Raw genomic sequence first — 128,174 nt, forward strand, 5'->3', positions numbered from 1 at the left:
AAAGCAACAAGACCACAAGCAATATGCAAACAATAAAATGTTTTTAAAAAACTAATTTATTCGTGTGTTTTACTAACGAATAACCAGGAACTGCTTAGTGTACGCACATTTTTTCTAGCGAGTGTATATGCACGTATATAAATTGGTCGTACCCATATTTCCGATTTACTTCTTATATCTATCTGAATAGGCACTACCCACAAAGTTCATTAGCACGCATATACTATATACCTATATACACAGTTGATATTCATATACAAATGACTAAAAACCTAAAACAAAATAATTCTTTGGGACCCCATTCATAAGAACTCATTTGGTTGTGGTATTGACGAATTGATATGTGATGATGACGTCATGCAGTCATGCAGGAAGAGTGCCCGAAATTCACAAAAACTGGTAAAGTTTTACCCCCTATAACTTTGTCAATAATAGTTGGATTTTCAAACTTGACCAAACTGTACACTATGTTCTTTATTATATGCATGCCAAATTTTGTACTTCTGGGATGAACATAAGAGGGGTGCCGAGTAAATTTCTAAAATGTGGAAATATACTATTATTAACTTTATTTGTGCAGATATCGGAACCGGATATATTTTGAGGCCTAGATTTCCTAGAGATGCACCACTGTGATTTTTTTCAGATTTTTCGGTTGGATAGGTTCTGAGAACGAGACCTGTTACACTTTTTGGGGGTCATATTTTGAGCCCTCACTCCCCTATGTTTCACCCAATATCAAATATTGAACCAGTTTCGAAAAGTACTAATTGAGACCTTTGATTTGATACCCCACATGGCCACATTTTATGAAATAAAATTTTGCACCCTCCTTTCACATGTATGGGGAGCCCCCCTTAAACTTAACATAAAATGGCGTCAGTTGCTGCATGTAAAGGGAACGGCAGATTACATACTCCTACCAATTTTCGTGACAATCAGTTTAGCCGTTTCCGAATAAATCGGGTGTGACAGACAGACAGACAGACAGACAGACAGACGGACAGACAGACAGACAGACAGACAGACAGACAGACAGACGGACAGACAGACATCGAATCGATTCTAATAAGGTTTTGTTTCACACAAAACCTTAAAAAAGGGCTAGGGAGAATTAGATTCTTCTTGAATGGAATTTTAACATTTCACTCGAATTTCAATTATTCTCGTTAATTATGACATCAGCATCTTATTTGTATGGCTTAGGATGCTGTTAATTAGCACGAAATTGATAAGTTTGAACTTCTATAACTTTGACACTAATAGTTGGATTTTCATGGAACTTTTAGTCAATTTCTAAAAGTTGATAATGTACTATTAGTAAATTTATTTGAGCAGATACCAGAATGGGACATCTCGTGAAGATTAGATTTCACATAAGTGTCTTACACAAAGCCTTAAAAGGGCTGCAGATAAATAGATTCTTCATAAATGCGACTTTAATATTCCACGCGAGTGTCAATTATTCCGGATAATTATGGCGTCAGCATCTGATTTGCATGGCTTTGGAAGCAGTAAACTCGCGCGAAATTGCTAAGTTTGAACTGCTATAACTTTGGCGTTAATTGTCTGATTTCCATGAAATTTAGCACATATATACGAAATATTATCCCCTATGCTGGTACATTCGGAAGTCCTACGATGAATTTAAGGGGGGTTTTCCAGTAAATTTCTAAAAAGTAGTAATATACTATTAGTAAGTTTATTTGAGCAGATATCGGAATGGGACATATTTTGAGGCCTAGATTTCATCTAGGCGCACCACCCTGATTTTTTTCGGGGGGCCGTTTCCGAAAATGAGTCCTGTCTCACTTCAAGTGCTTACATTTTGACTCCTTACTCACGCACTTTGCAATTTATGCCAAAACTAATGTCAGTTTCGGAAAGTACAAATCAGGACCTTTCATTTGATACCCCACACAACTATATCCGGTGAAAAAAAATTTTGAATCCCCCCTTTGCATGTATGGGGAGCCCCCCTTTAAACTCCACCTAAATTTATGCTACTCACTGTATGCGTGAGATTTCATAGTTCCCATCTGTCCACCAAATTTCGTTCGGATCGGTTTAGTCGTTTTGGAGAAAAGTGCGTGTGACAGACAGACATTGAATCGATTTTAATAAGGTTTTGTTTTACACAAAACCTTAAAAAGGTGAACCAACAGGTATGTAAACACGAGTAGTATAGGAAGTAGCTACACCAGGTCCGCAAGTAACAACAGTAACCAGAATATAAAGGAATTAGAAGTCTCGCCAACTGAAAATGACGAACAAATCTTGCCATCACCAAGTATGGAAGAAACAGGCTGAACAACTCATCGGTTGAAGAACCATAATTCGGAATTACAATGGAATTACAGCCGAACTGGTATATTATGGCGGCAACCGACTACTCCAACCGGTTCATCAGCTTATGCTAAAGGTTTGGGGCAGCAAATTGATACTTAATGGCTGGCAACGAGGAGTTATTTTTTCCATACATACGAAAGGGGATATTACGCAGTGTAGCAATTATACAGGTATAACGTTACCGAGTACCATCTATAAGGTATTCTCCGGGATAGTGTTAGCTCAGATAGCCACATTCTCCCAGATCATCATCGACCCATGCTGAAGAGGTTTCACTACAAACAAATCAGCAACAGATTGACTTTTTTGTCTGCAGCAAGCGATAGAAAAACTGTTGGAATATGGCCATTTTTTTCATCGACTTCGACAGGGTAGAACTTTACACTGCCATGAGAGAAATCGGTAACTCAACTCAATTAATAAAGCTGACTACGCAGACCCTGACTAATGTGCAGAGTCAAATAAAAGGAGCGGGATCATTATTGGATCTTTCATCATCATCTTCTCATGCATCTTTTTTAATCTGGCTTTACGAAAAGTGATCGACAATGTTGATATAAATGCCAGCAGCATTATCATCCAGAAGTCTACTCAGCTACGGGGCTGTGATCATGGTATTGATATATTGGGAAAAACAACCCGAGGTGTCCAATCCGCTTTCATCCAAATCGAACAGGCAGACAGAAGAAATAAATAGTGGCAACTTCAACAAGGCAATGATTGTCAATGTCCCGAAGATATACTCCTAGCTCTTACAAGAAAATTCCAAGCTTTTATTAACACTCGTGTTATGATGTGTCATTATTGTATTCCAATACAACTTCAAATGAAGAGCTACAAAGCCCTGCAGATTAGATACAGGTGGACTTGTTTATTAGAAGGCAGATGACATAGTGAATGGGTTAGATGTTAAGAAAAGGGAGCATTTCTCTTGGTGGTTATTTCATGCAATGGAACCGACTTCTCAGCAACATCGATTATCCTTTCCGAACTTAGCAGGTTTTATGACTTTCCGGACTATTGACGGCGACTCGGGCGATTTCATATCACTTAGTAAATAACTTGCACAGAATAAATGGTTTATGTTGAACTTGAGGTCCAAAACTCATTTCCTGTGAGCTTTTGTGAACGGAAAATAAATTGAAACGGTTTTATAGTTTTTTTAAGGCAAACCCCAGTTGATAAACTACAAATTTATACGAAAAGAAAGTGCCTTGCTAATTCATCTCAATGTCTGCAGACCATATACACACGTGATTCAACCACTCCTTGCATAAATGGTCTAATGACCAGTGTTGAAAATGTTTCCCAAACCAACAACATCTACGTGATGTTCTATTAAAGAAGAAAATAGAAAGACCGACATCTCCAATATTTTTGCACGAACAATACCAAGAACGCTGACTGATTGAATCATTTGATTCCTACGTTCCTTCGTGTGTTTGATGAATCTGTTCTTCGCATTCGTTAGCATGGGCGGAAGGTATCCTGAACACGTGGCTGATATGCGGAAGAATTGACTAACTATCCGTAAAACTAATTCTCTCATTAAGAACCTTTAAAAAAAAGTCCAAGGATATAAAGCTGTTTAAAAAAATCTTGAAACTCCCGGGAAGAGAAATTGGACGACGAAGTTAGCTAAGATGACTGAAAAGTACCAGGGCCGCTATTTTCAACTAGAGTTACATGAGAAAAAATATCGACGCTTTCATGAAATGGTGACTAGATTTCACACATAAGCTCCGATTTTACAATCAGATTAAATATCGAAAGGGAAGAATACAATCAGGAAAAAAAAACATTCCAGGAGAAGTGTACCTTCAAAGCGAATAAATATATTTTATAATTAACTTCAAATATAATAAATCAAGTAGCATTTTAAACCTAAAAACAATTGCAAATCCGTTAATCTCAAATTGAAACTATTATCACATGATGATGTCCTTCAAATACAAACACTCTCCTTGCGTATACATGCATATTGTCAAATGAGTTATTTATCTAACCTTTGAAATAGTATTCGTCCCATCCAAAATATAACTGAGCTCCTTGAGTATGGAATAATGTTCAGGTTTCAGTGACCTACACTCAAACAATCTCAAAACAGTTTTGTTCATTTCGACGGTATCGCGTTCCTGCCATGTGATAACCAAGTCTTTTAGCAAAGTCTCCACTGACGATGGTATTTTGAAGCGAAACGCAGACTTATCACTATTCGTACAATCGGGGACGTTTTCCACGGACGAGTATTTCTCCAATAACTTTATGTGCGATGGTGACTGACGACTCGGTGGCAAATTGAGCACAACCAGCAGAAGCACTCGACTGATTTCGGATTGAATCATGATGTCCTTGTATAAGTCTTCTTTCTTACGTTCGGTGATATTATCGAAAATGTCGGTGAGTTTCTCCAATGCCGAGACGTAGTCTTTATTCTCAATGGATATATTTGCCGCCTTATACAGGTCATAGCATCGATGACACGGTGACACAAAATTGCTGGTAGCCTCGAAGTTTGGGTTTATAGTTCGGATTTCTCGGATGACAGCTGCTTTCAGGACAGAGTCATCTTCTAATTTGGATAAAGCTTGAAAATATGATTTTAGAGCGCCCTTAAATGAGAATAAATTACACAAAATTGGGTTACGGAAGCGAAGAGAGAACCTCACCTCAATGTATTCCTTTTGGTTACTTTGGAGGTTGAGCTTTTCAACCTCTTGATTGGCTTGGGCAAACTCCCTGGCTGCTTTCAAAAGGAAATCGATTTCTGCCATTTTATTACCTGAAATTTAGTATAACAGATTATAATAATGTGCAAAAAGTGTATGTGTATTTACTTCAATTTATTCTTTCCGCCTTTTGTGGTATCATTAATTCATTTCATAAATTATAGCGCAAAGTCCTCGTTGTTAAAAGAGGAACATAAGAAAATGTTCACCAACGTTACCTGTTACAAAAAAACAACCCTCTAAATGATCTTTAATTATAAACCATTGATGCTCCTTCGCGGTTTGGATCAGGTAAAGTTTCACCTCGTAAGTACATTTGTGTAAGTGAAACTGTTTGTGCTCATCTTCGCTTTCAGTATTCGTAAGTACAGTCGCGATTGAAGTATCACCATTCTGGCACAGAAATCCACAGCACAGCGCCAGTTTGCGTTCAGGTATATCCTTCAGGAATCATCTTAGCCTTACTGGCCTAGATGAAGATACTGTGGAATATATATGTGTGTGTGTGTATGGTAGGGAAGAAGTTACAGCTTCTGAGCACTCAGGCCGTATTGGCCCATTGTACTCGTCACCCCGGTCTAACGGAATATTCCGGATTCGTTAACGTATCGCAGGATTTCCGTTAGTGGATGTGATGCTACCCGTCGCAATTGGAGAACATCAGCACCAAAAATCTGATGCCTGATGCGTCCAAATGCTCTGTGGATTCCGCTTCTTCATTACAGGAGGGACACGTATCATCTTCAGTAATTCTTATTCTGAACATATGCCCAGCTATTGAATTATGACCTGTCAGAATGCCCACAATACACCTGCAAGTCCTCCTGCTTTTCGACAGGATAAACTTTGCGGTACGTATGTTCGGTTCTGGCAGGAAAAATTTGGTGTGTCGAGCAGCATTTAGGCTCTGCCATCTGTCATTATGGCAAGCTTGTTCTTAGTTTTTGAAAACAGACTTAGCCAACGCTACTGATACTCCAATTGCTGACTCCGGTCCCGGCATAGCGGAGATTGACCCCTCTTTCGCTAAAGCGTCCGAGATTTCATTTCCCTCTACGCCACAGTGACCAGGTACCCAAAGTAGTTCCACCGTATTGAATACAGACATAGAGTTCAAACGGTTTCTGCATTCTTGAACGATTTTTGAGGTGATCAAAGGACTGCTCAATGCCCTCAATGCAGCTTGGCTTTCACTGCAGATTGCGATGCGCCTGCCCTTCAACCGCTCCTCAATCACCCAGTTTGCCGCCCTTAGGATCGCATAAATTTCGGCTTGAAAACCCGTTGCATATTGTCCCAGAGGAAAAGCCCACTTCTTGTTTATATTCGAAAGGTAGACTTCGGCTCCAGAACCCTCTTCCGTTTTTGAGCCATCGGTGTAGAAGACTTCCGTATATCCCGCCACGCATTCGTGTGGGTCTTCCCAGTCCTTTCTACGTGTCGGGGTAACTTCATATCTTCTACCAAACAGATGTATGGAGACACGAGAATAAGAAGGCATTGTAAGAACTGGATTCAGTCCTCCCAGTAACTCTTCCAATGCTCTGTGCCCCCATATCCGTTGTTTCCCCATAGATCTAATCGAATTAGCTTATGAGCTGCTCTCATTGCAGTGCTTTGAATAAATATATCCAGGGGCTGCAAATTGAATAGTGCATTCAGAGCCGCGCCGGATGTCGTGCTTATGGCACCAGTGATACCCAGACACACAGTTCTTTGCAGTGCGGCTAATTTGCAGTGAAAACCTTTTTGTCTGACCTTAACCCACCACACTACGGATGCATATACGAACATCAGCCTAATGATGGCAACGTATATCCACATTACCACATGAGGCCTGAGTCCCCATGTCGAGGCAAAGGTTCGTCTGCACAGTCCATAAGCTTTGAGAGCTCGTTTCATCTTTACCTCTACACGTTTGTTCCAAAGAAGTTTTCTATCTAGAGTGACTCTCAGATATTTCACTTCTTCGGAGAGTTGAAGGGTAGTACCCCTCATCTCAGGGAGGCAAAATCCAACCAGTTTTCTCCTTTTTGTGAATAAAACCATTGTGGTTTTATTTGGACTAATTGACAGACCATGTCTGAGGCACCAGCTGTCTATCAAATCAACGGCACGTTGTATATTCCTACACACCGTTCCAAGATCACGATCAACAGCAAGCAGAGCCACGTCATCAGCATAAGCTTGAGCGTGTATTTGCAAATTTTACAAATCGTATAGTAGTGAGCCGATCAGCATACTCCACAGAAGTGGCGAAAGCACACCTCCTTGGGGGCAGCCCTTCGTTGCTTCTGCAGTCAGGTAGCGATCGACAACCACCTCAGCGCACAGCAATCTCTGCGTTAGCATAGCATGGACCCACTTAATTAAAGCATCATTAACACCATGCGCTCTGGTGGCATCACAGAGTTTTTGAAAAGACGCACAGCCAAAAGGCCCTTCAATGTCCACGAAACCCCCATCGCGTACTCACCATTCAAAGTTGCATCTTTATGATCAAAGAATGAATAGCAGACTCATAGGACTTTCCACGTTGGTAAGCATGTTGGTTTTCACTATGTGGGTGTGACCTAAGTGCGTTTCCACGAATGTGACGCTTCACCAGTCTCTCCAAACCTTTCAGCAAGAATGAAGTCAAGCTGATCTGTCTGAAGTTCTTTGGATTAGAATAGTCATCTTTCCCAGGTTTCGGTATGAAGACTACCTTACCTGTTAACCTGTTGCCAAGAGGAAGGCACGTAGCCCAGAGCAAGACATCCTCGAAAAATATTTCTTAGAGGTCGCTCTAAATGCTCCTTACCCTCTTTTAGCATTGCCGGATAGATGCCATCCAACGCTGCCGCGGCTGGCGGTTTGAATTGAACCACCGGCTCGAGCGGACATTCCTAAAAAAAGGATATTTTTTTCTTCAATATTTGAATATTTTTTTCGATTGGTCTAAATTATAACATTAGATTACAACTCAGGAAGCGTTCAGTCACTACAAAGTTAATTTGCTAGTCCCACAGAAAGAGAATTAGAATTTCTTCTCTTTCAACTTAACTTTGGTATCCTCGATTCCCTCCCTCAAGTTTTGTTTGAATGTCCGAAAGAATGACCTAAATGTTTCTGGGGACATTTCGTGTTTGTTTTCCTGGGCAGTAGATTTGGTTCTGTATATCGCCGCCACAATCTGCTGGGCTGACCGTTGTTCAGGATTGCACTTTTGTCGTTTTGTTCAGGTGGAAATTGTTCCATAATATAAAATGAATGGCGGTCGATTTAGAAGGTATTTGGCAAAAAAAAGGGATAGACTTCGCAACCTATTTAAAGTCGTCAGGAAAAATTTCCACCTATAAAAACGACACTTGTTCCATTGTTTTCGAGAACATTGCCGACCATCCCATTCGCGCACCCCTCCGAGAATACCACAACATCACTACTGAAAGTAATTTCTCCCAGTCGGTCAAGCACGATGTGCAGCACCACATCAACTCTACCGGCTCCCCGATCTTCTCAAAGGTACGTCCTCTCATGAAACAGGGTATTTGCAGACCTTCCAATAGCTGTTGGCCATCTCCACTCCATTCGGTCCCTAAGGCAAACGGCGAATGCGGAGATTATAGGCGGCTGAATGCTCAGAAATTAACAAGGACGTCAACTCTTGGGCCAAACAGTGCATTGCGTGCCAAAAGTGTAAAATAAACAAGCACGTAAAAAAGGAAGTAGGCGTATTCACACAGCCGACCAAGCGTTTCCACACCATCCGCCATGACATCATTGGGCCTTTGCGAGACTCGTATGGATACAAGTATTCCCTCACAATCATCCGGTTCACCGGTTTACGCGGTGGCTTGCAACAATACTTCTGACTGACATTATGGCGCAATCATGTGCCGGGGCCCTCTGTCGAGAATGGATCCCACGCTTTGGTGTACCAATAATAATCATTACGGACCAGGGAATGCAGTTTCAGTCTACTCTTTTTTTCGGAATTAGGCAAGCTTCTTGGTTTCAAACGTAACAGGACTACTGCATACCATCTGCAGTCCAATGGGACGCTGGAACGTTGGCACAAGGACCGGTATCCCGTCTAGGCCTGTCTTAATAAGGAACTCCAGACATCCCGGTTTTGCACTAAGGTCCACCAATTCGATATCCCTAAAAACTGTCTGTCGTCCTGGCCTACGCTATCGCTCCATCTCAGGCAGAGTCTGTCTCGTCTTCTTTTTCTACCATAGATATAGACTTAAAGACTTTTCGGGCTGGATGATCCTCATTGTCAACGGTCTCAAAGTAGGAGAATACAACTTTGAGACCGTTGACAATTTCTCCTATCTAGGGTCGAAAATCACAACCGATAACAGCTACAACGATGAAATCCGCGCACGGTTGTTGGCAGCCAACAGAGCCTATTTCAGCTTACAAAAACTGTTTCGCTCGAAACGTGGCTGCCAACAAACGTGGCAAGATTTCATCGTCGTAGATGTTATCGGTTGTGATTTTCCACCCTAGATAAGAGAAATTATCAACAGTCTCAAAAGTGTAGCCTCCTATTTTTATTCTTCTCGTTTGTCCAGTACGATTTGATGTTGTTGGTTGGTTGGTTTATGGTGCTGACGTTGCAATCATATATTTTGTCTTGCCTTCATTGATGTGCAGCCCAAGATCTGGCGCCGCCTGCTCGATCTGAATGAAGGCAGTTTGTGCGTCTCGGGTCGTTCTTCTCATGATGTCAATATCGTCAGCATAGCCCATTAGTTGGGTGCAATTAAAGAGGATCATGCCTCTCGCATTTATCTCAGCATCACGAATCCCTTTTTCCAGGGCCATGTTAACGAGGATACATGATAGGGCACCCCTTGGTCTTAGACCGTTGCTGATGTCGAGTGGGCCTCCTGCTTTTATCTGGCATCGCACATTGGTCAGGGTGAGCCTAGTCAGATTTATCAATTTCGTTGGGATACCTAATTATCTCATGACCGTGTCGATGAAAAGATAGTGTAACTGATGTCCAACAGTTTTTCCATCGCTTGCCGCAGAGAGAAAATAGCGGAGAATATCTTCTAGATGGTACTCAGCGACGTGATACCTCTATAATCACTGCACTGCGTAATATCTTCCTATTTATGTATGGGACAGATAATGCCTCGTTTCCAGACGTCAAGCATTGATTCGCTTGAACATAAGTTGATGAACTGTTTGGTGTAATTGGTGACCCTTCGCCCATATTTAACCAATTTGGCTGTAATTCCATCGGCTCCTGGCAACTTATGATTTTTAAGCCAATGAATTGCATGGACTGTTTCTTCTTCTTCTCTTGGTGGTGGCAGTATTTGTCCGTCGTCTTCAGTTGGCGGGATCTCCAACTCACCGATGTTCTAGTTGTTCAGCAGTTCATCAATCAGATTTCCCTGTTTGTCTCTGCAGCATGAGCATCGAGGTGTGTAAGGCTTTCATCCTGCTGACTTGCTGGTAAAACTTCCGTGCCTGGTGCGGTTGCCTCTTAGACTTTTCGAGTTCACAGACCTGTTGATTCTCCCAGGCTTCCTTTTTCCGTATGTGAAGTCGCTTTTCCGCTCAACGGAGTTTGTGATAAGACACTAAAGGCCGCCTTAATGTTCGCGACGATCCGTCGTGGTCGCAGACTTTGCCTTTAGTCCTCCTCGGATTCCGCACAGCTCACCGAGAGGGGTTCGCAGCCAGCCCCGCGGAGATGGTGTACGGAGAGAATCTGCGAATCCCCGCCGACTCAACCTTCACGACATACGACGTTGGAGGTGGACACCCCCAGGCTAGACATGCTCACAGGTTCTCATTAAGGTAGACGCTCCTCGTGTTCTTTTCTCTTTATCTTTCGAAAAAAAAATAAGGACCATTGGGTTGAATTTCAGGTCTGACAAGGTTGTTTTTTGGCGTCGTTACTATTCCTGCTTGTTATCGGTGACGTTCCCCATGCTGCCCTGCCTGAATGATTTCAATGAACTATAGCATCTTTTCTCAAACAGCTTGACTACGCTGATGACATCTGTTTGCTCACCGAACCATGGATTGGCTTTGGGGGAGGCAAGTAGAGTCGGGGTCGAAGTCCGTCCGGGTTGCATCTTGTCACCGATACTATTTCTTCTTGTTATCGATAACGTTCTTCATGCCTTGTCCAGATATTGGACTATGGAATGGACTTTGATATCTTTTTTCAAATACCTCGGCTACGTTGATAAAATCTGTTTGCTCTCAACGGGTCATGAATCTTGGTCAAATGCTTTGGATTGGAAAAGAAAAGCAAGCAGAGTTGGACTGATGATAAACACCAACAAAACCAAGATTCGTAGTCTAACGGGTCATCGCTCTCTCTCTCTATCTGCATTAATGGGCAGAGCATCGAAGACGCCGATCAATTCTTATATCTAGGAAACGTGATTTCTTCGACTTTCCTCCGAACTGGATACCGTCCAATGCATTAACAGTGCGAAATCCGATTTTGCTGCCCAGTTTAAAATCTAGAAATGCCGTTATATCAACACCAAGATCAAGTTGAGACTGTTCTGTGCTAGTATTCTTTCTGAGTTACTATATGTAAGTAGCAACGAAAGTAAACCCCATTGTAACTCAAAAGCTGCAAGCCTTCGTAAACACTTGCATGCGACATATCACCCTGGCCTGATACTATTTCAAACAAAAAACTTAATCGGCGCAAATGCCTGCTACACGTGGGAGATGTGATCGAAATGCGAAAATGGCAGTGGATAGGTTACACATTAAGAAGGAGCGACAATTGTATTGCTGATTAGTCCATGCAGTGGAAACCACACTCCCAAGATGGCCGACGAGTTGGTCGCCTCAAGAGCACTTAGCGCAGAACAGTAGAAAAAGGATGTGGGGGTCTCGGGGAATCCTAAGGGGAGTTGAAGCGCATTTCAGGGAACCGGGAAAGATGGAGTATATGTGCTGTTGACGCGCTATAGCCCACAAGGTGTGAGTCCCAACTATGTATTGTATATAGATCCGTCAGCAAAGTGTTTTCCCATGAAGTCATTAGCCCGGTCTTACTCTATGAAGCTGAAGCCCGGCATTAAAGACCAAGGAAATGTACTTTCTAGGTAATTAGAGACATCAGAATGACATTGGATGGCGCAGTGGTAATCATAGCCGGTGGATATCTTGGTTGAAGCGATATTAAGAATCTATATTAGGAAATCAAAAACCCAAGACCCACCGAAAATGATCAAAAACAAGGAAAGGGCCACATCAATGGTCAAATGGCAGACCCGATGATAATGAAAGGCTGATGGGTATGATGGTATGATTGTATTACATCACCAGCTGCACCAAGAAATTTCAGTATACCTTCAACTGGCAGTTACTCATAAAAATGTAAGTGTCAAAGTTAACTTCGCGCGTGAAATGTCAAGGAGGACGGTGATATATTTTAGCCGTTCCGAAAGGAGATATTCAGAAAAAAAGGATTGATATCGCCCGACGAAATCCGGTTTCCTTGCGGTCGAGTTGATATTGTTATGAAGATCATTTCAAGGTGGGTTAACATTTAATAAACAATCGTAATTAATAATATATGACTGAATTTTAGAACTAGAACTATCATTCATTTTTCATGTTTCTGTTGAAAGAAGATTTTGAGAATTGTATGCAGTTCTCATTAGATCCCACTTCCAAAACCTCAGAACTGCTCATCCTGAAAAAAAATTGACCAGTGGCTGCCAAATTGCAAACGAAACAGAAGATAAATAAGCCTAATTCAAATTAAGTCACAAGAGAAGCGATTCCGCAGGATATTCAATCGGTTCAAGGTTCGAATCCTGCTTAGCGCAGATCCAATTTTTAGGGTCTGTGGATCTTCCAGAAACGTAAGTTATTACCGCCCAAGTAAAAATGCGAGTGAAGTTTCTTATGCACCTAAACCTTGTCCTTACGAAATTAACTGCACTAACACAATTATGTATGGAACAATATGGTGAAGATTTGCATCCCATACTTGCAAAAGGAGGCTGTAATTTTTTTTTCAACAAATATAATCATATGGGGTATCAAATGAAAGGCCTCGGTTAATTCTTTCCAAAGCTTGCCTTAGTTTTTGTATTTGCTGGAAAGGCGGGAAGTGCGGGGTTGAAAGCGATCATTTTTTATGGACCCATTCTCAGAAACTCTGTCCGGATGGCTCAAGTGGTTAGAGCGCTGGGCTGTCATAGCGGAAGGTCGCGGTTCAAATCTCGCTGGGGGCAGAGGAATTTGTTATCGTGACTGGATGTCGGACACCAGTCGACTCAGCTGTGAATGAGTACCTGAGTCAAATCAGGGTAATAATCTCGGGCGAGCGCAATGCTGACCACATTGCCTCCCACAGTGTACTGTGGTGTACCGTTTCGGTCTTGAATGAAGTGCTCTAACACACTTCAAGGCCCTGATCCAATATGGATTGTTGCGCCAACGATTATTATTATTATTATTATTCTCAGAAACTACCTAACCAAAAAATCTGAAAAAATCAAATCACACCGATATGTGTTCAAATAAAGTCAATAATAGTAAATTACTATAATTTTGAGTAATAAGCAGGAAAACCCTCTCTAAGTTCATCCTAGAATCACGGAATTTTGCAGGTAAGCTACAGCATGGAGCATGATCCTACCAAATTTGGTGAAAATCGCACTATTTCTAACAAAGTTATAATAGGTCAAAGTTGTCGCTTCTTTGCAAATTTAAGACTTTGAATGTCAATATCACTTGAAAGTGGATATTTTCACATAATATATGCATATATTCCGTGCTACATACTAATGGGACAAATGCACACCCAAATCTCTTTATAAAAGAAATACAGAAAACCTTTCATACCTGAAGCGTCTAGCTTGTGGTTTCCTGACTTGTTTCTATAAAGCGCTCGGGGCATGCAAGGGCCCGCCACTCGGAACGGCCATCCTCATCTCCGACAAATTCCTAGTGACGCAAATCTACCCACCTCCCAATACCTTCAAATCTATCGAAACTACCCTAATCTCCTTCGAATCCCAATCAACCTTTTTCTTCGTGGCCTCTGTTTACTGCCACAACCAATCCCTCGACACTCACGACTTCCTTTGCATCCTGCGCTTCTCAACACCGTCCTCCCGGTAAACATTAGTCCCTGATTATCAGTGGAGACTTCAATGCCAGATACCCGTCCTGGTTCGATGCACGATCGAACCAGAACGGTGACCACCTTTTCCTCACAACTTCAAATCCCATAATCAACCTAGCCCATTTCAGCCAGGCCCTTCCAACCTACAACAGATCGCACTACTATTCCTACCTAGACCACTTCCTGATTAGCAGTAACCTGACTGTTATTCCCAACCCAAACACCTTCCCCTTCTTCGAAACGGTCCCCAGCATCAGCGATCGTGATGCCATAATCCGCCGCATCAAACTCCCGGGCAGAGTCGTTCGGTTCACCCCAACTTCAGTTCCCGACTTCCAGCGCGCAACACATCAACTTGGCTCTCAAAACCAAACTTCAACCTCTCCTACTCCCATTCAACTGTACAGATCGCAACGATTCCGTTGACCTAACAGTCCGTCAATACACCGAAGCAATCGTCAAGTATGCGACGAACTGATCCCATCCCGTCCCTTGAACTAACGCAACCTAATCACCCTGCCCCCTCCACTTCCGTGAACCAAGTTTCGGCAACGAGGTAAACGAAAAGATCTCCCAACTCCTTGCCCACTCTTCCTACCTCATTTCCCAACCCACAAAAAATTCCCTCACCCACGCCCTCGCTGACCTAAGTCAGCGAGAAAATATCCTCCCCATTCACTTTGTCAGCCCAGACTCCGCCAGGGCGGCCATTGCCGCTTCCAAAAACCAAAAATCAGTTAGATTTGACAAAATCCCCTCCATCTTCCTCATGAAATGCGCCTCTAGCATTGCTCCTATTATGTCCTCCATCATCAATCATTGCCTTATCAACGCCCACTTTCCAGCAGATTCGAAGAGTGCTCGAATTGTTCCTATCCCAAAAAAGAACCAAAATCCTCTAAATCCCGATAGCTGCATGCCTATCTCAATTCTCTCATTCTCTGCCAGGATATTCGAGCGGATCATCAAAGTCATTATCGACGAGCACTGTGACTCCAACTATTCACTCCCACAATTCCAATTCGCCAACCGACCCAAAAATTCGGTTGAGCATGCACTCCTCGTGCTCAAATCGGACGTCCTCCTCGGCCTCAACCGGAACGAACCGACCATAGCCTGTCTCCTCGACACAAAGAAAGCTTTCGACCCTGCATGGCAATACGGACTCGCATACAAGCTTTCTGAAGTCCTCTAGTTCCATCCGCACCTCTGCAAGCTAATTCTCTCGTCCCCATATTCTGATCCGGCTGGCATCCCTCAGGGATCAGTCCTCTCCGCTACCCTCTTCTCCCTGTTCACCGCAGACCTACCCAAACCAACTCCACACCCAAATCCAATCCGAATCCTCCAATACGTGGATGACCTCATCCTCTAGACCTCCACCAGAAATATCCCAGCCGGTGAAGTCCTCCTGAATTCCTATTTGGACGAGCTCTACCGGTATTTCACTCGCTGAAAACTATCCCTAAACCCGCAAAAGTGCGAGACCATCGTATTCTGCGGTAACGCTAAGATGACACCAAAAATGAGGGGCGACATATCAATCCTATCCCTGAAGATCCACAATGGCACAATCCCAACCGTAAAGGAAGTCATCTACCTTGGGGTGACAATGAATTCCCGTCTATCCCACCTACCAAATATCACAAAGGCACTAAGCCGTGCAACTGGTGCCTTCAAATCCCTCTACCCAATCCTAAAATACAGCAGCTCAACACCTCAGAAAGTCAATCTGTTTTGCTACAAGCAGCTTATCCGTCCCCTCCTCATTTTCGGCTTCATCTTCTGGTCCGACAAAGAGCGCCTCAAAGAGCGCAGAATCCTACGCCACTGTTCCGACATCTACAAGAACGAAGACCGCTCCAAATACATCTCCAACCAGGTCCTCTGCGACTCCTGTCAAACGCCCCGCATTGACGCCATTCTAGCCCGTCATGCCATCAAATTTCTCGACAAATGCCTATCCCATCCAAATTCACTTATCTCCCAGGTCATGCAGATCGAGATCATCGAAGAGAATTTTCTATGAACTCATCTGTTCCCTCAAATACTCCTATCTCTCCAGTCCCGAAACCTCCTTTTCGACCCCGACGGTAGAGTAATCTTCTACAATGGCATCTACACCTCATCCCAGTTTTCAAAACCCACCCATCCTCCTCGCCACTCCTAGCTTCCTTTCCCAAACTTCTCCCCATCCCAGCCCACATCCTAGCTCCTTCCCCCGCCCGCCCGTTTTAGTATAAAAATCAACGAGTGGAGGTTTTTTTCGACTTTTCCTTCAGAATACTTTCTCAATTTCTTTAATTCTTCTTTAGTGATAAGTTAGTTTACCTTAGATTAAGCTATGTTGTTAAATTAGTACATAAGTTAGGTTAATTTAGCTTTGTAGTTATATAGGCTTAAAAAACATTTTGTTTTCAAAAATATTGTTTTCACCGACCGTCACTCGAGAGTATCAAGCGTCCTTCAAACTTGTATCGAAGGAGTTTAGTTGTATTATGTCTCATACAAAGTGTTGAAGAGATACGTTGATTATTATTATGCCAGTGGAACTCATCATTTCAGTATGACCAACGAGTGGTTCGTTCTAGAACTATGTGGCGGAGAAGAATCGAAGAAAGTAGTCCTTCTGGCAAATCCTGGATGGAGAATATTGGGAAAAGCGATATTTGTCGTGTTATTGGTTACAACCATATAGGATTCACAGAATTAATGCAAGTGCAATGTTTTCAGTATAATCATATAATTTCCTTGCCTCATTGCATTTATGCACGGTCAAAATTCGCTGTACTGTCCAAAAGTACGAATGGTGGAGTAACAAAGGATAATAACATGAAGGAGCACTAGGTTGTCAGCTGTCCTCATTAAGCCGAGGAAAGTCTTCGTCGTCGTCGTCAGCGAAATTTGGAATAAGATCAAACCCGAGGACAGTGGAACGGAAGTGTCTTCCATACGGAAGAAAATGGCTAAATCTGTTGTTGCGGATATTGAGGGATTATCTCAGAGATCGCTTCATGTTCTATGAAACCTCGAGGGCTAGAACAGGACATGAAGATGAGCGGACAAAACTCCTGCTGGAGTTTCGACAGTAAGTTGCCTAATGGCAAAGGTTGGAGGTCCTATCTCTAGTAGGAAAAAACTTGACATGAATGAGAATCAGCCCGTTGTCCTCTACCGCGCGGAGGTAGGATGACGCTCTTAGTAAATCGGTGTATCGCAAGCGCCTTGCACAGGTAGAGAGACATAGTACTTCACGGATGGCCGGTGATGATAGTCTCCGATATATCTCAGATTCGGCTATAACAGTGATGGCGGAAATAATCCAGTCGCCCTCCTTACTAAGTAACGGAAGACCACCGGAAGACCAAGCGCAAGGAAAGTGGATGCTCGTGAAGAGCAGCAGCATATACTGAATGAGTGGCAACTCCGTTTAAACTAAAAACATTTTATTTTTATTTACATCAATATTTACAACTGTTTCTTTGAAATCCCAAATATCATTATTAACTTTCTAACTTCAATTATTTTTTTCAGCCAATCAAGGCCTACTACGCCACAGAGAAGCCCGGTGGTGGCAACCGTCTGCTGCGCCACATCTCTCCGCCCCCAGACGAAACCTAGGGGTTTTAGCGACCGAACTCGGAACTGCGTTCCCCATCATTCGGCGAAGCGAACGCGACGTTGATTTGGGGCGCAAACGGACTTCAGCCTGGATAAAGAGACAGCTTTTTTATGTACCCCGATCTCGAGCTAGAAGAAACGCTCTCCCCGCTCGAGAACACGGTACGGGCCTTCGTATGGAAGCTGCAGCGGCTTCCGGACAGCATCCGTCCTGAATGCGGCGAAGATTGCCTTTCAACAGGCGGAGCAATCCTGAATCTGTGAGACCCGATCTCTTGTCGAAGACCAGATCACTTGGGAGCCTTGGGTTTTCCCCGTATACTAGCTTCGCGGGGCTGGCAGCAAATTCCTCGCGGAGGGTTGTTCGGAGGCCAAGAAGGACGAGAGGCAAGACCTGAGTCCAGGAACGATCGTTGCGAGCCCTAATGGCGGCTTTCAGCGTCTGGTGCCAACACTGGTGACCTTACACTTTTGGCATGCGATGCCCTCTCTGGCCCAGGAGTTGATGTCCTTATTCATGGAGGGCCAGAAGTATTTCTCGGTGACTAACATGGATGCGCTACGTCGTGAACCGCGTACAACACTTTCTTGCGAAATGTGGCCGGAATGTAGGCCGGGGTCCCTTTTCCGAGTATTCGCAGCAGAGAGAGAGGTTTGAGCCGAAGATGGGCAACTCCCGAAATTTGGGGTTGGATTTGAGGCTCTGAAGTAGTGCGTCATCATCCCGCGCCTTGGCAATAGCCGAGAAATCGAGTGAAGCGGGGATGTTAACCTCGGAGACACGTGACAAAGCGTCAGCAACTATGTTGTCCTCGTGTTGTTGTCACGTGCTGTATGTCCGACGTGAACTGGCATATAAAGCTCAAGTATCGAAGCTGACGAGGGGGTGTTTTGTCGGGCTTTTGTTTGAAAGCATATGTGAGAGGCTTATGGTTTGTAAACACTGTGAACGGCCTGAGTTTTAGGGAAAAGCGGAGGTACTTAATGCTCAAATACGCGGCGAGCAGTTCTCGATCGTAGGTGCTGTAGTTCCGCTGAGCGGAGTTTAACTGTCAGGAGAAAAAGCTCAACGGCTGACAGATTTGATTCACCTTTTGGTGAAGAGCAGCACCTACTGCGATGTCAGAGGTATTAACAAAAACGACTGGGGGTGCATTTTGTAGAGAAAAAAGGTTTTGGGGCCAGACAAGTATGCGTTCAAAACGGACTGTTGTTGGACGACCTTGGGCAGGAAACGACGATAGAAGTTTAGCATGCCAAAGAACTTCCGCAAATCCTTCACAGTTTTCGGTCCCGTTAAACTTGTGATTACTTGCACCTTGTCTGGGTCGGGTTGTATTCCGTCAGGGGAAATGAAGTGGCCTGTGTCTGGAGAAACTTGTATTTCAACGTTTGGGTCTAGAACGGGCTCAAGGAGACGTTGAAAAATGCACTCGAGATGGGCTAAGTGCTCAGACTCTGAGGAAGAAGCGACCAAAATATCATCCAAATATACGAAACAGAAGTCGAGGTTTCGCAGGACCGAGTGAATGAACCTTTGAAAGGTTTGCGCCACAATTCTTTTGGCAAAACGAATCAAGAGGCAAATTAACTGCCCGGCTCATCACAAGTTTAGTTCCGTAGCTGAATCGAAGGCATGGTAAGGTGGAACATTTCTTTACCAAACTTCTAAGCAGGCGTGAATTGTTTCAATGTTACCTTCTCAAAATTGTGAAGGCACAATCCCCTGACTGTGTATTCTGAAATGGGGTTGTGCCCGCAGACCGCACATTTTTTTCTTGCGATTGGATGCGTCAACAATTTTATGCTGGCATAGGGGAGATCGCTTATTTATTTCAATTTGGGATGGCTCGCGGCGCCTATGTGATTTCTCTCGATGACGCAGGCTGTGCCTATAACACCATCATCATCAACGGCGCAACAACCGGTATCCGATCTAGGCCTGCCTGAATAAGGAACTCCAGACATCCTGGTTTTGCGCCGAGGTCCACCAATTCGCCTATAACGCCTATGTCAATAATTTTGATTTTGGTTGATTTGACTACTGTTGAATTATGTGTCCGTATCCGTTTGTGAGCATGGTTTGTATTTCGGCTTGGGTGGTATCACACTAATTTGATACCTACTCAGGTGGAAGGTGATGTTGTTTGCTCTCTTTTTATTATTTTCATTTGGGACGCTGCAGCATATTCAAGCATGGGTCTGATTAAATTCCTGTTGAAGTGAGTGAGCTGGTTGAAGTTGTTGGCTTACAATTCTCTTGTCTTACTTGACGAAATAATGCGAAAATTTGCGGCAAATTGGAAGACTGCTGGTGAGTCACCCGCAATATACATATAAGTAATATAGATTGAACAAAAAAACAACATCTGAGCTGGTTTAGATCAACATTTTGGTAGTTATTTTGGTGATCTTGCGAATAATACAGTCGCCCTCCTTACTAAGTAACGGAAGACTAAAAATAAGCGCAAGGCGAATGGTTGCTCGCGAAAGGCGACAGCAGGAAAACGAATCAAAAGACAGACTAACTGCTTCAAAAGGAATACCCTAATTTGCCCATCTAAGGCGGGAGAGGTAGTTCAAGTGATGTTTCAAACGGTTCCTGACTAGTGCCTTGTTCATAGGAAGAATTTAGTTAGAATTCTGGCGTGTTAATGTTGCGTGAATCCAGTACATTCACCTGGTCTATCCAGACAACCACGCATGCTTGCTCCAAGAATTTGCTTTCGAACCTGAACAAGTTTACGATTTATTCCTTTTCTCATTGACGTTGAAGAGGCAATTGTTTCCAGCCGTAGCAAAGCTGCGGTCGTTACTTCAGATAAAGTTAGTTAGTCCATCCCCGCAACAAATCCTAGTTTGCAGAAAACTTCTTACACATCACTTGCAACTCACCTAAAGAGTTCTCACACTTTGCTGCTCCTAAGAAGCACATCGCAGCGTATTGAAAAATTCCTGCTTCGTGGAAGGTTACTCCGAGACGTTGAAACTCACTTGAGACCTCCTCGACATTTGGTGCGAAACGCCTTCAAGTAGAGGAAAATGAAGACACGCTCCATGAGTAAAACATTGAAACTTACTTGAAGACGACACGTTCAAATTTTTTTAATTTGTTCGAGGTACTCAAATATTGTTGTATCAAAACATTCGGGAAATTGTCTTTTGAAAACATCATTGTTTAGGAAATGGAACAACACAGTCGACTGGTCGAGAAATGTTAGAATTGACAGCTGCATTCATTTATACCAAATGCCAGTTGTCATTTCTCAACAGTCTAAGTCAAAGTAGTGAAGGCACTAGATTAAAATGTTATAATTATGAACCAAGGGGAGAGGTTTTTGTCAGAAGTTAATTACGCATAAAGGACTGTCGTCGACTCCCTTTGGACTTGCTGTTTTGTCGAAGTCCCAACCATAATTCTAATAGGGATAAGCACCGATATGTATCCCTTTAATGCCCCATCGTCTAATAGGGTTTTGATATATTTGCCCATAATCAACATAAGCCATTAAAATTTCCCCGCTAGTATTTTCATTAAGTATGAAATTTCCATGGCAACAGATTCCCACGGAATCCCCATGGCAACAGGAAATTCAAACCTGACTCCAAAGAAACTAGATTCCGTCGGACGATGGCGATCCGCTTCTTTCGAAAATCTCCTTTCGGAACAGCTAAAAGAGCTTTCTGCGGAGTTATTTGTGCAGCAAGGCACGAAACAATATTTCATCGTCCTCCTTAGCATTTAACTGACACTTTTATATTTTTATGAGTAACTGCCAGTTGCCGGGCTACTGGAGTTCTTGACTCGTGACGCCATACAACCTGTCCGCTTGAATTTAGTTGAAATTTAAAATGCTGATAATTTTACAAACACAGTTTTTTTTTCAAAAACGGTCTTTTAGAGTTTGCACCATAGAAGTGATTTCCGTCATTAGTGAAAATAAGGCAGGGAGTCTATTGGCCACAATTTTATCGCGGCGTGGCTTTTCACCCATACGACCATTAAGGTCGCCTGCAATGATGATATAGGAATTAGCAGAGTTCGCTTTATTTGATGATGACGTCATACTCGCTTTAGAGCCCAATAAATTTACGTGGTTTGCAAAATGTTGACCCTCTACAACTTTGTTAATAGCTAGATAGCTGGATAGCTCTACTTATAGGATGAGCTTGAGAAGGGTTTCCGGGTAAATTTCAGTTTCGAAAAGTAGTAAACGAGCCCTTTTGTTTGATACCCCACATGATCGTATTATGTGAAAAAAAATGTACACCCTCCGTTCGCATGTACAGGGAGCTCCCCAGGAAACTCAACGCACTGACTATTAGTGCAATCATTAAAGGTTTCAACCTCCGAATTCTTTCGGAAAAGAAGCACCCGATTTAATCTTCTTTTTCTTCAGCCTTTGTTCCGTTCACAAGCGGGGTCGGTTCGTCGTGCTCGGTTTCGCCATTTGGGTCTATTAAATGTCTGATCTGAATGCAATCGCAAGGCTTTTAAATCCCCATCCAGCGTATCCAAGCACCATTGTTTTGGCAGGGCTTTTGGTCGTTTAACATCGATTTCGATGTTCAGACCAATCTTGGCTAGTGAATTCTCGTTAGCGCAAATTACATGACCATACTGTGGGGGCACAAGTTATTAGCAAGGGTTCATCCGAGCTCCTCACGGGAATGATGCAATTCACCACGGTGTGAAACTCACCCGCCTGAGTGGTTCGCCTACCAGTAGGTAGCGAGGAGCAATCGAGTAGTAGAGAAAAGTCTGTAATAAGCGATGGGTGAAAAAGAAGTTTTTCTCGTTTGCATGAAAAATTCAAAAATAATATTGTTTTACAATTGATTTCTTATAATTGATAACGTTCTTAAATTGAGTTGTCATAAGTCATTAACATTTATAATGGTGTTTTCCTTTATACGTAAAAAATGATTTAATTTTACTGGAGGAAATAGCCGCAATTTAATTGTGAACCCTACAATACCATCGAAGACGCCTCTCTCGCAATTTTTCCACGGTCGGTGTAACCCCATATCGGTTGCGGATATCCTCATTTCGGATGTCATAAAAACGTGTCACGCCACTAGTTCAACGTTCTTCGTTTCCTTTGCCGCAAGACGCCGTTCATTGTCTTTTATAGTGGGCCAACACTCAGAAACATAGAGAACGACAGGATGGACGAAATTGCGGTAAATAGATTTGCGACGCTCGTTAATACGTCGATCACACAGAACACCAGTTATGGAACGCCACTTTATCTCTGTTTTGATGCTTTAATGACTAGATTAATATGTAAAAAAAAAAATTCACAGACCACACATTCTGACTAAATTTCATGACAATAGGTTCTGTCGTTTCCCAGTAAATCTGGTGTGATCGACGGATATTGAATCGTAAGGTTCTGTTTCACCCGAAACCTTAAGAATAACAAAAGACTTGCGCGTTTCAGCGGTTACCTCGTGATCTCGTTACCCCTCGTTCAAGTACCGACCGTCGTGGATGCTTCTTTTCGTCTTTGTGTTGTCCCGTTGTTGTAGGTTTATCACTTGCACAGTATTAAGTATCAAGTCCTGAAACGGAAGCACAGCCTCATTGATAGTAAATTAGGGGAAACGAAATAACAAGAACAACGACACTGTGTGTAGGAGTGGACAGACTTCACCAGGCTTTTCGAGAATTTCTAAAGAGAGATGAGGCACATACTTAAGGACCACCACCTGTGACTACAGAAACAGTCAGATATTTCTGCTCTTTAGAAAAATTATACCATTATTAACATAGTTTCATTCAAAATCTTTGAATGAATTTTATTTATCTCATTTTAGACATTACAAGCGAGTTTAATCAACCTTTCCTTCCTAGCTGGAAGTTGGGAATTGTATTTCTACGAAAACATGATATAATACTAGAATATGCTTAATGAATGGCGAAGCTTACACTAATTTCTAATGGAGTGTCGTGTGAGATCTCTGGAGTTCACCCGTGCCACCACTCGCCCTGGCCGAGCCGCCCATCATATGCTCCACGCGACTCGTCGTCTCCCGGACAACGCCTGAGATGTCAGGCATTTCAGGTAAATCAAGCGTTATGTGGGCAGACAGTCTCTTGTACACTGAATTCTGATTGGTGTCCCTTTTCACCCTGCGCGACTCCTCATATTTGAGCTGCTGCTTCAGGAATATCGCGTTTTTTAACAATTCTTGGATGTTCTTGAACGTCTCGTCTGACTTTTCTATCGACTTGACCGCGCTGGAAGTGAATGAAGTAAAAAGTTGATGCTGTCGACTGCATGGGCGCCCTTACCTCACGGCGTACTCCATGTCGTAGCAATGTCCCTTTAGGTCGTTTTGTAGCTGGATAACTTCTGCCCGTTTGTCCACTATTGGCGGCAGGACCTTCCGAACGTGCTCCTGAATCCGATACAACGCCATCGACGGCTCATTGGCAACGATGTGCATGTTTTCCGAAATCTTCTCGGTGGCTGCGGAGAGAGTCAGGTTTTAAGATATGTTCCGTGTGTTTTGTTTGTTTTATATTTACTTTTCCGAACTTTCAAGTAGAGCTCGGGATGTTCACCCATTGTTTTTGTTCACGTTTTGACATTTGCTGGTTGTCAAGTTGAAGTGTGTCCGGGGGCAGGGAAAGGGGGCTGCACGCGAGTAGACAGTTTATTGGAACGTGACGTTTAAGTGGTTGTGACCAACGGCACTGTAGGGAAGTTAGCAGGAGTGGGACAATGAAAGTTGCAGGCTGCATGCCCTTTTCTGAATAAAGTCACATTTGTTTTCTGTACGAAAAATCAATTTATCTGCTATACGACACTCTGGCAACAGATGTATTCCCTCGCATTGCATTTTAATTAATCCTCGGCCCATCGTCCCTCCATCGCAACTCTGCATCCATAGCAGTTTCAATCAACCGCCTCCACAGCTGCGACACCGCCTGATATCCAGAAACATTTTCAGATTATGCCTGCGGTCAGCTGTGATCCAAACAGCTGATATGGCTGCGATGCCATGACAAACGGTGTCGATTGTCAAACGGGTCGAAGCAAAACAATCGCTCGGGCGGCGGGTTATATCGAGGAGAGTGCTCGGTGGGTGCACGCAGAAATTCGCGCCGCGTAGAACGTGGTAATGACCAGCGGACAAGTGCCGAGCAGGTGAAGTTTACGTAAACAAATTATTCAGTGGAATATCGTTGATGCAGCGGAAAAGTGTGTCGCGGGTCGCGCAGTTGCAAGTCAAATCTACTTCGGAAGTGAGAGCCGCCCTTTAGCAGCAGCGAACCATGGGGATCTACTGGTCCGAGTTGTTCCCGAGCCGGCTGAGTGTGCTGATCTTCATAGGATACATGTCCTTGTTCGTCAGCCAAGGTAAGCGTCCTCCTCCATTTTACCCGCTTTTTATGACTAAACGACCTCTTCCCTTGCAGGCATCTTGGTCACGGCGTCTCAGGAATCGAACAACAAGTACAGCTACAACACGGTCACGGTGGTTCTCCTCACGGAGGTGTTGAAACTGATAGTGTCCTCGTGCCTGTACTGTCGAGAGTAAGTATTGCTGTCACATAAAGTTCCATTTGAAATGAATGACGGGCGTCCAAAACTTGTTGTAAATTCCTAGCCGGAGAGCTAGACATTTCCACGTAGTTTGAACTGTGAGAATTCTTTACAAAGTTGGGTTAGCGCTTATGCTAGATAAGAAGTAATCAGCATTCCATGCATTCGTTGCGACGATAAAATGTAGCATAATAACAACACAATCAACGATAGCTGATTTCTGAACCCAAGCAAAGGGAGTTAATGAGACGCTATTCTAGCTCACTGTGTTCACTATACCTAAACGTTTCTCGTTTTCATTATGTAAATGTGATACATTTCACAGCAGCAAATAGGATTTCTTATGAACGCCGGGTTATTAAGCTCGCCAGTACTATAGGGTTAAAAAACGAAAGGGAAAGATTTTCGTGTTAAATGCTTTCCTAGAATACAGAGGCACTTCGGCTGGTTTCTCAAATTGTGCTGTAAATTTACTCTACACCTGGTAACAGCAAAATTGTTTATCTATGCACCGCAATTACGGATTGCGGTGTTTTTATTGTGCGATTGATTGCAATCTTTTTGATACTTGTTTTCTAGCTTAATTGACTGTCTTGCTTCAACGCTTCAAGGCTTGAGCCACACATAAAGCCAGGGCGTTAGAGATATTTGTGTTAGTATCTAATTGCACGCGCTTTTTGAGAATTATTCGGATAGTCAGTGTTGGTTGTTTTGGGTCATCATTATGCACTAGTGGGATCCATGGCGGCTCAACGTCCCAAGCATCAATGCGAAATAGGAGAGTCTTCAGTGTCTCAAGTTACCCCTCTGGAAGGGGGGATTAAAATAGCTAAGCGATTTCAAGGGGAATGCAACAAGAAATGGTCTAGGTGAACTTCACTTTTCGAGTCCATAAAAATCTGAATATCGATGTTAAGAACGTAGGCTTTTTATGATTTTGTATCCTCGAATCAAACAATTTTATATGGGACCACATCCTCTGAAAAAGTGGCGATGAAGTAGTAATCAAACAGGTCGTGCAAAGCTGCTCAACAGAAATATTATATAGTTTTCATAAACCTAAGAGAGGGGCTGACATCACTACCTCACCGCTTATCATCTCTTTGCATGTTGCGTTCGCAACTTCTCGCAAAGTTGGAGAGCTGCGACTCCCAAGTTCAAAATCGACCGCTTGCGTGATCCTCTGACAGTCGACGGTTGGAGACCTTCTTGCTGATGAGACGGCAGTTTCATTGAATGAATATCGATAAGCACTGTCAGCTAACAGAGGCCCTGGAGATGAAGCATCAACAAATTGTCTCCACAACCACCTGAAGAACGTTATCATTGATACGGCCACAGACATGTGATGAATTCCGCCGAGTGGAGAAGCGACTTCGCAGACGGAAACAGGAAGCCTAGGAGAACCAACAAGTCTGTGAACTCGAGAAGTGTAGGGAGCAACAACTCAACAGGACGAAACCTTACACACCTAGATGTTCATCCTGTCGAGACAAATACAGAAATTTGATTTCCATATTGGAGCGATGGGTTGAGTACTTTAATTAACTGTTTAACAACCAAAGTATCGGTGAGTTGGAGGTCCCGCCCACTGAAAACGACATGCAAATGCTGGTACTACCAAACATAGAAGAAACAGTCTGCGCAATCTATGCTCGCAGCATCTTTGGTTCATACCAAAGAGGCTTCACTACAGACAAATCAGATCAGATCAGATTTTCATTCTTATCTCTTTCAAGCAATGGAAAAACTCTTGGAATATGGCCATCAGTTGCACCATGTTTTCATCGACTTCAAGGCCGATAGTATAGCCAGGGTAAAGCTGTACGCAGCCATGAGAGAATTCGATATCCCGACGAAATTGATAAGGCTGGCTAGGCTGACCCTGACCAATGTGTGAGGCCAAATAAAAGGAGTAGGATCACTCTCGAGACCATTTAACATCAAAAACGGTATAAGACAAAGTGATGCGCTTTTATGCGTCCTCTTTAACTTGGCCCTATCCGTGATGCTGATATTAATGCGAGAGGTGAGGAAGCGGGCATCAAAAAGTCAAAGTTTTTTCTTTAGACAATCGCTTTCCCCAGGTAACGCTGGGAGGATTTTTCGAATTTTTATTTTTTCACGTTTTGGGGACACTTTGAAGTGAGGAACGCGATTTTTGGGGAAAAAAATCGGCAAACTTATTGCAAAATAAAAAATATTAATAAATTTAAAAAAAACTCCCCAACGTTATCTCGCAAATTATGTACAGAAATAGTGTTCAAAATTGCAAACGGATCGGTGCAGTAATTTCGGAGTTATGAATGGCACCGGCTTTGAAAAGGTGAGTTCTGAGACTTGGGACGCTTCAAAGTTTTGAACACTAAATAAAACTTTCAGAAGCGAGTTTTGTCGGCTTAGCTCACACTGAATCATCGATAGGTCCATAACGGATGTTGCCGCCATTTATGATATTTAAAGCACAGTTTTGCTCCTGTCTACAACGAATCCTGCCTTCTTTAGTCTGTTTCTCAGTAGGGGCTCCGCTCAGCTTATCGGGCCCATTCATGGGTACTTGACCCACTGCTGATTTGCATGCCTTACATAATGAAAAAGAGGAACAAACCTTCATTGAAGACACAGGCTGACACATAAGCTGCAATCACAACGACGACAGAGGTTCCATTCAAGTGCTTTGGTGAGGTTTTTCAAATAATAATCTCTCCATTAGGGCATCTTTGCTCAGATCTTCATAGATACTTGACCGAGGAAGAGCACTGTATGTGTGTTTGCACGAATCCAATGCGTTAGCAGCTGCAGTTTTTTGCTATTCGAACCAGGAGTCCGCGCTGAGTCATGTATGAGAATATAGTAAACAATTTTGATTGCCTAAACCGCTGTATCTTTTTTAGTTTTGCCTCGATTCTTCTTAATTTTTTCAAAATATTATTGAAATGTTCTCCATACAAAATAAGTTTAAAAATATTACCCCCACAAACGTTATCAACCGATCTCCGCGCAAAATCGGGATGTTTTGAGTTCCTCACTAAGGCAGGCCTAGATCGGACGCCGCTTGTTACGCCGTTGATGATGTTTCGCTGCCACCAAAAAGACCTTTTTATTGAGTGCTACGCAGATAGCCGGTCGGATCAATGAATTTAAGGGTTTGAAGACTATTGATAACTGCCAGTGATGACGGGTGTGATGCGCACGAACCGAATCGATACCGTGCGAAATCCTGGGAAGCGCCGTATGCTCTATTGCGCTGGTCAGATGAGTTTAATTCGGCGACTGAAGGCGCTGTTTACGCGGACGATCTCCTTATTCTTGTTGAGGAAAACAGCCAACTTGACCTGAATGCATGCGCATTGCAAACGTATGGTCTCTTAAATTCGATGTCGCGGTCTGAATGGAAAAAAACTGTTGCGATGCCACTGAAAAGCAACATACGTCGTCCGTCTCTACTAAAGTAGAAAATGGTGAATTCGAAATACCGGCGGAAAGTAACATACTTGGGAGTCACAATCGCGAAACGCATGCGTTTATGCCCGCATCTGACCGAGCTCATGACACGTTTAACCAAATTGGTATGCATGTTGCTGCTGGATCCATACATGTGGGACTTTTCCTTGCATATTCTACGTACGGGTCCATTCTGTTGTATGTTGTGATGACGGTGAAGAGCAGGAGACTCCTTTACGCTTGTCAGCGAGTAACGTCGTTAGCGTGTCTTCCTGTATATGGCACGGTATCGACCGACGCTACGCAGGTTTTATTGGGCGTTTTCTTTTGACCCAGAGGTAGTCCGGGGTGCTACGACCCATGAATCAAAGACCAGATTGCAACACTTCGGTCGTCGTTCTGTGCATGACATCATAAAAAAACCTTAAATTAGCCGTTGAATGTCAAATCTAAGTTTATAGTAAATGCGGGGGTATTTAAACTAATTAATTGAACTTTACGAGATAACACAGTTAATAAACAAGATACGAAGTGAAAAAGCATTTATCTCGGTGTCTAATGTTTACTATTAATTTCTCTCATTTTTAAGGCTTTGTGTAAAACAAAACCTTATTCAAATCGGTTTACTGTCAGTCTGTCTGTCACACGAATTTTTCTCGGAGACGGTTATAGCAATTGATATCAAATTTGGTGGAAAGGTGGGAACTGTGAACGCTCACGCATACAGTGAGTTGCATACTTTTACGTCGAATTTAAAGGGGTCGAATTTGCATGCAAAAGGGAGGTGTACATTTTTTTTACTAAATATAATCACGTGGGGTATCAAATGAAAGTCCTCGATTAGTACTTTCCGAAGCTGATCTTACTTTTAGTATTTGTTACAAAGGTGTGGAGTGCGGAGGGTCGAAAGTGATCATTTATTTAACGGGACCGTTCTCAGAAACTACCCAACCGAAAAATCTGAAAAAATCAAGAGGCTGCCACTATATGGTGCTAGGCTCCGAAATATCCTCCATATCGATATCTGTTCAAATAAAGGCTATAATATAGGGCATGATCCTACCAAGTTTGGTGGAAATCGCACTGTTACTAGCAAAGTTATAATATATCAAAATTGCCACTTCTTTGCAAATTCAAGACTTTGAATATCAATATCACCCATATATTACGTGTTACGTACTAATGGGACAAATGCACACTCAAATTTCTTTATAAAAGAGATATACAAAAACTTTTATTCCTACATTCTAGACTTAAAAAAATATTTTTTTTTAATTCTAATGCTGCAATCGATGTCCTGACTCAAATCTAGAAGTTGATGCAAATAGGGAATTGTTAGGATTAACCTTTTTAAAAATTACCTCTAACTTTTGGATGGTTTCTATGAAAGCCTTAGTGGGCTTAGATAATCCTCCCTCGGAAAGATGGTTCACCCATGTTAGCCCGGTTGTTGCAGTTTTGACCGCTGAAATTTCCGAATGTAAGGTCTTCATTTTATGGCAAATGAAGCTCGCTAAGTTTTCGACTCCATCGTAATCAAACTCGCTGAAATCATCCCGTTGAATTTCTGAGCGGAGGACATTACCTGAAATATATATATTTCTTACGTGGGTATAAACAATGTTGACATATTGCAAGATATTGAATGGTTTAAAAAATATCCGCGATAAAAAGCGAATGTCGAAAAATGGAAGCTTGAGGCTTCAGGTAAGTAAGGTTTTGTGTATTGCTTGTGCAAGTGCAAATGCACTCAAATCATTTGTACGTAGCTCGTACTCTTTATGCATTTAGCATGTCAGACTACTTACGTCGGTAAGATATTGTCATTCAGTGTTATTAAATTTATTTGAGTAGGTGCCGGTATGGAGGATATTTTGAGGCCTGGACACCCTCGTGATTTTTTTCATATTTGGTTGGGGGTAGTTTCTGAAAATCAGTCGGTGAAAGAAATGATTTCGACTCCGTACTCCCTCCGTACGCCTTTACAATTAATGGGAAAATTGAGACTGGAGAGTACTAACAGAGATCTTTTATTTGGTAGCCCACATGGTTATATTCTGTTAAACAAATTTAAATCCCCCTTTTGCATGGGGATCTAAGGTGTTCGCAGGCTCCTGCGAATCTGAGAGCATTCTCCAGAGACAGAGAGTGTGCAGACTCTTCTTTGAAAAAACCTTGTCGTATCTTCGTCTCAGTTCTAAGGAGGGCGGGCAGCAGCATGTGAAGTGCAGGGCGGTCTGTTCCTCCTCCTCACATTAGCTGAATACAGCCGAAACCACCACCCCGTTTTTTCCATTTGGTTTTTTAAAGAGCAGTGTCTCGTAAGAAGCTCCACTAAGGTTTTCATATCTCACTTCCTGAAAGACAACAAAAATGCCGCTCTGGCGGCTCCGTAGATGAAGTTACTAAGGTTGAAAATGCGTGTCGACATGAGTTCATTGATGCTGATCTGCACAGAAGGATTCAAAGGAAGAAAGGTCAAAATGTTGGTTAGGATAATAGATGGACACGATTTATGCAAAGCCGGAAGGAATTTGAGGGCATAGGTAGGATGGAATCTTTCCTGGAGACTAGTATTGTGTAAGTGTTGTAAGTGCTTTACTATACGGTTTCAGATTTGATATCGTTAGCAAAGTCGCCTACTTGAAGGGCAAAAAAGTACAAACTTGAAGTAATAGAAGGGTAATTCTCTCACGCATGTCAACCGAAAAACCTGGAAAAATTGCTAACATCCCTCCATGTAAAATTCAGACCTTCAAATGAATCTTAAACCAGCGCTGTTCAAAGAAAGCTAGTAATAGTATACACATTAATATACTATTTAATTTTACTGGAAAATCTGACCAAGAGTTACATTGTGGAATCGTAAAACAAATATAAGCCGTTATATTTGAAAATTTGAAGGGAATCATATAAAAATAACATAGGAAGTCACTATCGAATACTCTGACGAATTAGATTCGAATATACTAAGTCGAATTAATTGAGCACAAATGGAATCGTCATCTTCCATATGCTATATTACACAAAATCTGTCATATCTGAAGCGTTGAGCTTCCGGTTTCCGACTTGTTTAATTGGGAACCTGTATTTGTTATACAAAGAACATTCAACTGAACCAATTCACATGTGTAATGTTGAGAGACAAAAATCGGTTGATGATCTCTAATTTTTGCTGCAGATCCTTTGCCGAATCCTCTAACGCATTCTGCAGTGAAAATAATTCGAATAAATATCACAGAATCGAACCCATATCTTTACATTTGTGTCACAGCTCGAGAAGTTGTCTACGATATACCGACCTGAGTTGTTAGCACGAACCTTACATCCGCATCAGTACATATTAAAGATTTCCTTTTTAATATGTGAATTGGCATATTATTTTATACTTTTAACATAAAGATTAGAGCGGTAGTCTGCGGTAGTTTTTAGTAATTACATTTACACTAGAACTGAAAAGTAACAAATTAGGTCCCTACAAAACTAACGTCAAGAAACGGTACCCAACTGGATTTTCCCTTTAAAGCATTAAAATCTTTGAATATACACTAATCTGAATATACACTAAATAATCGTGGAAGCTAGGTTGCGCGGAATTAAATGAAAAATATCTCCGCTTTCACGGTCGATAATAACTCATTAATTGCCACTTGTTCGTTGTACGTATTTGGCTTATCAAAATAACTGTCCCTGCTTGACCCGTAAAAGTTTTAGGTTTTTCTGACTTAATTAGATTCCACTGTGGGACGGTCGAGTGAATGAGGGTGTTCTTATGACACGTGGTTGGGATACTGGGAACGGGTTGGTCTGGGATGGAAGGGCTAATTTTTAAGGTTTTGTGTAAAACACAACCTTATTAAAATCGGTTTACTGTCTGTCTGTCTGTCCGTCACACGCATTTTTCTCGGAGACTGTAGCAGCGATTGACACCAAACTGCCTAATCGAAAAATCTGAAAAAAATCAAGAGGCTTCCACTATATGGTGCCTAGGTTCTGAAATACCTTATATACTGATAACCCTTTAAATAAAATTGATAGACCAGTAGCTTACTCCAAACTACAATTTTATTTTATTATGTATATATATATTTCGGGAGCAACTTACTCCCTTCATCAGTACATCCGACAGATGCCGGATGTTACCTAATACTAGCACTAAGTGCCAAGCATTTAGGCTCGGACGATCCTACCTACTTAAAAATTAAAGGCGCGCTGTTGGTGGTGGTAGGTTAACGGGAGAATTCGTCGAGAACCTCCCGCAACATCGAGCACGTATGCAGAATGGTGTACTTCTGCATGGTTTCAACTCGACTGTGTGAAAGTCTCAGGACATCAAGGGAAGCCGTGAGGGATTTAGGTACAATACCTGTAGCTGACAATATTATGGGAACTACAACCACTCGCTCGAGACTCCAAATTTCTTTGATTTATCGACTCATAGTTCACCTTCTTCTCCACGTATTTCCGTTCGATGATGCTGTTATGGGGGATAGCAAAATCAATTATATCCGCAGAGCGACCCGTCTTCTCAACTAACAGTACGCCAGGCTTATTATGTGGAATATGGCGATCAGATCGGCAGTCAGAACTTGCCGGTCCCAAAACATGCTATAAGCAGAACTATCAAGTATTGTTTGCGACTCATATCGGTAAACCGGACATGTTCCCGTGATCAGCCCATTGTTGTATGCAAGGTTTTGATGGATAACCTTAAATACATCATTATGCCTGGTGATGTATGGCATCGATGCCATAACAGTACAGCCAGAAATGAGATGGTCCAATGTCTCTAACGCCGAACCACACATTCTACACTGGTCGTTCTCCACCCGTTCTTTCATGATGAGCATTTTATAAGCTCGGGTGGCGACCATGCCGTTCTGAATGGCACACATGAACCCATCCGTCTCAGCAAAGAGCTCCCCAGCCCATAGCCATCTGTTCAACAAATGCAAATCGACAAATGGCTGTCAAAGACAATTCACGTGTTTACCGTGCATTGCCTTCGACTTCCATTCATCGATCCGCTCTTGGTCCAACTTCACCCCACTCAGTGGACTGAAAGATCGATTCTTCAAGTTAAGTGGAATCGGCCCACAGTCTGCCTTAAAGACAGCCGCTTGCAAGGGTTGACTTGCTTTCTCCTTTCTGTAAAAATAAAGGCGCTGCGAGTCGATTTGGCGATGATGTTGTGCCGCCACGTCAACCACGCCCCTACCTCCGATGTCACGAGGCAGGTTCATCCGCTCCACGGCAGACTTTGGATGATGCATTCGGAATTTATACATAGTTGTCTGTATCGGCCTTCGTCCACGGCAATATTCCGAATGCATAAGCCAGGGAAAGGATAGCGAATACATTCAACGCGCTTATTTTATTCTTCCCCGAGAGATGCGATTTCAGCACCAGCCTTACACGTCGCAGAAATTTGGACAGCAAAGCATCCTTCAGATCACCAACTCGAGCATGGGTTCCTTGCAGAGTTCCTGGGTACTTGTAGAAGTCTGTCTCCGTCATAGCTTGGACGTGGAGGTCACCAATGCTATGTCCGGCATGCGGCTCGTGATGACCTTTGCGAATGGCTTGGATTCGACACTTGTCTAATCCATACTTCATTCGAATATCACAGCTGAACATTTCTAATATTCGCAACAGACTTTTAAGATGGTCGTCAGTACCAGCATACAGTTTGATGTCATCCAATACATCAAGTGTGTCAGTTCGCATTTAGTATGTAGGCCATACTTTATTGCAAAACCATGCCCTCTAGCTTCAATCAATGGGAACTCAATGCATCCCCCTCGAAGATGCCCCTCTGTATGTGGATGGGCTCTGAGGTATTAGCACCCTCAGATGTTCGCACTGATAAGGTGGTATCCCACCATTCCATGGCTGTCGCCAAAAACTTTATTAGTTTCGGACCAATGCGATACAGATGTAGGATATCGATTAGCCAGGTATGCGGAACGCTATCGAAAGCCTTGACATAATCGATATAGCAACTAAAGAGGTTTCTTTGGCCTCTAGTTGCTTGTCCTACAACTACCGAATCGATAATGAGTTGCTCTTTGTAACCCTTAGACCCAACTCGGCTTGCTTCCTCCATATTTTTACTTTTTTATTGTGAAGAGGACTTTTTCCCAAAAGTCCATGGGATGATTCCTGCACATTTTTGCGAACTCAAGCCAATTCTGCTTGTTTTGCCGGTGTACGGTTTCCTGCGAACTGTATGCGCGTGATATCTAGCCTCACGAAGAACATTCCGTACAGTTTCAACCGATACGATTTCCCCTATTTCTTTCTTCACCTCAGCAGCTACTTTTGGCACACTGTATATCAATATCTGCTCAAGTAAAGTTAGTAACAGTATATTACTACATTTTTGTTAAATTGAGTGGAAATTTTGTCCCGGTTTTGGTGAAAATCCCACTAGTATTGTCAAAGTTATAGTAGCTTCCGGTTTTCGAGTTATCTGATAATATTTTTTTTGAGAATGATGGGGTCCTAAGTCCGCATCAACTTAATGCTGGACCGGATCAAATGGGGAGCAACTTACTCCCTCTTTCCTGGTCCATTCGTAGTCATGTCGTGTTCTACGAATTATATAAAGGAGCACTCAACATCTGCGAGCCGCTACGGTCACGCTGCTCCCAGGGCAAAGGTGAAGCAGCGTCTGACGATTTGCCTCTGCCCTGGTAAGAAACCGTAAAGCCGTCATCGCTTGACATTTTTGAGTTATCTGATGTTGTATTCTTTCTCAGGAGTATGTGTTACTCAAACGTTCCAATGTATTTGAAGGCTATTTTTTCTTTCGAGCTTTTGCGATATCAAATCTGACATCCGGAGTGAACTTGTTATCCATATTGCTTGCTATCGATATCTTAATCTGACGAAATAGTGATCGTCACCCTCATTTACCCTTAAGAATAAAAAATATTTTTTTTTTATATTTTTATTTTCAGAAACAATTTTCGATCTTTGATATCTAACGTGCAGAAGAATTCTAATATCTTGATGCTGTATTTCGTACCGGCGTTCCTGTACTGTCTCTACAACAACTTGGCCTTTATCAACTTATCTACATTCGACCCTACTACGTATTATCTTCTGCTGCAGTTCCGGGTCGTCATCACTGGAATCCTTTTTCAGGTATTTCTCGCTTATCATATCCTATAAATCAACTCAATGCAATTTATTGAACATATTCAGTGTGCGAAGAAAATGAAACAAGACATGTGGACAGACAAATAATATGGACAAATGTGGAACATCTCCATGGCAAGAGTTTGGAGACACTTGAATAGCAACTGTATCCTGAAGCATGCAATATTCTGCCAATATTTACAAGAACCAAAGCATTGTTGTGGTACAATCAAAACCTTGAACACGGGGGATTCAATGTTTCTTATCAAAAAATCTTCCTGGAAATCGATTCGATATCTATATTAGTGGCCCGATAGGGTATGGTGACTCTCCCACTTTCATAATAGCCTCGTTGTCAGTCAATTTGTAAAACAGCCTAACAGAGTGTCGGCCAAAATGTACTTTTATCATGCGCCGGATGTTGAATTTTATTATCAAGTAATCGGACAATGCTGCTCGCTTGAATTCTGTTTAAAAATATTCCATGATATCACGTTCGCATGTATTCGGAATAATGAGTTGATAGTCAAGTGAATAAGTTATGTAACAGAACTACCGTCCACGACTCGATATGCTCTCGATATCACAAGAGAGAATCTTTCTAATTAGATTCGCGGTTGATTTGTTTTAACCGTTGCGAGTTCAATTTCTCATACTTATCATGAATATTTCAGTGCGGGCTAGTTGCGTTGATAAGAAAACTCCATAATTTATAATGCGCAAATTGCAATGCACAGCTAGAATAAAATTAGTCTAGAAAATGGCCGAACAGCGGCAATTTAATTTAACTAAATTGATTCAAAATAATGCGTAATTCTTTTTGGTCTGTTGGAAAGGGTTTCCAAGTTGGTCATGTTTCAGACGCGTCGAAGTTTCTATAGTTCGCTGGATTTATAATTTGATGGCTTTGTTGCTGCTGCATAACACAGGCTCTTTATATACTCATACGCATATTTAGAATCAACACAAATGGGGCTGGAGATTTTGAAATTTCTCTTTGTTAATATGTTAATTAAATTATCTAGTTTCTACGTGAGGAGGATGAAGCAAAAACTGGTTGACTTGGTTGGTCTCCAAACAGCTTAAATATTTGATGGCATCTGTTAACCAACTTGGAAAACAGACGTTGCATCGAAGATAACTAAAAAAGTTTAGGTTATAGACTGTATATGTTTGAAGCAGATAAGAAATCGTAGATCTTTAATAATTCATACCTTCGTCATCACCAATTGCGTGACAACCAGCGTCTGAACTGGATCTGCTGCAATTAAATGTTGCAGGAGAGTCTGCAACATTTAATTGCCTCGCCTCATGTTTTGGCATACGTCATCGTTTTATCGATGCACTTATGGATTTTCCAATTAGGGTCTTCCTCGTCCATTCGAATAAAGTGATCAATGAGATTGAGCTTCACTTTTAAAATCATCACATTTGATGCTGTGCAACTGATAACCATAGAGCAACGAGACAGCACGAGTACGAACAAACACTCAAGGCGAGCAGGATTTGCCCCCTACCCCGTCAAGTCCAAAACTGTCGCAAAGTCCATCAAACAGAGCAAAAACTAAAAGTGTACCAAACTTAACAAAATGCCTTCAATAATCCTTAAGATTGTACTATTGCACTCTTCACATTATTCAATCATTGCTTGCTGAAGTCCACTTCCCTATGAGCAGAAGATATGCTCAGATCACGCCGACATCCAAGAAGAATGAAAATCCTCTCCCCCGGAGATGTACAAGCCGATTAAAAGGGATAGAAATTGGTAGACGATCAAACATGCCTCGGATGGGGACTAACTTAACGGCAACGACTTTCAGTTATCGAAAACGATTTTTAATTATTTTCTTAAAATTTGCCCACTTTTCTCGGCAACATTATCGAGGGCATCTAGAACACTCGCTCTGTCCAACTTAAGCGAGGATTCCAGCGATATAGGCTGGATATTCTGCGTTAAGCGAACTGAGATGCTGGGGCTCTGAAGAGCACTGAGTTCAGGCGACGCTTTTTAAAGACGATATTTTGTTGATGATAGATGATCTGAATGTGTAGGACAGCTCTGACACACTTTGCTCGAATATGTGATAGGAGCGCATGACCTCGGTGGCCTGAGTAACAACGGTGGAAAGTTTGCAGACTTTTACAACTTTCGCCGTCCCACCACAGCGCCTTATAGACTTTTCGGGTCGAATCATCCTCATCCACACGGATTAAGTAACCCGCCCACCGCAACCTGTTGTGTTAGATTTCGTCGTTATGTAGGCCATGAAATGGTCCATCCTCATGTAGGGGGCCAAACATTCTTCAGGGGATTCTTCTCTCGAACGCGGCCAATCTTTTTTTGCTAAGAACCCAGATCCTCAAGGAATACATAAGGACTAGCATGATCATTGTTTTGTACAGTTAAAGTTTTGACCTTATGGTGAGAAGTTTCGAGCGAAATAGTTTTTGTAAACTGAAATAGGCTCTGTTGGCAGTCAAGAACCTTATGAAGGAAAACTGTACATCTCCGGATGTTCTTCCCATAATGTCAATATCGTTAGCGTAGGCCAGTAGTTGGGGGTACTTGAAGAGCGTGATGCCTCTCGTATTTACGTCTGCATCGTGAATCACTTTCTCCAGGGCCATGTTAAAGAGGACGCATGATAGGGCAATGCTGACCACATTGCCTCCTAGTGTACCGTTATAGTCTTGAATGAAGTGCTCTAACACACTTCAAGGCCCTGATTCAACATGGATTGTTGCGCCAACGATTATTATTATGATAGGGCATCCCCTTGTCTTAGACTGTTGTTGATGTCGAATGGTCTCGAAAGTGATCCTACTGCTGTTATCTGGCCTCGTACATTGGTCAGGGTCAGCCTAGTCAGTCTTATTAAGTTTGTCGAGATACCGAATTCTCTCATGGCCGTGTAAAGTTTTACCTTGACTATACTGTCATAGGCGGCTTTAAAGACGATGAAAAGATGGTGCAACTTATGTCCATATTCCAACAGTTTTTCCATTCTTGCCGCAGAGAGAAAATCTGATCTATTGCTGATTTGCTTGGAGTGAAGCCTCTTTGGTATGGGCCAATGATGTTCTGGGCGTATGGGGCTATCCGACTTAGCAAGATAACGGAGAATATCTTATACCTCTATAATTGCCTCTTATACCTCTATAATTGCTGCACTGCGTGATACCCCCTTTTTATGTATGGAACAGATAATGCCAGTCAAGCATTGCTTCGCTGTCCCATACCTGCTGTAGTTGGTTGCCTCCATATTAAACTAAATCGGCTGTAATTCCATCTGCTCCTGGCGACTTATGGTTTTTATGTACGTGGATTGCACGAACTGCTTCTTCTATGTTTGGTGGTGACAGCATTTGTCTATCGACTTCAGTTGTCGTCAACTCTCTCGGTATGCAGCATTCTTCAGTTCATCGTCGAACCAACCGCTCCGGCTCCTTTTGCGGCTGGGGCCAAGTATGTTTGTGGCCCTATAGTTCATAACGCTCTTCAGGTGATTGTGAAGATCATTTGTTGATGCTTCATCTCAAGGACTTCTTTTAGCTGCGTCTATTTCCCACTTATAGGTGTTATGGAGGGCTGTGTTGTGAATGGCTTCAGTATTAAATCTCACCAGGTTGTCAGAGGGGATTGTAGGCAGTGTTGTAATTCAAGCCGGGCGCACTATGCCAATGAGATAGCGATCCGAATCTATATTGGTCCCCTTGTATGTTCTGACATTCGTCAAGGCTGGGAGGTGGGGTTCAAGCAGCACGTGGTCGATTTAGTTGAAAGTGGTCCTGTTTGGAGAGGCCCAGGCGCTTTCCGCGCAAACTAGGTACTTCCAACAACCGTTTTGTGTGATACTGGTAACTGAATAATCCGCAGTCCGTTATCATGGGTATCCCTATGTAAGCTATGGGAGCCAACGTATCGCCTGAATACGAGCTGCATCCCTACTTGATATCATACTTGGGACAGGGGTCTGCTTAACTGCCTCGTAAAAGGTATCTTTCTTCGACTCTACAGTCTACTCTGCAGGGGCGTGAACGTTTATGAGCTTTATATTTCTAAATTTGCCTCGCAGACGCGGATTGCATAGCCTTTCGCCTATATTTTCAAAGCCTATAACAGCAGGTTTGATTTCTTGGCTAACTAAGAAACCTACTCCCAGCACTGGATGTCCGCTATAATATATAGTGCAGTGTCTTTTCTCCAGAAAACAGGGGCCGGTTTTGGCAACGCTGTTACATCAGCCTTATATTTCGCCAGGATATCGGCTCAGTAGCATTTAGTCGGCACAGGGAGCGCAAGTTCCATGAGAAAATGCGCAAAATCGTTATTCCATTGTCGTTGCTGGATTCGTTGTTTTGAATTCCATCGTGTCTGAGGCTTCTTCTGTGGCTTGGTAACATCGGTTCTCCGTGTAGGGTTGTCAGCTCTACCCAACCCCCAACCTGAAGAACCAGTTGGTACAATTTGCCCGGTTGTTGGTATTGGTTCAGCAGGCGTTTCTCAGGTTTTATGCTCCATGGAGGATACCAATCCACGTTTCGCCTTGGGTCCTACAGTACCCTTCGATCGCCGCCATAAAGTCAGTTGAGTCTAAACTTTGCGGCAAAGACCATCTAATCAAATGGACAACACTGAATGTGCCTAACAAAGGAAGTATTGACATCAGCCCCGCTTGCTTATCGCGACCGGTTTGTTCGTAAAAGTGCAGAGCGTCGGTTTCCAGGTTTAATATGAGCCATTTTTGCGTTCCTGCTTTGATGAGCACTGGGCCATCATTAAAAGTGGCTTTGTTTTTAATGTGGGTGAAGTTGTTGATCGAGTCTCAAAGATACTTTACAAGACCTGATTGATTACAGAAACATGGTGGCGTATCAGTGAATGAGAGTTGATCAGCAGTAAGCAGACTGGATTCCGCTCTAAGTTTTCTCCCATTCATCACACTAATACATTCCGGATCATTGTGGAACAATGTGCGGAGCTTAGATTCTCAGTCTACCTAAATTTCATCGATTTCGGAAAAGCTTTCGACATCGTCAACAAAGGGTCCATTGGAATGCTCTGCGTAGGGGTAATAGTTATTATCGAAGCGATAAATGAGGCCGTAAAATGTCTCCTGCTGCAGAGGAAATCCACAGCGGACCCCGCTGTTGTGGCACTGATACTTTTCTTCCCGCTATCCCTGATGTTCTTCATGCTCCCTAGATTAGAGACGTGGAGACTTTAATGGACCATATTTTATCTTCTCACCGAGTTATAGACTTTGGTCAAGTGGCTCTAGATTTAGAGGAGAATTGGAAAGAAAATAAATACCAGAAGAGCTAAGGTTTTTAGTGTCCGTACCACTTTTCTTGTTCGAACGAAAAAAAAAAAAGCATCTGTCAGGTGCCCGACAGGAAAACCTCGCAGCGAGGAGGGTTTGAACAAAGCAGACAGTAAATTATCTTAGAGTTCTGCAACCCAGCCGCCCGTTGTCCTTGAACCGTGATAAGTGTTTGTGAATGATCCTAGATTCCAAGGTTCAATTTGGACCGTTGCGTTGATAATGATCCCCTTTAATATAATAATAATCGTTGGCACAACAATCTATATTGGATTAGGGCCTTGAAGTGTGTTAGAGCACTTCATTCAAGAGCGTAACGGTACACTACAGTACACAGCACGAGATTATTACCCTGTACTCATTCACAGCTGAGTCGACTGGTATCTGACATTCAGCCACAACAACAAATCTCTCTGCCACCAGTGAGATTTGAACCGTGGCATTCCACTACGACAGCTCAGGGCTCTAACCACTTGAGTCATCCGGACACATCCCCTTTACATGGAGATGTTTTTCTTTTAAGATTCTTCTTGTATTAATATGTGGATTTTCTCTCGAAAAGCAGATAACCCTCTTCTGTTTTCATTCATCTATTCAACATAAAGCTGCACAAAAGGACAAATAAGCTGGAGTTGTCATGGAGAAAGTAAAATGTATTTCGTCGCTTACGTAAATTATATTTTTTTAGACCGTATTTTCCAATTAAGAGAAATTCAATGGTGCTGAAGCTGCTTGTTAGAGGGATTTAAAAAAAAGTCTTGTCATTTTTTAGATCATAGATTCGGTGGCGGTAGCAATAAGACTTGAGTCGATTTCTCTGTAGTTGGGAAGGATTCTGGAAGCAATGCGCCTGATCGAAAGCGTGGAACTCATACCCCGCAGTTGATTTCTTTCATTCCATAGTCATTTGTATCACGGAAAAAAATTGTACATTATTGAGAGATCGCCAAATTTGACTGTTGTCCCACAATGGCAAGATTTTCCTTCCTTTTAATGATGAACATTGATAAACATCGCCATAAACAATTTTAGAGATTCATCATTATCAACAAACGGTATGTCGTATTAAGGAACTCGCTGCATCTGGTCTGCTGTACCATAAATATCGCTCTTATATATAAGGGTGGATCATCCTCATCCATATGGATAATGATCCGTCCACCGTAACTTATTAAGTCGGATGTCGTGTTAATGAATTTTGTCGTTACGTAGGCTATGGAATCGTCCATCAATGCAGACTTTTTATTACTAAAAGTAATTAGTGGTTTTTGAAGTTTAATTATAAATACTTCAGTACTTTTTCTCATTTTTCAGTAGTTTTTCAGTTAAATTGGTACTTTTTAATACGTATCCATAGTAATTGAATCAAAGTTAATACATATTTCGCAATATCACGTTTTGTGACGGCCAAATTATTGAAAAATTGAACTGGGAGCGTTACGCCGTCTGTCATCACTTCCTGAAATAAGCCAAAAATAGAGTAGCGGTTTCGGTGAATGTAGTCCACCATGTCATAAAAGATATAAAATAAGCCAATTGGCCTTAAATTGGAACGATCCCCTGCGGAAGAAGGCAATTCGAAAACAACGCGACCTCATTCGCAATTCACGGGCGGACAGTTTAACTTTAGAGCAGAGTATTCTGGATAACGAAGTTTCATAGTCCCGGCCAGAAAAAAACCCCTCAGCTTTGAAAATAACCAGGAAGACTAGCCTTTGTGTAGGAGCGTGCTATAAAAATCTTAGACTTTTGATATTCAGTTTTCAGATAGACCGCCAGTAAATAGAACCTATTTGGGTTTAATAGAAAGCAGTATGTCTATCAGTAAGCCAATGTGGAGTTTAAAACTAGCGACATACATGCAACTGCCAAGCATGGAAGGGAGGAATCACTTAACTTGGGATTTCAAAGCGACCATAGTGAGTAAATTGATTAATGTGTTGTGCCTTAATTTGTTACAAAAGGCACCTTAGGCACACAACAACCGTTGGTCTTCCGAATCTAAGTACACTTTTTCGCCACAAGAATGGTAATTGTGTAATGTCTATGTCAACCCTATATGCCTCCCCAATTGGTAAAGCTTAGTCTGGTTGAACATCTTCATCACTTCCTCGAACTCTAGGTCAATAAACAGCACATCTCCTTAAGAAATGATTTTTTGAAGGAATTGTGGGAAGTTGGGCGTGGAGTTTGCGCCGATGTGGTCCAATAGCTTTCCAATTGTGTTTAGTTGTACATTCTTCAACCTACTTTTCCCCAAAATAATTTTTGGCAGTGTACTAACAATATTGGTAATCACATTACACGATATACATGGACATTACACAAAATAACACAACACAATAGAATGAAATTCTTTTCTTATTACTTGGACTTAAATATCATCATCATCATCATCAACGGCGCAACAACCGGTATCCGGTCTAGGCCTGGCTTAATAAGGAACTCTAGACATCCCGGTTTTGCGCCGAGGTCCACCAATTCGATATCTCTAAAAGCTTTTATTATCTCAACTTTTATTCGACTTGGTGTGCACGAAACGCGCAGTCAAAGTTTGTTTTGATGCGTTGCACTGACTCCTATTCCAATTCAGTCCGGCGAATAAAATTACTGCGACTTTGAACGTTCCGGCTGCACCGATTGTTGCGTGCGCCACTTCGTTTAACACACTGTCTGAGTTGTGAATCGTTGTTCCACCCAAAATCACACGATAGCCAGATACATTCCACTTCCGTATCGAGCGCCGCTGGTAATTTCACCACTTTGGTCGTAGTTTCCAAAATATCTTTCATTAACCTTTACGGTTAATGCTAGGCAGAACAAAGTTTCACGTTGTCTGCTTAGTTATAGTTGGGATCAATTGTTAAACAATTTGGTTTAAATAAAACGATATACCGAATTTAGCGAGTTACTAAATTTAATTGAACTTGATTTTATAAAACCACTACACATTAAAAGAATACTTCAATTTGTTCAAAAAAGGAAATCGTGCTGTGTGCACTTGCCGTGGTCAAGACAGGACAGACCCGCTTGTCTCCATGCGGTCTTTTCCTGTCCCAACCAACGGCACCTTCTCACCGCTAGTCCTCCACACCCGTGGCGAGTTCTAAATAGTGGAGAGTTCGACGCGCCATCTATTTGCTCGCATTCGCAACATTCGAAATAAATTTCGAATGCCGCGAATCCTGCTGCGCCAGCAGCTGCCTGGCGTCCTGACCTACGCCATCGCTCCACCTTAGGCAGAGTCTACTTCGTCTTCTTTTTCTACCATAGATATTGTCCTTATAAACTTTTCGGGCTGGATCATCCTCATCCATACGGATTAAGTGACCTGCCCACCCTAACCTATTGAGCCGGATTTTATCCACAACCTGACGGTCATGATATCGCTCATAGATTTCGTCGTTCTGTAGGCTACGGAATAGTCCATCCTCATGCGGGTGGCCAAAAATTCTTCGGAGGATTCTTCTCTCGAACGCGGCGAGGAGTTCGCAATTCTTCTTGCTAAGAACCCAAATTTCGGAGGAATACATGAGGACTGGCAAGATCATTGTCTTGTACAGTAAGAGCTTTGACCCTATGGTGAGACGTTTCGAGCGAAACAGTTTTTGTAAGCTGAAATAGGCTCTGTTGGCTGACAACAACCGTGCGCGGATTTCATCGTTGTAGCTGTTATCGGTTGTGATTTTCGATCCTAGATAGGAGAAATTATCAATGGTCTATTCTCCTATCTTTATTCTTCCCGTTTGACCAGTGCCGTTTGATGTTGTTGGTTGGTTCGTCTTCGGTGCTGACGTTGCCACCATATACTTTGTCTTGCCTTCATTGATGTGCAGCCCAAGATCTCGCGGTAATCGCCGCCTGTTCGATCTGCAGGTAGTTTGCACGTCTCGGGTGGTTCTTCCCATGATGTCGATATCGTCAGCATAGGCCAGTAGTTGGGTGGATTTAAAGAGGATCGTACCTTTTGCATTTACCTCAGCATCACTGATCACTTTCTCGAGGGCCAGGTTAAAGAGGATGCATGATAGGACATCCCTTGTCGTAGATCGTTGATGACTTGAGAGTGATTCTGCTGCTTTTATCTGGCCTCGCAGATTGGTCAGGATCAGCCTAGTCAGTCTTATCAATTTCGTCGGGATACCGAATTCTCTCATGGCCGTGTACAGTTTTACCCTGGCTATGCTATCATAGGCGGCTTTAACGTCGATGAATAGATGGTGTAACTGATGTCCACATTCCAACAGTTTTTCCATTTTTGCCGCAGAGAGAAAATCTGACCTGTTGCTGATTTGCCTGGAGTGAAGCCTCTTTGGTATGGGCCAATGATATTCTGGGCGTATGGGGCTATCCGTCCTAGCAAGAGAGAGGAGAATATCTTATAGATGGTACTCAGCAACGTGATATCTCTATAATTGCTGCACTGTGTGATGTCTCCCTTTTTATGTATGAGGCAGATAATGCCTCGTTGCTGATCGTCAGGCATTGATTCGATGTCCCATACCTTGAGCACAAGTTGATGAACCACTTGGTGTAACTCCATATTTAACCAATTTCATCGGCTCCTGACGACTTATGATTTTTTAGCCGATGAATTGCACGGACTGTTTCTCCTATACTTGGTGGTGTCAGTATTTGTCCGTTGTCTTCCGTTGGCGGGACTTCCAACTCGTCGATGTTGTGGTTGTTCAGTAACTCATCAAAGTACTCAACCCACCGCTCCCATATGCCCATTCTGTCGGAAATTCGATTTCCCTCTTTGCCTCGGCAGGGTGAGCATTAAGGTGTATGAGGCTTCATCCTGCTGACTTATTAGTAAAACTTCTGCGCCTGGTGCGGTTGCTGCCTGTATTTTTCTAGTTCACAGACTTGTTGGCTCTCCCAGGCTTCCTTTTTCCATCTGAGAAATCGCTTCTCCGCTCGACGGAGCTCGTGATAAGTCTCTGCGCATGCCCGCGTTCTTTGAGAATGCAACATTACTTGGTATGCGGCATTCTTTCATTCCGTTGCTAGCTTACATTCATCGTCAAACCAGCTGTTCCGACTTTTTTTGCTTGACTGCTTTCCGCGCAAAGCAGGTACTTCCAACAACCATTTCGTGTGACACTGCTAATTGAACAATCCGCAGTCCGTTATCATTTGTATTTTGGTGTAAGCTATGGGAGCCAAAGTATCGCCTGAATACGGGCTCCTTCCCTACTTGGTTGTTAAAATCCCTAAGTATAATTTTGATATCATATCTGGGACAGCTTCGAGGGTTCGTTCTACTGCCTCGTAGAAGGTATCCTTCTCCGACTCTACAGTCTCCTCTGTATGGGTGTGAACGTTAATGTGGCTTATGTTTCTAAAATTGCCCCGCAAGCGCAGAGTGCATAGCCGTTCGCTTATGTTTTCAAAGCCGATAACAGCAGGTTTCATTTTTTGGCTGACTAAGAAACCTACTCTGAGCACATGGTTTACTGGATGGCCACTATAATATATGGTGTAGCGACTCTTCTTCAGGATACCGGTCCTTGTCCAACGCATCTCCTGTAACGCTGTTACATCAGCCTTATATTTGGACAGGGTATCGGTTAGCTCAGCAGCTTCATCTCTGTACAGGAAGCGCGCGTTCCATGAGAAAATGCGCAAATCGTTGATCCCTTGTGGTTGCCGGGTTTGTCTTTGTGTAATCCCTCCAGTCCGAGGCCCCGTTGTAGCTTTGTAACAAGTTGTTTTCCGTCTAGGGTTGTCAGCCTTACCCAGCCCCTAACCTAGAGAACCAGTTGGTACAATTTGTCCCGTTTTTAGGCGCGGGAGACTCGCCGTCATCTTTCTCCGTCTGCAGCTTTTCGTTAAGAAAGAGTTCCCGGCGTTCACCACGTGGAGGTGGAGATAGAGTTTGGTACTAGAGCTGTGGTGTTGGTTCAGCAGGCGTTTCCCAGGTTTTATGCTCCATCGTGGGTACCAATCCACGTTTCGCCCTGGGACCTATACTACCCTTTTACCATCTTAAAAATGCCTTAAATATGCTCATATAAAAGTACTATTTAGTACCTTTTTGTCCCTTTTTTCAATACTATATATTTTTCTGCTTCCGACAATAATGTCGTCCGAGTCGGCCAAACATCCTTCGGAGAATTTTTCTCTCGATTTTTTTCCTTTTGTCCTAATTTTCAATAGAAGGTACTCTTGAAACTAGTTTCGTGCTTCTTGGAAAATAAACTAATAATTCGAATGTCTATGTCAATCTGGAAGTGGAAGTACAAAGCATGTGAATTGTTGTTTATTGTAGTCCCAAATCTTTGGAAATGGGGAGTTCGTCACGCACTTTAGTCGCCTCAACTCAATTCAACTTGATGTTGGTGTTGAGGTAACTGCATTTCCAGATTTTAGACAAGGCAGCGAAAGCGGATCTAGCATTGTCAATGCTCCGGGCAACATTTAGTTCGGTGACTGCGTTAGCAGAAATTGTGCTTCTTGGATATATAAATTGATCAACGCTTTCGATGCTCTGCCCATTAATGCAGATAGGCAGAGTACGGTGACCGTTCTACTGAAAGCCTTGGTTTTATAGGTGTTTACTTTTATTTCAACTCTACCTGCTTCTCTCTCCCAATCCAACGTGTATGAGCCATTGAGAGCAAATAGATGTCATCTTCATAGACATGCTTGAAGAAAGATGCCTTGGTCCATTGAACGTTTCCTGGACAAGGCAGAATTAAGAACGTCATCGATAACAAGAAAAATAATATCGTTGACAAGATACAATCCTGACGGACTCCACTTTGGATCTACAATTTCTTTGCAATTTTACCTCGGTACATCACGTGATAATTCGTGCCATCATATTTCGCTATGATAATAGCTATTAGTTTCTCCGAAATGTACTTCCGGTGTAGAGTACGCTAGAATACATCCCTTTTGACGCTGTTTAAAGCTTCCTCGGAATCGATGAGGAGTATGTGAAGGGAGGATCTAAACGCCGCGCACTGTACGAAAATGATCCGAAGGATGCTAATGTGATCAATGCAGGAGGATCCAGGAAACCAGCCTGGTCTCTGTAGATTAAGCCTTTGAGATGTTCTTTGATAGGTTTTAAGATTATTTTAGTTTTTACAAAATTTTTACGATGGCAGGGTCCACGTAGATTCCCCTTCAATTGTTGCACTCATAAAGTATGAGCGGAAATAAACTGGAAATTTATTAAGCCCAGTAGCTTTACTCCGTTTGAATGCATTGATGGCTGAAATGATTTCCCTTCTATTTGAAGGAACAGTTGGTATTCGCCTGTTACGGTGACTAGTCATTTCATACACAAGAGATGGAACTTTACCGGATGTGATACTGTTAACAACCGTGGTTGTTCGAGAAGTCTCCTATTAGAGTGTGGTTCGCACCTAAGTCCAGCCAAGTATCCAACTTGGCGCGCTTATCCCTTGGGCGCGATGGAGTCCTGCTTCTTTTATCCCTCGCTGTCAAGTGAGGCTGTGGAGAGAACTAAATTAGGGTCTTACCAAATTGTTTCTGAAGTTCCAGCGAAACAAAGACACAAACACTCTTTTCGGGTTTCTTGAATATTTTATTTACTTTATCACTAACTTTCTACCTTAAACTTAAATAACCGAAAAATCTCCAAACAGAACTTCCGACCCGACCCGACTCCAACGCGTATGACTCCAACCACGGCTCCACTCCAACACAGCTGACTTCTAAAAACGTTTCCGCGTTGCTGCAGTTTTTTATATGGAAAGTCCATTAGTAGCAACCCGGAACTTAAGTTTGTTGGAAAAAGTCCAATCAAACAAAAACTGCACACACAACAGTCAACCGTTGGCCGAGGTCGTCAGAATATTTTCCATATGTTATGGTGCTGGTGACGACATCGCCCAGTAGCAAGCCGGAACACGGAATCGCTTGCATTTTGCACATTAGCACATGTGCATGTTGTATGTTAGCACATGGGCAAGGTTGCTGTTGTTTATTATGATATGGAATCAGTCAGCAACGTACGCTGACCTTGCAGCAATCAATACCGATGATTGCTGACGCTGTTGATGTTAACTTACAAGATCGATTGATTGTGGGAAATCGCTTAAACATTCTCCCACCCGAGAAAACTTCCTGCTGAGGCGGAGCATTTTGTTGACGGTCATAATAACTTCGGTTGGTCCTGATGATCTGCTTGTGCCAGATGAGTAATCTGTGGTCGTTGAACTTATTACCTATTATTACAAAAGATTTTCTTCTTACGAATTACATTACGAATTACAAGATGTGTACATTTTGCACTTATTTTCTAATGTTACAAAGTTATTTCTTACGGAATATAGTTTTATCTAGTTTACAAAAAAAATCTTTACATGATGCTTATTAGTTACGGTAATGATTGCTTTAAAAATTTTTTGTTCATTAATAGCTTCCTTACAGTTTTTTTTTTTTTTTAATGGAAGCTACTTTACAGCGTAACAACAGTTTCTATTTAACTTGATTAGTAACTTCCTTACAAGATTTAGATGGAAGTAACTTTACAAAATGTTAATTTAATTGAACTTACTAGTAACTTCCTTACAAATATTTCTTTTTTTTTTTTTAAAATGGAAGTTACTTTACATTTTTTTTTTTTTTTTTCGTAATTTTTCTTGATGTAAACATCTACATATAGAAAGAAGTTATACGTTTGTATTGAAAAGAGACTTTCATACTTGACAATGTTAGTTTAGTAAACTATTACTACTGTATTTTTTGTTAATCACCCAATAACAATACTAAAATCATGCATGCATTAAATTAAACACAGTAAGGATCATGAATCTTAGGACGCGGCATGGGTTTTATTTACATTGCCGTGAAAGCTAATTCATGAACCTTAATTCGTAACATGGAATATATTTACATTGCCGTAAAAAAAAACTAGATACTCACTTCAACTACTATATTTACAAATCCAATACATATATACAGTCCACCTTCTTGGTCAATTTTCTTATACAATTGAAGTGGTGATTCCTTCACCCCTGGTGTGTTCCCCTGACTCTCGCCAACTCCCTGGCCTTCTATCTTCCAAGGATAGGTGACTCACAAAGCTAGGTTCTTCTTCCGGTTTTCTACCTCGTTTTTTAATTACCCAAATTAAGCCACCGATAATGATTGCGATTAACGACAAACCTCCCCCAATTAATCCGTGCGGGATGTATTGCCGAAATTCTGATTCCAGTCCAAGTGTTGCTTCTAATTCCTGCCGCAAAATACTAATATCCCTGTCTACAGAAATGTTTGCGGCCACTGTCAACTTATCTAATTGGTGAAATCGCGGAGTCACTGTCTCAAATTTTGCTGTCCAATTCAATACTACGGTATGAGGAGTCCCTGTGATATTGAACATGGCCATATCAAGTGTGCAGTGAGCCAAGTCTATCAAGGACACTGGAAACCGAAGCTCGTAAGAAGTTTCACTACAGATTATTGGAATTTCCTTCACCTGACCCTTAAACACTGCCCCAAGTTGTGGTTTTAAACGTGCCACAAAAGTGCCATTACTCCACCTCCTAAGAGAACACCACTCTCGCGGATTTTTTGTTCCTTTTGCAATTTCACGCGCGCAGGACGGTCCTGATCGAACAAGCTTAGTTTCAAAGAATCCGGGTAGGATCTCCACTGCATCTTCCTCAAAGAAAAATTTGTCATTTTTCCCAGGCCCCATGAATAAACCCCGAAACGGGACAGCCGTCCCCAAATCCCACGTAAGGCTTTGATGATCGGGGGTAGTAATTACTGCTACGTGGGCAAACCGTTCTTTGTAAGCCAGAGGGATTAAAAATTCGATAGTAATTAAATCGTCTTTTACCCATGCAGAAGGAGGATGAATGTCAAAGATGCTCTCCGGATGCTCCAAAATTGGTAAGGTCATCCCTGGAACATCCTTATTTATTCGCTTTATATATTCTGTAAGCTCTCCTATTGGTCTCAGTTTACTCAACTGTTGATGCTTGGCCCATATCCCTGCTATTAGGGATTGTAGTTCCATTGAGTATTCTGATATTTCCTGTTGGAGCATTGCTACTTCCTGTCGCTCCACAACAGCATTAATCTGCCCCTCAACCTGATGATACTCGAGATCCGTGATATTAAGCATCAAGGATGCGATTTTAGCTTGCTGATTCTGCAAGCTCTGTATCTCATTACCGATCATGACATCTCGATAGCCCATGTATACCATTGCCCCCGTGCCGAACACAGCTGGCAAGTACTTAACCCCTAGTTTCACAGCCTCCTTTACCATAAACGGAACCACGCTTGGGGCCCGCTTAGCTCGATTGGGTTTATAAGCGGCAATAAGGTTCTGGTTTACGTCCTTAGCCTGTTGCTCGTTAGCGATTAACAGAGTCCCGCAATGTTCCTGGATGTCCTGTTTGACTTGTCTGGCGCATATTTTTTTAAATTTTTCCATTTGATCTGCTATGACTTCTAGATCGGTGGTTAAATTTACTGAGGTTGCTACCATGTACTTTAACTCGAACACCTTAACTTGAACATCGCCTAAGTGAATACTCTTTGATTCTAACACCGGCTCCACCGATGAGGAGGCCAAACTGCCGGGTAGAAAGAACAAACACAAAATCAAGGCAGCTCGAGCCAGAAAACCTCCTTTAACCTTTACGGCTCCACGGGTTCTAGACGCAGGACCATCGATTGCTGCTTTGTCTCCCGGATTAGGCCTGCTATCTGCCGATAAATCCGGTTGCAGCTTACCATCCTCCGGTAGTAATGGGACAAGCTGATGCACTGCACGGTTCACGTTATCCCGTTCAGTTGTTTTTAATCTTACTTGCCTCACCACACCGTTGGGATCCGGAAACGTCTCAACCACCCGTGCCGCCTTCCAATTCAGGGGACTATGATCCTTTTCCTTTATTAGAACCAAATCCCCCTGTTCTAGCTGGCGCCCTGGATTTTTCCATTTGTATCGTTTCTGTAAATGGCCCAAATAATCTTGTTCAAATTTTACCCAAAACTGATGCTGCAATTCCTGGACCTGCAGCCACCGCCTTGTTGCAGGAAGATCTTCCCTGAGACCTTTCCCCATCGGAGGATTTAATAATCCCCGCTGGATTAAAAAATGTGCGGGTGTCAGCACCTGCAAATCGTGACTATTATCTGATAACGGATATAATGGTCTACTGTTAAGGATGGCTTCCCAAGTACATACAGCAGTATGGAAATCCTCATATGATAGATTAACAACCGCTGGCATCCTTCTCACAAAACGCTTGAAGCTTCCCACTGCAGCTTCAAACAACCCTCCGAAATGACTTGCCCTTGGCGGATTGTGGTGCCAAACTATCCGTTTTTGTGCTAAAGTTTTCCCGACTTCGGCAGATACCTGCTGCCAGGCATTGGTCAATACTTTAGCTGCGCCGACCAAGTTCGTGCCATTATCTGACCGAACCGACCTCGGCTGTCCCCTTCGACTCACAAATCTACGGAAGGAGGCAAGGTAGGCATTGGTGCTGAGATCGGAACAAATCTCAAGATGGAGAGCCTTGGTTGCCATACACACAAACACAACCACGTATACTTTGATTGTTTTTGAATTTCGCAACGGACCACTTTTGATTTGAAATGGGCCACAGAGATCAGTCCCAACGTTTTCAAACACAAATTCAGCTGCTGTCCGTTCTACTGGGAGATCTGCCATCCTGGGGGTAACTGTCAGACCTCTCATACGGATGCATTTGGTACACGTCCTTATCCATTTTTTAACCCTTTGCTGTAGAGCAGGTATATAATAGATTTCTCGAATTATAGTCATGGTGACTCCAACCCCACAATGATCATTGCCCTCATGAACCTGTCTAATGAGGAGATCCACCAAATGACATTTTCCTAAAATGATGGGGTGCCGCTGCTCAAATGGTAATGGAGCGTTGCTCAACCGTCCTCCCACCCTGAGAAGACCACTTCCTTCCTCCAAGAAGGGGTCGAGCGTACTTAGCCAATGATGTCTTTCCACGGGTAGCCCGTGTGTCAACCTCGCAATTTGCTTTCCAAATAGCTCCATTTGCTGCCATTTAGTCGCCGCGACTTCTGCTTGTTTTAACTCCATGGCCGAAAGGAAGCCCGATTTCCTGTTTCTCCACCTTAAGCACCACGCAACGGTGTTGATCAGTCTAGTCGACGACGAGAACCGGGTACTAAAATCGGTAAAGCCCTTCGATTCCCCATAATCTAAAGAGACGCAACTTATTATTGAATTTTTTATCACAAAGGGAGTGACAGGTAGATCCCCTTGCAAAAAAGGAGGACCCTCAAACCATAACTTATGGTTTACAAATTTCCGGGGGAGCATTCCTCTTGATGCACAATCAGCCGGGTTTAACTTTGACTGTACATAATGAATTTCGGAAGGAGCGAGAACCTTTCTAATTGATGCGACCCTACGCTTTACAGCCTTATTTTCAATTTCCTTCTGACTTTGGATCCAAGCGAGGGCTACCTCAGAATCAGTGTAGGCTAAGCACTTTAGTGGAATTGCCCCTAAGCTTTTTTTGACATCCCTTAATAATTCGACTAATAATACCACGCTTTCCAGTTCGAGCTTGGGAATGGTACAAAGCCCTTCGGCTTGACCAACCCGGGCCTTCAGAGGGGTAACTCGCCCTCTTGATGCAATAAGACGGACGACGTAACCCCGATGTGTCTTGACTCTGCTATAAATAACGGCAGCGTATCCATCCCCCGAAGCATCACTGAAACCAACTAACTCAGTTACGTGGCTCTCATTACCGTACCCAATCCATCTAGGGATTTGGACCTGATTCAAATCTCCTAATGAAGCAAACACTTTTTCTATTTGTTCTTGGGCAACTCCTGAAATCTCTTCATCCCAGCCATAACCTTCTTGCCACAACTTCTGAATTTCGATTCGTAGCTTCATAATAACGGGCAATAGCCAGCCAATGGGATCAAACAGAGATGCACTCACACTCAGGATGTTTCTTTTAGTGAACATAGTAATTTTTCTTATCTTGATACTATACTGAAAGCAATCCTTTTGAGGATTGTAGTGCAACCCCAGGATCTTTAAGTCACTCTCAGCCTTTTGCAATTCTACAAAGGAATCAATTTGTCGCGATCTATCTATGTTTTCCAAAACTTCGCTATGGTTACTGGACCACTTCGTTAGAGACATCTTCCCCTTCTCCAATGTTACCGAAATTTTTTTAATAATTTCCTTGGCAGCACCAATGCTTGTTGCCCCATACAACAAGTCATCCATGTAGAAGGCGTTTTTTACTACCCATTTTGTCTCCTCATCGGGTGCGTTGTCCTCGGCTACCTGATGAAGTGTCCTAATCGCCTGCCAAGGAGCGCAATCAATCCCATAGGTCACTGTTTTCAGAAAATACTCCTGAATAGGTTCCTTCGGGTTAGATCTCCATAAGATTCTCAGTCTTAACTGGTCCTCTGGTTTCAGCAAAATCTGGCGATACATTTTAGTAATATCACTGGAGAAGACAAACTCAAATTTCCGACTACGGGTAACAATATCAAAGATGTGGGTTTGTAACTTTGGCCCAGGAAGAATTGCTTGATTAAGACTAACGCCATTCGACGTTGGACTGGAGGCGTTAAAAACATTCCTGAGCTTCGATGTGGTAGCATCCTTGCGAATCACACTCAGGTATGGTATGTAATAAACGTCTCCACTAGTATCACCTCGGAGTTCAGTAGGGACCTCTTCCATATGACCCAAGTCCCGATATTCTGACATGAACTCGTCCGATTTCGTTTTGAGTTCGGCGTTCTTTAACCACCGTTTCTCCTGGCCGAGAAAATACTGAACTGCCTTGTTAAATGAGTTTCCCAACTGAATATCCTCCTGACGCCACGGGGTTGGTACAACATACCGACCGTCTTCAGTTCGATAGTGCTGTGATTGGAATAAATGTTCACATCGCTCTTCATCCAATTCAACCCTATCATTTTTGTCAATGGGCATGTCCCAAAAAGACCTTAGGTTTTGCTCAAGTTCCTCCAAGGAAACATATGAGGCCGTAACTTTAGAAGCAGGCAATGCTGCAGAACCAGATACTACCCACCCAAATCGAGTATTTTGGGCTAAAAATCCTTCCACAACTTCCACTCCTTCCAAAAATAATTGAGGAAGGACATTGGAACCTAGAAGAACCGGAACATGCGAAGCGTGATCTGTAACTGGATCTGCCAGCCTCTTGCCTGGGAACAATGAATTTATTCCCTTAGGTGGACGAGGAAGACCCCCTTTGGTAACTCGCTTGACTACCAGCGCCTTCGTTTCCACGTTTGAGCCATCCTCTAAACTAAGAGTCAACCCGACAATTGAAGACACTCTTCCTGCGGATACTCCTCCCACTCCGGATACTTCCACATTGGTTCTCTTCTTAGTTAGTCGCAGCCTTTGAACTAACTCCTCAGTGATATAACTGCTCTGGCTACCCTGGTCGACCAAGCACCGAACTGAAATTACACTTCCATCCTTTGCCTTTATCTTTATTACAGCTGTGGGCAATATAGTTTCGGAATGGGCAAGTTTTGTAGAGTTTTCTGCGTGATGAGAAATACTCCCTTGCATGTATGACCCGCTCGATCGATCTTTGCCGGGATGCAATACTGTTTCATGCTGCCCATGACAAAGCTCACATTTCAAAAACTTACGCCTTTGACATTCCGTACCATTTTTGTACTTATGGGAGGCACAGAAGACACAGATACCATAATGCCGGAGAAGATCCCCTTTGTCCTTGCTGTTTATTAACCGTGGACATTTTAATACCAGATGATCTTCCATACAAATGTAGCATGGAAACCGCTTTATTTTTCCCCCTTGTGCTTTTGCGGCAAGGGAAATTTCCCTATGCGGTTTTTTTCGACCACCTAAGGTCTCTGCCTTCTTAGCAACGGAATGTTCTTCTGCTTGAACCTTCGCGAGTCCGCCCAACCCCTCCCAATTGGGAGACATAACTATGTATCTATTTTCCAGGAATAGATCAATATCATCAATTGTTACGGGAAGTTTTGGCTGTTTTAGCAATGAGTCAAATTCCCGTCGGGTGGAGACATCCATTTTACGGGTAAGGATAAAAGGTATGAAAGGTACACCTTGATCACAATTGAACCCAGCCTTCCTCAGGTTTTGAACCACTGAGCGCATTGTATCAAGTGCCCTTCCAATGGTACTGGGGTCTTGTAATACTATCTGGGGAAGATCTATGAGGGCCTGGATCTCCTTTTCAACCAGCGCCCGAGGATTACTGTAGCGTCGTTCCAGAAGTTCCCAGGCCTTAGCGTAGTTTTCCCCATGCACTCCTAAGTGCTCTACGACTCTCCTCGCATCACCTTTTAATTTGCTCTGCAGCATCATTAGCCTTTCAGCTCGCCCAATATCAGATCCTTCATAGACTGATTGAAAAATACTACGGAAAGACTCAAAGTGACGAAGATCCCCATCAAACGAAGGAATATCAGGGACTGGTGGACAAGGACGAGGTCTATGACCGCGATTCCAATAAGGAATGCCTTCGGTCTCGGAGCTTCTTAGCCCGAAGCCTCTTGACGGCAACGGTATGTCACCAAAAGGTATGTTCAAGTCATCGCGAACCCTGGGAAACCATTCTCTAGAGAACAAGTTTTCCGGTTGTTTTGTCGCGTCCTCCGACTCCCCTTGAGCTTCATTAAGCTCGACTGAAGGTCCGGGGCGTGGACTTGATGTTACCCTTCCACCTGTGATTTCTATATCGACGGGAGAGCCTTCGGGAATGAGATCGCGATGAACACGCCCAATCAGCTCCTTAGTAGCATTGTAAATACCGATCATAACGGATAGTTTATTTTCTCGGAAATAGACTATGTCCTTAGAAGCGTTTTGGCGAAGAAGTTGGCTGTGGCCGGCGAGGAAATCCCAATAAAGCTGTTGCACTTCTTCCCATGCCGCAGCAAAACGCTCTCGCGTCCTTTTTTCTTGCCGGAGTTTGACTAGGGACTCCCGCACACTCTCAAGTTTTGCGACCCTTTCTTGCTGGGCATCAATAATTGCCTGAATCTCCATTCTGGCTAAATTTAAATATCGCGATAATACCAAGCTCCGCGGCGATAGTAACTTTGCGCCTTTAATCTGGGCGCCGCAACGACAATAATTTTGCGCCCTAAGATTTAGGCGCCGCAACAATAATAATTTTGCGCTCTAAATTTGAGCACCGAATCGATAATTTTGCGCTCTTAAGTTTGAGCGCCGCAACGATAATAATTTTGCACTCTTAATTTGAGTGCCGCAACAACAATAATTTTGCGCCCTTAATTTAGGCGCCGCAACAACAATAATTTTGCGCTCTAAATTTGAGCGCCGCAACAACAACTTTGCGCCCTTAATTTAGGCGCCGCAACAACAACTTTGCGCCCTTAATTTAGGCGCCGCAACAACAACAACTTTGCGCCCTAAAATTTAGGCGCCGCAACAACAATAATTTTGCGCTCCTAATTTGAGCGCCGCAGCAACAATAATTTTGCGCCCTTAATTTAGGCGCCGCAACAACAATAATTTTGCGCCCTTAATTTAGGCGCCGCAACAACAATAATTTTGCGCTCCTAATTTGAGCGCCGCAGCAACAATAATTTTGCGCTCTTAATTTGAGCGCCGCAACAACAATAATTTTGCGCTCTTAATTTAGGCGCCGCAACAACAATAATTTTGCGCCCTAAAATTTAGGCGCCGCAACGACAATAATTTTGCGCTCCTAATTTGAGCGCCGCAGCAACAATAATTTTGCGCTCTTAATTTGAGCGCCGCAACAACAATAATTTTGCGCTCTAAATTTGAGCGCCGCAACAACAACTTTGCGCCCTTAATTTAGGCGCCGCAACAACAACAACTTTGCGCCCTAAAATTTAGGCGCCGCAACAACAATAATTTTGCGCTCTAAATTTGAGCGCCGCAACAACAACTTTGCGCCCTTAATTTAGGCGCCGCAACAACAACTTTGCGCCCTTAATTTAGGCGCCGCAACAACAACAACTTTGCGCCCTAAAATTTAGGCGCCGCAACAACAATAATTTTGCGCTCCTAATTTGAGCGCCGCAGCAACAATAATTTTGCGCCCTTAATTTAGGCGCCGCAACAACAATAATTTTGCGCCCTTAATTTAGGCGCCGCAACAACAATAATTTTGCGCTCCTAATTTGAGCGCCGCAGCAACAATAATTTTGCGCTCTTAATTTGAGCGCCGCAACAACAATAATTTTGCGCTCTTAATTTAGGCGCCGCAACAACAATAATTTTGCGCCCTAAAATTTAGGCGCCGCAACGACAATAATTTTGCGCTCCTAATTTGAGCGCCGCAGCAACAATAATTTTGCGCCCTTAATTTAGGCGCCGCAACAACAATAATTTTGCGCCCTTAATTTAGGCGCCGCAACAACAATAATTTTGCGCTCCTAATTTGAGCGCCGCAGCAACAATAATTTTGCGCTCTTAATTTGAGCGCCGCAACAACAATAATTTTGCGCTCTTAATTTAGGCGCCGCAACAACAATAATTTTGCGCCCTAAAATTTAGGCGCCGCAACGACAATAATTTTGCGCTCTAAATTTGAGCGCCGCAACAACAACTTTGCGCCCTTAATTTAGGCGCCGCAACAACAACAATTTTGCGCCCTAAAATTTAGGCGCCGCAACAACAATAATTTTGCGCTCCTAATTTGAGCGCCGCAGCAACAATAATTAGTGATTTCCACTCCGCAATGGCAATACTCTGAACGGGGCACTGAATACGTGGGAAGCGCAACACTGTAAGGATCTATCCTTTGGTCTGAACGCGCCCACGTAACAACAAAATAGTGCACTGAAAACGTAGGAGACGCAACACTACAAGGATCTTTCCTTTGGTCTGAACGTTCCTATGTTGTTCCAGCACAAACAAAGCACCGATAACTTTACCGATGTACTATATGAACCGTTCAGTATTGTCGCGGCGGAACACTAACACGTTTGTAAACTACGCACTTATTAACAACAATTTGCACAAGAAACTTTATAAAAATTCACTGTTTTATAAATTTTAATTTACAAATACTTACTTGAAGGATCCTAATCCGGCTCGACGGACCAATTGTTCGAGAAGTCTCCTATTAGAGTGTGGTTCGCACCTAAGTCCAGCCAAGTATCCAACTTGGCGCGCTTATCCCTTGGGCGCGATGGAGTCCTGCTTCTTTTATCCCTCGCTGTCAAGTGAGGCTGTGGAGAGAACTAAATTAGGGTCTTACCAAATTGTTTCTGAAGTTCCAGCGAAACAAAGACACAAACACTCTTTTCGGGTTTCTTGAATATTTTATTTACTTTATCACTAACTTTCTACCTTAAACTTAAATAACCGAAAAATCTCCAAACAGAACTTCCGACCCGACCCGACTCCAACGCGTATGACTCCAACCACGGCTCCACTCCAACACACCTGACTTCTCAACGTATGACTCCAACCACGGCTCCACTCCAACACAGCTGACTTCTAAAAACGTTTCCGCGTTGCTGCAGTTTTTTATATGGAAAGTCCATTAGTAGCAACCCGGAACTTAAGTTTGTTGGAAAAAGTCCAATCAAACAAAAACTGCACACACAACAGTCAACCGTTGGCCGAGGTCGTCAGAATATTTTCCATATGTTATGGTGCTGGTGACGACATCGCCCAGTAGCAAGCCGGAACACGGAATCGCTTGCATTTTGCACATTAGCACATGTGCATGTTGTATGTTAGCACATGGGCAAGGTTGCTGTTGTTTATTATGATATGGAATCAGTCAGCAACGTACGCTGACCTTGCAGCAATCAATACCGATGATTGCTGACGCTGTTGATGTTAACTTACAAGATCGATTGATTGTGGGAAATCGCTTAAACAGTGGTGAAGTGTTCCTTCTACTTCAGCTGCTGGTTCTGGAGTGGACAGTGAATGTTCCTCACAGGATCATCGGTTCTGAAATCACTGCTATCTCCACCAGCTTTTGCTTCCCTGGCTGGTGCAATAATATATTCTTTTTCAGGTTTTGTGTGAAACAAATGAAATGGACACTTCAAGGCCCTGATCCAATATGGATTGTTGCGCCAACGATTATTATAAATGAAATGGAACAATGTACTACCAATGATGCGACGGTTGCCGAAATCCACAAGCCCCCAACCATTACCGTTACGATCGGTAAGACCGTACTTCCTCATCACATGAAGTTTGTAGTCAAAGTCCTGTCAGAAACCGGCTCCTAGGTCAAGAAATCTCACCTTGCCGGATTCGTGTCTGCTACTACTTGATTTTCCGGGGGGTCCAAAGCCATATCGCCTCAAGAGGAAGTTCCTTCATCTTATTTCGCTTAGGCACAGAATGTCCAGTTTATATCGCTGGAATTCTCATTCGAGTTGGAGAAAGCGAACATTTTGGGGACTGTTGATAGCGTTGTCCTGGAGCGTGCGCATATTCCAGAAACCACTCATAAGCTGTTTTCGGTAGCCAAAAGCGTGGCCATCCAGTAAACCACCAAAAAATGAAACCTGCTGTTATCGGCAGACCCTGCCTAAGATGGAACGATGGCGTAGGTCAGGACACCAGACAGTTTTTAGGGATATCAAATTGGTGGACCTCGGCGCAAAACCGGGATGTCTGGAGTTCCTTATTAAGGCAGGGCTAGACCGGATACCGGTTGTTGCGCCGTTGATGATGATGATGAAAAGCATGCTAAAAATGAGCCTACCCTGCTGTGCATTATGAATTTCTGCAGAAAGTCATACAGGGCAAAGAAGTATTTTTTGGGTATTAGATATAACCACACCGCACTGTCCCACAATCCCATCATTTTCTGCGAATTTTTGACCAAATATGCAACGAATATCATCCCAAAGGACTGATTTGGTCCTCTGTGATTTGTTTCTGCGAAGGAAAACTCGAAGATGGCATTGGCATGACAGTCGATGATAAACTTGCAAGTTGATAAACTTTGCAAGTTTACTGAATAAATTTGTTCTATTCGACTTTATGAGTAATATATTTCTGAAGTTTGTCGACCTTTTGGATTACTCTTTTACTACCGATGCCTCATATTGTAGACCATCCTATAATACTCGTATATGTATACATATATGCATATACCGTCGCTATTAACCTCCACATGGGGCCACGCCTATGCGTCATCGTTTTCTCACTTCTGGGGCTTCTAGCGCGACCCGTTCTTCGATCTTCCTGGGATAGTGCATTACAATGACGTACACACATGACGCAGCAATTCTCCAGTCTCCGAAATTTATCATTACCACAATAAACTGCAGCTTGCTTCCTTCAGTCTTCACGTTTCGTTGGTCCAAAACAAGATTGCTCGTTTCTGGAAATAGGTCAGGCCCACATGCGGTTTTATTAATACGAATAATATTAAGAAATACATTATTGTCTTGAATAAGTAACTAATTTGATTTCCGTTTTCGTCAGGTCATCTTCAAAAAAATCCTAAGTCGACGGCAATGGGTGTCACTTATTCTGCTGACACTGGGTTGCATGGTGAAACAAGTGGATCTCAATCAAATGATGGACATAACAGTCGCGACCCCATCCACTACCAAAAGCGCTGCATCGGCTAAAAACATGACAGGATTCGATTTTAGCATAAGCGCAGTATTCATAATAGCTCAAACGATTTGCTCCTGCTTGGCTGGCGTCTACAACGAATACTTGCTGAAAGACAAAGGCGCCGAAGTGAATATATTTATTCAGAACGTATTTATGTACTTGGATTCGATCATTTGCAATGTCCTGATCTTGGTTCTGCAGGGCGGTGTCGTGAATGCATTCACAGTTACTAGTCTTAAGTCCGTGTTTCAGTTCAAGGTAGTTATAATTATAGTGAATAATGCAGCGATCGGTATTATTACGAGTTTCTTTTTAAAGTACATGAATTCCATATTGAAGACTTTTGCAAGTGCCCTAGAGTTAATCTTCACCGCCGTATTATGTTACATATTATTTGCAATTCCTATTTATGTCAACACTGTCCTTTCGATATTTATCGTATCTGTGGCAATATATTTGTATTCACAAAGTCCAGTTGTGAACTTGGGCAAGGTCCATTTGAGTGAAGAGAGCAAAAAATCCATGGATAGACAAAACCTGCTAAGTGATACTGAAATTGAAGAAGTTTAACTCCCATAAGCAATGGAACTTAGATATAAGTTAGTGTTGTCTTTGGAAAACCGATGGCTATTGCCTGTGCGACTGCATTTGTAACGAAAGATCCCTGATTGCCCTCTATTATATTGGTAACAACGATTGTTATTGTAACGTTAAGTACTTGCGGTAGAATTTTTTTTACTGACACCATTGACATTTGCTTTGGCATCATTCATTGATGTTTACTATGTAATTTTGATTTTTCTCAATCCCTAAATAGTAAATGTACATAAAAAATCGTGCATCAATCATGGACATACAATTAATTTATTTTTTAATTCTGCATACCAAGCCTTGAGGCAAAAAAAATAGTTGTAGATGTGTTTTTTGACCATATTTATTGTTGCTGCAAATTAATTATTAACATTGAGAAATATACGACTTATTTTTATTGAGATCTCTGCGTTTTTCCATACTTTCTTTACATTTCTCTCGGCCGTTATCTGCTTCACCTATAACATTTTCAGAATTTCATCCTCCACGTGCAATTTTGGAAAACGTCAAAATATTTTGGGTATCTATTAAGTAAAGTCATTGCTCGCAACTATCTTTCTTCACATATTTCCTTTTAATTACTTCACAAAACATTAAAATAAGTTTACTATCTGTTTTTTTACATTTTTTTCTTAGAAAGAACTGTTGTGCTAGGTTGTAGCATTATGTGACAGTCCCCCAATTTTTCCTTCTTTCTTCCCAGTGGGAAGAAAACTGTGCTCCAAAACGTTGTGCCTTCATCTCTTCGCACTTTTCTTGTACGTTTTGTATTACCGTCATGACCTGTATCCTCGTTATTATGGAGTTTATGGTAACCAGTTTTCCTCTGACTACCCCGATAATGTTTTGCGGACTAGCGCTAGTTCTTTCCTTCTCTGCAAAATCGCTGATATGCTCTTAGTTGCCAGGTGTACAACCTCATATTATTTGTAGTTTTCTCGCAGGCTTAATTGAGGTGTATCCGGATAGCTTAGTGGTTAGAGCACTAGGCTCCTGTACGGAAGGTCGTTGTTCAAATAGTGGCAGTGGGATTTGTATCGTCATTTGACGTCGGATGCCAGTCCACTCAGCTGTGAATGGGTATATGAGTCAAATCGGGGTAATAATTTCTGACGAGCGCAATGCTGACCACATTGCCTCCTGCATGGGGTACTGTAATCCTGTAATGTTCTGTTGCGGTCTTAAATGAAGTGCTCTAACACACTTCAAGGCCCTGATCTGATTGGATTGTCACGCCAACGATTATTATCATAATCCATGTCCCTTGCAATTGATTTCGCATCAATCTCTATTTTCTTGGTAACTTGCTTTGAATTGATGGTGTGGTTATCTATATATATGGTTGCCATTTAGCCTGGTGTAGCGCGTAAACCGACGGCAATGATAGATCGACCGCTAGTATTCATTATCAGCACGGATGGAAATCGCTTTTAGTGTATGTTTGTCGCAATTCTTCAGGCTTAAAAGCTTTGTTAATGTGTGTTTTGATAAATTTATCGGCAGGTGCTATTTCCCAGAACTATTATAGTGGACATTAGTCCCATTTGTACCTAGCTCGTAATGTGATATTGACGTTCAAAGTATTAGATTACAGTAAATTTGCATAAAAGTGACAACTTTGGAGACCATCCCTTAGTTTATGCGTGAGGGTTCACAGTTCCCACCTTCTCAACAGATTTGGAATCTATAGGAGTAACCGCTTTTGAGAGAGAAGTGTGTGACACCCAGACGGTCTGATAGACAGACAGTAAATGGATTTTAATAAGGTTTTGTTTTTCACAAAATCTTAAAAATGTGATCCATCATGGATCTTCCTCCTCGATGGTGTTTTCCGGCTCTACCCGCGTGACCGAGCCGATTTTTATTTTTCTAATTTCAGCTTGGCTTTCGTTCCATAATGTCGCACGATTACCCTTTTTAGTATTTCAGGTTCTGCTGCATCGCATTAGGACGCACGAAATTTTCCTAATGCCATGAGAAGAATTGAAACTGCTCACATTCTCGAGCTTGGCTAGCACAGAGGCGTATAAGCACACAGCAATTCGTTTTTCTTTAGGTTTTGATATAGTGCAGCCCTCGTGGTTGATCCTTGTCAATCCGGATGGTCATTTCGCTATTCCGCAATTCACTAAGTCACTACAAGGTTCTTTTTTTGTTGGTCTCTCTTAAAAAGCGAATGTGCCTCTCGGTACTTAAACTATCCTTAGTGAATAGCATCCGTTCACACAATTTTACGCAATTATTTGTCATGTGTCCTCCTCCGCAGTTCCGATTGATTTAATTTTTGATACTTAGTTGAAATTGATGTCCATATTTTTATTTTCTACAGTGATTATAGATTAGGAAAAGAACTAGGTTTTTTCCCTTATTCTGTAAGTTTTTTATTTTATTTTTTATAGCATACAATTGTTTCGGGGACCACGTGGCTCCCTCATCAGTCATCATCATCAACGGCGCAACAACCTGTATCCGGTCTAGGCCTGCCTTAATAAGGAACCCCAGACATCCCGGTTTTGCGCCGAGGTCCACCAATTCGATATCCCTAAAAGCTGTCTGGCGTCCTGGCCTACACCATCGCTCTATCTTACGCAGGGTCTGCCTCGTCTTCTTTTTCTACCATAGATATTGCCCTTATAGACTTTGCGGGCTGGATCATCCTCATCCATACGGATTAAGTGACCCGCCCACCGTAACCTATTGAGCCGGATTTTATTCACAACCGGACGGTCATGGTATCGCTCATAGATTTCGTCATTGTGTAGGCTGCGGAATCGTCCATCCTCATGTAGGGGGCCAAAAATTCTTGGGAGGATTCTTCTCTCGAACGCGGCCAAGAGTTCGCAATTTTTCTTGCTAAGAACCGAAGTCTCCGAGGAATACATCATTACTGACAAGATCATTTTCTTGTACAGTAAGAGCTTTGACCCTGTAAGCTAAAATAGGCTCTGTTGGCTGACAACAACCGTGCGCGGATTTCATCATCGTAGCTGTTATCGGTTGTGATTTTCGACCCTAGATAGGAGAAATTGTCAACGATCTCAAAGTTGTATTCTCCTATCTTTATTCTTCCTGTTTGACCAGTGCGGTTTGACGTTGTTGGTTGATTCGTCTTCGGTGCTGACGTTGCCACCATATATTTTGTCTTGCCTTCATTGATGTGCAACCCAAGATCTCGCGCCGCCTGCTCGATCTAGATCAAGGCAGTTTGTACATCTCGGGTGGTTCTTCCCATGATGTCGATATCGTTAGCATAAGCCACTAGTTGGGTGGACTTAAAGAGGATCGTACCTGTTGCATTTACCTCAGCGTCACGCAGCTTTTATCTGGCCTCGCACATTGGTCAGGGTCAGCCTAGTCAGTCTTATTAATTTCGTCGGGATACCGAATTCTCTCATGGCCGTGTACAGTTTTACCCTGGCTATGCTTTCATAGCTGACCACATTGCCTCCTAGTGTACCGTTGCGGTCTTGAATGAAGTGCTCTAACACACTTCAAGGCCCTGATCCAATATGGATTGTTGCGCCAACGATTATTATTATTATGCTTTCATAGGCGGCTTTAAAGTCGATGAATAGATTGTGCAACTGTTGTCCATTGCTTGCCACAGAGAGAAAATCTGATCTGTTGCTGATTTGCCTGGAGTGAAGCCTCTTTGGTATGGGCCAATGAAGTTCTGGGCGTATGCGGCTATCCGGCCTAGCAAGATAGCGGAGAATATCTTATAGATGGTACTCAGCAACGTGATACCTCTATAATTGCTGCACTGTATGATATCTCCCTTTTAATGTATGAGACAGATAATGCCTCGTTGCCAATCGTCAGGCATTGATTTGCTGTCCCATACCTTGAGCACAAGTTGATGAACCACTTGGTGTAACTGGTCGCCTCCATATTTAACCAATTCGGCTGTAATTCCATCGGCTCCTGGCGACTTATGATTTTTTAGCCGATGAATTGCACGGACTGTTTCTCCTAAACTTGGTGGTGGCAGTATTTGCTCGTCGTCTGCAGTTGGCGGGACCTACAACTCGCCGATATTTTGGTTGTTGAGTTGTGCATCAAAATAATCAACCCATCGTTCCAATATGCCCAGTCTGTCGGAAATCAGATTTCCCTCTTTGTCTCGGCAGGATGAGCATCGAGGTGTATAAGACTTCATCCTGTTGACTTATTGGTAAAACTTGCGCGCCTGGTGCGGTTGCTCCCTGTACTGTTCTAGTTCCCAGACTTGTTGGTTCTCCCAGGCTTCCTTTTTTCGTCTGTGAAGTCGCTTCTCCGCTCGACGGAGTTCATGATAGGTCTCTGCGCGTGCCCGCGTTGTTTGAGAATGCAACATTACTCGGTATGCGGCATTCTTCGGTTCCGTTGCTAGCTTATATTCATCGTCAAACCAGCCATTCCGACTCCTTTTGCGGCTGGGGCCAAGTATGTTTGTGGCCGTATCCATGATAACGTTCTTCAGGTGGTTCATCTCCAGGTCCTCTGTTGACTGCAGTTATTGCGGCATCCATTTCCCTCTTATAGGTGTCGCGGAGGGCTGTGTTATGGATGGCTTCGGTGATAACTGTCACCTGATTGTCAGAGGGGATTCTAGGTGGTGTTGTTATTCGAGCTCGGAGCATCATGCCAACGAGATAGTGATCCGAGTCTATATTGGCCCCCCTATATGTTCTGACATTCATCAAGGCTGCGAGGTGGTGGCGTTCGATCAACACGTGGTCAATTTGGTTGAAAGTGGTCCCGTGTGGAGAGGCGCACGTATGTTTGTGGACCGCTTTCCGCGCAAACCAGGTACTTCAACCATTCAACCATTTCGTGTGACCCTGCTAAATCGTAGTCATGTCGTGTTCTACGAATTATATAAAGGAGCACTTAACATCTGCGAGCCGCTACGGTCACGCTGCTCCCAGGGCAGAGGTGAGGCAGCGTCTGACGATGTGAGTCTGCCCTGGTAATAAACCGTAAAGTCGTCATCGCTTGCCACCATATAATTGTTTTCCATTTTTTCCCCAACCTTTCTTTTTTTTCTGTGCTTTTATTACCTGCTGCTTTCTTGTTTGCAGTTGTGCGGTTTCTTTCGTCGTGATTCAAGGTTATCTGCTTCCCTTCTTTGATTATGCATATGCTTTTCGCTGCATCCAAAAGATGTGCTTTATAACATCCTCAATATCCATCGTTACAGTATGTCCCTCTTCCACCATGTGCGTTGCTACCTTTGACCTAATGCTTCGTCGCTTTTTCGGTTCGTATATTCTCTTATGTGTTCCTCGAATCTTGTAGTCACTAGCCCTTTAGTCTCACCAATATACATTTTTAAGGTTTTGTTTGTCTGTCCGTCCGTCTGTCTTTTTTTTTTTAACGAGGTGGAAATCTTCAAAAGGCTCTGGCCTGGGCACCCAGAGTGTGGGATTTTTACCCAGTAAAACCACCCCCAACTCGCCCACTAACCCATGGAACCACCTTTAGGTATCACATCACGGGGCGGAGTTAGCTTACTTTAGCTAAGTTTCCTTCCGTTTTCCCGTGGGGTTCGTAACCGCGCCTTCTTCACTTCTTGTGCTTTTCGCAGTTTATCGTGGACTACTGTGATCATGAAATTGATCGCATTACAGTCTTCCTAGCAAGCTACCATTATCCGGACAAAATTTTCCGGTGATAGCACTTCACCTAGAGTTTCCTCTAGGTTCCTCCTTTCTTCCACGAACCTAGCACATTGGAAGAATACGTGCGCTGGGTCCTCTGGGACCCCGTCGCAGTTTGGACAATTGAGTGAGGTGTCCAATTTAAACCTGTACAGGTATTGACGGTATCCTCCATGGCCGGTGAGAAACTGGGTGAGATTATAATTAATCTCCCCATGCTTTCTATTCAGCCGCCCCCCAATGGAAGGGATCGACCTGTAAGTCCAAGGACCCCCTTCTGACTGTTCCCATCGCTCTCCTTTTCGGCTTTTTTCACCTGCGATAAGGGAAAAATGGACCTGGTGTTATAATTGTTCTTCATTTCGGTTGTCATGATGTCAATCGGATTCATTCCTGAGATGACGAACGTTCGAATGTTCTTCTGTAAACCTACTCAGTTTATATGAATTGCCTAAAACCTGCAGCACGTTTCCCCAAACTGGGACTGCATTCAGCATGATAGAACTCATCACCCTGGCTATGAGTAGCCTGAAAGTATGCCGCGGTCCTCCTAGGTTCGGCATCATCCTTGCCAGAGCCATACTAGTGGTGGACGCTTTCTTGCAAGTAGGTTCTATGTGCTGCTTAAAATAGAGTTTTCCGTCTATCATCACCCCCAAGTATTTGATGGCCGGCTTGGAAGTGATGATACGATTCCGGATTCTAATGCAGGCGTAATTTCTATTACGGCGCTTAGTGATGAGGACCGCTTCCGCCTTTTCCTCCGCGAGTGCCAATTCAGCACTCTCTAGTCAAGCCTTAAGGACACTGATTGCTTCGCTTGAACACAGCTCAGCATCCTCGAGATGCTTTGCGACCACAACCAGTGCTATATTATCGGCGTAACCAACTACCGTGGCCTCCTCCGGAACCGGAAGGTTAAGTACATCATTATACATTATGTTCCACAGTAGTGGGTCCAGTACAGAGCTCTGTGGGACACCCGCGGAGGTAACGTACTCCTTGGGTCCATCATCGGTATTATACCAGAGTGTTCGCTCATGGAAATAGCTATCTATAATAGCGGCGAAGTAGGTGGGAACACCAATCGTCGCCAGAGACTTTCGTATAAGGTTCAAATTGGCCGAGTTGAATGCATTCCTCACATCCAGGGTCATCACCACACAATATTTTCTGGTACAACCCCTTCCGTGAATTGCATTTTCGGCCAAGCCAGTAACCATTTTGATGACATCAATGGTTGATCTGGCTTTACGGAACCCATACTGCCTATCTGAAAGGCCCCTTGGCTCTCGATGACTGGGAGTAATATATTATAAATAATCCGCCCCAACATTCTCCCCATAGTGTATAGAAGACATATGGGTCTATAGGAGGATGGTTCCTCTGGTGGTTTGCCAGCCTTAGGCAGCCGCACCAGCTTCTGCCGCTTCCACGGTGCGGGAAAGATACCCTTGGACATGCACGTTTCGGACAGCACCGCGAACATATCTCGCCTGTTCGACTGCAGATCTCCAGCAGCTCGTCCCTGGTGACAGGTGGAATCGGCATCACATTCAGGGGACGCTGGAAGGTGTCATTGCCCCTCTCTTGTTGGGGAAATAACCCCTGGATTATTTTCAACAAGAGTATAGGGCACGTGATCTGCGGAGATGATCGGGCTCTGAATCGTCCTGTGACGATTTTATAAACGAGCTTTCTTATAGGCCTTTTGCCCTTGATCGATCCTACCTACCGGATATCCAGTGAGTGATATCCTTCCAAGTTGAGATTAAGGGCAGGTCCCCTTACATGCAAAAGGGGGGTGTATAATTTTTTTTCACTGAATATAGTCATGTTGGGTATCAAATGAAAGGTCTCGATTAGTACTTTTCGAAGCCGGCCTTAGTTTTGACATTTATGAGAAAGCGGGGAGTAGGAGGGGTGGAAAGTGACGATTTCTTTAACAGACCCATTCTTAGAAACTACCCAACCGAAAAATCTGAAAAAAATCATGAAGCTGCTTCTATATGGTGCCCAGGCCTCAAAATACTCTTCATATCGATATCTGTTCAAATTAAGTTAATAATAGTATGTTACCATATTTTTGGGTAATTTGAATAAAACCCCCCTTAAGTGTATCTCAGAGTTACAAAAGTTGGTAGTAGTATAAAATATAATATAATACACTCAAATATACTCACAGAAGAAGCAAACAAAACCTTTCATACCTGAAGCGCCCAGCTTCCGGTTTCCTGACTTGTTAAATTTGTCTTTGGTAGATTCTAGCTTTGTCCTCAGTTGTCTGTTTGTGTTTGTACTTACTACTTCGATGTTGTGTTTTGAATGTATTTGATATTTTCTTCGTTAACGATGAGAATGTAATGCTCGCTCTGATTGGTGGATTATCCTTTTTTTTACTTTTGGTCCCTACTCATTTTATTTTGTTTTTTTACGCAATATTCCATCTATTTTCTCCCTACTATATCCGTTTTTCACCGCTGTGCCTTTTATATAGTTTAACTCGTTTTTGAAAGGCTCCTCCGTCAATGTACCATACTGTGGTTCATTTTCTGCCCATATATGTGTTTTGAGGTCCTCGATATGACACGGTGTGTGTAACTAACTCGAGTTTATTGTTGTTTCTTATTATTGCTAAATTCAGAAACTATTCGGTGGTCATCTTCCTTTTCCATTGTGATAATTATGTTACGATGTATTTTGTTTATGGCTTGCAGCGTTTTCCGACATCTTCGTTTGGGATTATTACCAGTACGTCGTGACTTCTTCTTCTTTTTCTTCAGCCTTTGTCCGGTTCACAAACGGGGTCGGCTCGTCCTGATCGGTTTCGCCATTTTATTCTATCAAAACCCTGATATGGGTGCAGTCACGTGGCTTTCAAATTAAAACCCTCTCTAGCGTATCAAACCACCGTTGTTCCGGCCGGCCTTTTGGTCGCTTACCATCAACTTCAATCTTTAGACCAATTTTGGCAAGTGAATTGTCGTTAGCGCGAATTACGTGACCACAATTGTTGCAACCCCATATCGATCGAGGATATCTTCATTTCGGATGTGATCAAAACCTGTCATGCCACTAGCCCCACGCAACATCTTCGTCTCAATTACCGCAAGACGTCGTTCATTGTCTTTTATAGTCGGCCAACACTCAGGACCATGGAGAGCGGCAGGACAGACGACATTGCGGTAGATTTTAGATTTGAGACGTTCGTTGATACGTCGATCATGCCACTTCATCCAGGTTGCGTTAATGTGTGAAGCAATTTCATAACGCAGTTCACCATTGGTTGATAGAATTGACCTGGGGTATTTAAATCGCTCAGTTCTGGGCAGGTCACTGCTGCTCAGAGTGACTGTGTCCGTTTCATGAGGATCGGTCGTCAAAACTCACTTTTATTCAGATTCAATCTGAGACCGGTTGGATGAGGCCATCATTCCATTTTTGGACAAATTTCTCGAGATCATTTTTGCCATTAGACGCTGGGAAAACATCATCTGCATAAAGCAGTGTGTAGGGCGCTGGACGTTGGGTGTTCCGTGTGACGGTGTCTATAACAAGAACAAAGAGAAGTGGTGAGGTACACCCGCCACACTTCGGACTTTACTTTTCTAATCGTGGTAGAGCAATTGAACCAGCGCAGGAGTTCTTTTGACATTAAGTGTTGTCGTGGAGCATACCAGATGAGTTCGTGTGACACACGGTCAAACACTTTCTCTAGATCCAGAAATGCAATATAAAGAGGGTGATGCTTCTCACGGTGTTTCTCCATGAGTAACCGCGCAGCGTGGATCGCGACAGTTGTTTTCTGTTCTTGACAAATCCGGTTTGATTCACGGTTATTTCAAGGAATTCGCGAATACGGCTGCCAAGAATGCGTTCAAAAACCTTGATGGTTAAGCCCTTGGGGGTTTAACGTAGGTACCTGTCGTGGAGACTTAATCCTACGGTCCTCTTCAGACACGGATTGATTTTGTGACCACTATCAGAACAAGCAACAATGGTACCAGTCTATACCAAGTGCATGGCTTCGCATTCATACTGGAATTACCTAAATCTCTACCGAACTAAGGAGTACGGCACCCGTGTTGAAACGCAACACCACGCCGAGGCCCAAAGGTCTCTTCTCGCTGAACATAACCACAACCCCCATGAAACTTGCATTAGGGGGCCTACCACAAATAACCGAGCTGTACTCACATACAACGGGAGTTCACCCGAAGTATGAGAGTCCAGGGGCTTTCCCGGTTCTCATGGTACGAGTATACCCCTGGTAAGGTTTTGTGACTATTGCCACTTCAGATGAGTCCCCCTACAGACTCGGGTCTGATCGCCCTAATTAGGCCTTTGGAGCATTCGCCTACTGAATCACGGCCGGCAAACCAAAGTGAGTACAGCTTCTTCCGGTGCCACCACTATGGAGGTTCTCCTCGGCCACTTGGTTTTGGTTCAGCCGACGGGTTTGCCGCCCCGTCTTCCTCACCGCCACCTCTGAGCACCAAAATCTTCATGGTAAAGGAAATAACCGGATCGGACGGCAATTTGAATATTCTGCTGGACTATATTTTTTTTCCATATTGAAACTATGGTACTTTCTTGCCACTCGGTGGTGCTCCACCTTCCTGAATAACTCGACTGAAAAATTCACTGAGCTACTAACAATTAACCCTGTTAGCAACTCCTCTAGGAATGCTTCTTCTTTTCGAGTGATTCTGATCCTTGTTACAGGATCATTTAGCGCTGTAAGAAAAATTTTGCTTACTTTCGGTGATAATTGAGTCTGGTTTTTTGTTGTTTAACAGGTTTTTTTGTCTTCAACTCCGTGGTTATTATTTTCTTGGCCTCTGATTTCAAGCTATTTTTGTGTCAGAACCCAATGCCTTGGTCTAGAGTCAGTTGGACTGGGTAGAGATCCAGTTCTTTGTTCAATAGGAGAGGATGGAGCCAAATGGCGAAACCGATCACGACGGCCGACCCCGCTTGTGAATGGGACAACGACTGAAGAAAAAGAAGAAGAACAAAATTTGTTTTCAGTTAAAATATCTTCTAACGTTTGATTGGTATGTATATTTGTAGGAGGTTGCCTTGCTGGAATTTCCCAAGGGCGTGAAAGATGCAATTCTTTTTTAAAACGGAAAAAGCGAGTAGAGTTCTCATTATATTTTTTTTTTCATCCGGGTGAACTAGAAAAATCGGAAGAAATCCAAAAATTTCAACTTTTCGAAGATTTGAAAAGAAAAATGTCATCTTTCAGAAAAAAATCCAATTTGATTTAATAACAAAAGTATTGGACATTTTTTTTTTAACAAATTTTTTAGTTTAAATAGAAAATAATTTAGCTCTGAAGAGAATAAGCTATAATTCATTCCAGAGTGTTCATTCGTTTTTCTCCAATTACGCCCGCCAACCTTAAAAATGGAAAGTTTAGAAAACGATCCTCAAAGATTAAAGAATTCATTGAGCCGCAGTGTTGGGTCTGTGTTCTTTGCTTTCCAGAGCTCGGATGCGATGTCGTAAGGTCCTGTTGCTTTTCCCAATTTCATTGGTTTTATAGCTTCCTTGACTTCAGTTTCGCTGATAGGTGGAATTGCTCCAAATGTTGACAATGAATGTGAAAGTGGAGGATGAACAAATTCTTCAGTCGTCGCGGCTCAATGGTCGGTAAGCAAAGTACCGTTCTTGTCATTAACACAACAGAAGCTATTGACAAGTCGATACAGATCTCTCTTGCTATCCCGAATGTCCAGTTTATCGTAAAGATCTTTGTAACCTAATATGTCCGGATAGCCCAGGTCCAGCCGCCAAAACTCTGTCGTACGGAAGGTCGCGGTTCAAATCTCACTGGTGGCAGAGGGATTTGTATCGTGATTTAAGGTCGGATCCCAGTGGACTCAGCTGTGAATCAGTACCTGAGTCAAATCAGGGTAATAATCCCGGGCGAGCGCAATGCTGACCACATGGCCTGCTATAGGGTACTGTTATCCTGTAGTGTTCCGTTGCACTCTTCTAGGCCCTGATCCAATCCGTTCGTAAGGGAATTGCGTAAGTGAGATCATTTCTTCTTTCTCCTCACAAAATTGCCACCTTTTAATGCACGGGCCGGTGCGTTCCTCACGTTGTGTAATTGGTGGCTTGACTCGCTAGACGGCAAGCAACAGATGGTCTCATAGGGAACGGCTTTGCAGTCGGTCACGGTGGTAGAATGTCTTTTTGTGAGAATATAGTCGATTTGCGTTTTACTATTCCCACTATAAAATCTTGGAAGATGAGACAATCGTTTGATGAACCATGTATTCATAAGTACAAGGTCATGGGTGAAGAAATGAATAGTGCGATTAGCTGATATAATGGTGAGCTTCTTCAGTTGCCCCTCGAAACGTTCCACTTCTTTAATGGTATCACGGAAACCCTCTGAAATTTCAATGCCAACACCATATTGAATGTGTGGGCTACCAAAAGAGAGAAGTTTGTAGCCATTTTCACGACGTTCGTGTTCTACACCGCAGCCTTTGACACCAGACCATTGTGTTTCTTGCAGAGCCCACATATCAATGCACCTCTTGCGAGTTCCTCGGTCTTTCTAGTTAGGATGGCAATATTTAGTGTGTAGACGGACTAACTTACTTATATCTTCCAGCCCATTTTTCGGCAGGATCGGGGCGTCCTGCCGCGTCGACTTAGCATTTCTTCCAAGCTTATTGTTACGCAATACGATCATTTTGTTTTAACGACATTCGATACATTTTCTTGGCCGGCCTGTCCCGAAACCTGTCACCAAGAGAGATCAGGTAGGATTTAGCATAATGGAATAACTCCAACTATACTTCATTGGTCATTGGTCAAAGGGTAGTATAGGTCCCAGGGCGAAACGTGGATTGGTACCCACGATGGAGCATAAAACCTGAGAAATGCCTGCTGAACCAACACCAACAGTTCTACTACCAAACCCTATCTTCACCTCCACGTGGTGACCGCTGGGAGCTCTTTCTTAACGAAAATCTGCAGACGGAGAAAGATGAAGGCGAGTCTCCCGCTCCTAAAAACGGGACAAATTGTACCAACTGGTTTTCCAGGGTGGGGGTTACGTAGGGCTGGCAACCCTACATGGAAAACAACTTGTTACGAAAACACAACAGGAGCCTCGGACTGGACATATTATACAACGATGAACCCGGCAACGACAACGGAATAACGATTTGCGCATTTTCTCATGGAATGTGCGCTCCCTGTACAGAGATGAAGCTGATAAGCAGATAGCCGATACCCAGTCCCAATACAGTGAAGCCCATGGTGTTTTACGTAGGCACCTGTCGTGAGACTTAATCCTACGGTCCTCTTCAGACACGGATTGATTTTGTGACCATAAGCAGAGCCCCGCTGAGACAAGCAACAACGGTACCAGTCTATACCAAGTGCATGGCTTAGCATTCATACTGGTGGATGCAAGAATTACCTAAATCTCTACCGAACTAAGGAGTACGGCACCCGTGTTGATACGCAACACCACGTCGAGGCCCGAAGGTCTCTTCTCGCTTGAGCATAACCACAACCACCATGAAAATCCCACTAGGGGGGCCAACCGCAAACAACCGAGCTGTCCTCACATACAACAGGAGTTCACCCGAAGTATGTGAGTCCAGGGGCTTTCCCGGTTCTCATGGTGCCAGTATACCCCTGGTAAGGTTTCGTGACCAATTTGCCACTTCAGATGGGTCCCCGTGCAGACTCGGGTCTGATCGCCCTGATTAGGCTTTTGGAGCATTCGCCTACTGAATCACGGCCGGCAAACCAAAGTGATTATAGCGTCTCCCGGTGCCACCACTATGGAGGTTCTCCTCGGCCACTTGGTTTTGGTTTGGCCGATAGGGTTGCCGCCTCATCTTCCTCGCCGCCACCTCTGAGCACCACCCAGTCCCAATACAGGGATGATGTAACAGCGTTACAGGAGATGCGTTGGACAGGGACTGGTTTCCTGGAGAAGAGCAGCTACACTATATATTATAGCGGCTATCCAGTAAACCATGTGCTCGAAGTAGGTTTCTTAGGCAGCCAAAAAATGAAACCTGCTGTTATCGGCTTTGAAAACATTAGCGAACGGCAATACACTCTGCGCTTGCGAGGCGAGTTTAGAAATATAAGTCTCATTAACGTTCACGCCCTACAGAGGAGACTGTAGAGTCGGAGAAGGATACCTTCTACGAGGCAGTAGAACGAACCCTCGAAGCCTGTCCTAGATATGATATCAAAATCATACTTCGGGATTTTAACAGCCAAGTAGGGACGGAGCCTGTATTCAGGCGATACGTTGGCTCCCATAGCTTATACAAAAATACAATTAGCAGTGTCACACGAAATGGTTGTTGGAAGTACCTGGTTTGCGCGGAAAACGGTCCACAAACATACGTTGGCCTCTCCAGACGGGACCACTTTCAACCAAATTGACCACGTGCTGATCGAACGCCGCCACCTCTCAGCTTTGATGAATGTCAGAACATATAGGGGGGCCAATATAGACTCGGATCACTATCTCCTTGTCATGGTGTTCCGAGCTCGAATAACAATACACCTAACGTCCCCTCTGACAATCAGATGAGAGTTAACACTGAAGCCATCCACCACACAGCCCTCCGCGACACTTATAATGGGGAAATGGATGCCGCAATAACTGCAGTCAACAGAGGACCTGGAGATGAAGCATCAACAAATGATCTTCACAACCACCTGAAGAACGTTATCATAGATACGGCCACAAACATACTTGGCCCCAGCCGCAGAAAAAGTCGGAACGGCTGGTTTGACGATGAATGTAAGTTAGCAACGGAACGGAAGAATGCCGCATACCGAGTAATGTTGCATTCTCAAAGAACGTGGAGACTTATCACGAACTCCGGTGAGCGGAGAAGCGATTTCACAGCCGGAAAAAGGAAACCTGGGAGAGCCAACAAGTCTGTGAACTAAAAAAGTACAGGGAGCAACCGCACCAGGCGCGGAAGTTTTACCAACAAGTCAGCAGGATGAAGCGTTATACACCTCAATGCTCATCCTGCCGAGACAAAGAGGGAAATCGAATTTCCGGCAGAATGGGCATATTGGAGCGATGGGTTGAGTACTTTGATGAGCTCCTAAACAACCAGAACATCGGCGAGTTGGAGGTCCCGCCAACTGAAGGCGACGGACACTACCAAATTTAGGAGAAATAGTCCGTGCAATTCATCGACTAAAAAATCATAAGTCGCCAAGAGCCGATGGAATTACAGCCGAATTGGTTAAATATGGAGGCGACCAGTTACACCAAATGGTTCACCAACTTATGCTCAAGGTATGGGATAGCGAATCAATGCCTGACGATTGGCAAAGAGGCATTATCTGTCTCATACATAAAAAGGGAGATATCACACAGTGCAACAATTATAGAGGTATCACGTTGCTGAGTACCATCTATAAGATATTCTCCACTATCTTGCTAGGCCGGATAGCCCCATACGCCCAGAACATCATTGGCCCATACCAAAGAGGCTTCACTCCAGGCAAATCAGCAACAGATCAGATTTTCTCTCTGCGGCAGGCGATGGAAAAACTGTTGGAATATGGACAACAGTTGCACCATCTATTCATCGACTTTAAAGCCGCCTATGATAGCATAGCCAGGGTAAAACTGTACACGGCCATGAGAGAATTCGGCATCCCGACGAAATTAATAAGACTGACTAGGCTGACCCTGACCAATGTGCGAAGCCTGATAAAAGCAGCAGGATCACTCTCAAGACCATTCGACATCAACAACGGTCTACGACAAGGGAATTTCCTATTATGCATCCTCTTTAACCTGGCCCTCGAGAAAGTGATCCGTGATGCTGAGGTGAATGGAAGAGGTACGATCCTCTTTAAGTCCACCCAAATATTGGCCTATGTTGACGATATCGACATCATGGGAAGAACCACCGAGACGTACAGACTGCCCTCATCCAGATCGAGCAGGCAGCGCGAGATCTTGGACTGCACATCAATGAAGGCAAGACAGAATATACGGTGGCAACGTCAGCACCGAAGACGAACCAACCAACAACATCAAATCGCATTGGTCAAACAGGAAGAATAAGGATAGGAGAGTACAACTTTGAGACTGTTGACAATTTCTCCTATCTAGGTTCGGAAATCACAACCGATAACAGCTACGATGATGAAATCCGCGCACGGTTGTTGTCAGCCAACAGAGCCTATTTCAGCTTACAAAAACTGTTCCGCTCGAAACGTCTCACCATAGGGTCAAAGCTGTTATTGTACAAGATTATGATCTTGCCAGTCCTCATGTATCCTTCGGAAACTTGGGTTCTTAGCAAGAAAAATTGATTGAATTGAGAGAAGAATCCTCCGAAGAATTTTTGGCCCCCTACATGAGGATGGACGATTCCGTAGCTTATACAATGACGAAATCTATGAGCGATACCATGCCCGTCCAGTTGTGGATAAAATACGACTCAATAGGTTACGGTGGGCGGGTCACTTAATCCGTATGGATGAGGATGATCCCACCCGGAAAGTCTATAAGGGCAATATCTATGGTAGAAAAAGAAGACGAGGTAGACCCTGCCTAAGATGGAGCGATGGCGTAGGTCAGGACGCCAGAAAGCTTTTAGGGATATCGAATTGGTGGAACTCGGCGCAAAACCGGGATGTCTGGATTTCCTTTTTAAGGCAGACCTAGACCGGATACCGGTTGTTGCGCCTTTGGTGATGATGATACTTCATTTATCTCTTTTCCTGATCACAGCATTTCATTTTTGTTTTACTGAGGGTTGCGCAAAGTGCATTGCCCCAACCCCTCCTCCTGTACCTGGGGTTGGCACCAGCATATCATGGCGGAGTTACTCTATTATTTTGTTTGCATATTTTCAAATATATTAAGAATCAAGTAATGCGAAAAAAACGATTTTTCCGACCCAATAAAGTTCTCCCGTTAGAGGAGATGTGGAACATGTACCACTTATGAATACCAACCTCGACATTATTGCATTTATAACAAAATCCAATATTCATTCCAATAATTCAAGAATAAATGTGTTTTTCTTTCTGACAATACACTCTATTACACTCTCTTCGTACCTTTCCCGGCATCACCTTCCCATGCCGGCTATCTGGTTCGTTGATACCTGCGCGACCTTTGATGAGATGTGTCGTTGATAATGTCTCGTATCTAGGGTTGAAAATCACAACCGATAATAGCTACGATGTTGAAATCCGCGCACGGTTGTTGTCAGCCAACAGAGCCTATTTCAGCTTACAAAAACTGTTTCGCTCGAAACGTTTCACCTTAGCGTCAAAGCTCTTACTGTACAAGACAATGATCTTGGCAGTCCTCATGTATTCCTCGGGGACTTGGGTTCTTAGCAAGAAAAATTGCGAACTCTTGGCCGCGTTCGAGAGAAGAATCTTCCGAACAATTTTTGGCCCCCCACATCAGAATGGACTATTCCGTAGCCTACATAACGACGAAATCTACGAGCGATACCATGACCGTGAAGTTGTGGATAAAATCCGGCTCAATAGGTTACGGTGGGCGGTTCACTTTATCCGTATGGATGAGGATTATATCACCCGAAAAGTCTATAAGGGCAATGTCTCGAGTCTTCCCAAAGTAATGCTTTATATTATTCCTTATACCAATGCCAAATCCTGTACTTCTAAGATGACCTTAAGGTAGGTGTTCAGGTAAATTACTAAAGTATAGTAATATGCGATTATTAAATTTTTTTGAGCAGATGTCAGAATGGGCTTTTAAGGTCTAGATTGCATATATGTATTAGAGCGGGATTGCTGTCATTATCTCACTGTATACCACTAGACAGCCTAGAGAGAACCATTATATAATCAGAGCTGTGCGGTAGCGCTTAGGTAGGATTTGTATATCGTTAAATAAAATCAGAGGAGAGGGTGTAAGTCACCGAAATCCTCGAAATCCTTTTCTGTGAAATTATAAAATAGGAGAGATAGCAGGGCTTGAACTTTTCTATTCCAAAGTGTAGAGAATTGTGATTTTTTTCCAGGGATTGGCGGCTGCACTTGCCTTGGTGCCCTTAATCTTTTTTCTCAGTGAGACTTTCCCTAACTATTTACCCCAAATTATACTCTGGGTCACTTTCGTGCACAATTCAAATGATAATTTGGAACTGTCCGCTGTATGAAGACTCATCATTGAAATAATTTTTATCACTATTTTTGTAACATAAATCTGAACTCCATTTAGTACTTTCTATGTAGAGCTATCCACAAAAATGCATTCTTCTGAACCATAAATCACCTGACGAAATCGAAGTCGGTATGAATTCTTCTCCTATTACCTTTCGATTCGTTGGTAATGAAATGTCACTTAAGAGTAATGGACGACAGTGAAATAGTCGTAGGGAAACGGCAGATTCGCAATAGAAACTATTTGGATTTCAATTTTCTCCGGAAAAGTCTTTATCGATTTCATTCGCTCTTGTATTTTCTGCGTCACATATTGACAAGGTTTTTATTGAAATGAATGAAAGGATTTTGACGTGTCATAAGAAAATAAGTTTTACATAACTACGTAAGCAAAATCCGACATGTTTAAGAAACTGGCTCTAACAAGAGGCAAAATATGGAGAAGTGGTACGGTCTTAGCGGCTTGGCCAATTGGAGTGAGCCGTAATAATAGGTGCGCTAAGAATCTGCAACGCATCTTTGACATCACATAGCAGCTTCGTTGATGCTACCGTCAATCAAGTCGGGTTCGTTAAGAACGCTGTGAGAAACATCATCCTCTAAGTCGACTTAATGATTTAAGCGAATGGTCAACTGCAAGATTAAAACTCTATTCATACTATCTAGCAGGTAATGTATCCAGCATCTAACGTATCAGACACAAAAATATTCTTTTCTATGCCAGTATTCATACATACCAGTAGCTAGGGTTACGTATCCAGCACGGAACATATCCAGCACATGACAGACTATTCAGCAGAGAGCATGTCCAATACGGAGCGTGTCAGACAAAAAAGAAATCTTCCATACATTTGCTATGCATACTTACCAGCAGCAGGCGTTACGTATCTATTTAATTTGTAATTTATTTGTATTGCCACAAATTTGTTTTTTTAGCTTTTGCAGAAAGAACGGTAGGTGCTTTTGTCGACGAAAACCATACTAATTTTACATGTATTCATTTTTTAAGGTTTTATTTGTAAAACAAAGCCGTATTAAAATCGGTTCAATGACTGGCTGTCGGTCCTTCTGCCTGTCTGTCTGTCACACACAATTTTCTCAGAAACGGCTATACCGGTTGACGCACATAGAAATTTGGTGAGAAGGTGGGAACTGTGAATGCCCACACGTACAGTAAGTTACATCTTTCCACGTTGAGTTTAGGGGGGGAGGGGTCTTACATGCAAAAAGGGGTTGTCATTTTTTTTCACCAAATATAGTCATGTTTAATATCAAACGAAAGGCTTTACTTTCCGAAATTGGGGAGTGCCTCTCATTCTCAGAAACTACACAACCCAAAAATCTGAAAAAAATCATGAATGCCCTGGACACCGCTCAAAGTACTCTACATATCGATATATAGTCAAATTATGTTAAATAATTGTATATTAATGTATTTTTTGGAAATTGGCTGGAAACTGGATTAAAATCGTACTATAATTGATAAAGTTACAGTAGGTATAAATTGTCTTTTCGATGAAAATTTACTGCAACCCAAAATGCTTAATATCAAACTTACAATACAGTGAGTATTTTCACATGCTAAATACACATGTACATTAAGAGCTACGTGCAAATGGAATAGTTCTACACTCAAATATCAGTTCGCTTCGAGATCTCGAAGTGAACGGACGTGTTGCGGAGCAATCCAAGTGTTTTAGGAACGGAAAATTAACAAGTGACGGAAGTGTTAAGCGGAGTGCACTGTAGAGCACTTAAACAAAGGAAGAAATCGTTCTGTTAACAATATACCCCGGAGACGAGAATCGAGCAAATCTGCTCGAGATAATTAAAATGCAGAAGGAGGAGATCGCGGAGCTCCGGGCAGAGCTCAGAGCAGAACGTGAAAAACGGCAGGAGAAGGAAAACCTGCAAGCCGGACAGCCTATCGAAGTGGACGGCACCGTGGGATGTGCGTCTGCTTTCGCCGGAGCTGTCTCGGTAGAGCCGACCAACTTAGAAGCCAGCAACATCGTAACCGGCAACATTGAAGCCAACAACGTTGGAGCCAACAAGACCGTAACGAGCAACATCACTGCCGCAACATCGGAGGACGAAGACCCATTCAACTTCGTCACAAGACGTAAGCCAAAAAGGAGTAAGGTTAGTGCCAAAAGTGTTAAAATTAGTGAAAGCACTCCCCAGGCAAATATTATCCCAACCCCCGCTCAGAAACCAAAGAAGCAAAAGATACCGGTAATTACCGGATACTCATTAAATGTTCCTGTTCTGATAAAGTCCCTTAAGGCAAAAGGGACAAAGGCAACATTCAAGAACACGAGGGCGGATAAGACTCTCATTTTCGCCGTATCCATCGAGGATCACGGCAAAATCTTCGCTCTCATCAAAGAGCAAGGCTTAAACGCCACAACGAGCACCCCTCAACCCCTGAGGACGCAGTCCCTCATTATTCGAGGATTACATCGGGAAACCGATGCTGTAGAAATTCTGGCGGAGCTCAAAGCTGAGCATCCGCAGCTTAAAATCCGGTCTGTAGCTAACTTCCTGACAAATCAGGGCAAAGCTCTACATAAGGGGAACCCTTCTCTCCCAATGAAGTCTCAATCGGGACTTTTTATAGTGACCTTCGAGCCCTATCAAGAGCTCAACGACGCATTCAAGGTGAAATACATTCTACACCAGAAGGTTACCTTAGAAAAAATAAGATCGTTGGGACAGATTCAATGTGTTGTGTTCAATGTCAAATTGTACAATTGTACATCGATGCGTTAAGTACACCACAAAACACGTTGCGGCTGCCCACGCCCCTCAACGGAGGTGCCGCAATGCTGCAACTGCGGCAAAGTCGGACATCCTGCCAGCTTCCGCGGTTGCCCAGCATATAAAAATATGCTGGCCCGAAAAGAAGCTGCCAAAGTCCGCAAATCTAAAGAAGCACATCAGATTAAACAGGCAGTAGCACAACTGTCGTAAAGTTTGGCCAAACCAGGCATATCTTACGCCCAAGTCATGAAACAATCACTGCCCAAGGTGGACCCTGCATCTCCAACTCCAACAAAGCCTCTCCCAAACCAGCCGGCTGCATTCCGTGAATTGGTTAGAGCCCTCACCTCAGTCACCACGAACGAACAACCGCAATTTGCTGCCATTAAACTTATTCTTAATTTATGGAGTTAAGTATCGTTACTTTTAACTCCGCGTCCCTTGTATCTCACGCCAAACGTGCCACTGCCCAGGTGTTGATCGACTCTCTGAAAGCAGACATTTATTGCGTTTCGGAGACTCATCATAAAAACAGGCATAACGTGAACTTCACCGGATATAATACCATCCGGGACGATAACAACACCGGCTCTGCCCTATTAATAAAAAAAGATTATGAATTCGAAGAAGTCGCCATAGACAACTTGCTAACCTGTTCCGCGGCGGTGGCTTTCATTAAAACGGCTGGCAATAAACGGATTCTCATTGCCTCCGTTTGTATTAGGTGCCAATCTAGAAATGAGGAACTGGGCCATGACTTAAAAGTCTTGAGCGATCTCCAGTTGAAATCTAATTACCTTGTCTTTGGAGCCGACTTCAACTCCAGGCACACTCACTGGGGCGACAAGGCCATTAACTGTAATGGGAAAACCCTGCTCAAATGGATCCACGACCTTTTGTCGCCTACCAATCTCGTGATGGTCTTGCCGAATTCTCCGTCAAGGCCCAGTAGTCAATCTATATTAGACTACTTCCTTCTGTCTATGGAAATGAAACAAAGCTTTTAGGTAATATCATGTGATACTTTACCAGGCATGTCCGACCATTTCGCGGTTAATCTCAAACTGTCCTCTTTCTCTGAAAAAGAGAGTAATGACTACAATTAGGTCTTTCGCCCACACTGACTGGGATAAATTCGGGGCTGAGTTAGTACCAAAACTCAACTTGAAAAAGCTCTCAAATAACCGGAATCTGTCGGACAAAGAAATCGACGAGGCTATTAACTTGGCGTCTGACGCTATTGACACTGCTACACGCAGGAACTCTAAGCTGATAAAAGTCGATGAGTTTGAATTCAATTCTCTTCCACATGAGATAATGCTCCACTTGAAAGTTAGGCAGATTTGGAGGCGTAATCTCAAGCGCAAATTTCACGAGCACGGGAATAAAATAAATGCGGAATATAAAGCATTACTCTCCCGGATTAACTGTCTCAGTACGCTAATCCGTGCTATGGTGGCGACCTTCCGTAGCAAGGAATTGACCCGCAAACTTGCAGACATTAAGCCTGGAGCTAATATATTCCAAAATATCAACAGGCTAACCGGGAAATACAAAGCCCGCAACTTTGCTCTAACCCAAAACAAAGTGCGAGTCTGCAGTGATGCTGAGAAAGCAAAAACACTTTGGGAATTCTTCGAGCGGCAGCTCAACGCAACACCTCCGAGCAACAGAACGGCTCTCACTAAGATTGGTGATTCAACAGTCAGAGATTTCACTTCTAGGAACTGCTACAGAATCACGTCTTTTTCTGCCCAGATCCCTTCCAACAAGCCTACTGATTCGACCAAATTTCTGAGTTTATCACATCTCACTGCTATTACCCATAACCTTAACAGTAAAAAGTCAGCAGGCCCAGATGGAATTACGAATTTCGTCTTAAAAAAATATTCCAGTAGCCTCCATTAAGTTTCTGCTTGCAGTTTTTAATAACTGCATTAATAATGGCTACTTCCCATCCACCTGGAAAATAGCCAAAATTATAGCCATTCGGAAAGGAGGTGTCTCCTGTGAAACTGGTAACTTCAGACCCGTTTCACTTCTATCTAACTTGGGGAAGCTTAACTGCCATCTTAACGGCATTATTCCAGACCATCAGTTCGGTTTCCGTGCTAAACACGGAACACAGCAAACCCTGAGCTACCTCCACGATACTGTGGCCGGCAGACTTAACGTCAATAACAAACCCACGGTAGCTTGCGCTCTGGATTTAGAAAAGGCCTTTGATTCCGTCTGGATAAACGGGCTAATCTATAAACTGATCAAATACGAATTTCCAATCCCGACGATCAGACTTGCCATCAGTTTCTTCGAGGATAGACATTTTTACGTCAGTGTCGGAAATGAGATTTCCGATCTCTTGCTGGTTACTTTTGGGGTGCCGCAGGGATCCATTTCTGGTCCTACTTTATACAACATTTTCACTGCTGATGTCCCCTCCCCTGAGGTCGGTACAGAACTTATGCAGTATGCCGACGACACACTCGTCTACTCCTCTAATTTTCGCCCAGACAAGGCAGTTAGCGATATAGAGGATTACTTGGTTGACCTCTTCTGCTACTACCAGAGCTGGGGTATTAAAATTAACTCAACCAGGACACAAGGCTGTATCTTCAGGAGGAAATCTAGATACTTGGGATCTAGATCTATCCACAGGAAGGCTAAACGCCTGAAACTGGAAATCGGAAATACAATAGTAAGAGGGTCGAAATCGATGAAATATCTAGGAATCAATTCCTAAGATTTAACGACCATGTTAAACTCGCCATTGGCAAAGCAACTGGGGCTTTGCGCAAGATCTACTTTCTTCTTCGCAAAAAAGTGGGTCTAAGCACCAAAACTAAGCTGATCCTATATAAGACTCTCATCGGGCCCATCATATGCTACGGACCCCCTTCGTGGATCAGTTGCTCTTCGAAAGCCATGGATAAATGCATGTCTTTCGAATGTCGTGTATTAAGACATTCCACTGGATTGTCTTACAATTGGAAGACTAAGAAGTGCGGCAGGAACGCCATAGTATACCGGCGAGACCCCATTAGAGAATATATTCCCAACATTACGGAGCGGTTTTTCAATAAACTTGAAAACCATCCAAACCCAAAAATTAGAAGACTGCATGAGCAGGGCAAAACAATCCCACTAGCGACTTTCCTTAGGCCGTGCCAGATACTGAACCCCATTAGTGCGGACGCAGTTTTGAAAATAGGTTAAGTAATGTTTTAATTAAATACAAAGCCAAGGAACGTTGTAAATTACAGTTTGTTTTTACACAATAAAGTTAATTACAGAGAAGGTCGGGTAGGCCAAACAATGTATAGCCACCCATTGTAATAATTCTAAGGTAGCTTAGCTAATTCTAAGCTACTTTTAAGCAAAATGTATCAAATGTAAGACACTAATTGGAAATAAATAAAATGGAATGAAAAAATACACTCAAATATACTTATACAAGAAACAAACAAAACCTTTAATACCTGATGCGCCGAGCTCCCGGCTTCCGACTTGTAATTAGTTTGCATTGATGAAATCTATAAGTGGATACGCGCGACTAGGCGCTGTGAGTTCTGTGTTCTTTGTAATATGGACTTCCTCATGTAACAATGCAGAAAGAAAGCAGAACTCTGAACTCGGAACGCCTTACTGAGTTCGATAGAAGACAAATGTTTCCAGACGTGCCAAACTCGTTTTCAAAAGGAACAAAGCTAAAGCCATCTTTACATACTCATTCTTCGAGAGATTGCTAAGAGTCCAAGTCTTTGAAAAATACATGAAGATTTGCCAGTAAGAGCTTTGACCCAATGATGACATGTTTCGAGCGGAACAGTTGTAAGTTGAAACAGTCTCTGTTGGCTACCAAGAACAGTATGTGCATTTGTTGTGATTTTCGACCCTAGATAGGAAAATTTTCCACACTCTCAAAATTTTAGTCTCGGTACGGTTATAACGATTGACACCAAAATTGGTGGAAAAGTGAGAAGTGTAAACGCTCACGCATACAGTGAGTTACATCATTCTACGTCGAATTTAAGGGGGTCACCATACATGCAGTTTTGACATTTGTTGTAAAAGTGAGGAGTGCGGGGGGTCGAAAGTGATAATTTCTTTCACGGACCCAGCCTCAGAAACTACCTTGCCGAAAAATCTGGAAAAAATTAAGAGGCTGCCATTATGAGGTGTCTAGGCTCCAAAACACCCTCCACCCCGATATCTATTCAAATAAAGTTACTACAATTTTTAGTAATTGACTGCAAAATTCTTCTTAGGTTCATCATAGAATGACGAAAATTTGCGGTAACGTAGGGTACAGCAAGAAGCATGACCCTAGACCCAGTTTGGTCTACAAGTTTGACCTATTATAACAAAGTCATAATAGGTTAAACTTGTCACTGCAATGCAAATTCAAGCCTTTTAATGTCAGTATCACGCGAAAGTGGATATTCTCACATAATATGTGCATATATTCTGTGCTAGGTTCTAGTGGGACAATTGTTCATCCAAATGTTTTTATAAAAAAGTTATATAAAACGGTTCCCAAATTGTTTTTGTTACTGATGTTGCCACTATTTACTTCGTTTCGCTTGCTCGTTCAGGATGAAGGCAGTTTGTACATGTCTGGTTGTTCTTGCCATGATGTCGACATCGTGCAGATAGGGCAGTAGTTGGGTGAACTTGAAGAGGATGATGCAGGCATTGATTCGCTGTCCCAGAACTTGAGCATCTGTTGATGAACCGCTTGGTGTCGTTATTCTTCTCTATATTTAGCTAGTTTGCTTCCATCGGCTCCTGACGACTTACGATTTTTAAGCCGATAAATTGCACGAACTGTGGAATGTAGGTACGCTCCTCGACAATGGTAGCGAGGGTCCTCAGAATGCTCACTTTCTCCAATTTGAACGCGCTCAAATTCCGATACCGATCAAAATCCCGAGAAGTTCAACGTAGTATACGCTTTGTCAAGAGACAATTTTCTATTGTGCTGGTCAGGGAAACGGAAGATGCCGCAGAACCCAATGATTTCAGAACTGTATATCGCATCACGAAAGAGTGCATGTGGTCGCAAATCTTTAGATGGTCCTGTGAAGGTCGTCAGTGGCCGTCTTCTTGTCCACGATGATGAGCAACTGAGAGGTGGAAAGAACACTTCATTACGATTTTTAACCGTATCACATCTTCTTCATGCTGCCTAGTCCGGAGGATTTCAATGGCCTATGACATCTTTCCTCAAACACTTCGATAACATTGATGGTACCTGTTTGTCGCCGGGTCATGGAAATTTTTAAAATGGATCTGGATGGGAAATAGAGACAACTAGAGTTACGTAGAGTTGGACTGAAGATAAACACTAACAATACCAAAGTTCTTAATCTGACGGGCCCTCGCACTCTGCAGTTAACGGGCAGTGTCTCGAAGGCCTCGATCATTTGTATATTTACGAAACGTGGTTTCTGCCGGCGATGGCACCAAACTTTATGAAAAGAGGGACGAAGACGGCTGCGGTTTCTTACCAGGGCAGAGGCAAATCATCAGACGCTGTCTCAGCTCTGTCCTGGGAGCAGTGATGACCGAAGCGGTTTGCAAGTGTAGTACGTTCCCTTTTATAATTCGTAAAATACAACAACGATACGAATTATATTCAGCGTAAATCCGCCTATAGTTTGGCCCAAAACTTGGCCGGAATTAGACAATTTCTTTTTAGGGATTGAGGAGTCCTAAGCCCGCATCCGTTTAATGTCGGACCAGACCAATTGGAGAGCAATTTGCTTCCACTCTTTATGGTCCACGGACTCCTCTTTTTGGGTTAACATCCAAGGTTCAAAAATGAAAAGAGGGACGAAGACGGCTACAGTTTCTTACCAGTTGTGTTTTACGAATTATAAAAGGGAGCGTACAACACCTGCGAGTCGCTTTGGTCACGCTGCTGTCAGGGCAGAGGTGAGGCAGCGTCTGAGGATTTGCCTCTGCCCTGGTAGGAACTTTGGGTGTTAACCCAAAAAGAAGAGTCCGTGCACCATAAATAGTGGAAGCAAGTTGCTCTCCATTTGGTCCGATCCGATATTAAATGGATGCGGACTCCTCAATCCCTAAAAAGAAATTACCAAACTTTATGTTGCCCGACGCATTAAGAGCGCTAGATCCCATCAAGGCGTAAATGGAAACCGCATGTATATATCAAGGTAGAAAATAAGTGGCCTATAGTTTTTTCGGAAACGCAAGTCCTCTATTTTTATAAATTTGGGTTCTGGCCCAGAAAAGAAGCGTCCTGGACCAGAAATCGAGGAAGAGACCTTCTTTCCGAATGGTCCGTTTCGCCATCAAATGGATGTCGGGCTCAGGATTTCCCAAAGTGTAGAGTAACTTCCCATAATACAATTATTGATATTATTAGCGTATCTCTGAGTGTAACACTTTGCTCTGCTTATTAAAATCAGCAGTTTGTTTACCACAATAGTGCTGCTTATAGTAGTTATAGTAGCAGTGACAGAACTCCCGACCTTCGTGTCGGTGTAAGAAGAGTGCGAAATTGCCCCCAGGGTTCCTGCTCTCATACTCGTTCCGACATGTTGCTTATTAGCGTTAGCGCTTGTTACTACTGTTTATTCTTATTGTTTTTATTGTAGTCTCTTTATGTAGACCCAAGAGTATATCGTCTAATGGAATATCCCGGATTCGTTTATGTACCGCAGGATTTCCATTAGTGGGTATGAAGCTGCCCTCATCAGCACCAAAAGTTTGATGCCCGATGCGCATAGGTAGGCAATGATCTAATAATAGTACCTCCCTTAATTCTCTTTACGAAGGATGGTATTTAGCATGGTCGAAGTTTCACGATAAGGCTACTCAGATTTCCAAGAATGTTGATTTTTGTCAGAGTAGCCAGAGTTGAAGTGATACCGTTCGGGCACTTTGGAGTTAAATAAGGTAAAATGTCGGGATTTCGAAGAGTGCTGCCCTATTTAATTAATGGTCCAGGATTAATCAGCGTGGCCTTCGCCCGTGAATATAGTACTGATTTGACTCACGCACTTATTCACAACTTAGTTTGCTGGTATCCGACTTGTAGTCACGATACCAATTTCACCAATGGGATTTGAGCTGCGTCCTTCCGCTGCAACAGCTTAGTAAGTAAAATTGCACACTTTTCCCAGATAATTTTTTTCATGACCCACCACGATGACGATTTCAAGTAACTTATTGTAATCAACGCATGCCATGGATCACCTGCTATAATTGACTACCATCTTCAATGACCCCAAGCTCTTTGAATATATCCGTAGCCGATATTATTGCCCCTATAGAAGGGAGTAATATTCGAAAATCCTCCTCATAATTGGGAATAAGGAGAGTTTGGAATAGACTTGAAGTGAGGTAAATTTTAGTCAGACACCATCCACTGCTCAGTCATACTTAGAAATGATGAACCACAATGAACAGCGAAGACAACAGTTTACAACGACAATGGTTATTCCTTATGTGAAAGGATTCCGTCTACAAATTTGGTAAGGATTACCATATAGACCTGGCTGCGCAATGGCTTCAAGTGCAAACGCTATTGATTGGCTATGATGATCGGCGTCTAGATTGCCAAGTCCATTTTGTATTGGATGTGTTAAATAGTTGGTGTCAGAATCATTGAATATGGCAGTCAGAAGGAGTCCGATGTTTTGCAACAATGTCTGCCCTGTTGCAGCTTTATGTAGAAGGACTGGACATAGTTCTTCATGGGACGCCCAACCCCTCCCACACTGAGTGAGAACCGTCCGATGACATCAACGCTCTGACATAATACACAAGAATGGAACTGTTCTCTAGAATAATTCATATTAACGAGGAATTAACTGCACGAATTGAGTCAACTCGCAGCATTATGAAAAAGGCGTCGACAGCAGGCGTTGCGTGTCAATGAGAACTCCGGTCTTTTTTCTGCTATGTACACCACTCAGCGTAAACACGTTATAAGTTATAAGTGATGATATAATTCCTTGGAACGTTTTGGGTATTATTCCTGCTAAAACCAAATTACCCACACTAACCTGATTGCGTTATTAACAATTTGAAGTAATTGACAGCCAAGGGCCTACACTATACCACCTCCATCGATGACTGTGCAATATCGAAACAATCCTTTCTCATTGAGCCACGTCACTCATCAACTTTTCTGTACTACGCTTGAAAACATGCATTCATATGTACCCCACATAATTTTCCTTTTCTGCAGATTACACATTCTGCTCCGAATGCCATGTACACTTGTATTACTGCAGGACCTTTTAACAACTCCATGAGGACTTTCACTTTGATGCAAAGGATACTTTGTGGAATCTTCTCTGCCAGCGTGAGCAAACATGTTGCATGCTCTTTAATTCTCCGGACTGGGTAACACATCAAGGCCGGGGTGCGTTTCCACCCATTCTCATGGGTTCGTTGTATTTCAAGATTCCAATGTGCAATCCGAACGCTTGCTCGAGTGCTGGGAACTACGAGCACGTAAAGAGCTTGATAGTCAAGGCCTAGATGAGCAAAGTTCAGGAGAAGAAGAACAATTGCAGGATATTGCTTACAATCTACAATTTCTGATATTAATTAAAGTGAGTGGCGATGCGTTGGAAGTAATTGATTGACCGAGCATCGGAGCTATTGTCTACTGGAAAGGGGGGCAAAAAACGAATTGGTTTATATTCTGAGTTTTCTACTGTTTACGGAGTTCCGAGATGTCCTCGGGAACTGGGGTGGATTTCATTATGACAATAATATCACAAGTAAAGCTCTCATGCATGATGTGCTCAAAAAAATATACATCAGTTTTGTCGTCTTGCATCCAACACCAGATTCACTTTTACCGGAATATAAGAGTTTCATATCTATCTAAAGGAGACGGCTGCTCTCCGGAGTGCCTACCACACGCTCTCGCTTAAATTCGTGTTCTATCTGATAAAAACTTAGCATTTTTAAAGTTTTCTTTAAAGCAAAATCTTAACAAAATCAATTCAATGTCCTTCTGTTGTCACACCCGCTTTACTCGGAAACGATTGAAAGGCCACGATATTTTGCGAGAGTGTGTGGTCTGTGAATCCTTTTACATGGGGTAAGTGGCACCATTTTCCGTGAAGTTTAAGGCTCTCCATGCATATGAAGTGGGGTGCAAATTTTGTTTTTCACTGAATTTGGTCGAGTGGGGTATCAAATGAAAAGGCTCAATTAGTACTTTTCCAAACTGCTTTTATTTTTGATATTGAAGGGGGTGGGGGGAGGGCTTGAAATGTGAGCCCTGAAAAGTGAAACAGGTCTCATTCTCAGAACCTATCCAACCGGAAAATCTGAAAAAAACACAATGATGCATCTGTATGAAATCTAGCCCTCCAAATACATCCTATTTCGAAATCGACTCGAATAAAGTTAATAGAAGCATATTACTATATTTTAGTAATTTACCCGAAAACCTCCTTAAGTACATCCTACGAATACAAAATCTAGCAACAATATAGGTGATAAGATAGCACATTATTCTGAAATAATTGAAAAAAATTTAACTATTATTGACAAAGTTATAGATGGTCAAATTTGGTTATTTATGAATTTATTGCATTCTAATACGTGTGTGACATCACCATCAAATAAAGTGAACTCGTATGAGCGGTGGATCACAAGGGAACATCTTAGTTTTTCTTTTTAGTTATTTAGCGCCCTAACCACTTGAACCGTCCGAATAGTCCGGTAGAAACAGAGCTGGGAAAAAATCAACATTGTCCAGAATCCCTCGAGTCTTCGCGTTTTATAGGTTTCCATTTTTCTTTCCTCTTTGTTTAGTTACGTACCCGTCGCAATTTCTTTCTTACTTTTTCGTGTGAATTGGTTTGCTTCTTAGAGATAATTATTTTATAACAATGACTGACAGTGATAATGTTGGTGATAAGAGTTCCGTGAATTGTAAAGAACAAATTTAAACAAGTCGGGAAACCACAAGCTGGCCGCTTCTGGTATGAAAAATTTTGTGTATTTCTTTTATAAAAACATTTGAGTGTGCATTTGCCCCATTAATACCTAGCACGTAATATATGCATATATTATGCAAGAATATCAATTTTCGGGTGCTATTAACATTCAAAGTCTTAAATTTGCAAAAAAGCAACCTCTTTGATCTAATGTAACTCTAACGTTAGTAATAGTGCGATTTCCACCAAATTTGGGAATATTGCGCTATTTATGGCGGTCAAAGGGTAGTATAGTTCCCACGGCGAAACGTAGATTGGTACCCACGATGGAGCATAAAACCTGGGAAACGCCTGCTGAACCAACACCAACAGCTTTACTACCCAACTCTATTTCCACCTCCTCGTGGTGATCGCTGGGAGTTCTTTCTTAATGGAAAACTGCAGACGGAGAAGGGTGAAGGCGAGTCTCCCACCGTTGTACCAACTGGTCTTTCAGGTTGGGGGTTGGGTAGGCCTGACTGAACTCTACACGGAAAACCGATGCTACGAAGCCACAGAAGGAGCCTCGGACAGGATAGATTATACAACGACGAACTAGGCAACGACAACGGAATAACGATTTGCGTATTTTCTCATGGAACGTGCGCTCCCTGTACAGAGATGGAGCTGCCAAGCAGCTAGCCGATACCCTCAATATAGGGCTAATGTAACAGCGCTGCAAGAGATGCGTTGGATAGAGGCCGGTTTCCTGGAGAAGAATCACTCCACCATATATTATAGCGGCCGTCCAGTAAACCATGTGCTCAGAGTAGGTTTCTTAGTTAACCAAAACATGAAACCTGCTGTTATCGACTTTGAAAATATAAGTGAACGATTATGTACTCTGCGCTTGCGAGGCAAATTTAGAAATATAAGTCTCATAAACGACCACGCCTCTACAGAGGAGACTGCAGAGTCGAAGAATGATACTTTCCACGAGTTAGTTGAGCGGACCCTTGAACCCTGTCCCAAGTATAATATCAAAATCATACTTGGAGATTTCAACAGTCAAGTAGGGACGGAGCCCGTATGCTCGCCATACGTCGGCACCCATAGCTTACATAGGGATACCCATGATAACGGACTGTGGATTATTCAGTTAGCAGTATCGTACGAAATGTTTGTTGTTGGAAAGCGGTCCACAAACATGCTTAAAGTATGTGACAGCGAATCAATGCCTGACGACTAGCAACGGGGCATCAGTCCCTTACATAAAAAGGAAGATATCACGCAGTGCAACAATTATAGAGGTATAACGTTGCTGAGTACCATTTATAAGATATTCTCCTTTACCTTGCTAGTTCGGATAGCCCCATAAGTCCAGAATATAATTGACCCATACCAAAGAGGTTTCACTCCAGGCAAATCAGCAACAGATCAAATTTTCTATCTGCGGCAAACTATTGCCAAACTGTTGGAATATGGCCATCAGTTGCACCATCTTTCCATCGACTTTAAAGCCGCCTATGCCAGCATACCCAGTGTAAAACGGTACACGGCCATGAGAGGATTCGGTATCACAACATAATTAATAAGACTGACTAGGCTGAACCTGACCAATGTGCGAGGCCAGATAAGGGCAGCAGGATCACTCTCGAGACCATTCAACATCAACAACGGTCTAAGACAAAGGGATGCCGAATTATGTGTCCTCTTTAACCAGGTCCTGTCGAAAGTAATTCGTGATGCAGATGTTGATGCGAGAGGCACCAGCCTCTTGAAGGCCATCCAACTACTGGCCTACGCAGACGATATTGACGTCGTGGAAAGAATAACCCGCGATGTACAATCTACCTTCATACAGATCGAGCAGGCGGCGCGATATCTTGGGCTGCACATTAATGAAGGCAAGGCGAAGTAGAAGTGGCAACGTCACCGCTAAAAACGGAAGAACGAACAACATCGAATCGCACTGGTCAAATGAAAACAATGAAGATAGGGGACCCCAACTTTTAGACCGTTGGAAATTCCTCCTATTTAGGTTCGAAAATCATAACCAATAACAGCGATGACGACGAAATCCGCCCATGGTTGTTAGCTGCCAACAGAGCCTAGTTACAAAAACTGTTCCGCTCGAAACGTCTCACCATGGGGTCAAAGCTCTAACTGTACAAGGCTATGAACTTCCTTATGTCCTTATGTATTCCTCGAAGACTGCGAACTTTTGACCGCGTTCGAGAGAAGAATCCTCCAAAGAATTTTTGGCCCCCTACATGAGAATGGACGATTCCGTAGCCTACATAACGACGAAATCTATGAGAGATACCATGATCTTCAGGTTGTGGATAAAATGCGGCTCAACAGGTTGCGATGGGCGGGTCACCTAGTTCGTATGGATGAGGATGATCCTGACTGAGATGGAGTGATGGCATAGGTCAGGACGTCAGACAGCTTTAGGGATATCGAATTGATGGACCCCGGGGTAAAACCGGGGTGTCTGGAGTTTCTTATCGAGGCAAGCCTAGACCGGGTGAACTTAAACTTACTAAAAATTATGGAAATATACTATTATTAACTTTATTTGAACAGATATCGGTATGGGGGTATTTCGGAGCCTAGGCACCATATAGTGGCAACTTCTTGATTATTTTCAGATTTTTCGGTTGGATAGTTTCTGAGAGTGGGTCCGTTAAAGAAATTATCAATTTCTACCCCCCGCACTCCTAATCCTTCCGGCAAAAGCCGAAACTAAGACCGACTTGGAGAGCACTAAGCGAGACCATTCATTTGATACTCCACATGACTACATTTCGTGAACAAAAATTAATTCACTCTTTTGCATGTGTGGGGGTTCCCCCTTAAATTCGATGTAGAATGATGTAACTCGCTGTATGTGTGAGCGCCCAGAGTTCCCACCTTTCCACCAAATTTGATGTCAATTGTTATAATCGTTTCTGAGAAAAATGCTTGTGGCAGACAGACAGACAGACAGTAAATCGATTTTAATAAGGTTTTGTTTTACACAAACATCTCGATAATCACAAGCCGATAAACTTTATCAGCTCAAGAGGTCATATCGTAAGAAATCTCAAAGAAGCCGTATTTTAGGAGCTGTAACCTTGGATTTTCAAAAAAATGTTGCAACGTCGAATGTGAGTACAAACGATGTATACTACAAACGACAAAAGTCTTAATATTCACGTTCTATCTGATAAGAGGCCAATTTGGTATACTTATGATGAGACAGCGGTTTAGAAGGAAGTTGACGATGTCTGCTCTCTACTCTATAATTTTGTTGTGGAAAACTCGACCCCGACGTCAGAGAATTGATCATCCTCTGAGATTCTTAGAAAGTGATAAGGCTATGCTAAAACAGAACTCCCAAGCGAATGAAGTGACGAACTCAAGTAGAGTGAAATCTTTCTCTTTCGACTTTGCGCCCTGCACAAAGGAGCTGAAAGCTGGACCAGTTTCCTAAATGCTGCTTATGTAAAAAAGTTGCCTCTTCCAACAAAGCTTATAAGAATGTTTAAAGGCACTACCGATGGACCTCAGTTTTTTATTCGAAGAGCAGCATCTTTAGTGCTTATCGTACGACACAGTTATGAACAAAAAAAAAGTCGGGAACCTGGAAGCTGGACGCTTCAGGTACGAAAGGTTTTGTGTATTTCTTAGTAGGTATCACGCAATATATGCATATATTATGTGAGGATATCCACTTTCGGATGATATTTACATTAATAGTCTTGAATTTGCGAAGAAGCGACAACTTTGACTTATTATAACTTTGTTAGTAATAGTGCGATTTCCACCAAACTTAGTGAGATCATGCTCTAAGTTATACCCTATATTGTTAATTTCGTCGTGCTAGCATGCACATAAGGGGGTTTTCCTGTCAATTACTAAAAATTATAGTAATATACTATTATTAACTTTATTTGTACAGATATCAATATGGAAGGTTTTTCGGAGCCCAGGCATCATATAGTGACAGTCTCCTGATTTTTTTTCAAATTTTTCGGCTGAGTAGTTTCTGAGAATGGTCCCTTTAAAGAATGATCACTTTCAACCCTCCGCTCTCCCCACCTTTCTAACAAATGTCAAAACTAAGACCGGCTTCGAAAAATACTAACCAGACAGACAGATAGACGGACAGACATACAGAGAGACAGACAGACAGTGAACCGATTTTAATAAGGTTTTGTGTTTACACAATGCAAGTTTGCAAATATTATATCCTTCAACACCTTGCAAATTTTTGTGAAAACGTAAAACGGTATGTATACTGTGTGCTGATGTCATACCCACGGCAAATACATGCTGTAACACATACATTGTCAAACAAACATTGACAGCTAGCTGTGAGTGAGTGAGTGATCATATTAAAGTTCTTTTTCATCGAACTCGCATTGTGAACGAACATAGCCAGTAAGACACCCATTTGATTGTTTTTTTTGCCCTTTATTGAACAGAAAGACATGTGCCGTGTAATATATTGTTTTTTTTTAATTTTCCACTACACATACTACAACTAATAAGTTTTTTACCGATCTTTTGTTTGAACACAAACGTACAGCGTTTTTGTTTTGACATTTTTTTTGGTGCATGTGAATCATTGAATAATTGAGGGAAGGACACAAATTTGGCACAAATGTGCACCATTTACAGTACCGTTGGTAGCCGTTTCATTAGCTGATAACTGACCATTTGGCGTTGCGATTGCTGTTGTCCAATATGTCCACTCTATGAATTGAGGCAATGCTATTTGTATAACTTTGTTTTAATAGGCAGGGGGAGGCACGAAATGTCATGAGGTAGCTAACTGGCCATGTAACTCATGTGGTTAATATATGTATATCGGTATGTTATAGCGCTTAGATGGTTTTCTTAGCCTTTTGGCTTTTTTATATAATAAAAATAGAAGCCTATTATGTAAAAATGGAAGTTCTTGTATAATATCTACATTAGTTTGTGATCGATAGACTCCGAAACCTTTCAACAGAAGGTTTATACGCTATATACGTTACTGTAATTCGCTACTAGATGGCGCTGTAAGGGATGAATTTATGTACCGTTCACTCGATCGTCATGCAAATGTTACTGTGACAGTTCCACATCTACACGGTTCACACAATCGCCATAAACATCGGTATATCGGTTTACGTTTAATGGCAAATATTTGTGTGCTGTCCACGTTTTTGTAAATTGCCCCTAGATGAGGCTACAATGGATCAATTTACAACTTTCAATTAGTCGTCATGAAAAATAATTACTGTTGATTGGTGAGACTTTAAATTCTGAAAATAGGATGAATGAGAGCCTCTACTTTAAAGGCTGCTGAAAAATGAGAAGAATAAGACCCAGGCCGAAAATATGACCGGGTCAGAGTTTCTGTTTCAAGTGCTGCAGAAACATCGAAGCAGCGAGATGCATAATTTGATAACATGCGAGTTTGAATTTCTACTTCAAGGGCTGCGCCGAAATATCTTAACAATATGGTGTACACACGACGTGAAGCTTACGACAGATTCTAACAAGATTAAGAATCGCACCCAAAGAAGCAATATTCAATTACAATGTAGACTACGAGTACAAAATGTATCAAAAGTTCTCATTCATCTAATGGGTGTATTGTGGTTACATTGTCGCGCTTCTAAGTTTCAGTAAGAAATGCCTGGCATGTAGTGTTCCATTGGCAAGGTCGATTTGCCACCACTGACTGACCCGGCAGATCCACTTCTAACTCATATTCCTGGAGTTGCTCAGGAATACAAACACCATTTACAGCATATTCGCAAATACAATGCATACTTACAAATGGCGTCGTTTAAGCCGCCGAAGTTTGCAAAATATGGTAATTTCACACTCACATTCGAGTTGCATAGACATAAACATCTAGGAAGTTTAACGTAAATGCCTGTCGCGTAATCATAATTCCATGGTGCTTTCGAATTGATTTGGAGACTATAATCGGAGTCCCACTGAGATTAACATAGGCAAGATTTATACTGAGTGCATGAGAGGACCCGAGTTGCACAGCGTAACTCCACACTAGAACCAACAAGGAGCTCTGTTTGCGATATAGGAACAACCACATTGAAACGCAAATAATTGGGTCGGAAGGACATTTCCCAAGAATTCTTCTGGAGCAGATGCGTCAGACAGTCATTCTGGTTCTGATGCTATCAGATAGCCTCCGGTAAGTTTCGTGGCATGAGCCACTTTAGATGAACCTCATTGCAGACTTGGATTTGATCGGCTTCCTCGAGCCCGCGGAGCCGAAGTACAAGGGCAAGTGTATCATCCGATTTGTTAACTTCTTCTAATACATGAAGAATATCTGTAGTTTTTACAAATATACTTGGGGAGAAACACGTCTACCGGGAAGTACCTGGTTTGCGTGGAAAGCGGTCCACAAACATACGTGGGTCTCTGCAGACGGGACCACTTTCAACCAAATTAACCACGTTTTGATCGAACGCCGCCACCTCTCAGCCTTGATGAATGTCAGAACATATAGGGGGGCCAATATAGACTCCGATTACTATCTCGTTCACATGGTGCTCCGAGCTCGAATAAAAATACACCTAGAATCCCCTCTGACAATCAGATGAGATTGAACACTGAAGGCATCCACAACACAACCCTCCGCGGCACCTATAAGATGGAAATGGATGCCGCAAAAACTGCAGTCAACAGAGGACCTGGAGATGAAGCATCAACAAATGATCTTCACAATCACCTGAAGAACGTTATCATTGATACGACCACAAAGATACTTGGCCCCAGCCGCAGAAAATGTCGGAACGATGAATGCAAGCTAGCAACAGAACGGAAGAATGCCGCATACCGAGTAATGTTGTATTCTCAAAGAACGTGGAGACTTATCACGAACTCCGGTGAGCGGAGAAGCGACTCCACAGACGGAAAAAGGAAGCCTGGGAGAACCAACAAGTCTGTGAACTAGAAAAGCGCAGGGAGCAACCGCACCAGGCGCGGAAGTTTTACCAATAAGACAGCAGGATGAAGCCTTATACACCTCGATGCTCACCCTGCCGAGACAAAGAGGGAAATCTGATTTCCGACGGAATGGGCATATTGGAGCGATGGGTTGAGTACTTTGATGAGCTACTGAACAATCAGAACATCGGCGAGTTGGAGGTCCCGCCAACAGAAGACGACGGACAAATACTGCCACCACCAAGTTTAGGAGAAACAGTCCGTGCAATTCATCGACTAAAAAATCATAAGTCGCCAAGAACCGATGGAATTACAGCCGAATTGGTTAAATATGGAGGTGACCAGTTACACCAAGTGGTTCATCAACTTGCGCTGAAGGTGTGGGACAGCGAATCAATGCCTGACGATTGGCAACGAGGCATTATCTGTCTCATACATAAAAAGGGAGATATCACACAGTGCAGCATTTATAGAGGTATCACGTTGCTGAGTACCATCTATAAAATAATCTCCGCTATCTTGCTAGGCCGGATAGCCCCATACGCCCAGAACATCATTGGCCCATACCAAAGAGGCTTCACTCCAGGCAAATCAGCAACAGATCAGCTATGGAAAAACTGTTGGAATATGGACAACAGTTGCACCATCTGTTCATCAACTTTAAAGCCGCCTATGATAGCATAGCCAGGGTAAAACTGTACACGGCCATGAGAAAATTTGGTATCCCGATGAAATTGATAAGACTGACTAGGCCGACCCTGACCAATGTGCGAGGCCAGATAAAAGCAGTAGGATCACTCTCAAGACCATTCGACATCAACAACGGTCTACGACAAGGGGATGCCATATCATGCGTCCTCTTTAACCTGACCCTCGAGAAAGTGACCCGTGATGCTGAAGTAAATGCAAGAGGTACGATCCTCTTTAAGTCCACCCAACTACTGGCCTATGCTGACGATATCGACATTATGGGGAGAACCACCCGAGACGTACAAACTGCCTTCATCCAGATCGACCAGGTGGCGCGAGATCTTGGGGTGCACATCAATGAAGGCAAGACAAAATATATGGTGGCAACGTCAGCACCGAAGATGAATCAACCAACAACATCAAACCGTACTGGTCAAACACGAAAAAGAGTAAGAATAGGAGAATACAACTTTGAGACCGTTGACAATTTCTCCTATCTAGGGTCGAAAATCACAACCAATAATAGCTTCGATGATGAAATCCGCGCATGGTTGTTGTCAGCCAACAGAGCCTATTTCAGCTTACAAAGACTGTTCCGCTCGAAACGTCTCACCATAGGGTCAAAGCTCTTACTGTACAAGACTATGATTTTGCCAGTCCTCCAGGATGGACGATTCCGTAGACTACACAATGACAAAATCTATGAGCGATACCATGACCGTCAGGTTGTGGATAAAATCCGGCTCAATAGGTTACGGTGGGCGGGTCACTTAATCCGTATGGATGAGGATGATCCCACCCGGAAAGTCTATAAGGGTAATATTTATGGTAGAAAAAGAAGACGAGGCAGACCCTGCCTAAGCTGAAGCGATGGCGTAGGTCAGGACGCTAGACAGCTTTTGGGGATATCGAATTGGTGGACCTCGGTGCAAAACCGGGATGTCTGGAGTTCCTTATTAAGGCAGGCCTTGACCGGATACCGGTTGTTGCGCCTTTGATGATGATGAGTTTTATGCAGATTGAATGTCACCACTGTGAATTTTGTTTCCAAGATGCTATCCGGGGTCCATTTTCGTGACCGCAGTCCTCCGCGGAAAAGACTGGTCCGCCTCGGTAAACCGCTTGCTATTTGACTACAGAGCTCGCGAGAAGTTTAGTCACACCCTGTCCGCGCGGAGAGTTCACTTTCTGTTTGGCGAGCCCTTAAATATAATTCACGGGGTGTTTCCCTATGCTAGCTATGGAACGGAATCCAGCAGAATACAGAAATGGCCATGATGTGTTTATAACCCCCTTCCCGGACTTTAGTCATGTTGCGGAACAGAAAGTCAATATTGGGTGATAGTCAATAATAATCGAGTTGCGTTACTAACTAGGCAACCAATTTTTCAGTCGTCAATTTATCGAATTAATGAAAGGAGCAACTCAAATATTGCACTTGTAAGGCGCTCCGTGAACCCAGTAGGTAAGAGAAGTTTAGTAACTCGGGATGTCCACGCAATTTATAATGGGGCCTTGACCGCATTCCAGATCGCATCCATGAATATGTTGAGATTTTCCCAGACACTAGGCCAAAATTCGGAAATCTCAAGTTTACTTCGGCAACAAATAACATCATTGCTGCCGTTGACAGAATTTTGGCTGATCGGGAAAAGAGCGAGATTACTGCGTCAGAGGTTCACAGCTATATTGCAGCTCCCACGGTTATTCGTCGCGCAAGCACGTCTTGGAAATCTATTTCCAAGAATGCACAGATGTGTTGTGGACATTATTGAAAACTACCACCTTTTCAATGATATGCCAATGCAAACTTGCAGTATGCTCCAATCGTATCTGCAGGTATTAAAAGAGCTTCCAGCGGGACAACCTCAGTAACCCACGTCGGGAAAACAACCTCCATCTGGATCAGGGAGAAGATTTCTTGAGAAGTGTTTGGAGCTAACTCCGCGGTTGCAATTTAGAAGCGGCGTAGCTCCCATATTTTATGCGTTAACTGAAGCCATTTTCCGAAATGGAAGGCGCCAGGAGTTGACAAGATTCACAACTTTGGGCTAACACGGTTAAGAGTACTCATAGGGTATTGACAAATCATTTTAATCACACGATTGCCGATCCCAAAGTAGTTTCACCATTCTTCACCAACGGGATAACTTATTTCATCCCCAAGGAACAGCGTGCCTCTTGTAGCTGTAAAGCAGCCTGTCTACAAGAAAGAACGAAATCTCAATAGCTTACATCGATTATTGTAAATGAGCATTTGACTTCATGTCTGGATAGCTTGAATGAAGTGCTCTAACAAACTTCAAGGCCCTGATCCAATATGGATTGTTGCGCCAACGATTATTATTAATATTGTTATTTGACTCCATATCACATTCGTGGTTACTATAACTATAACTATAACGTAACACTGTTTATACAAAATCAACCCGATTGTTAAAAACGGTGCGGTGGAAGATACGAGGCTATAGGCCGCAAAAGGTATCTCTAAGGATGAGCATAGAAACATCTTAGGTAACCCCGACGATATCAAGAGAAGATGGATGGAATACTTTAAGAAGCTGCTCAACCCAGTGGAAGTATCAACGGGAAGTATAGGTTTGACGAACCCGGAAGTTATAAACAACACATCAGTCGAACCTCCTTTTATTGAAGAGGTGGAAGCAGTCCTGCATGATCAAAAACTGAATGAGGCCCCGGGATTCGATGGTATTCCAACTGAACTATTACAGAGCAGTGGAAATTGCGTGGATAATCTCCTCCATAAACTTATTTTAAATTTGGACAAATGAAAAATTACCTGACTACTGCTGCAAGAGCGTAATTTGTTTTATTCACGAAAAAGGAGACAAACTCACCTGTGAAAAGTACAGAGGCAATTCAGTACAGCTGCTGGAAAAGGGCTATGATTTCAATATCGATGTGCACCGCCTCTTCGTCTTCGACTTCTTCAAGCGTATGATAGCTCAAACGAGAAGCACTACATTGTATCATTCGCGGGCTCCGACTACCAGAAAAACTGGTACAAATGACCGAATTGATGATGGCTAAGTTTGAATCCCATGTAAAGGTGATTGGCGAGCTAACGTAATGCTTCGAAATGAACTGCAGATTAAAGCAAGGAGATGGACTTCCCCCTTTGCTTTTTAACATTCAATTCCAGATGCCAAGGAAGTAGTCATACAACTAAATGAAGCAGCACAAGAAGTCGGTCTAAGAATTAATGAAATAATTATAATAATAATAGATGACATCAAGCTGTATGCTGGTATTGACAACCATAGGTAGGCAGGATCGTCCGAGCCTAAATGCTTGGCACTTAGTGCTAGTATTAGGTAAAGTCCGGCATCTGCAGATTGTGATAACTCGGAATAATACTAGTTGGCGCAACAATCCAATTGGATCAGGGCCTTGAAGTGAATTAGAGCACTTCATTCAAGACCGTAACGGTACACTACAGGGTTACAGTACCCTATAGAAGGCATTGCAATCGGCTGAGATTATTACCCTGGTTTGACTCAGGTACAGCTGAGTCGACTGGTATCCGAAGCAAATCTCGATACCAATCTCACTGTCACCAGCTAGATTTGAATCGCGACCTTCCGTACCACAACCTTGTGCTCCAACTGCTGAGCTATCCATCCAGCTAACTGGTGTGTTTGTTGATGACGCTTAAATGACACTAACACTAGAGAAAGATGCGTGGAAGTGATTGAAGAACGTCGAATCATATTATCTTTGAATCTTAAATATCCTACCTAATTCGAATTAATTGTCGGTTGCGTCAAATACGTTCAGGAATAAGGTACTTACTGCTGGCAGTTTGTAAGGTTGTCAGACACATTTCAGCAACAAGATGACTAGAGGTTCGAATTATACGATGTGGAAGTATTGATAAGAACAAATGGTCAACACTTTGAGCGATATTTTTTTTGAATATAATAATTTGGCTAACCAATGTAAATGAGCATTAGATGATTTTCGTTCCGATGTCAGCGCCGGTTTTCTTGCGTATCCAGAGGACAAATTGTACTTCCATTGCAGACCGTAATGTATTGTATCTATATGATGTTCTTTGTCGGTCAATTGAAACTCAACTAACCCTATGGTAGGATTTGTGCTTAATGCTGCTTATAGCAGTGAAGCAGTGGATGATGCAAAAAGTCATAAACTTTTTACCCTAAGACTAAGACTTTGTTTTTCCATCTCATGTTTGCGCTATTAAAATGTTCCTCCTTATAGACTGCAATCTCGCAGTTAATATACTGATTAGTATTTCTATATATGAGTAAATTTAAATAATGTCAAAAAATGCATAATGGAAAAGGTCGTCTTTGTAAACGTGCTTCTTCTTTGAACAAGTGGTGAAGGGCTTTAATAGGTTTTTTTGAGTAGGGTAAGTGAATGTCCTTACTTAAAGAGTGTTGCACTCCTACAACGTTGGCTTTACGTTACTTAGCGATCACCATCACGGCTGGTTCTGAATTAGTGCGGTAAGCAGACGCCAATCGCGAAGTTCTCCATGTCTGCATTTAGGCAAGCCGCCAAGGGCATCAGTCCCCACCTCCGCTCCGTAGAGCAGAACGTCTTGCGCTGCTCGCATAAGAAGACATTTTCTGGTAGATATAGGGCCTGCAAAGTTTCCATTTAGCCGAATCAACGCTTGGACTCTAGTTTCAGCTCTGCCCGCTGTTGCTCTGATTTGCTTGAAGACGCTCATCTTCGAGCCAAGCGTTATACTGAGGTATTCAATCGTTGGTTTGGCTCGCCGATCGATATGAGATGCAGGGTCCGGATTCTCTTTCTGGTCAACTGGTTGAGTACTTCAGTTTTTCCTGAAACCAAGAGCAGTCGTCCATCTACGTCGCATCAATTGCCAAGCGCGCATTACCTTCTGTATAACTGACCATCTGCAACTCTCTCATAGAGCAAGGAGCGGTGTATCCGATAATCCCTCAATATTCTTCCTCAATGTCTTTGTAGCACATGCTTTCTTCTGCACGTCTAAGCGGTGTGCCAAGCGGTGACACTCCTTCTGTAGGGAAGTTCCATAGGCTGTCGTTAACAGGTTCATCACTGAATTTACGACAGTGTTAGTTGCAACGCTATCACCTCTCGAAGCGCCCTCCAGCGCGACTCTGCCTGTTCCAAGAGCTTCGACGAATTTCCCGATGTTTACCCTCGCGATGTTCCGCGCTCAAGGATACACGGAAACAAATATTTTCGCGGCAACTCTTCTAGAGCTCGCCACTTGTCCATCAACTGTGTCACCGATTCCGTTATCTCTCAACACTGAATCCAGACAAAGTTATTCTGTCGACCTTGGGGAAGAACCCGATTTCGAATGCAGTCCCGAATCCAGATAGCAGCGGTACACGATAAGTTGAGATGCCATGAAGCCGGTTCTTTGTGCCCATATTGCCCGCTAATTAGCATTAGAGCAGCTTTTACTTCCGCAGCGTACTGCGCTAGCAGCTCGTGAGCGGTTACACTCACCCGTAGCGGATTTCTTCAGTCGCGGCACGATCCTTACAAGGAGCGCAATTCAGGCTTTCGTCGTAAGTCTTGGCTTTGTTACCCTCCTCACCGCATCTGCGGCGTACTGTTCTCCTGTTCGGTCCATGGCTAATTGCAGACGTTTGTCGATAGACCAGTAACCCGTGCCACTTGTATATTACCCATCCAATTTTGACTTTGTCGCTTTTAAGGAGCTCTTCGCGTGTTGCTCGAAGTGATAGATTAGAAACGAGAACCTTCTTTTCTAGTAGCTACTTGACCGTTTCGCAGAACGTAGTCTTGTTAGTTGTCATCAGGCCTAATTCAACGTTTTTGGTATAGAAGACACTTGTTCTCCGGATTTCACTGAGAACTTCCGCAAATTTCTTGCTTTCCGTCGACTTAATGAGGCGATCCTTCTTCGTTTTCTCGTCTTTTCTGTTAGTGGTTTTCTATTTGTATCCTCCTTGCCTTTGGACAGACGGTCTCTGACGGTGTAGCATTTTGTTGCTTTTAGTCCTTCTTTGCCTTCTTTTCGAGCCCTGGAGACTAATTGAATATAATTTCCTTCAGGCGCGTCTTCCATTTTCCGCTTTTATCTCAGTTTGCTTTGCTGTCTGCGATCCGTTTGGCGCCTACAGTGTTCTCAGCGGGAGTTGCGGCTGTTTCTGCTTTTCGCTCATCTTCCGCTGTTGTCCATTTTTGCTTGTAGAAGGAAATGCGATCCAGTAGTTCCTCCATTTCCATCAGCACGTTTTTGACGTCTTTGTCGAGTTTATTTTAGAGGAATGTTGCCGATGGTATACACTTCACCACTGTCGCGCATTTTCTGATGAAACTTTTTTCTTCTTAGGATGGTCGACTGCATTCCCGCTCGGTTGTCTTTCGCTGAGCGCTGCAGAGAGCAACGCATTTTCGTGTTGTGCCTAAGCGCAGTCAACTCTTCTTGGCCCGCAATATTTGGGAATATTTGTGCCCTCGAGGGCAAAGCTCCTATTTCAGTTCCCTGAGGCCTGACCTATGCTTTGCTGATCCCGCAACTCAGGGACGGATAAGCGCCTGTTTGGGACAACGCGGTCTACTAATACCGGTTCAATGCACACTACTTGACCAGGATCCCGAATGGGCTCATTCCTGATACACTTCACAACTACCACCATCGACGTTCCAGAATATGCCGGTCATTCTCGGTTCGCTTTTGATAGAGATTCATTCTCAAGGCTACTATCAGGTAAACCACTAGCTAGGGGGTGAGAACTACTTACTCGGGCTCTTCGGGGACGTCACTTCCCATACCGTGCTGACTGCTTCAATCCGATGATAGTATCGATTGTAACGCATAAACAGAATATTATTATAAAAATCTTAACAAAACTAGTTTGCCTTATAAAAGCTACGATGGAAAACAATGAGAATCATAACCAAATGAAAATCCAAAACGATTTAGCACAAATTTTCCCAAAGTAGTTAGGGCTAAAACAAGGACACTAAAGCAGTCTTCTCGTAAAATCTACATAGTTGGCAGATGACTGGATATTATGGCTCAATAACTTGTGAAGATGGTTTATCGAGAGATGGAGTCAGCAGGGGAAGTAGAAATTAAGGTCAACAAGTCGAAAACTAAACTGGAAAATTCTCTGAAGAGTATATGGAGCAAAGGATAGGTGTATCATTTGTTTGATGACCCAATTTCGCAAACGGTGAGAGATCAGTAACATAAAGCGAATCTAAGAGGATGGATTCAAGGAAATCAGCCACAGGGAAAGTTACAGAAAAAATGGAAAAAGTCATCAGTGCCGATAACATAGACATCACTTCTAAGGTTTTCAATGGAGGACGCGGTCAGATGCCGGACAACTGGAGGAAGTGTATTAGAGCAACCAATGCTCGCTATAACTTGTTACACTAACACAACAATAACAGTTGTGTCAAACAGAAGTGAGATTGAACTTCTTCAAACATTCCAGAAACCCCCCCCCCCCCCCCCCCCCCCGTTTACTCCTTATATCGTATACATTATTGTAGGCACTTTGCCACGAATATAGGCACATTTCGGAACCATATTCGGTCAAAAACTCGTATGTTTCTATGTAATATTATAATTTTCTAAAGGGTGGTGTGAAAATTAAACTGTCGACGTTATGACGTCAAATGCGACAGATTAGGACGAGAAATCCTAGCACATATCATCATCATTAACGGCGCAACAACCGGTATCCGGTCTAGGCCTGCCTTAATAAGGAATTCGAGACATCCCGGTTTTGCTCCGAGGTCCACCAATTCGACATTCCTGTCTGGCGTCCTGACATACGCCATCGCTCCATCTCAGGCAGGGTTTGCCTCGTTTTCTCTTTCTACCACAGATATTGTCCTTACAGACTTTCCGGGCTGGATCATCCTCATCCATACGGATTAAGTGACCCGCCACCGTAAACTATTGAGCCGGATTTTATCAACAATCAGACGGTCATAGTATCGCTCAGAAATTTCGTCGTTATGTAGGGTACGGAATTGTCCGTTCTAATTTGGGGGACGAAAAATTCCTCGGAGGATTCTTCTCTCCAAAGCGGCCCAAAGTTCGCAATTTTTCTTGCTAAGAACCCAAGTTTCCGAGGAATACATCAGGACTGGCAAGATCATTGTCTTGTACAGTAAGAGCTTTGACGCTATGGTGAGATGTTTCGAGCGAAACCGTTTTTATAAGCTGAAATAGGCTCTGTTGGCCAACATCCGTGCGCAGATTTCCTCGTCGTAGCTGTTATCGGTTGGGATTTTTTACCCTAGATAGGAGAAATTATCAACGGTCACAAAGTTGTAGTCTCCTATCTTTATTCTTCCCGTTTGACCAGTGCGCTTTGATGTTGTTGATTGGTTGGTTTTCGGTGCTGACGTTGTCACCATATATTTTGTCTTGCCTTCATTGATGTGCAGCCTAAGATCTCGCGCTAATCGCCGCCTGCTCGATTTGGATGAAGGCAGTTTGTACGTCTAGGATGTCGATATCGTCAGCATAGACCAGTAGTTGGGTGGACTTAAAGAGGATCGTACTCCTCGCATTTACCTCAGCATCACGGACCACTTTCTCCAGGGTCAGGTTAAAGAGGACGCATGATAGGCATCCCCTTGTCTTAGACCGTAGTTGATGTCGAATGGTCTTGAGAGTGATCTTGTTGCTTTTATCTGGCCTCGCACATTGGTCAGGGTCAGCCTAGTCAGTCTTTTGAATTTCGTCGGGATACCGAATTCTTTCATGGGTGTGTACAGTTTTACCCTGGCTATGCTATCATAGGCGGCTTTAAAGTCGATGAATAGATGGTGCAGCTGATGTCGATATTTCAACAGTCGTTCCATCGCTTGCCGCAGCGAGAAGATCTGATATGTTGCTGATTTGTCTGGAGTGAAGCCTCTTTGGTATGGGCCAGTGCTGTTGTAGGCGTATGGGGCTATCCAGCCTAGCAAGATAGTGGAGAATATCTTATAGATGGTACTCAGCAACGTGATACCTCTATAATTACTGCACTGTGTGATATCTCCCTTTTTATGTACGGGACAAATAATGCCTCTTTGCCAGTCGTCAGGCATTGATTCGCTATCCCACACCTTGAGCATAAGTTGATGAATTACTTGGTGCCATTGGTCGCATATTTAACCAATTCGGCTGTAATTCCATCGGCTCCTGGCGACTTATGATTTTTAAGCCGATGAATTGCACGAACTGTTTCTTCTATACTTTGTGGTGGCAGTATTTGTCCGTCGTCTTCTGCTGACGGGACCTCCAACTCACCGATGTTCTGGTTGTTCAGTAGTTCATCAGAGTACTCAACCCATCGCTCCAATATGCCCATTCTGCCGGAAATCAGACTTCCCTTTTTATCTCGGCAGGATGAATATCGAGGTGTGTAAGGCTTCATCCTGCTGACTTGTTGCTAAAACTTCCGCGCCTGGTGTGGTTGCTTCTTGTATTTTTTGAGGTCTCAGACTTTTTGGTTCTCCCAGGCTTCGTTTTTCCGTCTGTGAAGTCGCTTTTCTACGTGATAACTATCCGCTTGTGCTCGCGTCCTTTGAGAATGCAACATTACTTGGTATGCAGCATTCTTCGGTTCCGTTGTTAACTTACATTCATCGACAAACCAGCCGTTCCAACTCTTTTTGCGGTTTGGGCCAAGTATCTTTGTAGCCGTATTTATGATAACATTCTTCAGGTGATTGTGAAGATCATTTGTTGATGCTTCATCTTCAAGATCTCTGTTGACTGCGGTTATTGCGACAACCATTTCCCTTTATAGGTGTTGCGGAGGACAGGCTTCGAGGGTTCGTTCTACTGCCTCGTAGAAGGCATCCTTCTCCGACTCTGCAGTCTCCTCTGTAGGGGCGTGAACGTTTATGAGGCTTATATTTCTAAATTTACCTCGCTTATGTTTTCAAAGCTGATAGCAGCAGCACATATAGGTTTAAAAGTTTAAACTTGAAGCTTCTATGGTGTCAAGCTCTGGAGGTGTTCTTGTTTTTAATGTTAAGGGAGCGAATTATTTGGTTTATACTTTACTAAGCACTTGCTAATTCCTACAATCTCCCAAGTTTCCTGTTTAATGAAATCCTATATCGATGGCAAACGCTTTTAAATTTTTCTTTTAGGGACAATATAATTTGCTCGCTCACTTCCCTTAGTGTGTGGAACACCGGTTTGCCCTATTCTCTTGATTGCATACTGTAGGCAGTAATAACCAAAGAATGTGCTGGAAAGTGAAACTGGTCAAAGTTTCAGAGATCAGCATCAAATCGTTAATGTAATGAAATGAAAATTGGAACAAAAGATATATTGAGTCCATTGAACTGGATCCTGTTCAGGACTCAGTCCTCTTTCCGTCGAAGGAAGCTTTCAATTTAATTCGACGTTGAGTATGCATTAATCTCTGGTACGCTCCTTGATTTTATGGAAGGTAATGAGCTAAAAGTGAAAACGGAATGAGGCAATCAAAGTTTGGAATCTGGAATATACGGTTGCAAGTTCTTGTATGAAAGGATAAGTACACGCATTTATGAACGTTAAGAATAAAAGTTTACTGTACATGGGAGGGTAAACGAAATTATATAGCAATGAATATATAAAGGCGATGCGAACATATTTAATTAATTAGTTGAGTAATCAATGGATAGTAGCAGAACCTAACGTGGGATGGGAAAGAATATAACAGTAATGGGAAAGTTAAGTTTAAGTTTAAGATTTTGTATAAAACAAAGTTTTTCAAATGTCTAGCGAAGAAGCTGCCAATCAAATAAATAAAAAAGACATCTGAATCAAGGAAATTGAAAAATAAAAGGACGTGAACAGCGCGAACCCCTTGTCGTCTCCATTCCAGACAAAACAAATCTCCGGGACTACTTCGAAAACTAGCCGTGTCGTGGTTTAAATTAATATTGACGGTTGAAAATTATAACATTCGTGGAAATAAATTGTTACAACAGAAAACAGCGGAAGAAAGGCGAAGAGGCGGCTGCAATTGATGTAAATTTTTCGGGGAGGCTTGCCCGCGACAAACCATTCATCTAACCGGATTCGGTAGTGCGTTTTCGCAGCCCGATCGGGAAAATCCCCGCACACAGGATTTGCAGAAGTCACCGAACCCAAAGAGGTTTTCTTTTTTATTATAAAAAAGAAAAGAAGAAAAATATAAACAATTGTAAATTTCGTTTAGGAATTCCTAATGTTCTAAATTTTCTTCCCACCACAGAATCATCTACCACGCCGACCTCGGAGTGATTAATAGCAAATGCAAGTGTAAAGTTTTTAAAATTTCTTTTTTTTTGGTTTGGGAGTTAATTGTTTTTTTTTTTAGTTTTTTTTTACGTACTTTAATTTAATTTAATTTAGTTTTATTTTTTTATGATTTATATAAATATATATATATAAATATTTGATTTTCTTCTTTCTTGAGTGATTTGAGGATTTCCTCCCTCTCTCTTCCTACTTGCTCCCGCAAAACCTGTGCCGGGACATCCTCAAAAAGACAAAATGGGCTCAGGAAGAGTCAAGGAAGGGTGGGAACCTCAGGGACCGCGCCTCATTCAAAATCTGAAGCAGAAGAGGCAATAATCGGGACTGTGATCCGTCGTGGATCTTCTCCCCTTGATCGCGGCTTTCGGCGCCGGAAACTTACGGCTCCACGCGCGGTCGAGCTGTTTTTTTTTTATTTTTTCCCAATTTTAGCTAGCGTCGTTATTCCTTAGGCCGTCGCGAATTCCTTTGCTTTATCTATTTGGAAATCCGGTGCGGACCCAGGCATCGGTATAGACACGTTGATTTTGTATTAATGGCACGTGAGGGATCAAAGAGCTCAAAAGACCCCCCCATATTCCCGAGCCTGGCTAGCGCAGAGGCGTGCAAGAACGTGGCGACCGAGCACTTTGATGGAGCTTCAATCTTTGCGGGCGGGCCTTCACGGTCAACTTCGCCAACTTTTTAAGTTTCTGGGATAGCTCTGCCCCCTAGTTCGTTACAATCTGGAGAAAGTGTTTGACAGTGTGCCACACGAACTCATCTGGTATACTCTACGACAACACTTAGTGCCAGGAGAACTCGTGTGCTGAGTTCAATTGCTCTACTACGATCCGAAAAGTACAGTTCGAAGTATGGCAGGTGTATCAAAACCGCTTCGTGTCTCAATTGGTGTTCATCAAGAAAGCGCCCTCTCACCACTCTTCTTTGCACTTATGATGGACACTGTCACACGGGACATCCAACGTCCTGTACTCTCAGTCACTGAATTAGGTGCCGTGGCATTCTTTCAGATATCCAATGCATGGTCTGGTAGTATAGTATTGTTGGGTGTTTTATTTTTCTAGATATTGACGAACGTTCTGGGGAAATAGCTAATGATGATCCTCCTATGGTTGACTCTAGTGTGTAACTGTATACATACATATTCATTAGTAAGTGTTGTAGACGGTCAGTCAGGAATTGCAGATTGAAGGGCGTAACCTTGGAAGTGGCTAAAATGATTTTTCTCCAAATGTAAATATTTTTTATCGTTCTAACAACACGCGAGATTCTACGCGTTCTCTCTGTTTACTTCTGCTACTTCGAACGTCTGCTGTACAAGAATGTGCGAGTACAATGACTACTTTTCAGCAGAAACTTATTATGTTAATACAAGCTTAATTGGGCGTCTCTTCCGAATTAGTATAAAAGAATCTTCCTAACAAATTGCGACGAGCTATCATTCCTGCCTACCTTGTAGCAACTCTGTTTGGCATGCACTTGGGATTTCAGGCTTGTCAGTATTACTAATGAATAAAATATAGGATTAAAAGAATCTGCAGTAACATGCAGCGAGCTTGGAGGAGGACTCATAAGAAAATTAAAGTGGAAGGTATGAAACGAAAATAACTCAATTCGCCATTGCTTCTGGATTTCTTGTTGCGTAGTCCTCAAAGTAAAAAAAATTCAAAGGATTCTCTTTCGCTTGTCGACTAATGAATTACAGTTCGTTGAGTTTTGAAAGCTGAAGGAAGTGAATTATTTATCATTTTAACAAGACCAGGAAGAAGTTCTTCTGTTTATTGGTTAACTTGGCTCATTTCCCTTTTTGTGTGTTCGCTTGGAACTCGTTGATGGCGTGTTTCATCAAAGGGTGATGTGCTGACCATGCTTGAGAAGCACAAATGGGCACTTGTTTCAGAAAGAGCAATATAATTTTCTCAAGTGAATCATCCGAAATTATTGTTAGCCAAGTGAGGTTACAGCCATAGTTTGTTCTAGTGTCCACCATGTTGCCCCAGTTATGAAATTCCAAGAGAATATCAAAAGTTACTCGATTACCTTCTCACTGGTGAGAACATTTTGCAAGCAACATGCTTACAGTACACAGACATGGAGCCAATTAGATAGAGCTATATTGTGAAAAGAATCTATAAATCCTCTTAGGTGCATGGTCCCTCATAGTTTGATGATAGGGCGGTGCTCAGTGAGCATAGACCCGTATACATATGTCCGTTCTATGGAATGTGTATCGATCACATTCGTGCGCAGGTGGATTGGAGCGAGACGAAATCTGCACTTGAAGGAACAATTCAAGCTACAGTAACTTCAAGAAATATACATTGTTTTTAAGGTTTTGTTTAATACAAAATCTTATTAAAATCAGTTTACTGTCCCTTTGTTTGTCTGTCCGTCCGTCTGTCTCTCTGTCTGCCTGTCTATCACATTGATTACTCAGAAACGATTGCTCCTTGAATTTTGGTAGAAAGATGGAACCTGTGAATCCCCTCGGATGCAGTGAGTAACATAGTTCCAAATTGATTTTAAGGAGGGGTCCGCAGGGAGGGATGGTGTACAACTTTGTTACCAAATACTGTCATGTGGGATATCAAATTAAAGGTCTCGATTAGTGCTCTCCGAAGTCGGTATTAATTTTGATATTTGCTGCAAAGGGGGGAATGCCGGAGTCTGAAATGGGTTAGTTACTTCAAGGACTCGTTCTCAGAAACTACCCAACCAAAATATTTGAAAAGAAATCTGGCGGTCCATCTACATGGTATCTAGGCCTTAAAATTTTTCTATACCGATATCTGTTTAAATGAAATTGCCATATTCATTATAAGTATATTTTTTAGAAATTTTAACCTAAAATCACCAACAGTAATATAGACTATACCATAAAGCATGATACTACTATGTTTGGTAGAAATTGCACTATTACTAACAGAGTTATGATAAGTTAATGTTGTCACTTTTGTGCAAATTCATTGCATTTTAAGACTTTGAATGTGAGTATCATACTAAAGTGGATGGTCAGGTAAACTAAATACATAAATATTACGAGCTAGGTACAGACAGGTTTTCATTATTTTCGTCATCCGCCCAACGATTGCATTGATTGAGCCTTCGGTTACCAATTATACCATGTTTTAAAATTTTTGCAAGGGGCAAATTATGAATTAAAAACAAAACGAGAAGTTTGGAGACGAAGCTCAATCAAAATTCAGACTATATTCGTAATGCCATAGAACAGGGGAGCCGAAAAGTCATCGAAATATTTTAAACTCGCAAACTAAATTAAACAATCGGTCGAACACGTGATCAAATCGAACTGTGAAGACCTTTCAAAAATCATTTGGCCCTCTCGGTATTTTGGAGAAAAAGGGCAAACTGGGCTCTCTAGCCTCAGCAAACTTTGCCTATTTGAAGGGTTTAAGGTTTTGTTGAAAACAGAACCTTATTAGAATCGGTTCACTGTCTATCTGTCTGCCCGTCTGTCTATCGGCCACATTTTTCTCAGAAGCGAGATAAAAACAATAGGAGTAGAGCATGAATGTCGAAGGGATTTGACCACAAATAATTTGAAATGGCGAAGTAGAGTGTTATTGTTCAAAAAGCAAAACAATTCTCTTGGACACAGGAAAACATTGTTCGCGACTAGAGTAACGTAGCTGTTCCCGAGTTTGCCGAAAAATTTGACATATGTTGAAACTGCTTCTCATTGAATAGGTGGAAAAATTGGTGCAAGGTATGCCTTACAGATGCCGAGAGATTATCGGCGTTGCTGGAGGTGGGACTCTTTACTAATATTATTGAATATCGCCATAGAACATGAATGTATTAAAAAAAGTTTGTTGAATAAATGTTGCATAAACGATATCCTACATTGTTCTATTTTACTAACTATAGTCCAAATTCAGCTTTCTCAGCGATTATCGATCGGAAATTGATTCCACTTATGGAAAAAAACTAGTTCCGGGGAAGTTAGCTCTGGGGAAATCTCGTCCCATTCACAAGCGGAGTCGGCTCGTCGTGATCGGTTTCGCTATTTGGCTCTTTCAAATACCTGATTTGGATGCAATCTTGAGGCTTTTAAATCCCCATCCAGCGTATCAAACTACCGTTGTTTCGGTGTGCTTTTTGCTCGTTTACCATCAACTTCGAAGTCGCCTCTCTCGCTATTTTTTCACGATCGGTGAACCCCATAAGGATCGCGGATACCCTCATTTCGGATGTGATCAAAACGTGTCACGCCACTAGTCCAACGCAGCATCTTTGTCGATCACAAAGAACTTCGGGGAAAATAGCTTTCGGCCAAATAATAACATTTTCGCTTTAGGGCTGATAAGAAAGGATCCCCCGAAGCGTCTGTGATTCTGTGGCGCAAATGATTGCTTGAAGACTTCAACTCTTCAGTTTGAGTGGTAGCAAAGAAATCTCGGTTGGAAACGGCTATTACTCTATGCATAGTTACGGCTTTTGAAGGCAAAAGGCAAGCGTTTTATGGCGCTACCTAGGGAGAAAATTATTTTCATCTCCACACTCACTTTAAAATATCAAGGCAACTTTTATTATTGTCCTATTTAAGGAAGAATTTTTTTTTGAAGGTTCGGGGCCGCTATTGAAGTCTCATGGTCTTTTTTGAGTGCGGAATTTCAATAAGGAATAACACAAAACTAAGTGAAGGACTACGATTTGAAATTCGCTCGTATTCGCATACGTGAGAGGTCCGGGAAATTGCTGCAAAACATCGATTGTACTGAAATGCTAAAGCCGGTATTGGGGGTAGAGTGCAATCGCTTTCCACTGAAGTAGTTAACGCGGAAAATTTACCATTGATGCTGTGTTTAAAGTTTTCGTCCTGGATGTCGAGGAATGCCGAAAAGAGATTTTGATGACATCGTCCAAGTTTTCATTAGGAGGACAACCAGAGACAATTGACCTAGGCTTTGGGACTTCAATAAGTCAGTCAATCTTTTACGCATAAGACGTTGTACGTGATGAAATTAGCATATTGTTCTGCCGCCTGTTCTTCATTAACCAATTTTCAGGTAAGAAGTCACTTCAAATCACCATTGACTGTGACCTACTTGTTGGCGGTAATTTCAATGAAAAGTTATTATTAGTACAAGTATTCCAGTCCATAGTCAAAGTCGTTGAATTATATCCTGCGAACTGGAAACCTTGTAATAGGTTCATGTTTAAGAATACCGACAAATACAATATTTTAGTGTTATAAAGTAAAAGAAAAGCGAAAGGAAAACATCCGTGCTTGGCTTTACCTTAGATGAATATTCCTGCTTCTCCTCATTTTATTATTTGTATAAAACAAAAATCGGTTTACTGTCTGTCTGCCCGTCTGTCTGTCTGTCCGTCACACGCATTTTTCTCGGAGATGGTTGCAGCGATTCACATCACATTTGGTGGAAAGATGGGAACTGTGAACGCTGACGCATACAGTGAGTTACATAATTCTACATTGGCTTTAATATAGTGATGTGGGATAATGAAAGGTCTTGATTAGTACTTTCCGAAGCCGTTATTAGTTTTGACGTTTGTTGGAAAAGTGAGGAGTGCGGAGGGTCGAAAATGGTCATTTCTTTAACGGACCCATTCTCAGAAACTACTCAACCTAAAAATCTGAAAAAAACAAGAGGCTGCCACTATATAGTGCCTAGGCCCCGAAATACCCTTCGTACCGAAATCTCTTTAAATAAAGTTAATAATAGTATGTTACTTTAATTTTCAGTAATTGGCTTGAAAACCGCAGGGTATAACATGGAGCATGATCCTACCAAGTTTCGTGGAAATCGCACTATTACTAACAAATTTATAATAGGTCAAAGTTGTTGCTTCTTTGCAAATTCAGGACTTTGAATGTCAAAATCACCTGAATGTGGATATTCTCACATAACATATGCATTTATTACGTGCTACGTACTGATGGGATAAATGCACACTCAAATGTCTTTATAAAAGAAACACACAAAACTTTTCATACCTGAAGAATCCAGCTTCCGGTTTCTCGACTTGCTATATGATTAATTTTTCAAGGTACAATTAGAGTTTATCATCATTGTGTTATTAGTATTATTTGATAGATGCTACATGAGATGTACAAACTTCCTCTGGTATTTTATGATTGCGTTATTTTTTTATTTCGTAAAATTTTCATTAGTTTAACTTTGTTTCCTTTTCCATTTTTTAGCTCTTTTAATTTATTTGATAATAATAATAAACTCCGCCGAAGCCGGTCCCAAGCCCGGTTGTGAAAGGAGGAGGGATGGATAGCTTCAGTCTGAATGGCTGTACGCCACCCCAGCGTCTCAAGGGGTAGGTGAGGAAAGTGCAGGAACTTTGCAGTCTTGCAGATTACTCACTAAGGAAGCTATCTCAACACCTGGCAGCTAAGGATAAAATGCACCACCAACAAGGAGAAGAAGGAGAAATTTAAGGTCCGGTACGGATAACCGGCGGGACTTGGTGACTGGGTCGGGCTCTCGTAATGGACAGCACGGCGTCGAAACCGCTAGTCGTGGGGCGGTTCGACGTCTAGGCGCCACGACGACCAGGAGCACAGCTCCGCCTGCTGCAGCTGTTTCGCCACAATCTGTGGCGTCCACTTCAGCAGGTTCGCGTAGGAAGCGGATGAAATGGACTGAAGAAATGAACCTCTTCATCATCCGCTCCTACTACGAAATAACGGCGGGTACAACATCTTACCGCCCCTTGTTGCACCAGAGATTCGTCGAGCGTTTTCCGCAATTCGCACATGTGACTGTGCAGCGAGTCGCAGACCAGTACCGCTTTATTACTCGCAACGACACAATCCCGGCCACCATCAGGGAACACGTTCGACTTGAAGTCATCGGGGAAACTGAGGTTCGCTGAGGTTCGGGACGAATTCCAAAGAGCGTGTATAGAATTCTCGGATATGGATCCTTTGCATAGACCAGGTATTCCCAGGCTCTATGCATCTACAGCAACTCCGGGAATTCTATCTCAAATCAATGATGAGATTGCATCTCGACTGTGTGCTGATATGTCGCTGCTGCAACTACAATCACTTGTGTATTGTGGTGCAGTTGCGGCTATTAGATTGCACGGTCAGAAGATTCGCTTTCGCGTTATTGGTTTGAGTGACAAAAGAGATCCACCATGGAAAATTCGTCTGGAACGTCGGCGGGACTCACTAAGGCAGGACATTACTAGACTGATTCAGATCAGCACTGGCAGTGCCAGCCGACGGGTGAGAAATAAAGTGCAGAGGGTTTACCAGAACTATGCCATCCCCTGTGAGACACCCGTTGTTGAAATTCTGCACACACTAAAACAGAAACTTTCTGTCATATGCAGTCGGTTACGACGGTATGGCGAAAGTTATTCCAGACGTGTCCAGAATGCAACATACGCGAGGAACCAGCGGAGCTTTTTCAGATCTCTCAACGAATCCCAACAGAGCGCCCAGACAATACAGTTCTCGGTGACGGAAGCGAAAGAGTATTCGGGTGGACTTTGGGGGTTACCTGCCCAGCATGCTGAGCATGCTGAGTGGATCACCGCTGAAGGCACTCGCCATGCCAATACACCTGGCATGAGTTTTGCGGATGTTACCGAAGAGGAAGTTCGACAAGCCATAAACATCTCGAAGAACTGGACGGGCCCAGGTCTGGATCGGGTGCAGAATTTCTGGTATAAGAAATTTACCAGCGTACACAGTCGGTTGGCACGCAGTATAAATGAGGTCATGAATCGGCCGGAGGAATTTCCACTTTTCCTCACTGCGGGGATTACCTACCTTATCCCTAAGAAGGACACGGTGCGGGACCCCGCAGACACAAGACCGATCACTTGCTTACCAACCCTCTACAAATTCATCACGTCCATTATTAGTGGAAGGATCAATGCGCACCTCGAGACCAACAACATTCTGTCCGAGGAGCAGAAGGGCTGCCGAGTTGGGTCAAGGGGTTGCAAAGAGCAACTCATTATCGACTCGGTAGTTGTAGGAAAAGCAACTATAGGTCAAAGAATCCTCTTCAGTTGCTATATCGATTATGCCAAGGCTTTCGATAGCGTTCCGCATACCTGGCTAATCGACATCCTACATCTGTATCGCATTGATCCGAAACTAATAAAGTTTTTGGCGACAGTCATGGAAGGGTGGCATACCACCTTATCGGTGCGTACATCTGAGGGTGCTAATACCTCAGAGCCCATCCGTATACGGAGGGGCATCTTCCAGGTGGATTCATTGAGTCCTCTTTGGTTTTGTATGGCACTGAACCCCCTTTCATGGCTACTGAATGATGCTAGAGGGCGTGGTTTTGCAATAAAATATGGCCTACGTGCTAAGTGCGAACTGACATACTTGATGACTCTAGATGACATCAAGCTGTATGCTGGTATTGACAACTATCTTAGAAGTCAGTTGCGAATAATAGACATGTTCAGCCGTGATATTCGGATGGAGTTTGGATTAGACAAATGTCGAATCCAAGCCATCCGAAAAGGTCATCACGTGTCGCATGCCGGACATAGCATTGGTGACCTCCACATCGAAGCTATGACCGAAACAGACTTCTACAAGTCCCTAGGAATTCTGCAAGGAACCCATGCTCGAGTTGGTGATCTGAAGGAAGCTCTGCTGTCCGAATTCCTGCGACGTGTAAAGCTGGTGCTGAAATCGCATCTCTCGGGGAAGAATAAAATAAGCGCGTTGAATGTATTCGCTATCCCTTCACTGGCTTATGCATTCGGAATATTGCCGTGGACGAAGACCGACCTGGAAAACGTCCAGCGGCGGATACGGACAACTATGTCCAAATTCCGAATGCATCATCCAAAGTCTGCCGTGGAGCGGATGAACCTGCCTCGTGACATCGGAGGTAGGGGCGTGGTTGACGTGGCGGCACAACATCATCGCCAAGTCGACTCGCTGCGCGCTTATTTTTACAGCAAAGAACAGGCGAGTCCCTTGCATGCGGCTGTCTGTAAGACAGACTGTGGACTGACTCCACTTAACTTGAAGGACCGATCTTTCAATCCTCTGAGTGGGGTGAAGTCGGACCAAGAGTGGATCGATGAATGGAAGTCGAAGGCAATGCACGGTAAACACGTGAATTGTCTTTGGCAACAGTTGGCTGTGTGCTGGGGAGCTCTTTGCTGAGACGGAGGGGTTCATGTGCGCCTTTCAGGATGGCATGGTCGCCACCCGAGCTTATAAAAAGCTCATCATGAAAGAACGGGTGGAGAACGACCAGTGTAGAATGTGTGGTTCGGCGTTAGAGACGTTGGACCATCTCATTTCTGGCTGTACTGTTATGGCACCGTGCAATACATCACCAGACATAATGCTGTATGTAAGGTTATCCATCAAAACCTAGCATCCTAGCATGGGCTGATCACTTAGGCAGTACTTGATGGGTCTGCTTACAGCATGTATTGGGACCGGCAAGTTCTGACTGATCGCCATACCGCACACAACACTGTTAGTACTGTTGTTGTACTGTTAGTTGACAAGACGGGTCGCTCCGGAAATAATAATCGTTGGCACAACAATCTATGTTGGATCAGGGCCTTGAAGTGTGTTAGAACACTTCATTCAAGACCGTAACGGTACACTACAGTACACTGTAGGAGGCAATGTGGTCAGCGTTGCGCTCGCCCGAGATTATTACCCTGATTTGACTCAGGTACTCATTCACAGCTGAGTCGACTGGTATCCGACGTCAAATCACGATACAAATACCACTGCCACCAGTGAGATTTGAACCGCGACCTTCCATACGACAGTCTTGCGCTCTAACCACTCAGCTATCCGGACATTTATTTAATACTAGCATTAAATTTAAATTATTTATTTAATGCCAACAATAAATAAATTAAATCCAGTGAGAATTTTCCGCAACATTGAATACGTTTGCAGAATAGTGTATATTTGAGGAAGAGAAGTGGCAGGGATTAAGGTACAATACCTGTAGCTGACAATATTATGGGAATTATAATCACTCTGATTTCCTTAGGTATTGGCTCATAGTTCACTTTCTTCTGCACGTATTTCCATTCAATGTTGCTATTATGGGGGTAACGGCATAAATAATATACCCGAAGCGACTCATGTTGTAAAGTCGAACCAAGCATTCTGCATTAGTCATTCTTCACCTCACTCAGATGATCGGAAGATCGATCCTTCAAGTTAAGTGGAGTCAACCCACAATCTGTCTTACAAACAACCACATGCAACGGTACCCATGTCGCTGACTCCGATGTCACGAGGTAGGTTCATGCGCTCCACGGCAGAGTTTGGGTGATATATTCGGAATTTTGTCATAATAGTTTGTCTCCAACGCTGGACGTTTTGCAGATTGTTCTGCGTCCATAGACAAATTCCCAATGCATATATCAGCGGAGGGACAGCGAATACATCGAGTGCGCTTTTTTTTGTTCTTCCCCGAGAGTTGGGATTTCAGCACCAGCTTCATACGTGGATTCGTAACACTATCTAAACCAAATTCCATTCGAATATCATGCCTGAACGTGTCTACACACGGCAACAGATTCTTAAGGTAGTTTGTATCAGCATACTACTTGATGTCGTCTAAGTACATCAGGTGTGCCAGCATGTAAGCCATGTTTTATTGCAAAAGCATGCCCTCTAGCATCATTCAGTAGACATGAAAGAGCGGTCAGTGCCATACAAATCAAAGAGGAATCAATGAGTTACCTTGGTAGATGCCTCTTCGAATACAAATGGACTCTGACGTGTTAGTACCCTCAGATCGAAGCACTGACAAGGTGGTTTGCCATCCTTCCATGACTGTCGCCAAAACTTTAAAAGTTTGGGATCAATGCAATACAGGTGTAAGGCATCGATTAGCTAGGTGCGCGGGACGCTGTCAAAAGTCTTGGCGTTGCCGATATAGCAAATAAAGAGATTTCTGCTCCTCAGAGAGGATGTTGTTGGTTTACGGATTGACCCTTCCTCTAATAATAGATGTTATGGACTTATAGAGAGTTGGCAAACAAGTAATTGGCATTATGTCTGCGGGGTTCTGGATTGTTTCCTTTTTACGGTCAAGGCAGGTAATCCTTGCAGTGAGGCCGGAAATTCCTCAGGCCGACTAATGACCTGGTTAATGCTATGCATCTACCGATCATGTATACTGTGAACCTTTTATACTAGAAATTCTACACCCGATCCAGACCAGGTGCCGTCCAGTTTTTAGAATCGTTTATGGGGAACCTGGGGAACTAGCCGATTTCTTAACAAACCTATTGAGCGTTCGCATCACAATTTAATAAGAGTCCAAAAACACTTGAAGCATAGTTGCCTCTGTGTCCCTGCGTACGTTACCAGATGTAAGGTAGGTACACCGAGGCAATTATTAACCTGGTAATGCAATTTGGTCCTAGGCACAGGATTGTCTTACCTTGCTTGCTTCTAACAACTTTGACACCAACAATACCACGGAATATGTTAAATCGAATCAATGGCTCTTGCACTAGAAAGATAGAAGGGGGCGGGTATACTGAGATTTAATTTGGCCAGTCTTTTTGTTGTTGAGTGACATAATCGTAATTTTAGATGTGACCGCTGGTGTCACTAGGTTACCTTTACATGATCGATTCTTCTGATAATTGCTGTATTTGGGGATGCAGTCGGTCGTATCTCTTTTCTTACAAAGAGTTTAGCCTTTCCACTTGTTTTCAGTGTCCGGTCACTACAGATCTAATCCCACAAATTGGGATTGCATCTATTTTATTCACCTTCTGGCTCCTCTTAAAAACTGGGAACGGATCCGTTTCGTTCAGCTTCTGGCTCCTTCTTCTCTTGCTTCTTTCGTTGAAGGTTGAGGCGAAGGGTTTAGGCTGTAGCCCCTCCATCTGTGTTAGGTCCATATAGGGATACTGCCAATCTACGCTCTATCCTCTGTACGAGTATAGTGGAAAAGCGAACAGAAGAGTTGCAATTTCTCTAATTTGTTTGAAGACCATTGACGTTCTTCGCTCTCTATATGAAAATGACGTAGTACAGTTTTTCGTAACAACTGAATATAAAACTTTCCAAAAAAATGAAGAATCATTTGGTGGCAGTTTTTTGCTCCTGTTCGAGCAACGAGGGGAAATCCAAAACTATGATCCTATCCTTCTTGGCAGTCATATACTTTACCTATATCTATCATTCCACTAATTCATTAAAAATGAGCTTTTTCTATGAAAGCCTTACCGATCCATCTATTATCCTTATTAGATTGCATATCTGATCTTGGAAATATGGACCCTAACATAAACTTCCGAAAAGCGGGTCAACTTCTTAGAGGGGGGTCCTGAGGAGAATAATAGGAGCTAAACGAGAGGACGAACAATGGCGAATCAGATAGAACAATGAGTTGTATCAAATATCGGAAGTTGCAATGGTCTGGCCACGTTCAACATATTCGGTTGGAGGAAGGACATTTGGAAGGTCAAGTGCCGGAATGGGCTGTAGACCTCGACGACGACAACGACGATATCTGGTCACTTTTTGGATCTACAGCATTTAAATTTAAATCACTGCAGGAGGGATAATAGATGTGAATCACCTATTCTACCTGTTCTAACCTAAAAGTTGTGGACATGCTTTGGGTACACATTACCGACGGTTTTGGAGAGTGGAAAGAGAAACCTTCGGCTATTAATCACTGGGGCACGTAAGATCCAGTGACCAATCGGAGCAATAGGTATTAAGATTATGAAGCCTTGCGAGTTTATTAATGAGTGCAAGCATATTCACCAGGCCGAAAAAGCTGAGTGATGCGACGAAAATGATGTCCATTCAAAATAAGTAAGAAGCAGCAAAATGAGAAGGATACAAATATTAGCCCAAACGAAAAGGGTGATGCAACGACATTCTCAGAAGGATGAAGGCAGATCAGAACTCATCCATTTTGGGGGAAAATGTTGGCCACTTCAATTGGTGTCAGGAATTATAATTACAAGAAATACGGGGATGTAACAGTGGAGAAATTATTGAATCAAATTGAAACGCTTTAGGTGCCGCTTGCCAGGTGGAGGAGATCATTGTAGGTATAGATGGAGTTACCACAAAGAAAGAGGTTCTCGAAGGTACATAGAAAAAATTAACCTTATTAGACACTAGAAATCAGGACAGGGAGGTCAAGGGGTAGTATAGGTCCCAGGGTGAAACGTGGATTGGTACCCACGATGGAACATAAAACCTGGGAAGTGCCTGCTGAACCAACACCAACAGCTCTACTACCAAATCCTATTTCCACCTCCACGTGGTGACCGCTAGGAGCTCTTTCTTAACGAAACGAGTCTTCCGCGCCTAAAAACGGTACAAATTGTTCCAACTGGTCCTCCAGGTTAGGGGTTGGGTAGGGTTGACGACGCTACACGGAAAACAACTTGTTAAGCAGCCACAACAGGAGCCTCGGACTGGATGGATTACACAACGACGAACCGCAACGACAACGGGATAACGATTTGCGCATTTTCTCATGGAAGGTGCGCTCCCTGTATAGAGATGAAGCTGATGAGCAACTAGCCGATACCCTGTCCCAATATAGGACTGATATAACAGCGTTACAAGAGATGCGATGGACAGGGACCGGTTTCCTGGAGAAGAGCCGCTACACCATATATTATAGCGGTCATCCAGTAAACTATGTGCTCGGAGTAGGTTTCTTAGTCAGCCAAACAATGAAACCTGCTGTTATCGGGTTTGCAAACATAAGGGAACGGCTATGCACTCTGCGCTTGTGAGGCAAATTTAGAAATATTAGCCTCATTAAGGTTCACGCCCCTACAGGGTCGGAGAAGGATATCTTCTACTAGGCAGTAGAAAGAACCCTCGAAGACTATCCCAGATATGATATCAAAATCATACTTGGGATTTTAACAGCCAAGTAAGGACGTAGCCCGTATTCAGCCGATACTTAAATCGGATTATTCAATTAGCAGTATCACACGAAATGGTTGTTGGAAGTACCTGGGTTGCGCGGTCCACAAATATACGTGGGCCTCTCCAGACGGGACCACTTTCAACCAAATTGACCATGTGCTGATCGAACTCCGCCACTTCTCAGCCTTGATGAATGTCAGAAAATAGGGTGCTCCGAGTTCGAATAACAACACCACCCAGAGTCCCCTCTGACAATCAGGTGAGAGTGAACACTGAAGTCATCCACAACACAACCCTCCGCGACACCTATAAGAGGGAAATGGATGCCGCAATAACCGCAATCAACAGAGAAACTGGAGATGAAGCATCAACAAAAGATCTTCACAACCACCTGAAGAACGTTACCATTGATACGGCCACAAACATACTTGACCGCGGCCGCAAAAGGAGTCGGAACGGCTGGCTTGATGATGAATGTAAGTTAGCAATGGAACGGAAGAATGCTGCATACCGAGTAATGTTGCATTCTCAAAGAACGCGTGCACGCGCGAAGACTTATCGAGCGGAGAAGCGACTTTACAGACGAAAAAAAGAAACCTGGGAGAACCAACAAGTCTGTGAATTAGAAAAGTATAGGGAGTAACCGCACCAGGCACGGAAGTTTTACCAACAGGTCAGCAGGATGAAGCCTTATCCACCTCGATGTTCATCCTGCCGAGACAAAGAGGGAAATCTGATTTCCGACAGAATGGGCATATTGGAGCGATGTGTTGAGAACATCGGCGAGTTGAAAGTCCCGCCAACTGAAGACGAGGGACAAATACTGCCACCAAGTATAGAAGAAACAGTCCGTACAATTCATCGCCTTGAAAATCATAAGTCGTCAGGAGCCGATGGAATTACAGCCGAATTGGTTAAATATGGAGGCGACCACTTACGCCAAGTGGTTCATCAACTTGTGCTCAAGGTATGGGACACCGAATCAATGCCTGACTATTGGCAACGAGGCGTTATCTGTCTCATACAAAAAAAGGAGAAATCACACAGTGCAGCAATTATAGAGATATCACGTTGCTGAGTACCATCTATAAGATATTCTCCACTATCTTGTTAGGCCGGATAGCCCCATACGCTCAGAACATCATTGGCCCATACCACAGAGGCTTCACTCCAGGCAAATCAGCAACAGATCAGATTTTCTCTCTGCCGCAAGCGATGGAAAAACTGTTGGAATATGGACACCAGTTGTACCATCAATTCATCGACTTTAAAGCCGCCTATGATAGCATAGCCAGGGTAAAACTGTATATGGCCATGAGAGAATTCGGTATCCCGACGAAATTGATAAGACTGACTAGGCTGACCCTGACCAATGTGCGAGGCTAGACAAAAGCAGTAGGATCACTCTCAAGACCATTCGACATCAACAACGGTCTACGACAAGGGGATTTCCTATCATGCGTCCTCTTTAACCTGGCCCTCGAGAAAGTGATCCGTGATGCTGAGGTAAATGCAAGAGGTACGATCCTCTTTGAGTCCACCCAATTACTGGCCTATGCTGACGATATCAGCATCATGGGGAGAACCACCCGAGGCATACACCCTGCCTTCATCCAGATCGACAGGCAGCGCGAGATCTTGGACTGCACATCAATGAAGGCAAGACAAAGTATATGATGGCAACGTCAACATCGAAAACCAACCAACCAACCAACAACATCAAACCGCACTGGTCAAACGGGAAGAATAAGGATAGGAGAATACAACTTTGAGACTGTTGATAATTTCTCCTATCTAGGGTCAAAAATCACAACCGATAACAGCTACGATGATGAAATCCGCGTACGGTTGTTGTCAGCCAACAGAGCCTATTTCAGCTTAGAAAAACTGTTCCACTCGAAACGTCTCACCATAGGGTCAGAGCTCTTACTGTACAACACAATTATCTTGCCAGTCGTCATGTATTCCCCGGTGCCTTGGGTTCTTAGCAAGAAGAATTGCGAAATCTTGGCCGCGTTCGAGAGAAGAATCCTCCAAAGAATTTTTGGCCCCCTACATGAATATGGACGATTCCGTAGCCTACATAATAACGAAATCTATGAGCGATACCAAGACCGTCCTGCTGTGGATAAAATCCGGCTCAATAGGTTACGGTGGGCGGGTCACTTAATCCGTATGGATGAGGATGATCCAGTACGGAAAGTCTATAAGGGCAACATCTATGGTAGAAAAAAAAGAGGAGGCAGACCCTGCCTGAGATGGAGCGTTAGCGTAAGTCAGGACGCCAGATAGCTTTTAGGGATATCAAATTAGTGGACCTTGGCGCAAAACCGGGATGTCTGCAGTTCCTGATTAAGGCAGGCCTAGATCGAA

General features: G+C 42.9%; 3 protein-coding genes across 4 annotated transcripts; 1 reads left to right on the forward strand and 2 right to left on the reverse strand.

The window, feature by feature from the left end:
* Nucleotides 1–4,150: 4,150 nt before the first annotated feature.
* On the reverse strand, nucleotides 4,151–21,054 carry LOC119656059. Its single transcript, XM_038062336.1, has 4 exons — nucleotides 20,898–21,054; nucleotides 20,713–20,843; nucleotides 5,019–5,131; nucleotides 4,151–4,961 (listed from the first exon to the last, which is right to left on the reverse strand). Exons 1-4 carry the CDS (start codon nucleotides 20,990–20,992, stop codon nucleotides 4,347–4,349), a joined length of 954 nt encoding a protein of 317 aa, XP_037918264.1. The 5' UTR covers nucleotides 20,993–21,054; the 3' UTR covers nucleotides 4,151–4,346.
* A 2,527-nt stretch (nucleotides 21,055–23,581) lies between these two features.
* On the reverse strand, nucleotides 23,582–24,509 carry LOC119648193 (BLOC-1-related complex subunit 8 homolog). Of its 2 annotated transcripts, XM_038049796.1 has the most exons (4): nucleotides 24,353–24,509; nucleotides 24,116–24,293; nucleotides 23,750–24,061; nucleotides 23,590–23,696 (listed from the first exon to the last, which is right to left on the reverse strand). In XM_038049796.1, exons 1-3 carry the CDS (start codon nucleotides 24,390–24,392, stop codon nucleotides 23,758–23,760), a joined length of 522 nt encoding a protein of 173 aa, XP_037905724.1. In that variant the 5' UTR covers nucleotides 24,393–24,509; the 3' UTR covers nucleotides 23,590–23,696; nucleotides 23,750–23,757. The 2 variants fall into 2 exon arrangements, with proteins under 2 accessions (XP_037905716.1, XP_037905724.1); XM_038049788.1 differs by having other exon boundaries at nucleotides 23,582–24,061.
* Nucleotides 24,510–24,639: 130 nt separating this feature from the next.
* LOC119648185 (UDP-galactose transporter senju) lies at nucleotides 24,640–62,895 on the forward strand. Its single transcript, XM_038049776.1, has 4 exons — nucleotides 24,640–25,187; nucleotides 25,247–25,364; nucleotides 35,780–35,966; nucleotides 61,764–62,895. The coding sequence occupies exons 1-4, from the start codon at nucleotides 25,103–25,105 to the stop codon at nucleotides 62,469–62,471; spliced, it is 1,098 nt and encodes a 365-aa protein (XP_037905704.1). The 5' UTR covers nucleotides 24,640–25,102; the 3' UTR covers nucleotides 62,472–62,895.
* Nucleotides 62,896–128,174: the final 65,279 nt, after the last annotated feature.

Source organism: Hermetia illucens, chromosome 1 (assembly GCF_905115235.1).
Source record: "Hermetia illucens chromosome 1, iHerIll2.2.curated.20191125, whole genome shotgun sequence".
In the NCBI taxonomy this organism is placed as follows: Eukaryota; Metazoa; Arthropoda; class Insecta; order Diptera; family Stratiomyidae; genus Hermetia; species Hermetia illucens.

Excerpts from the sequence above, each read along its gene's own strand:
- LOC119656059 (XM_038062336.1), bottom strand. The coding sequence starts at position 20,992 with ATGATGTTTTCAAAAGACAATTTCCCGAATGTTTTGATACAACAATAT. Across the intron at positions 20,844-20,897 it reads TTTGAACGTGTCGTCTTCAA|GCGTTTCGCACCAAATGTCG; the intron begins GTAAGTTTCAAT and ends CTCTACTTGAAG. Across the intron at positions 4,962-5,018 it reads ACCAAAAGGAATACATTGAG|GGCGCTCTAAAATCATATTT; the intron begins GTGAGGTTCTCT and ends TTCTCATTTAAG.
- LOC119648193 (XM_038049788.1), bottom strand. The coding sequence starts at position 24,392 with ATGGGTGAACATCCCGAGCTCTACTTGAAAGTTCGGAAAA. Across the intron at positions 24,294-24,352 it reads CTACTTGAAAGTTCGGAAAA|CCACCGAGAAGATTTCGGAA; the intron begins GTAAATATAAAA and ends CTCTCTCCGCAG. Across the intron at positions 24,062-24,115 it reads GACATGGAGTACGCCGTGAG|CGCGGTCAAGTCGATAGAAA; the intron begins GTAAGGGCGCCC and ends ATTCACTTCCAG.
- LOC119648185 (XM_038049776.1), top strand. The coding sequence starts at position 25,103 with ATGGGGATCTACTGGTCCGAGTTGTTCCCGAGCCGGCTGAGTGTGCTG. Across the intron at positions 25,188-25,246 it reads GTCCTTGTTCGTCAGCCAAG|GCATCTTGGTCACGGCGTCT; the intron begins GTAAGCGTCCTC and ends CTTCCCTTGCAG. Across the intron at positions 25,365-35,779 it reads TCGTGCCTGTACTGTCGAGA|AAACAATTTTCGATCTTTGA; the intron begins GTAAGTATTGCT and ends TTTTATTTTCAG.